This window comes from Cydia strobilella, chromosome 15 (genome assembly GCF_947568885.1).
Source record: "Cydia strobilella chromosome 15, ilCydStro3.1, whole genome shotgun sequence".
NCBI lineage: Eukaryota > Metazoa > Arthropoda > Insecta > Lepidoptera > Tortricidae > Cydia > Cydia strobilella.
In genome coordinates this window covers 16,404,531-16,548,709 of record NC_086055.1, presented here as the reverse complement: position 1 = coordinate 16,548,709, position 144,179 = coordinate 16,404,531, and the positions used below count along the sequence as shown (strand labels likewise).

Genomic DNA, 144,179 nt, shown 5'->3' with positions numbered 1-144,179 from the left:
TTAATTAAGCAATGCAAATGAGACTTTACGACTATTAACGAATTTTAAACCCTGAGTTGTAGGTTCGGGTTTCTCAACAAAACTTTCTTATAACGTTTAGGTTTCTACAAATAAAACTTATTAAATATTATGTAATTATTGGTGCTAATTGATAAAAAACCACCCTACTTCCTTTCACGAGCCTATAACAAATTTGATCTAAATCGTTTCAGCAGTTTTAAGCGTGAAAAGAAGCTACTTTCGCATTTATAATATTAGTAGCGATATAGAATTCGCCGTCTTGCACAAATTTTATTATTATACGTACTCTCACGGACTTTAATTATAAAGCCATATTTACAGGATTTTCTTTGCATTAGACACATGGACATAATTATGTGATCCTGAAAATAAGCAATTGCGGAGTGAAACAGTTTGGTGTAACTTTTCTTTCGATAATTTCGCAAATAACCTTTTTATATTCTGCATTTCTTTGTCGCTCACTTTAATCATTTCTTTAAAGCAAAGTTGTTTATTCATTATATTCATTAAAGCTCCGTGATTAGACCCGCCCTGAGCCCTAGAATTTCTATGCCCATACGGTACAAAAGCTTACCTTTAGGCCCTTTGTAGAAACCTAGATTACCTAGATACCTGGGCATGTGTCTGAGACTGATTAAATCGTGTGACATACCGCTTTAGAGATAAAAACAGTTTATAAGAACTCTTTATACAAAGTTATAAGAATTAAAAAAAGATTTAACTAAATAATTTTATTTTTCCACAGTATAAAAGCATTTACCATTTTCAGGGTTCCGTACCCAAAGGGTAAAAACGGGACCCTATTACTAAGACTCCGCTGTCCGTCTGTCTGTCACCACGCTGTATCTCATGAACCGTGATAGCTAGACAGTTGAAATTTTCACAGATGATGTATTTCTGTTGCCGCTATAACAATAAATACTAATAAGTACGGAACCCTCGGTGGGCAAGTCCGACTCGCACTTGGCCGGTTTTTTTAGATTTCTGTAGAGAAAATGGCAAAAATGAACTTTGTAATTTTGTCATGTCTGTCTGTCAGTCCGTCCGTATGGTATAGAGCCATAGTCAAAAATAGTGGGAGCATCATACAATTATAACTGAAAGTCAAAACCAACTTTTTTCGACATTTATTTGCGACGACGACGAATAAATTTTGTATATTTGTAATTAAGACCCGTTGCTACCCTGTCCCTATAATTAATGTATTCGCATAATGTTATCATAGACAATAGAATATAATTATATGTGTTTTAATTATGAACCGACCTATTTTATAACAGCGCAGACTAAATTGGATTGTGCTTTGTTTTTGTTTCGTTGTTGTTGTTGTTGTTAGGTACATTGTTGTTTGTTTTGTTAACAAAATCGTGAAGTTTTGTAAATTCTAATTCGAAGTCTTTTGTTATTTATTACTTTTATTAGTAATATTAAAGCAAGACGTGGGTTGCGTCATTACCAAACTAAAATGGAGTTAGGCGGGACATGTTGCTAGGCAGTGATATATGGCAGGTGGACTAAAATGTTAACGGAATGGAGGCCGCTTTTGGATGAAAGTTCGTTGGCTCGTTGGGTGGACGACATCCGGAAGATTGCGGGTCACTTCTCGATGAGATTGGCTCAGGACCTGGACAAGTGGCGTACCTGGAAGAGAGGCCTATAGTCAGCAGTGGGCGATAGGGCTGATATGATGATAATAATGATATAAACATAAATACTATAAAAGCTTAAGGTGTATTGAGGTCACTTCGAAAATGGGGTTATTTTAAAAATAACAAAAACCTACCTACTAAACTAGAAGCTTTTTCTGCTATAGCAACAGTAAGTCGTCCTGGTAAGCGTTGTAGTAGCGTAAGCACAGAATAAGGGCCAGTTGCATTAACCACAGTGAACAGACTGATCAACATAATATTGATTTAAACTAACACGATTTTCACTCATAATTTTAATCTAACACGAGACTTAATCGCGTAAAAACTTACGTTTATTTATGGCGTAACGTTTCGAACGTGACATTACGTTCGTGGTCACAGACAGACACAGACCATACATAGGCTAGTTTTTAGGGTTCCGTACCCAAAGGGTGAAAACGGGGCCCTATTACTAAGACTCCGCTGTCCGTCTGTCTGTCTATTCGTCTGTCTGTCTGTCACCAGGCTGTATCTCATGCTGTAGATGATGTATTTCTGTTGCCGCTATAACAACAAATACTAAAAAGTACGGAACCCTCGGTGGGCGAGTCCGACTCGCACTTGGCCGATTTATTTTTATTTTACGATCATCATCATCATTCCACGCACGTAAGTCACTCCAGGAGCCAGCTAATAATATATGTAGGTCTAATATCATTCGGAAAATGGGTTAGTCATAATTTAAAGGATTTTACTAATTCGCATAAGCAAATTAGTAAAATGCTGATGCTGATAACAGCGTGCTCTCTAATTCAGTATGCAAAGTACTACAAGTGTGACACTCCATAATTCATATCGTTAGACCAGTCACCAGGAATGGACACCTCCTTAATCGGCATTTTGCAACTTTGTAGGTCTATAGCCGAAAGACAAAACCTAGTAAATTGATATCGAAAATAATAAATTCGAGGCTCTGGGCATATCTTCAGGAAATTTGATACCCACCTATCTTAATGCCTAGAAAACGCCAGGCAAACTAAGGTAACTGGCACAAGCACAGGCCCCGGTCTTTTTGGGCTGTTACTGCACACTATGTCTTTAAGACACACACACACACACACACTGCACATTATGTTTATCTCTTTATGTCTTTAATTTATCTTTAGCTACTGCCGTGCCCTACCATTGCACCTGTATGCAATACCATTCCTACCATGGATGCAATAAATATACGAAAGTGGAGGACCCGCTCGAAATCGCCTATTCATAGTACAAACGTAGTCCTCATTTTCCTCTCTGGATATCCAGAGAGGAAAATGAGGACTACATCTGTTCCATAATGTTCCGTTTTCTATGGAAAGCATCACGTGATCACCTGTCATGTCATAGAAAAGTAAGCGCCGGAAGCTCCGGCCCGGTCACGGCCCGGTCTAACGTGAGTCATCCTTTATATATTTACCTACATCAAATTATGTACAAATATTTTACTTAGGTTATCAGGTTTAGCCGCAGATTTCTGTGTGATTAAAACCAGCTATTAATTAGAGGTGAGAAATATCTGCCGGCAATTTGTAGCGGAATCCTAAACAGGCGGCATTTGAATTGGAACGCGGTCTAATTAAGCGGTAAGATAATACATAATTATTGGAAGTAGGACAGTTTTAGATGTATTTTTCGTGTCGCTATTTATGCTATTAAGTATGTATATGTAAAGATGTAGGATATCACCTTAAATATTAATAATACGTATATCATATGAAATAAACTGAGATGTGAATTCGGAAACCACTTTTTAACTTATCATTTTTATTTTATTATTTATTGTTATTTATTAAACGTACAAATTGTCAAAATGAAGCCCCTAAATTAGGGAATAGCAAATTGAGTAGTATATATCTAAAATTATCTTACTCATTCAAGAATTATGTCTAGGCAAAGATAGATATAACTCCGTAATAGATGGATACAGTCTAAGGAAAAAACGTGCCTCGAAAATCAAGAAAATTTGATTCTCGTTCAGAGGGCGCTACTAGCTTTGGCCTACTGTCGTATAGATGGCGTTGACGGTTTCGTTTGTTATTTAACAATTTTAACGCATATCAGTGAAAGAACATGGGTCAAAATCATAAAAATAATTAATGCAAATAAAAAAAATCATTTATCCATATTTTAATACATTTTATCGTATTTTTATGAATCTTCATTTTTAGTTTTAAAGTGTGTCGACAGATGGCAGTGAATTTACTGGGGTTACAAAATTTACTATGACAGTACCGCTCTAGTATAAGTTACTCTATGGTCTAGGTATACTCTTAAAATCACAGAAAATTCTATTTTCAAACCTAAAATGCGAATGAAAGAATCAAATTTTCGTGATTTTCGAGGCACGTTTTTTCCTTAGACTGTATCCATCTATTACGGAGTTATATCTATCTTTGGTTACACCAAAGTTTACAATAAAATATAGTTTTTACACTAAAGGGGATCCCATGCCCCAATGACCTTCGATTTGAATCCCTTAGTTTTCTAATGTTTTTTGTAGTTTATCATATTAACAGCAACGGATTTTAGCAATATAGTATCCCATATTTACTTCAAAGTTAATTGTTTTCGAAATATTTGGCATCAAAGTTGAACAATTATAGGCCAAAAAACTGGTTTTCTGGCCATAACTTTTGTGTTAATTAGTTTAAAATTAAAACCTTAGACAAATTTTTAGAGACGTCTAAGACGAACCCAAATATGTAGATTTCGTATAAGTAAGATCTTTCACAGCAATCGAGATACGAAAAAAGTGTTTTTTTAGACAATGTTTAAAACAATCATAAATAAATAAGTATCCATTTTTTTTACAATCCGGTAGACAAAAATGGAGATAAAAGATTGAAGAACCGATAGCCGCTTGTCTTATAATTCTATATGTAGTGCAAAAGTAGGAGATACGATTCAAAACTTGTCAAAAATCGATGAAACCTCAGGTAGCCAAAAATGTTGAAATCACCGACACCTTGGCTTGTTGACTGATTAAAAAATTGCCAACATTTTTTTTTTTTTTTTATGAAATAGGAGGCAAACGAGCAGACACAAAATGCACACAGTCCAAAAGCTAATCAGCCGTCGGCCTTAAACATAATGTATACTAATCGCCATTGTTTATTATTCGCATAACTAATCAAGGGCAATCACTATACGATATACGATCGAGATTTTATGGACTTGCGAAATGATTAATCAAGTCCGCGGTCAATGTGAAGATCATCTTCAATGTAAACAAGGCATTGAATACAGTCTTGTTTATAAGTTTTGAATGATTCACGGTTTCACTAGACTTATATAAGTGTGAACGCGACCAGACCAACGAGTGTGAACGCAACCGACGCTCAAGAATGAGGGCAGACCGAGCGCGGTCTACACAACTTTGACACCCACCCGCTATCTTCAGTCACCCGTGAACATGATGCATGTAACTGCGTCCAAATATCGGGAACTCAAAAACAATACAAAAGGTAATCACGGTCTATATCCCGGTCAATAGATATCTCTCTCTCTCTCTCTCTCTCTCTCTCTCTCTCTCTCTCTCTCTCTCTCTCTCTCTCTCTCTTAGCATTATTATTCCCATCTGATTGTGGGGTCTGCCTTTCTTGTCCTTTCTTTCTTTGTCGATACCTACTACACAATGTTTAAATTAAAGAAAAGAAAATAAAATAGATCGGTGTTTCAAATGGTCGCAAGTTCGAGTCTTTTCTATTTTTCTTTTGATTTTAGTATTTGCCAGACTGCCAGAATTATCTTCAATAAAAGTTAACATTTCAATTGCGACAGTCCTGCAGCAGCGTTGTTTGTTTTTGAAAGCAGCAAAGAAATGTCAAATTTCTTATCCATGTCCTTAATAAAATTACTGCCAATATTGGTTTAGAAATAAGTACCTAGGTATTGTTTGCAGCAAGATATTCATCAACACAATTCTGCAATGTTGTTGTTTCACAGACATATAAAACTTTAAAACGGGTCACTTACGTATTTTTTGGTTCGCTTCATTACGAGTAGCTTGAACGGGAGCACGCGTTGGCGTTGGTTTTTCTAACCTATATGTAGTTGTGGATACTTATAACCAAATAATGCGTATAAATACATTTGTGCGGATTAAATAGGATTCATCTCTTTGTTAACCACTTAAATCTTTAAAAACACTAAATGACGATGTATTTATTAAGTAGATTTTTTTCATTTATTTATTAACACAAAGCATATACATTCTAAAAAAAGATGCAATTACGACTACGCTACTTCACTTAAGGCCATTCTATCGGTTTGCCGCTGTCTCTGTCACATTTCGCAAGAAAGAACGAGAAAGATCATACGCGCCAAGTGTCAATTTTGATCGAATTTTGTTGATTTTTATTTATTTTAAAAACGTTACCTTACAATATCAAAATTCGAAAGCTATGAAATTACTGTTTAAGTTAAGATTGTTTTTTCTTCTTTTTTTGTTTATAGTATCACATAATAAATAACCGAGTAAAGTAGGATTAAAAGTCCGAGTTAGAGGTTACTTTGGGAATTAATTGTATCGAGCGAAGTGTCATAATTCGTGTATCGGAAGCTATGTTGTTAAAGATAATATAGTCAAGAACTACATATATTTTTTCCACGTCTACGAATATCAACGCCTCTTAGAAAAACATGATCATATAAGGAGATTTTTCGCCTTCTGGCTCAGGGAACCGCCTTAAGTCCTCGTATGCCGAAACGCAGATCCACGACGAAGAAACCATTTGAAAAAAATAATCCCGGCACACGAGAGGTAAATTCACCATGTACGTGTAAATTAATCGTCAAATTACATTACTAAGCATTCTAAGTAACCTTAATTATAATCACATCGCGGCAATTATAATCACACAGGGGACAGCGTTAATTTGATCGGCGCAAATCCGTGGAAACCATAACTCTCGCCCTGATCCGGCCCTTCGGACCGGGAGACATTCCCATTACTAGCAGGAAAATAGCTGCTTCAATAAAAAAGTTTTAATGTAACCAAGGAAAATTTTAGGTTATGCACAATTTTGCAGTAAGGGTCTCGGAGGGGAAGCAAGAAACAGACACCGGTCCGTGTTTAATTATAAACAGACATATGTTTATTCTAGTTAACTAATCCCCTTTAAACCTGCAGCTTGGTCACAGAATAAATAATAGTATCATACAGAACGGCCACGCAACGCCCCGCCCCGACTCGAATTACCTCGCCCCGCGACAGCAGATTGACGGCCGTTTGCCGGCCGTACTCACACTATGACGCATGACGCGTGTACAGACGTGCCGTTCACACATAGGAACGCAAGTGATTTTTGATGTATAGCCACAGAATAAGTAATAGTATATATTATCATACCGAACGGCCACGCACCGCCCCGCCCCGACTCGAATTACCTCGCTCCGCGACAGAAATCAAGCAACTTACTCACACTATGACGCATGACGCGTGTACAGACGTGCCGTTCACACATAGAAACGCAAGTGATTTTTGATGTATAGCGTGTCCGCCCTGTGGTATAGCTTGTCCGCCCTGTGTCTAGGTGTAACTCTAATCGGATGGCTTGAAAACAATAGTCCGCCAAGCTGCTAGAATGTCTCCCGGACTGACATGTCATTACGTCCGGCTGCTGACAGATGGGCTCAGCCTGAAATATGACGCAGGTATGTCACGGCCCTTATTCGAGGGATAATACCTAGTGAGTTTGATTTCTTGGAGCCGCTTGTTTTGACAGCTTTCACTCGTTTTTCTTCAGTTTCATGATAATTAATAATTTGATCCCTTCCACATTTTCTTTGGAATGAGACAGGAAGGCATGAAGTGACAGCTATTTTAGGTTTAGGGAAACGAATTCATTGCTTTTTAGGGTTCTGTAAAAGAGAAAAACCCTTATAGGATCACTCGTGCGTCTGTCTGTCCGTCGGTCAGCCTATTTGTTTCGAAACTACTGGACCAGTTAAGTTGAAATGTAGTACACATCTGTACATAAGTCTGTAACCCAAAGACGGACATGCAACGTAATGAATTTTAAACAGAGGTCACCTTTGGGGGAAAATAAGAAAAAAAAAAAAACTGTATCGTTATTTATTTTATAAAATAAATAAAAAGGGTGAGCCTTATGACAATCTTAAACATATTTTTTTTTTATAATTTTAAGAAAATGCTCAAAAACGCCCATAAAGTTCCTTAGGTAATACTTGGGCAGGAAGAGGTTCTTTCGACAAAATTAGCCCTACATACAATGCCGCCGCCATACAATGGAAGTTACGCTTTCAGTCATTATAAAACGATATTCTGAAATAACCTTAGAGGATATAACTAAACGGAGACGTCTTGTCTGTAATTTCCTGTACAAAAAAGTCTGCCGATTTTTGCGGGGGAGGGGAACGTCAAATGTATACGTAACGTAAAAATAGCCATGTCAGATAAACGTGAGTCCACATTGGGTATGACCATTGTCCGACTATTTTCGACAGAGGGGAGCGCCTGTTAATAGCTACTCCGTTTGGTTATATCCTCTATAACAGAATATCATCACCTAAATAATCTAAAAAGGAGGCTAATAGGAAGATCCTAACTCATCAGCTTGCAGCGGGATAATCAAAGCACTTCGACCATAAATTTATTAAGATTGATGACACTTAACGTGATTTGCGACAAAGCGGCTTTCGAAATGTATAGACTGTAAACTAAACTATTTATATTTATATTTAAACTTGCTATTATTCGCATCTCGCTCGCACCAATGCAAATAAGCTGTCATTTTCTTTACTGCGGCATATTATTGATAATTTTAACAAACATTTTTGTTCTTGAGTCAAAGCTTGAATATTTGGAAGATTTGTTTTATGAAATAAACTATTTAAACGGATTATATCGCGTTTAATGGATTAAAAATACCTACATCCCGATGTTTCCAAGCGCTTACAGCGTTCGTGGTCAACAGGTGACAGGAAAATATTCAGCTCTGTCAAAATTACAATTACAAATTACAATGTCACGAAATAATGAATAAAAACTATACATTTTAAGGCTATCACGGTAACCGAAGATATTATTTAATCACAGATGTGTGAGAAAACAACTCCTAAAAATGTTAGTCAAAATATTTTTGGTCGACTGTTAGCATCTATAAAACTAACTCAACTCTCCAAAAGAGCGACTAGACGGACGAGTGATGCCAAAATTAGATCAAATTGGCATAAATTTATGTTCGAATCTGGCTCTGGTTTGGCTCTACTTAATTACTCGGGTCTCGGAAACTCATTATTACCGGCAGTGTGTGCTTTTATATGGAGAGGAGTTAATTGTGTTGTTCTGAAAGTTGAACTTTTGGACTTAATTAATATAGATGGCTTGGAAGATAAAGAAACATTATCATTATTTGACTTTGACATTGCGACATTTGTATTCTTATTTTACTATATAAATTTTAATTTTTTGACATCCGGATATTTAATATTATAAAACAATTAATTCTTTGATATTGATTTCTGTTCATATTTTTTTACACAATTTTTTAATTTAGACTTAAGACTAACTGTTTTTTGTTTGCATGCCTGTTGGTCAAATATTATCATCATTACCATCATCATCACTATGTACTACCTATAATTGCAAATAAAACATTTTGAATTTGAATTTGAAAGTGTTGTTATAGGTTATAAACTATTATGCTTGCTTTCTTTCTTTTTCAGATGTTACCATTTCTCATCCTAGTCTTCGCGATCCAGCCAGCCTTCAATCTACCTCAAAAATCAGACTTCCACGACATCAAGAGGGAGCTCCGAAAAAAGAAAGGGATAAACATAGCGTATCCTCTCCCTATCACTCATCACTTGCTCCTACCATCGCAGCTACACGTTTTACCAGCAACGTCAAATGTGCATCACAGTTCAGTACATACTGGGGTCCAACATATAGTCACTAGTAATGGAAAGATTCCTGTGTTCTCGCAAACTGTGTCACATTCGTCTACTAACATCACGCATCCAACTCAACTAGTCCCAATTCTAGTTCCATTGCAAATCCAACATAATTATGTGCAACAACATAATGTACAACAACAACACAATCTAATACAGCAGCAACTGTTGCACGATTTATCTGTAATACCTTTAAGAGCGCAGAAGTTCGGGCATTTAAGAGTAGAAAAGAAGGCAGAAGATAGAGACGACATGAACCATTTTAGAACATTCTACGGGGGTTTTGGAAATGGTCTGTATTTCGGAGGCCACGGCGCCGGCCACGGGTTCTATGCTTACGGAAAATGAACTCTAATTAGACTGCATAAGGTTTAAATGGCATTTGTTAAAAGTCCGTTCTAATGCGATTTTAAGTAAAAGCCTTGGCTTTAGCGATCTCTTTGTGCCTTTTAGTGGTTTAGGATGCGGTCGCACTGGAAGCCTAGCGACTTACAATTTATAATAAACCATTGTTTTAAGGACTATTATAACTCGGTTGTATAAATAATGCTTTTAAGTATGGGGCTTTTCATGTAACTGGGGGCCTAGACAATGTCACAATCCTACATCGACAAACGTCAAACGAAAAGAAAAAAATGTATCGGGATGACAGTCACGTGATTATGACTTAAGTAAGTTTCGAATGGCATAATCTATAGTCCGACAAGAAATTGTAGAAAATTATTAAGGGCGCCACTTCCGACGTAACTGTCGTTTTCTTGGACGTAAAGTGCTTTTTTAAACATGACAATTTAAAGTTTTTTTTTAGTTTCATTTTATTTAATTTCTACTATTTTATCTAGGCTCCTAGGTTCCATGTATGGAACAAAACAACTTTCGATGTATTTATCTATGTATAACTTTTAGGGCCACTTGCACCATTCACTAACCCGGGGTTAACCAGTTAAACCTGGAGTTACCATGGTTACCAGTACAATTTGACACTGCGGCTTAACCGCTTAACCCCGGGTTAGTGGGATGGTGCAAGTGAGACTTAGTATTGTTAAATTATTATTTTGAATAATTTGCTCGTAGTATTTCTAATAAATAGTGTTTAGTAATAGATGTTGACAGTCTACCTATGCCTACTACCTCTAAGTTTGACAATGTTTGGCAAAAAAATCTTTACTGTACTCTGATCTAATATAATAATAATAATTAAATTATTTAAAAAAAATTGTGTACCTAACGGCCTGGCCACGACATCGCGCGGCGGCGGCAGTGGCGAGCGGCGGCCATAGGTTGGAGCGAGACACAGCGATCGGACCTTTCGTTCCCACCTATGGCCGCCGCTCGCCGCTGCTGCCGCCGCGCGATGTCGTGGCCAGGACGTAACATAAGTATCTTTCTTTCAGAATGCCCATATTTTTGTATAACTGCCTTTCCACGGATAGCCACCGCAAGTGACCTTGTAAAATCAGTTTAAATAATATTGTCTTAGGTTACCGCGATAGTTACTCATGAAATAAATCCGTTTTCATAGTTTTATTCCATGAAAATCAGTTTAATTAAACTTGAAATTTGCGATGAACAATTGAATGCAATTGAACTTACGGTTGTTATAAGTGGTGATGCACTGATGCATATCAGTCCCGATATGATTAAATATTTAGTACTTGCCCAAACTCAAGAGAAATTTTCCATACAAAGTAGCCTAATATTATTGTTATTGATAAAGAACGCAAAATACCTATTTGTCATAAAAAAACTAAAATTTAGATAAGTTAGGTACCTGGGGCTCGTTTCTCAAAGCTTGTAACTTGTAATACAAGCGGATGTCACTTTTTGATAGCTTTTGTTAGAAAGGGACTTCCACTTGTATTACAAGTTACAAGCTTGAAGAGTTAGAAGCCTGAGAAACGGGTACCTGGGGCCAGTTTATCAAAAGCTTGTAGCTTGTAATACAAGTGGAAGTCCCTTTTTGACAGCTTTTGCCCTGGGGGCCGTTTCTCAAAAGCTTGTAACTTGTAATACAAGTGGAAGTCCCTTTCTAACAAAAGCTGTCAAAAAGTGACATTCGCTTGTATTACAAGTTATAAGCTTTTGAGAAACGGGCCCCTGAACTCTGTCGAAATTTACCATCACACAGTATTTCAGTCTTTCTAAATAATTATTCAAGATAAGAGTTTTGAATGATTCACGGTTAGTTTAACTAGACATATTGACCGGGATATCGGGAGCTCATAAACAATACAAAAGGTAATCACGGTTTATATCCCGGTCAATATAAGTCTTATTATTCATGTTTCAAATATAGACGAGACCTGTGAGTTAATAGTATTTTATACAATCGTGATATAATAGAGAGCTTTTCAGTCGAGTACCGTGTTTAAGCAACGAAGCTTGCTGAGTTGCTTAAGTCAAGGTACGAGATTGAAAAGCTTGATTATATCACTATTGTATACAATACTTTTTCTACGAGACAAAAAAAATACTTTCAACTAGTAGAATCATATAGGTAAACGAACCAAAAGTAAACAGCTAAGATACGCAAGCTGCCGCAGCCCGCGATACCTTCATACTCGTACGCGCACCGGCCGCCGGGCCCGGCGCCCCCGGCGGGTTGGTCAACGACACCTCCTCGTAACTCATGAGGCCCTGGTACCTGCTCCGCGCTAAATTCAATTTTAAGACAGTTTTTTTCTCGATTTTGGCCACCGTAGCCCATGGAGACTAACAAGCAACGCTAAGCGGTTTTCGTTGGGTATGAATGTTGCTATATAAAGGGTGTCACATGCGCGTTTCTGACTTATGAAGCAATTGTTTCTACTCCAACATAAAATAAAATGTGTTTGTTGGCCAACCAATCACAAAGCAGATGCGACGCAGCGTGTTTAAGTAGGCTAATTTGCATTGAATCGAGTCGCCTTAAACAAGAAATATTTTATCGAAATGTATGAAGTTCTATTTTCAAAATTTTTATACTTGACTAAACCGTATCGATAAAATTCTTATGCTGGAGTCGGAAGTGCCATAGACTATCCAACGTTGAAAAGAGTAAGGTTGTAGTGTTGCATATGAAGTTGTAATACACAGATTATACTCGACGAGTAGAAAAAATCCATTTCATTTACAATAAATGTGCTATGCGAATATTTCAAATTCATTGATATGAATTTTCACTCATATTACAATTTCAAATATTTACTTATTTGCAATTTTATTAGGAATGGTTTAGAGAGTACAAACTATTTTTTTATAAAACTTTGTCATATTTTTTATAACAGAAATATAAATTTAAGTAGGTATTTAATGTACCTACTCATAGTCATGTCATAGTCATTTTTTTTTATTTATTTTTTTATTTTTTTATATATTCTAATTTACAACTTAATTACTAAACATTTATATTCTCGCCAAACTGTTACGTTTGATGGCGAGATGCGCTCAGTTTTTATACACTTAACCTATTAAACTAGTTTTATAATTTAAACTATCAGTTTCATTAGCCATAATATACTTATACAAACTATTGTTCAAAAACAAATAAAAATAAAAATGGCAAACAATGTAAACAAATATGTCAGTATGCGTTTCCATTTGACATATACCTAATATATCATAACTGTCATAAGGTATAATTAAACATATTATATGTTTTAGTTTTATTTAATATTATATTAGTTTAATTTTTAAGTATGTAGTTTTAATTTTTTAACATGCAGATACGTCTGCGAGCGATACTCCAAATTTTTATATTAAAGGAAAAAATGGAAAAAGTTACAATATGTAACAGTATGGAACAGTTATCCTGCCGGAAGTGTAACTTTTTCCATTTTTTCCTTTAATATAAAAATATGTAGTTTTATTTTAATGATAGTATAGTTTTAATTTGTTTAGTATGTAGATAGTTTTAATGTTTTTTATTATGTGCGTGTATTATATGTATATGTAGTATTTATGTAGAAATTTTACTTCGCTCAAAACGGGACTAGGTCGATCTGTGTAAAATGGTCCTATAATGGCTATAATAATTAATATTATAAACTGTAATTCAAGTAAGGTTTGGGATGCTACCTGCGTAGACACACTGGCACCGTCCCACCTCCAACGGACTAATGTAAAAGCGGGCGGAGCGGCGGAAAGCGCCGAAATTTTAAAACGTAATAAATATAAGAGCCTCGGTAGAGAGTATCATTTCGTTCCATTTGGAGTTGAAACTCTAGGTCCATGGGGTCCCAGCGCGCATAAGTTGTTTGCAGAAATCGCGAAGCTTCTGGTTGACGTAACTGGTGACCGAAGAGCTGGCGGCTTTCTCGCACAACGTATCAGCATTGCGATACTGGGGAAATGCCGCCAGCATCCTTGGTACAATGCCTCAAGGGCCTATTTTAGATTTAAGCTAGAACAGTTATTAATTTCGTTTACGTAGTACCACTGTATATATCTTGTATGTAAATAAATTTGTTAAAAAGTAAGGTTTGAATTTGAAATGAAAATGGCAAATAGCTTGTGTTAGGTCCTCTAGCGATCGTGATATAAGGCGGCTTTCATACACTGATGACACTTTTAAAGGTTAATAGCGTTCTTAGTCTAGTTTCACTAGTGTGCACTAGCCTTAATGTTAGCAAAACTACAATACCCTTCCATAAAATATAGTCTGGACGCTTACCCAGGTTTAACGTTTTAGAATTTTAAGTTTTTCTAAAGCTTAGCTAATACTGTTTTAATTTTGTTTTAATCTCATAAAGCACCTAGTGGATTTTCGGATCATATTTTCATAATAAAGCATATTTTTAAGTCTGCCTTTTTAGGGTTCCGTACCCAAAGGGTAAAAACGGAACCCTATTACTAAGACTCCGCTGTCCGTCTGTCCGTCTGTCTGTCTGTCACCAAGCTGTATCTCATGAACCGTGATAGCTAGACAGTTGAAATTTTCACAAATGATGTATTTCTGTTGCCGCTATAACAACAAATACTAAAAAAGTACGGAACCCTCGGTGCGCGAGTCCGACTCGCACTTTGCCGGTTTTTAAGTGAACATCGTCAAAAGTGATGGTACGGATTCAAACTATTACTTACTTCTCTTGAATTTTTTGCATTTAAATATTGTAATTTAATTTCTTACCTATATATAATAGAATAGAATTTCATTTAATCAAGTAGGATTTTACAATCTCTTTTGTATCGTCAAAAGTACATAGGTAGACGTAAGTACCTATGTTATTTATATTGAGTTCTAAAAGCAAGTTGGAATACCAATAATACTTGCCTTTAATTTGTTACATATTTAATTTTACTTTCTTGCGTAGCCGTTAGCGGTAAAAAAAACAAAAAACTACTTATATCAAACTCAGTATTTTCGATTTATTTTTAAGTGTCCCTCTCTCGTCTACGAAACTCGGAAAATGCAGAGGAAATTAATAAACTTTTTCTAATGTTCCTTTGAGCATCGTAAAATAAATACGAGTAACGTTCCCCTAGGTTGCATGCTCATAAAATGTTCTTGTTTCAAGACAAAATGTCCTTTACGTGTACTCATGTAATTTATTAGGTCCTTAATAAACATTAATGCACAGTCCGGTGCAGAGAAAAGTGACCCTTTTGTCTGTTTGCAGAGGGGCACATCTCTCTCCAGCTGACTGTACATGATGGGTACAGGGAAAGAACATGTCTAGTCACTTTTTTCGGAAAATGAGGTTTCATTTCATGAACTATTGTTATATCTTTTGCTACCACTGTATAATATATGTAACACAACTTTTTTTATAGTTAAAAAAGACCTGGTCACGGAATTACCATACATTATGACATGGTTCCAAATTTTAAAACCGCGATTACTCAAAATGTTACTTAAGTGACTAGACATGTTATTTCCGTGTACCCTTCACATATACCGAATTTATATTGACATAAATAAAGACTACACCGAACAGATTTCGCGTTTTGAAGCATAAGCAAATTAGTTTTTAGGGTTCCGTACCCAAAAGGTCCTATTACTAAGACTCCACTGTCCGTCTGTCTGTCTATCACCAGGCTATATCTCATGAAACCCGGTGTTGCAAGCGCGTTACCGGCCTTAAAATTCAGAGTACATGCACTCTTTTGAAGGGTATGTACATTCGCCATCAGATATATCGGAGCGGCCGAGGTGCTCAAAAATATCTGAACACGCACTCTAACGCCTTGAAAATAGAGGCATGTTCAGATATTTGTGAGCGCCTTGGACGCTCCGATATATCTGATGGCGACTGTACACGATTGCTACGCCACGATTATTTGATATTTTTTTAATTTGCATGAGTATCATAACATTATTATCATACGTGTACGAGAACGACATAGCTCTATCGGAACTCAAAAGCAATGTTATCATGTCACTTTGTATGCAACTTTCAAAACACAACCTTTTTTCATTGCCCCATAGTATACGATAGAGTGTTTAACCAGTCAACTTCAGAATTTACTTCTAAAATAAATGTCAGCAAAATGAGACCTCGCGATATCCGAAATCCACTTTTTACCAGAAAGCGTGTTGACAAATTGGTCCCCTCCATTAAACAGATTTTATCGGAGACGAATGGCGGCCCGTTAGGATGATGAAGTGTTAAGTATAAATACTACAAACACGGAGCGAATACTTAGAGGCGTTTAAAGACGATTTTTGTCTTGGAATATTTATTTTTGCAAGGATAGGCTTCTGAGTGAAACATTTCAAAAATCTATAAAATTAATTAGTCTGCGTTACTTCACTCATAATTTGTGATTTAATTTTTTTTAATTATTTTTTCAATGAATCCTACTGTAGATAGAATGTTTTTAATTTTAAATGTACATACAGGAAGATACACAGGTGTCATTATAATAAAAACAGAATGTTTAAAGTTCTAATTAGCCTCCACATTAGATTAAAACATTTTTAGTATGAGCAAAGATAGATATAACTCCGTAATAGATGGATACAGTCTAAGGAAAAAACGTGCCTCGAAATTCAAGAAAATTTGATTCTCGTTCAGAGGGCGCTACTGGCTTTAGCCTACTGTCGTATAGATGGCGTTGACGGTTTCGTTTGTTATTTAACAATTTTAACGCATATCAGTGAAAGAACATGGGTCAAAATCATAAAAATAATTAATGCAAATAAAAAAAATCATTTATCCATATTTAAAAACATTTAATCGTATTTTTATAAATCTTCATTTTTAGTTTTTAAGTGTGTCGACAGATGGCAGTGAATTTACTGGGGTTACAAAATTTACTATGACAGTACCGCTCTAGTATAAGTTACTCTATGGTATGAGTAAAGGTTATGCGGCTTTCCTGTGGACATAATAAAATAAACGGACATTAAAGCCTTATTTTCGTAGTTTATCCATGTTACGCATGTTAAAACCTTCTACTTCTTAAAATCTGTATGAGGTCTTAATAAAATGTATCCAAATGGTTAACTTTTACAATGTCCACAGAGAAATTTGTAAAGCTTATTATAGTACCAAAGATTACATTAATGACAAAACTGCCTGGGACTGAATGATATTTATGTTTGTTTTATTTCTTGTGCTGACATTTTATTCAATTTTTTGTATGTAATTTTGATACTGATTTTCTATTAATTTATTAATTGTTACCAATTGTCTGACATTTTATTCCCTTCTTGTATGTAAATTCTCAATTAATTTATTAATTGTAACCAATTGTATTTGTTCAAAATTTTATTTTATTCAGTGAATGTTTGTTATATTTTATTTTCTCTTGATTATGACTGTATGACTTGTCAAAAGTGCTTATTTTTAAGCCTACTTGAAATAAATAATTTTTGAGTTTGAGTTTGAAATCGCCGGTTTTCCCGAACGTTTTTGACCAGTAGCTAAACTTAACCATGTGTAAAGGTTCCAATAAAAAATGTTGTTGTTGTTGTGTTCTGATCTTATCTCAAAAACACATAGACGGGCCGGGCCGTTAGGAAGTGTGAACTATGAATTCGTTGCTAATAGTCCCGTTAAATCACAAGGAGTGGCGTTGCACACTGGGACTTTAGATTTAATAACTTGTTATGGTTTTAATACGTTCTACCATTATTTTCGTTCGTCTAATTCTAATGTAATTGTGATTATTTCTATTGTAATTGTAAGTATTTAATTTGAATAATATTTTACTGATTTCCTAATGTAAGTATTAGAATCTCAAAATTGTCGACATTAATTTTTATGTGAATTTAAATAATTTTAATTTATTATGATTTTTGTAATCAATTTTTATTATGTAATTGACAATGTATGATTAATACCGAATAAAAATCTATTTATCTATCTATCTATCTACGACCTTGATGATTGGTGAGCAGGTTTTGAACTGGTTTTGATGTCTTGGTGATAGGCGAGCATCTCACACACGACTTTCAATTCATTTCGCATCACCAAATAACGTAAGTGGTCTTCAAGGTCGTATTCAAATGTGACGTTTTCAACCAAAAGGTACCACATTGTCGCTTGTCGATAAGGTTGATTTCTAATTGAAGCTATATGGAAATAGCGCCTTATTGACATGCGACAATAAGTACCCTTTTGGTTGAAAATGGCACAAATAAGATCAAAACCATAGGTAACAAGTTTAATCTGAGGTCGTGAAACGAGAAAAGTGGGACATTGTTCATTTTTAAATAAAACTATGGAAACGGATTAAATCCATAGTTTTATTTCAGGAATAACTAGCGGTAACCGATGCCATTATAATAATTACTCATTTTGTTCTAAACAAATTCACGCATTACAATAAAGTTATTCTTTATTTTCCAAAAATTAGTTCCTACTTATTGAGAATTTTTGTACCTACCAATTGAAAGGAAACGTATTTTCCCAAAAATAAGAAAAACATATGAATACGTAAGTCTATTATATATGGGCACATATTTATTTTTAACATCCAATTTAAAGTAGGAACCGCCAGTATAAAATAAGGAAGCAAGCGGGAAAGTACTAGGATTTAATTTAGATGACTCACGTAAGACCGGGCCGTGTCCGGGCCGGAGCTTCCGGCGCTTACTTTTCTATGACATGACAGGTGATCACGTGATGCTTTCCATAGAAAACGAAGCGCCGGAAGCTCCGGCCCGGACACGGCCCGGTCTAACGTGAGTCATCCTTTAATCGTCAGGAAAAAAAACTTGTACAATAATAGTAGTTTATTCAACCAACGACCAATTTGTGTATGTTCACGTATTTTATGGCGAGAACGAGAACTAAGCCTAATCATCATCATTTAAACCTCGAAGCACGTAAAACTACCCGGATAAATCTCTATCTATGGAAAGACTTCCTAAACAACAAACCATAGACTTACCTACTAGACGGATCATACAGGATTACTGGGGGCCTAGCTATGATGCTAATCGTTTGCGCTACGCTAACAAAACGCTTTTTGTCTTTCTATCACTCTTACATATTAGTGCGACAGAGAGACAAGACAGATGTTTCGTTGTCGTAGCGCTAACGATTGGCATCTTCGAATTTAAACTAACGTGAGACATATTAACTTAACTAACTTAGAGACCTAGGCTCTCCGAAACATGTCGCGCGAGTGACTAAAAACACGTGAGTGAAACCGCTAAAATTGTCATCTTGGCTAGCACCCTGATGTCCGTCGAAGAGTTTACAAAATTGCGAACTTTTCGCATTGAAAAAGGAAACTGTTCATATTTTTGTATGGTGATCGATATTTTACATTTCCAAAATTAAAGTTTCAGAAAAGCATGCTGTACCTAATTGAACTCACAGTCTAATTACTATGGGCTATGGATAACAAGCTAGCTGTCTTTATTCACCATTCAGCAAACTACAGTTAGCTATGTCTAACCTCAATACGGAGTCTAGAATGTAATCTATGCAACAAAGTATCTTAGCCGCCTGAATAGTCCAAGTCCAATAACTTATATCAAACAAACAAAGAAACATTGACCTGCTAAACCTGATTTCTGCTTGGTTTAATATTATTCTAATTCAATCCCATTATTCCTATTAATAAAGTCATAGTCGAAAAATATGTAAGTTTTTTTCACTTTACCCTGATGATATATTAGTACCATACCTATCGTTATACCTACATTACATTAAAATATAATCAGAACATTATTAGGTTTGGGAATATATTTATTTAACTAAAATAAATTACAGAAAGAATTAAGAAAAAACTAAAAGATACTTAAACAATAAACAAATTACAAACTAAATAATAATACTAAATAATACTAAAGTAGAAATAAACTTAAAAATACTTACATAAAAGGCCCTTCTAAATTTTGCCCCCTAGGCAAGGTGCCCATCACGCAGGCGGCATTCCCATTAGGTACTAAATAATCGGCATAGGTAATATTTTTGACAATGAGATAAATAATTTAGCTAAAAAAGCTAAAAATTATTTATAAAATTAAAATTATTTATTTAGTACATATTATGTGGCAAAGTGGCAATAAGTGTAGCCCGCCTGATGATAATCACCGTAGCCTATAGACCCCAACTCCAAATGTGTCCAATCTAATTCTCATGCGTCAGTCGGCGCGTTTTCGAACACACCCCCGCCTGGTGTTACATTGTGTCAAACAATTAGAAACTTCTGTCAGTTCTGTCCCCAAACATATTGTGACGTATCGCTATAATTATATATTCTGTTTATAACTTGCTATTTGGGTCAAACACAAAACTGTGTTCACTTATTTCCTGTAGACATACCCACAAGTTAAGGGCTACGCTGTACAGTTCTGGCGGACACACAAGTTTTCTCTCCTGTGGACAATAGTTAACAGCTTGTGGGCATGGAGGTAATGATTTTATCATAATCATGTACTTATCCAAATAAAAGGAGTACCTACTGTTGTAGCCCGCGCAGCATGGTTTCCCCTATCACTAAGTCCGTCACTTTCGCACTCACATACTTGTTAGAACGTGACAGGCATGGTGATAAGCGTACCGTGCTACGACTCTAGGACTGCATCTCATAGGAGTGTTCGCCCGTCAATGGACGCAGTTCCATTAGAAAATATAGGAGGCGAATTATTGCGATTCGATTCGATTCGCCTCGGCGAGTCTAGTGGACGCCAGCTTTTAAGACTAGTTGCTAGGTAGCTAGTTAGCTTAAGTTACTTTTAAGAATTGCCATGCCCTAACGGGGCTCAAGTTTGATACTTTTATCTCATAAGAACTTATGTAAGTACAACATGAAAGCAAATAAACTACTTGAATACTACTTGAATAACGTTAAAATTTAATATTATCCTACCTAGGTACTTTATCTTCAATTACTTAAATTACTCCCTAATTTACGAAATTCCCTTCAACTTAATTAAATAATAATCAATTACAAAGATATCTCAATGTCTAAGATCCAAATACCCACGTCAATTCTGATTACAGTTTCTTAATTTACGAAACGTCCGAAGTTATGAAGACAGTATTTCAGTTAAATTGTAAATTATGTGCTCACGCAAATTAACCAGTAAATCTTTGGTTAGGTGATTAAAGTTACTTCTTATATTAATTCTCTGGAACAGGAATTAACATAAAATAAATTATGACTTCATGACTGAAATAATAAATTGTTTATTTAATAAACGTAAGTTTAAATGGATCTGCACGTTTTTCTTTCATGAAATTCGTTAATATTTTAGTTATTCCGTCGTTATTCACTTCGACTTTCAGTTTTAGAGTAATGACAGTACTTGCGTCGCTTAACTTCAAATTCGGGTAAATCTATTCGACCCTCTCAGCAAATATTTACCCTATTACCTCTTCTAGCTAGCCATACACGCACGGATTTGCCCGTCGGATCTGCCTGAAAGATGTGTCTGGCGGACACATCCGATGTGTGGCGAGTAATAGACACAGATTTGTCCGCCGGATGCCCGTCCGCTGCCCATCTGTGTCTATTTCTCGCCACACATTGACGGATGTGTCCGCCAGACATATCTTTCAGGCAGATCCGACGGGCAAATCCATGCGTGTATGGCTAGCTATTACCAAATTCGCATAATCTAGCAGATGGATTTATGGATTTGGGTACCCGAGTATGAATAACGCGACTCACTTAGGCTCCCCACTTACCTACTTTATTTACTTACTATCTTCTGCCCGCCGCGACGTCGTCTGCGTGGGACGATGATAAATAAAAACTATCTTATTTCCTTCCTCGGGCCTCAATCTATCTTTTTACCAAATTTCATTAAATCCGTTCAGCTGTTTAAGTGTAGGAGAGGTAACAAGCAGACAGACAGTTACTTTAGCATTTATAAATGCGAGTCGCACTCGCCCACGAAGGGTTCCGTACCATTACTATCCATTACGCAGAAAGCGGCAAAAAAATCACGTTTGTTGTAAGGGAGCCCCTTCTGTTTTTTAGTATTTGTTGTTATAGCGGCAACAGAAATACATCATCTCAACTGTGAAATTTTCTTCGTTTAGCTATCACAGTTCACGAGATACAGCCTGGTGACAGACGGACGGACGGACAGCGGAGTCTTATTAATAGGATCCCGTTTTTACCCTTTGAATACGGAACCCTAAAAATGTAACGGAATGACAGAGGCTACGAAAAGTCACAACACATGATTATTTGTTTTTATCAGATTTATTTATTATTCTTTGTACAGAACTATGAGATGGAATACGACTTTACGTACACTATCAGTCTTTATAAATTACCCGTCTCTGGCCAAGGCAAAGTTAAAATGTTTCCGAAAATTCGGATTCAGGAGCCGGCAAAGACAGGCGGGGAAACTATTCGACTAAATAACTTTCGGGCAGTCCCGGTCCCTCGAATCCTATTCGAATTCGGTCCTTTCGAATTTTTGATTTAACAGGTAACGTGAATACGGGAGGTCGAATTAGTTACCTATGTGCTTTCTAGGTAGGTAGTTTTGACGAGTATAATCTATTAGGACATGTTGGCAATGGCACAGATGATATAATAGTTCAATGGTATCCAAAAATAAACAACGGTTAAATAATAATTTTATTAGCGTTTTATTTGAACATTAAAATAACACTGTGAAAAGAAATTCTTAAACTAGGATTTTTTTCGGGATTATGTAAAAATTTCAATATAAATGATAAAGTGTAGTATTTGAAAAGCGATCTAATAAAACTTGAAAGAGATTACGGCGGAAGTTTTATTTAATCCAACTGTAAGTAAGGCAAGCTTTTGCTCGAAATCTTAACGGAAAGAAACAACCTTGACTTTTACTGATTTAGCCACGAATATTCGTATATAGGATACTTAAACAAACATTTAACTTATTCCTTGAGAACATGTGTTTGTGAAACATTTCTCGTTTTAAATATTTCGCTAACTATATCATCTAGTGGACGATAGAATAACTAAAGTCGCATTTTGATTTTAGCGCCATCTACCATCGAATAGCAATACGATGACAAATAAAATGTTGGAGATTATTTTTAATATCCTGGCAACTCTAAAAACAGCTGTCACCTACTACTGTCATTTGTCATATGTCAGTATTTTATTAAGGTTATAATTTCAATAACAGCATAATTTTGTATAAATTAGTTTTTTAAGATTATTTTCTGTATCATAAAGTAAGTATAAATATATTTTTAGGCTAAGGCTAGCTACCCAGCGTCTGTTTTAGAAATTTCAATGTAAATATTGCTTGTTTTAGATGAATCTTATACGAAGAGGGTTATCCCTTGTTTCCGCTGGAATTAGGACTCAATATGCAGCAATTACAGGTATTTATAACAGCTCTTAAATTTAACATATCGGAATATAATACTGTATTGTGAAACAATTAGAGTAACAGTCATAAAAAGTGTTATTGTGTTCATATTATTTATTATACTTAAGTGAAGTTTAAAACAGTGTCTAGTTGGTAATTAAAAAAGTGCTACTGCTATAAGAATTCAATAGGAAATCAACTGTATCAAAACTGCCAATTCTAAAGTGAAGCCTAGCCAAGGTTCGCAAAACCAACTGCAAAACTTCTATTAGCCAAATCATGGTATAATGAGAAAGATTGTTTAAAAGGGGGTTTTTCCAAGGTTGTTTTAATCAAGGACAACCAAAGCCATAAAAGTTTAAACTTAAGGTTTAAAGACATTTATTCTCATAAAGATAATACATCACTGACATGAGAACATATTTAGAAAATACAATATTTACATCTATTTTCATTGTTGCAACATAACAAAAATAATATGCATATTTTACTAGGTATAACTGAATTATATAAGTTACATACATACCTACACGTTCAACTTATCTCATTAAAACATATAATTTTCATTTATTTTCTGTTGTATATTGTGAATATCATTAATTTCCCGGCTTTATGCTCCCTCAGGGTCGATACAGATGGATTGCAACCCATCGTCAGCATGCAGTTTCCATACAAGTTGCAGCCGGGTTGCAGTCTGTCTGTACCGGCCCTCATAAACTAATTCTGTTATTATATACCTACACTTGCTACTCATCTTAGCACTTCCCATTCATGCATTATAATATACTGAATGAAGTATAGCCTCCCAAGTCCTGCAGTACCAAATTTTTTATATAATAATAAAAGTCACCCTACAGTCCCAGCATTAAGTAAAGTACTATAGCAAAGATAGATATAACTCCGTAATAGATGGATACAGTCTAAGGAAAAAACGTGCCTCGAAAATCAAGAAAATTTGAATCTCGTTCAGAGGGTGCTACTAGTTTTGGCCTAAAGTCGTACAGATGGCGTTGACGGTTTCGTTTGTTATTTAACAATTTTAACGCATATCAGTGAAAGAACATGGGTCAAAATCATAAAAATAATTAATGCAAATAAAACAAATCATTTATCTATATTTAAATACATTCTATCGTATTTTTATAAATCTTCATTTTTAGTTTTAAAGTGTGTCGACAGATGGCAGTGAATTTACTAGGGTTACAAAATTTACTATGACAGTACCGCTCTATATAAGTTACTCTATGACTATAGTAATAAACACCGATAGTACATATTTCGGTACAAAATGTTAAGATGCCCCCGCTTTCAAATTTGAATGCTCGCGTGGAATATTCTGACAGTCCATAGAGTTGTAAACAGTCTGTTTAGGACTGACAGCAAATATTTATTATGTGCAATAAAATGAACAAGAGGCCTCTAGGACTATGACGTTTAAAAAAGCTGGGACTTAGGAGGATAGCTCTCATAATAATGATTTCATTGGTTTTAATTGCGCCACCTACAATCTTTTCTGCTTTGCCCTAAGGTTGACTGAGGTCATCTTTACTACATTCAGTTTTTCTTTTGTGAAGATTTCAAATTTGCCATAATATGTGACGTTTTCAACCAAAAGGTACCACATTGTCGCTTGTTGATAAGGTTGATTTCTAATAGAGGCTATATAGAAATAGCGCCTTACTGATAAGCTACAATAAGTACATTTTGCTTGAAAATGTCACATATAGTTTCAGAAATATTTTAGTACAAAAAGTACACAAGTTTTACATGTTTTAACATTTTAAATAAATAAGAATTAATAACACAATGCATTTAATTATTTTGACCTGCTATTTGCTAAATGTAGCTAAGTAAAGTCAGCCAGGGCAATTGCATGTGGGGCAAATACATCAACTCTAAAAATACAAATAATGAGTTGAGATGGAGCCACTTATAGGTACTACGGGTGAACTATCATTTATGACTGGCGAAAGTGTGTTATAAATTCAACTTTCTCTAACTCTAGACAATTGTTGTACATTTAGAGTAGGTAGTTGCATTTGTCCCATAGCACCCCATAGTTGCAATAGTGAGTAATACTGCAATGTTCTGCCGCCTGAGTCAGAGGCAGTACAAGCACAAACCGTAAACCATAGAGTAACTTTTATATGTATGTATATACTTTATTGTACATATAATTAATAAAAACACGAAAAACACAGTCATAGAGTAAATTACATACAACAAAGGCGAACTACACTATGCCTTAAATAGTTTTTTAGGGTTCCGTACCCAAAGGGTAAAAACGGGACCCTATTACTAAGACTCCGCTGTCCATCCGTCCGTCTGTCTGTCACCAGGCTGTATCTCATGAACCGTGATAGCTAGACAGTTGAAATTTTTAAAGATGGTGTATTTCTGTTGACGCTATAACAACAAATACTAAAAACAGAATAAAATAAATATTCAAGGGGGGCAACAAACGTAATTTTTTTGCCGTTTTTTGCTTAATGGTACGGAACCCTTCGTGCGCGAGTCCGACTCGTTTTTTTGACAAGTTTTCACAGATTATTTTTTACGAATAAATAATGACATTGATACATCAAGGCGGTTTGTTTACAGTTTGTGCTAGTGGCGCCCCTACTCTATTGCCCTGTCTAACATTATTTATTTATTTATTAAGTTTAAACATTATTTCCTATGTATAACGTTATGTGCTTCCTATGTTTCCTATGTATCACTAAAAGCCATTATTAAAAAAAAAACTTGTCACCAAAATGCAACAACTGCAATTGCTTTAACTGCCCAACACATGAACCGCATCTGCACTAAACAAGCAGCTGCCACCAGCAACAATCCAAAACAAACCTTAATACCACCCATCAAGGTTCATTTCAATTTGCCATCATCTCCTATTATTAGTACAAGGCAAAATGAATTTTATGGGTTTATGTTTAAGGGTGTTTTTAGATTGATAATTGTTATGGTCAATAAGGGTTGTCACACGCCTGTCATTAGAACCCTTCCGCATGGACAGGATTAATTCTCCATACCATCATCTCCACGACACATTCAATTGCCAACCTTAACGTATACACTTTAAGGTGGATATTGTATTGTTATTGCATTGAAACAATTCGTAATCCGTATTGTCAATATTTGGGAGGTTTCATTAATGTAGTTTTCGGAATAACGGTTTTGGAAACTTGGAAACAAAAGACGCCGCGAGACCTCCGTCTGAGTGTATTTTACCGTTTTTTTCCGTTGCATAGGTTTCGGCTTAAGATAATTTTTGTCATAATTTCTAAGTACACCGTTATTCTCACTATGAAGCCGACGAGCGTAGTAACTATTGTTGTTGAAATAACTTGAAGTAAAACTAAACTAAGCTATATATATATATATATTTGTATACAATAATACATGTAGTCTAATTTAACTATATATGTGTAGTATATGTATTATATTATATTTTTATTGTTTTCTTTATTTTGCACCACCCGATAACTACCGTTTCGTTCGCCATCTCTCTATCTGAAGGTTGGCTGGAAGAGATCGCTGTTTAGCGATAAGTCCGCCTGTTGTTACCTACCAATTTATATCTTTTCTCAATGTCTGTATCTTTTTTTTCATGTAGTGTGCACAATAAAGCATTTTATTATTATTATTATAAGCTCATTCAGGTTGGTTGCGTTTGAACAATATATTCGTTGAAATATTGTAGTTTTGTGTGTTATTCGATTTGTTCAGCAGTAGTTAAGTCCCCGGCAAGACCGGCCGAATTTTACCTTGCCATACAAACATTACAAACGAATAAGTTTCGTTCTCATTTTAAAACTACGTGTTGGATTGTAATGAAACTTTGCACATACATGAGGTATATAGGTCTGTAATTAGTTTATATATCTCTAGTATATAAAACAAACGAAATAGAGCAAGAACAAGTTTTGTATGAAAAACTTAAATTCGCTTTATTTATCTTACTATGGTATTTGACTGAAGCTACATAAACAAATTACAGACCTAGATATACCTTATCCCATTGTAAGTACAAAGTTTCTAAACAATCTAGCTAGTCCTTTTAAAATGAGAGCGTAACTACATTTGTATAGAGAACCAAGCTTGCCGGGCACTCTTAAAAACTATATCTAGCTTCAAAACGCCTGATAGATTAGTTTGAATCTACAATTTGTAAGAATAATACCAACATTTATATTTAGAAGCAATCTCTTTTTGACATCTCATAGTTATGTTATGTAACATCTTTTGTGGCCGACGTTACATTTGGAAAGGATTGCAGTACAATTGACACAGTTAGCTGACCTTATGTGAACCTTAAGGCATAGGCATAAAGGATACCAGTGATGAATTAAGATGTTTAATGTCAGTACAACTGATACAATACGGTGACCACATTGTCCAAGCCCATTCACACCTCAGCTTTGTGCGGGATGACTTGAGGTTTTCATTTCAGATGGCCATATTTCTGGCTATTTGTGTATTGTGTTGACCATATGGTTCGGCTATGCGACGAGACGCTACTTAAGTAGATTACTTAGGTATAGGCTACTACCTATAGTTATTCCATTCCATTAATTTGATACTGACAGACAACGTACCTACACACACGTACGAGTACCTTTACAGCTAGAATCGTTAATTGTAGGGCCTTGAATTTGAAAAACTCTTTAAATGTTGTAGGGCTCTATATACTGATATAGATTTTTTTAAATTAAATCAATCAATCAAATATTTATTTGCTATAAGCATAGTTGCATGCATGCAAATACAGTTCAATTCACTTAAATTACAAAATAACACAGATAAAAACAAACAGAACACAAATTACAGTAGACATAAAATTTAAATATAGATGGAGACATGTCAAATTAATTTAATACATAAAGTTTGTAACGACTTCTAAATACACTGACCAAGTGACGAGCGGAGGCTAGATTCGCTGAAAACAACCATCACAGAAAATGTTGAAAAATGCAAGTCTCGCAACCGTAAAAAGCGACATCTGATGTCGGTAGTTACCTAAAACCAGGTCGGTTAATTTATTCTGTACAGTCACCATCAGATATATCGGAGCAGCCGAAGTAGTGTAGGAGTGGCCGAGGTAATATTTAGAGCACGTGTTCAAATAGGTACTTTGTGAGCACCTTGGCTCACCGATACATCTGGAGGCGACTGTAAGTACCTATATATAGACCGCAGGCCAGGAACAGATTTCATGACCAATCGCCTCCCGGGCGAAAACTCGTATAGTGGTTAACGGCTATGTATGATGAACCCTCGTTAACGTCAGCTGCCGCTCCGTTGGTGGGTTGAGGAATGGCAGCAAATAAAGTCTATAAAAATTTTTTTGTCATCGCCTCCCGCTTGATATTTATCCAGGTGATAGTTCAGATGCTATTGTAAATAAACAAAATCGTCAGCCGATTGTATCGCTGTGGAAAGACCGTCAGCTGGTCACATGAACATGTAAAAAAGATAATTCTTTTCAGTCATCGGCGTCATCGGCGTCATCGCCTCCCGTTTGATACTTTGTTAGATGCTATTGTTAATAAAACAAATCGTCAGCCGTTTGTATCGCGGTGGAAAGACCGTGTTACGCGCTTCGGTGGCTGCCATTCCTCAACCCACCAACGGAGCGGCAGCTGACGTTCACGAGGGTTCATCATACATAGCCGTTAACCGCTATACGAGTTTTCGCCCGGGAGGCGATGACTGACGAAATTTGCGCCTGACTCGCGGTCCAATACATATTCAACAACGTTGTCATGAATTGTTACATAATTGGTTAATTAACAATTTGTTAAAGTAACAGACCGTATCAAAATTAGAGACATAAAGATTTTTTTTAACAAATGTTTATTTTAAACTGGCTCGCTCGCGATTTGGTGCCCTAAAAAGTCTTTACTTAAATTTTTCGACCTTTTCACCCCGTTAGGGCCAAATATACACAGACATAAATATGCACAGCCTTCAGATTTATCTTATAGCTAAGTATACTCGTCCTCGCTTTATACAATAACATACGCGTCACAAACTCAACCAAACACTTCCACATAAGAACCGTTACCACCCCCAAACACAATGCCCATACATTTGGCATTAAACACATCGTATTGTGGCGTGGGACCTCCCCGGGCAGCTTTCTTCCCACGGGAAGAAAGCGCTTTCCTGGCTTCCGGACGCCTGACCGCTTCAGTGAACTAAGAAGGCTATTGGAAAAGGATGCTAATATGCATGTAAGGATTTTTTATGATCTACCTAGTTGGTTTTGTACAAATGATATCCATGGCGTAGTAGCAATATTCGATCACTGAACAGTGTCACTAAATTAGGGATCAGCAAACCACCAAAAACATTTGCGGCTCTTTGAGATTCCTACAAATGGTGATTTCTAATGTGGATGGATCTTCATCTCCACTTTTGCATTAAATAATTCCTTTGCTTTAATTTATTTACCTCGGTGTAGTTTAAACTTCAACATATCCTATATAATCTACTAACTGCTTGCTTTTGAAATATTGGAACTTATACGGGAAAAATTATACGAGTTTTGATCTTATCTTATCATTGAGAAAGAGTTTGAAGGCCGTTCCATCGGTTTGCCGCTGTCTTTGTCACATTTCGCAAGAAAGAACGGGAAAGAACATACACGCCAAGTGTCGATTTTGATCGAATTTTGTCGGTTTTTATTTATTTTAAAAACGTTAGCTTACAATATCGAAATTCGAAAGCTATGAAATTACTATTTATGTTAAGATTGTTTTTTCTTCTTTTTTTGTTTATAGTATCACATAATAAATAACCGAGTAAAGTAGGATTAAAAGTCAGAGTTAGAGGTTACTTTGGGAATTAATTGTATCGAGCGAAGATTCATAATTCGTGTATCGGAAGCTATGTTGTTAAAGATAATATAGTCAAGAACTACATATATTTTTTCCACGTCTACGAATATCAACGCCTCTTAGAAAAACATGATCATATAATGAGATTTTTCGCTTTCTGGCTCAGGGAACCGCCTGAAGTATATAATATGGGATCTAGTTACAGGTTTATGGAACCATACAAATTATTACTTAACAATAGCGTAGCGTTATAACTATTTGTAATATATGAACGACAAAACCCGTCTGTCCAGTTCCTTTGAATATTTTAATTTAATGTCCACGCGTCTGAAGCATTATACCTATATAACTTTTACTGAAAAGATGGATTAAATTTTTCTATTTAACATTCCTTTGGTGGCTTTGGTCAATTCCATAACACTTCACGCCTTCGCGCGAGCCAATTACAAAACTAGCAAATATAATCCTTGCTTCCTAGAAAACATTTTTTGAATGAAGCAAACACTACTACGTAATATGCACATTCCTGTTATCCAGCCCATTGTGGGCTACAATTGCGAACGCGTTAGAATCATCAGCAAATCTCAGTTTACTGATAAAGTTACACAATCAATAGACGAAATCAGCTTTAAAATTGAGGCAAAATCGACTTTATTCCGTTGGGATACGATTTAATTCACAGGCGCCAGCGGGTGGAGACTTAACTGTCGCGAGCGCATGTCATAAATTAATCCTGTAGCTGTAAAAGCAATCTTCAGCGTTGTGTTTAAAGTTGAAATTTGAACTGAAATGTGTAAAATATGATTGACGATTCTCGGAACGCCTGGTGGCTCAACTCTTGCCCATTGTGGTTTTTGCCGGAGTCACGCTGTTAAAGACGGGACGGTGGACAATGCCCACTATTAGCGGATTATAATCCGCAAAAAGAGCAGGTACTTTCTGGACGAATGCGAACGGTGCACTGTGTAAGCGACAGCGAGGTTTCTAATATTGCGTCGTGCGCGATGTTTGATATCTTTTTCACAGAGGGAATAACAAATATTTTGCTGACTTGACAAAAATGTTATTTTCGAAGCACCTACCATAACAATGTGTTAGTAAAATTGCGGTTAAGATTGTTAATCCAAACTTCCTTGTTTACTCACTGTCATACCTATACATATATTATAAAATTCTAAACCCCCGCCGACATTTACCTCAAGAAGATTTAGAAGATCCTTTCTTAAAATTACGAGTATGCGGTTTCTTTCGACACAGTCCAATTTTTTTTTTTTTGCTAATTTGACTCAAACTCATATTACATTTTTTCCTTCTTTTGACCTCAGAAAAGCGTGGTTCAAAATCTTTCGGGTTCCTCGTGAACACCGTGTATTGTCTTCTCATTCGGCAAGCATTCGTAGTAGGTACCTCAGATGCGTATGCTGCTGATTTCATCTTATTTTATAACCACTAACGCTCATCTCTCATCACTCGCACCACAAAATATTGTTAATATTTACTTGCGTGAGCAGATGCAAGTGTCCTGCCGATTATCCCACAACAAACTACAAGAAAAACTAACAATACGCGACAAAACTCATACATTTCTGGACGACACATACCCAATTGACCAAATGTGACCCTTATTGCAATAGCAATAAAGTCTACTTGCGATCAGTTAAATATGTTGCTGTTAGTACGTGACTTGAGGTCCCTATGGAGTCTATTTTGTTGTTCCAGCGCTGGACAAACAGGACTTCTGTCTTCTTGTAGCAACATGTGCTTCGGATTTCGGGGAACATATTTGCTTATTTTTCATTTTGGGTTGGTTTCTTGTTAATTTAAATCTTTGTAAAGATTGACGTAAATGTGATTTTCGAGACACTTTCAAAAGAGCCTTTTCCGTTTCTAACTTTAGTCTGAAAAATAAACATGTAATTTTCGTTGGATTTTAGTTGAGCATATACGTAATACTTTTAAATCTACTCAATGTAATTTCTATCAGGCAGGTCTGTAGATATTGATTCAGATTTTACAAATTCTATTGGTATCAAGATTAAATAATATACATTAATTATACCAACCAAACGTAAAATAAATGTTAGAATGGAAGCAAAGTTCAATATTAAGATTAGGTATGTTTTGTCGTCTTCACCGATAAAATAATTGAGACTGTAGGTGTAGATAGTGTAGACAGTACCACTAGTGAATTACGACCGAGAGTCGTCTTGAAGTATCTGCCAACAATCTCTCTGCTTTGCCTTAAGGTTGACTGGTAGGGAATGCTTTTGGCATTAAGTTCGCCTTTTGTACGATAAGTTGTTCTTCTGTGCAATAAAGTTTAAATAAATAAGTATGCTCCATCTTGTTATTGAGGTGATCTGTGTGTAAATCTAATGAGGGCTAACGCGTATGAATTCGCCGCTAGGGGCGCTAGTGTAGATGGTGGTCTTTTCCATAGTTCGTAATGTCAAATGTCTCTTGTCACTTCAATGACTGACAGCTTTTCTATAGTCTTTTGGACCACCATCAACAGAGGCGCCAACTGGTGAGCAAAAAAACGATAGCCCTCATTATTGTGTACGAGTGTATGAACTAGATAATATACTACCTATACCTGCCTTAATTCCGCTTGGTACATAAATCAAAAAACTGTAAAAGTAACGGTCTCACATCTGCCAAATCGCCTCATCCCTTCCATAATATCAATATGTATAGCGGACCACACAGCGCAATGTCAATCAAACATGCCACATTGACATGCGCTTGCGCATCGAATCGTTACAATTGACACAATCCGAGGGCGCTGCCGGCAACGCCTACCATCATAGTTAACTGTATTCATTTAGTTCTTATTACTGTTGAATGCTATACTTGTTACTATAAGGTATATTTTGCAATAGCAGTTGTTCTTTTGGAGATACAATCGTCACACTGTGTCTTTATTTGAGGATTATCCTTGGAAACGTGGTGTTGGCACCTGCGGAGCTTATCATTGTGGATAACGGTAGTGATGGATTCGTTTATGGCTCTTGAGCTTTTCATGAGATAGATTTGTGTTGTTTAAAAAAACTGGTACTCTACCTTTATACTTATAAATTATAAAACACCATGTTTTAATAACAAAACTTCCGTGAGACACAGACATATTAAACATATTAATGACGGGTCACTCACGTATTTTTTGTACGTGAGTGACCCGCTATTAATATGTTTAATACACCATGTTTTAAATTTAATCGCTGTTGTAAACCTCTGTCTTGAGTTAGGTTAGGCACTCGGTAACGTGTCGTTTTATGTTTGTTACCAATAATTTGTGATCAAATTAGGCTATCGGATTTTAGAAAACTAAAGGATACCTACACTGAAAGAAATGTTTGCATAACAGTAACAAAATATTTAAGAAAATATAACATTAACAGTTTTAAATGATTTACGGTTAGTTTCATTATATTGACCGGGATATGGACCGTGACCCGTGGGCCGTGACCGGGATACAAAAGGTAATCACGGTCCATATACCGGTCAATATGATATAAATATAATAAACAACATTTTTTATTACAGGTTTTAGGAGGTCAAGTCTAGTTATTTATTGAATTACCTACTCAATGAGTTCAGTTAATTCTTTTTTTCAGTGTAGCATTGCTATATTAGATATATATGATTGTATATAAAAAAAGTATTAGATACCTATTTCATAACAACTTAAATAGTTTTACGACATCTATTTTTGCTTTGTTATTTTTACAATATGATCTTTATCGTAGATCAAACTTTTAAAAATTTAATATTGTCGGTTAAATTAATTAATAACGGGTCACTCACGTATTTTAAATCGAAAAACGCTCGACATGTTTCACTCCGTACCGAGTAATGTCATCAGGAGCTTGCGTTGACGGTGTAGGACCGGCGCACTGCAGATTGCGGGCCGCAGCCCTCCGCGCCCGATGACTCGGCGCGGGCCGCACGGGCGCCGGTGGCGGCAGGGGGGGCAAGAAACTACCCTCGTTTTCGGCATTATTGTCAAATGATGGGTTGCACACAACACTCATTGTCGGTTACCGCGATATTAGGTAATACTCATGAAAATAAATAAAACTATGCACGGGAGCCGAGTTGACCACGAACGGTAAAGGGTTCGCAAAGTCTGGAATCCGTTTTATTTCTAAAAAATCTAACAAACCTCCCTGTTCCCGACCTGTTTGCCGAGTTCTAAAATTGCAAAACTTAAGTCAATCTTTGAAGTTGGAAGCCATTTGCACAATTTATCACGATCGAGCGGAACTCTAAGCCGAGATGACGGCGAGTGATGAACGATCGGAAAACTACACTCAGGGGCTATGAAAACGGGCTACGTTGTACGGGAATTTCTTATAAAGTGACCGGTTTTCATTGCTCGTAAAAGTGTACTCCGTGTTTTGATGAATCTTAGCTTTAGTTCTAAGTCTAGATTTTGCTGCTTTAAATGGATAACTGATTTAGAGTTTACGTTTCACGCCCAATATATTTTCATTTATACACATGACACGTCTTAATACTCTTAATTTGTTCAATATAGTTATTTACGATACAAGTGCGGAAAAAAAGAAGTTCGAAACGAGTGGCGATAAGTTAAAACACGACCGCAGGGAGTGTTTTAAATCGACACGAGTTGCGAATTACTTATTCGCACGTGTATCGTATAACGTTTTACAGTACATATGGCCCTTAAAACATTCGACATATGCAGGAAAAGTGCTCTTTTACGCACTAGTGCGAGAAAGTAGCACCATATGTGCTGTAAAATACTTTTCCCCTCACTAGCTCGGAAAGTTGTCGTTTATCCTTCAATACAAGCGGGGAAAAACGCGTTTTATCCACTAGTGGGGAAAGTAATTTGACCTTGGATGGAGCGTGTTTAAGTAGCTTGACAGATAACAAAACGTAAAACGCTCATGATAATGGTTCGTTCGATATTAATTATCATTAAATAAATGGTTTGAGAATCTAATTAAAAATACCAAATCTAGCTTTATTTAATGATTTTAAGTCATAAACCTTAAAATTCCATAAGAAACGTTTGTTTTTTTATAATGATGTTAAATACTGAACGCACAAGTTGATTCGATGCAATTTCAAAACGCATCGTTGACATTTCATACATCAGAAATGTCAACATTGTCAACCTTTTCCCACCGACTCGCGTAAAAATACACAACTTCCAGAGTTTTCTGTTATAATATCGTAAATAAATGAGTGATTCCAGTGATGAAGATGATCTAACGCCAGTGGATGTTGCACTTTCCTCGCTATAGTGAGGTGAAAAGTTTTGTGTTACACACGGGCGCAAATGTATTTTACTTCTCGTGTGTTGAAACACTCGCTACGCTCAGGATTCTATTTTAGAACCACTCGCTTCGCTCGTGGTTCACCTATAGAATCCTTTCGCTTACTCGTGTTTCAATTCTACACTCGCGGGTAAAATACAACTTTGCACCCTTGTATAACAAATAACTATTTCCCCTCACTAGCTCGGAAAGCCGTCTATTATCCTTTAAAACAAGCGGGGAAAAACGCATTTTATCCACTAGTGGGGAAAGTAATTTGACCTTGGATGGAGCGTGTTTAAGTAGCTTGACAGATAACAAAACGTAAAACGCTCATAATAATGGTTCGTTCGATATTAATTATCATTAAATAAATGGTTTGAGAATCTAATAAAAAAAACCAAATTTAGCTTTATTTAATAATTTTAAAATTCCATAAGAAACGTTAGATTTTGTATAATGATGTTAAATATAATTCTGAACGCACAAGTTGAGTCGATGCAATTTCAAAACGCATCGTTGACATTTCATACGTCAGAACAGAAATGTCAACATTGTCAACAAAATTTTTACTGTTCTTCTCACCGACTCACGTAAAAATCAGAATTTCTAGTGTTTTCTGTTATAATATCGTAAAAAAATAGTGATTCCAGTGATGAAGATGATCTAACGCCTGTGGATGTTGCACTTTCCTCGCTATAGTGAGGGGAAAAGTTTTGTGTTACACACGGGTGCAAATGTATTTTACTTCTCGTGTGTTGAAACACTCGCTTCGCTCAGGATTCTATTTTAGAACCACTCGCTTCGCTCGTGGTTCAACTATAGACTCCTTTCGCTTGCTCATGTTTCAATTCCACACTCGCGGGTAAAATACAACTTTGCACCCTTGTATAACAAATAACTATTCCTACTTTAAATTCAACCAACCTATACGTAAATAATCAATTGGTCGTTATGTAATTAAATTGTCTTCATTTATAAACAATTTTTCGATTTCGGCGTGGTAGGTAACTTATTTGAAAAGTATTCCACGGTGTCAGATATACTTTTGGCGCGTTTGTTTCATTCCGTACTATTGATGCGGGCTGTACTATCGTGTTATATTACTAACCTATTCAAATGGATAGGTAGTGAAACTCTGGTGGCTACTATTAGATCTCTCGTGTTTAAGAGCTTATTAAACTATCCTAATTTAGTGACTAACAAAAGGGACGCTGCTATACGTGAGAAACGATAGGATGTATCTCTTATCACGTCTCACGTATAGCGGCGTCCCTCTTGTTATTCACTAAATTTAGCAAAGTGTAATAAGCCCTTTAGGCTTATACGTTTACCATTCTTATAGTTATAACTTAATTATTACAGTCAGCAAACATACAAGTATGTATTGTAAGTAGGTGTATATTTTGTATATGAAATTTATGATAGAAACTTATTTTTATTTCAGCACCCATTTCGCCGGCTCTGAAGCCGCTAGCACTACCTTCTTCATTTCCAACATCTGGACAGTCCCTGTTAGCCAGAACCATGGCGTCGCTAGCACAAATGCACCGCACGGGGCCGCACATCAAACTCAGGAAGTCAAGGAACCCGCTCAATGGAAACCCTTTCGCTAAGGTTAGCTCTGTCCCTATCGCACCGCTGCTGATGGCTACATTCTCTCTCTCGGTGGCAGACGCTGTTAGCCAAAACCATGGCGTCGCTAGCACAAATGCACCGCACAGGCCCGCACATCAAACACAGGAAGTCAAGGAACCCGCTTAATGGAAACCCTTTCGCTAAGGTTAGCTCTATCCCTATCGTACCGCTGCTGCTGCAATGGCTACATTATCTCTCTCTCTCTATCTCTCTTTCCCTCTCTTTCTCTGTCTCTCTCTCTCGGTGGCAGGCGCTGTTAGCCAAAACCATGGCGTCGCTAGCACAAATGCGCCGCACAGGCCCGCACATCAAACTCAGGAAGTCAAGGAACCCGCTGAATGGAAACCCCTTTGCTAAGGTATTTAAAAGATACCTTTGTTACTATAAGAATAAGGATGGGTCCCCATATATTTGGCCACTTTAGCCGTTACTACCTTTTTAGGGTTCCGTCCGTACCCTATTACTAAGACTCCACTGTCCAACTGCCTGTCACCAGGCTGTATCTCATGAACCGTGATAGCTAGACAGTTGAAATTTTCACAGATGATGTATTTCTGTTGCCGCTATAACAACAAATACTAAAAAGTACGGAACCCTCGGTGGGCGAGTACTGACTGGTACTATTAGACATAAGACACCTAGTATTTTCGCCATGCGGTGAAAATATTGATTCTATAATGTAACATTAACCTAATTTGTATTGATTTCAGGGTGTCGTCCTAAAAACCCTCATAAAGAAGCCTAAGAAGCCAAACTCAGCCAACCGCAAGTGCGTTCTGGTTCGTCTGTCAAACGGGAAGGAGATGGTGGCCTACGTGCCTGGTATCGGTCATAACCTACAAGAACACAACATTGTATTGGTTAGGGTTGGGAGGTGAGTAACCATTCTATATGTGTAATTATAATTATAAGGCCGTTCCATCTGGTTCCATCGGTTTGCCGCTGTCACTGTCACATTTCGCAAAAAAGAACGGGATCATGCTTGCCAAGTGTCAATTTTGATCGGCATTTGTCGATTTTTGTTTATTTTATAAACGTTACCTTACAATATCGAAATTCGAAAGCTATGAAATTACTATTTAAGTTAAGATTGTTGTTTCTTCTTTTTTTGTTTATAGTATCACATAATAAATAACCGAGTGAAGTTGAATTAAAAGTCCGAGTTAGAGGTTACTTTGGGAATTAATTGTATCAAGCGAAGTGTCATAATTCGTGTATCGGAAGCTATGTTGTTAAAGATAATATAGTCAAGAACTACATATATTTTATCCACGTCTACGAATATCACCGCCTCTTAGAAAAACATGATCATATAAGGAGATTTTTCGCCTTCTGGCTCAAGGAACCGCCTTAAGGAACACACTCTTCTCTTTTCGCACAGACTCTACCGACCTTGCCCATTAAGAACAGATACTGCATTGCACTGGACAAATTCCTTACAGGAAATGTGGCAATATCCCTTTAGTTTAACGAGTCTCCACGATTAATTGGTACCTACCTTTGTCTACAGATTAAAGGACTGCCCCGGTGTGAAGCTAAAGTGCGTCCGCGGCGTGCACGACCTGCCACACGTCATCAAACCCAAACCCTAAACCACCCTGTATAGTTTACTTTAGGATCGTAGTTCAATAAATAATTTATAAGTCAACTTCTTCTTACTTTTCCCACTCGTAAATTTTTTATATTTTTTTAACCAAATATATTTTATCAATATATTTTCATAACGGATCGGACCGCGCGAACTCGCCAACTATTACATAAACCAAAGAGGTTTACAATAGTGGCATACTGGCAAAAGTTGTATGAATATTTAAAGTGAATAAATAAATTAAAAAAAAAAAAAACATATTTTTTTAATAAATATAAATTACCTATGCTGGACCGTCGGCTACCAAATTACAAATAATAGTACCGAAATAGTAACTCGGTGCAACTTTAAAGAACCTAAAAAAACTCAACATGCATTCAATAAATCCCAAACATCGTAGTACAATTTCGTAAATAACTATTTTTTATTACTTATTTATTACAATAAAAGGTTAAAATTGTTTGTCATAACAACGCTCTACAAAACTGCTCTACTAATCCATGGACGGAGGTGATCGCTTACCATCAGGTGATCCGTCTGCTCGTTTGCCTCCTATCTTCTATATCACAAAAAAAACTACATTTAATTTAACCATATATATGTATCCTGTGGTTTAACTTTACTGTAGAGTCAGTTGATACCGGTATCAATCTCACTAATTTCTACTTAATTTTTATTTTATTTTTATATTAGCCTATTTCGGTGTCCCACTGCTGGGCAAAGGCCTCCCCTCGTTTTCTCCACTCGACCCTGTCATTTAATATTATAATATTCAGACATTTAAAATTTGATGTTTACATATTCAGTAAGTTTATATTTATTCATGTAATAACAATTAGAAATACATATAAAACTTAAAAAACTAAAACTAAAAATAAATAAAACTAATCTTAAAATAAGTACGTATGAATACTCCATAAGGCATAAATCCCCTATAGAGCATCCAATCCAAGAGATACTTTTTCAAACAGTTTTTAAATCTAATTTTTTTGGGCTCCTGTACTATGTCCTCGGGCAAAGTAGGGTTGCCACCCATACTATAATATATAGTATCGTACTATATTTTAGTCACTTGTACTATATATTATACAAAAACGATATAGTACTTACAAAAAATACTATATTTTCATCACTCAAGAATGGGGTATACAAATGTCACCGATATCGCATCATATGCGACTTGGGATTTTTAATTCGCCTCAAATCGGCGTCCCATTTTTTTTTCCCAGTATATAAATACTATATTTTTCAATATTTTGACAAAAATACTATGTGTATAGAAAAAAGGTGGCAACCCTAGGGCAAAGTATTCAGTAAATAGGGTAAACGTATTTCCTAAGTGTCCCATCTCCGTAATATTTATACTGATTATACACTCTAGACACTACATATTGGCCGCGGTAAGTGCAAGGTTTTGCAAAAGGTTGTGATTCTCGCCGACTCTCATTGGTCGATCATCATCGTCGCGTACGCAATGCCCGCCCCTTGCGCAATAAATAAGGGGGCGATACAAAACCTTTGTACCTGACCTTTATTGTAGTTAAAGAAACTGACAAAATATACCACCAGTACCAGTATTACCAGTATTGTAGTTTATGTATAAACGTTTTTCTTAAAAGGTTAGATACAAAGCTGCTGTGATTGGTCAAACGAGAGACGCTTGCGCAACTCCCCTTGTGCAACGGGGTTCGGTTCTAAATTTTAGGTACTTACCTGACCTTTATTGTAGGTAGACTCAAAATATACCACCAGTACCGAATTGTATTTAATGTACAACCTTTTTTCTTCAAAGTCACATACAATTGATTGAAGGCCCGTCGAGCGCTGTGATTGGTGGAATTATAAACGCTTGCGCAACTCCCCTTGTGCAACGAGGATCGATTCTAAACTTTAGGGGTACCTGTACTTTATTATTTATATTAGTACCTATTTATTTATTTTATTCGTATCAGGCAGTAGTTAGTAAATACATTTTATCGTAGTGATAACCCTTAAATGCATAATGTAGGATGTAGCCTACAAGATAAATCTTTAAAATTAATTGTTCTTAGATATTTCAGCTAGAAATAATAGGTCTACTTCATTGAGGCGGGTTGTATGAAGTCATTGTGTTTAACTACTGTTTTTATACCACGGCGGTGGCAAACAAGCGCGCGGCCCGCCCGCCTGATGTTAAAAGCAGCCATCGCAACCTATTCTTGCGACTGTAAGTTATACGCGCGTTGCCGACCCTACAAGCTTAGGTACAATTTTTTTTTATACTACGTCGGTGGCAAACAAGCATACGGTCCGCCTGATGTTAAGCACTCTCCGTAGCCTATGTACGCCTGCAACTCCAGGGGAGTTACATGAGCGTTGCCGACCCTAACACTCCTCTCCCTCGTTGAGCTCTACAATCAATCAATGAATCAATGTTATATATACATATTTCTATACTTGGGAGCACTGGAAACCTTACTCAGTACTCACCATAAGGAACACAACACTACGGTACCTTCAAAGTAAATACCTAGCAGTGCTATTATGGCTGCGATCTTCTGTGAGATAAGTATTAGGTACTTACTTCCCCAATTGGAAGTGATATTTCTCTGTGCCCTACATCTCTTATTATTTGGCCCCGTTTTGTTACTTAATAGATATTATTATACCTATTTATGGCTGTATAGTTTTTTTGGAAATTGTTTATTTTATCAGTAAATAGACTTAGGTATAATATATTCCCATGTATTTATAAACAAGAGGGTACCTACAGTAGAGCGAGGGAAGGGAACCCTCGCATGCGGGCTTAGATGCCCCAACTGCAGATATTTACCCTTCTCACATGCATTATGCATTAACTACAGGAAAATAATAATGTGACAAAAACACCAATAAGTATAAAAAAAATATTCTAATAATACTTATTTTCTAGCGGATCAAAAATTTCTACGATAAAAATGTCTTGCACGATCTGTTGTCTATTTTTGTTTTTAGTGTTATTTTGAAGACATTGGTAAGTACTCTTACTAATAAAATAATAAAACCTCTCATGATATTAAGTTTATTGTTAAATAACGAAGTAAATCTACGTATATTACAGCTTAATTAACTTAGGTATATTACATTCACAGGCTTATGAAATAAAAAATCATTCGAGTAGGTAAATAATAGGCAGATAGGTGCATGTCGCCTATGTGTTTCATTAATCATTACAAAATCAGCGTATTTATTTACAAATATAAATCTAAAAAATCACAATTGCACTTTTTACATCTAAATTTCATAATAAACATATACATTATGTTTAACCCTTTCACCGCCGCTGTTCGTTATATTTGACAACGCATACAATTTTAAAAAAACACGCTTTTTGACAAATGATTTTTTAACTGAACGGGGCGATAAAACGATACTATAACTTAAGTCACAGGACATCAGCATTCGCAAGGATGCTGGCATCTTCCACAACACCGGCCAGCCAGCTGCGCCTTGAGTCTAGCCACTTCGTTACCCAAGTATGTAGCCTTCAAGGCTAGATGGATCTCTCTCAACTTCCTTCGGTCTCTGCTCTGCTTCGCTGCGAAGTTGTTCCTCTGACGCTGAGACCTATATGAGTCATCAGCAGCGTTCTGATTGGTGGAACGCACAGCGCGACGCATTCTAGGATTATTGCCCAATAGGGAGCCTCCGTTTTTCTCCGCCATCGCTCGTAGCGCGTCCCGCTCGAACGCTTGGAACTCCGGGTCATCTGACAGCGAATCTTTTAATCTCTCCGACGATGGTGAATCCGGCGGCGATAGCGTTCCTCGATTCAAATACGCTTCATCGTATGAGCAGGTGCTTCCAGATGCAGGAGACAGCTGGGGCGCAGCGTAGTAAGGGTACTGCGGTACAGGGCTCGGGTAGCGGTACTCGGGTAACGGCGAAGCGCGTTCCGCCTTTATCGGTACTGCTTTCGTCAGGTCCAGAGCCGCCTCGTCCGCATACGGTGTCCATAGAGACATCGACATTGCCACGTATAAATAAATGACAATCGATAAACTCAGATTCGAAACAAATGCAGAACGAATCGATGTCCAACTTAGATTTGAAACAAATGAAGAGTGACAAGTATGATGCGGCTATCGCGAAGTGACAGCTACGAATGAAGGGTTACTTGGCGTCTATCACAAAGAGGGCGTGGCTTTGTAATGGTAGGGAAGGGTTGGCTACCTGCCTAACGGGACTGTGTTGATGCAAACCAAAAACATTGCCCGTCGTAATGAACACGCAGGCGCCATAAATTTTGCGAGGATTAATTTTTAGTTTTGTTGTTGGACTTGGGTTTTTAGAGCGGATTATGATTTATGCGGGCAGTAGATTTGATGGATGTTTTGTTAGGAGTTTGCGATTGGGAAGTAAAATACCAGGCAGATATAAAGTTGCACCAAATCTGTAGTAAGTAGGTATTAGAATACCTACCTACTATTTTAGCAATGCAAATACTTAGGTGGTATGTTCCTAAGCTATTAAAAATGCATAATAAAATTAATAAACTAGCGACCCGCCCCGGCTTCGTACGGGTAAACCTTCCTCAAGAATCACTATTGATAAGTGAAAACGCATGAAAATCCGTTCAGTAGTTTTTGTGTTTATGGCGAACATACAGACAGACAGACACGGCGGGGACTTTATTTTATAAATTGTAGTTATGATAGTGATATATGTTTGCCGAAACTTACAGTTTTATTTAGGTTTGTCCTAATAAGTTCGAATGAAAGAAGCCCCTGGCGTCCGTTGGCTCGTTGGGTGGACGACATCCGGAAGATTGCGGGTCACTTCTGGATGAGATTAGCTCAGGACCGAGACAAGTGGCGTACTGGAAGAGAGGCCTATGCTCAGCAGTGGGCGATAAAGGGCTGATATGATGATGATAATGATGAAGTAGGCAATTACCTACCTACATCACTACATACATAGTATAAAACAAAGTCGCTTCCTGCGTCTGGATGGATGTCTGTCCCCCCTATGTATGCTTAGATCTTTAAAACTACGCAACGGATTTTAATGCGTTTTTTTTTAAATAGAGTGATTCAAGAGGAAGGTTTATATGTATAATACATCAGTATTGCACCCGGGTCGCTGGTATTTTAATAAACCTAAGTAGGATATTTAAAAAACTTAGTACACATTGGCATAAAAAATATCAATTATGTTTAATTTTTTACATAGAATCTGTACCGTATTTGTTAAATAACCAACATAGATAAAGTAGAATTTATTAAAAAAATTACCTAATGATTTTGTTTTGATCATATTCTACGCAAATGACAGTGACTCACTTTTGAATTCTAAATGTCTGTTGTTGTGCTATTTACGGGATTAAGAATTACGGTTGTCAACATCCTAATATGTTTACTCTATTTAGGTACTTGGTTGATTGGTTGTTTCTCCTGCTCATTAATTTTTTTTTTCAAAATAACTTGCATGTCAAACTTGCGATTTCTAGTTCAAAGTCCTTGGTAATTATCAGAAGCTAAAGTGCTTATGGTTATGGTAGATATATGCATTTTTATTTTGTGTGTATTTTTTACATAATAAAAAGATGAATTTTGTACTATATAGTTTATTTTGTAAGGCTTATGTTTTGAATGAATTTGTAAAAAATACATTAGCTAAGTAGGTAAAACTTGGGAAAATCCCAGTAAGTTGTGCAATTTTTTTTGTTATAAAATTTTAAATTGATAAATAAAGATGAGTATAGTATTTTATATACATTAGATACAACGTTACAAACCACCCTGTACCTTCGTTTGAAGTTGCCGATATTAATAATTCAAAACTTGTCAGCATAAAAGACTTCAATTAAACATTGTCATCTTGCAGATGGACACTCAAATGATACAAATTATGTCATCATATCCACTGTCCACTCACTAAAGTCATCCAAGCGTTCATAAGCTACTGTCACAGATGACAGTCCAATTGTGCTTCCGGTCGCCATCTTGATTGTCAATGACGTCACGGTGGTCTCAACCCTTTGTCGCTCGGGTTATTATAAAGGACATTGAATATTACGGTATGTTATAATGGACATCAAAGTAAATGATGTATGGAATCAGATGCGTTGAAAATACGCTTATGGTCAAGTGCGGAAAATCGTTCCGGTCGCAAAAAGCGGTAAAGCGGTGATTAGGCAAAATGTTTGTAATCGTTTTTAGGGTTCCTTCCGAGTTTAACGAGAAAAACGTTCAGAGCTTGGTCGTTTTAGTATGTCCAAAGAGGATATAATAAGATAGAGCGGTACTGTCATAGTAAATTTTGTAACCGCTGTAAATTCACTGCCATCTATCGACATACTTTAAAACTAAAAATGAAGATTTATAAAAATACGTTAAAATGTATTTAAATATGGATAAATGATTTTTTTATTTGCATTAATTATTTTTATATGATTTTGACCCATGTTCTTTCACTGATATGCGTTAACATTATAAATAACAAACTAAACCGTCAACGCCCTCTATACGAGAGTAGGCCAAAACTAGTGGCGCCCTCTGATCGAGAATCAAATTTTCGTGATTTTCGAGGCACGTTTTTTCCTTAGACTGTATCCATCTATTACGGAGTTATATCTATCTTTGGTATGTCACAGACTGCAAGACATAGATTTCATTTATTAGTAATAATGTATTCACAATTTTTTAACTCCTTTCTACACATCTTACATCTATTATTATTTACATCAATTCGATGTTACGCTATTCTTTATAACACACAAGACACAACACAACACACAGACACAGGCATAATAATGAAATAATAAGTAAAGTTGTTGTTTGTGAACCAGTACCTAAGTAGAAATGATGACGTTCATGAAGTTAATAAAGACAATGTTTTTAGAAGTTAAATAATAGTTATTTGTTATACAAGGGTGCAAAGTTGTATTTTACCCGCGAGTGTGGAATTGATACACGAGCAAGCGAAATGATTCTATAGTTGAACCACGAGCGTAGCGAGTGGTTCTAAAATAGAATCCTGAGCGTAGCGAGTGTTTCAACACACGAGAAGTAAAATACATTTGCACCCGTGTGTAACACAAAACTTTTCCCCTCACCATAGCGAGGAAAGTACAACATCCACAGGCGTTAGATCATCTTCGTCACTGGAATCACTATTTTTTTTACGATATTATAACAAAAAACTGGAAATTCTGTATTTTACGTGAGAAGTTTGTAAGTAAAAAGTTTGTTGACAATGTTGACATTCTGACGTATGAAATGTCAATGATGCGTTTTGAAATTGCATTGACTCAACTTGTGCGTTCAGAATTATATTTAACATCATTATTAAAAAACAAACGTTTCTTATGGAACTTTAAGGTCTATGACATAAAATCATTAAATAAAGCTAAATTTGGTATTTTTTATTAGATTCTCAAACCATTTGTTTAATGATAATTAATATCAAACGAATCATTATTATGAGCGTTTTACGTTTTGTTATCTGTCAAGCTACTTAAACACGCTCCATCCAAGGTCAAATTACTTTCCCCACTAGTGGATAAAATGCGTTTTTCCCCGCTAGTTTTAAAGGATAAAAGACAACTTTCCGAGCTAGTGAGGGGAAAAAATATATCAACCTGTGATAATTAATAAATTAATCGGTAGGTATTTAAAAATAGAGAAGTTTTTGTAGTGTCCATAGATATCCGTATAAGAAATCCAAAATAATGCAAGTTGAAGGAACTCTGTTTTGAATTTTTATTCTTTTTTATGACTAACGTATTAATTCCTTTCTACAATGATACATCAGGACTTCAGGACAAAAAACCTCGTAAATACTGTTGTAGGTAAAACTAGGATCGCAATAAATGCAATATATTAGGTATTTATTTATTAATTTTAAATTTGAATGCACAAGAACAAGTAAAAAGTACAAAAGGCGGACTTAATGCCTTGAGGCATTACTTATAGCATATTCTCTACTAGTCAACCACTGGGCTAAACAGAAATTAGTTAAGGTGGGTGCAGCAGTGTGAAAAAAAAAGTTTCAAATATAAATTCTAATACTAACGCCAATATACAAACTAGTAATAATTATATATGTATTATAATATCTATATAAACTAAATATATTAAATATAAAATGTAGTAAACTTTACTCTGTAGTAAAGTTTACTCTTTGTCATTTTAAGTAAGTAAGTACATACCTACGTACTTAGTTCAGTTTTTAGTTTTCTATTTCATAGGCAATTTGGCGGCTTATTATTTAGTAAGGTACCAATACTTAATATGCGAAAACATATTTTGAAAAAATACATACCTATTATGACTAATTTAAAAACACCACACCTAATCAGTATTCAGTACCTAATCAGTTTTATTGCACTGGACTAAATCCAGGACTCAACTTCTGCCGACGCCATAAAAATACAGGTAGATAGATAAGGTAGCCTGATTGTACGCAAGGGTAGAAGATAAGGTAGTGTTTTATGGCTACGCAATAAACAATACTTAGGGTAGCGGTTGTTAATCTTTTTAAGCGATTTCGGGAGCTTTTAGGTGGCAACTCAGGCGCAGGTAGAATCGCGCGTGTCGACCGTTAGTTTTAAGGGTTCCGTATCCAAAATTTTATATGGAAGCATGAAAACATAGTGTATGTACGTATGTAGTGCGACATAAAATAGTGTACTTAGTTTTATTCATTTCTAAAATAAGCAATGAGACCTTTTTAGGATTCCGTACCCAAAGGGTAAAAACGGGACCCTATTACTAAGACTCCACTGTCCGTCTGTCTGTCACCAGGCTGTATCTCATGAACCGTGATAGCTATACAGCTGAAACATTCACAGATGATGTATTTCTGTTGCCGCTATAACATCAAATACTAAAAAGTACGGAACCCTCGGTGGGCGAGTACGACTCGCACTTGGCCAGTTTTTTGATTTTTTGCGGGTGAACGTTGTGGTTATGATATATACTACATAGCATACTCGTAACACGTTTTTTTAAACAGTTAATGGGAATAGTTTACCGACGAATTTATCTTTGAAGCGACGGAATAAGTTACACGAACCCGCCGCTAAAAAGCCTCGCCTATACCTTCGATTATGGATGGTATAGAAAGAATGCCAATCTCTTATGGCAGAATTGTTGCAAAAGTGACCGCTTTCAGCTTTAAATAATAGTTCCTAATCTCTCCAGTGGCGCTAGTTAGGCTCTGGGACATGAGTATAACATGAAACATATAAGGCAACAAATAACCCGACCAAATTACGCAGGTTGTTTTTGGTAGTATTTCGGTGTATGGTGGCGCCGCCTAATTACTGTTTTTTGATGGACACTTTTCATACATAGAGATTTGGCTCCTTTATATAGTCTCCATGCCTTCGATGTTATACGCTCTCATTTTAAAACAAGTAAAACAACAAGCTAAAATTACCTTAAACTTGAAATGAACATTTACATTACATAATTTATTTATGTCTGGTGCTAGTTTTTATTGCTAAAAATCGTTATACAAAGAAAATAGAGTGAGTACTCGCTCTAATTTATTTTCATCACCTACAATTTCTAGCAACGAAGACTAGTACCCAAAGCTCGGAGCCGGTTTTTTTTTTTCATACAAAAAATACCGGTATTATTACGTTCTTTGGTTTATTATTTCATTTTTAATGGCCCAATCGAATAATACGAAGTTGTTACCTAAATACATAATTCAGTCCTACTTAAAGAGCATAAAATAATTAAAAATATTGGGCTATTTTAGGATTAAAAATGCACCTATATGTTACTTGAATGGTTATGTCAAATTTCATGTAATTTCAGAATATCGATTTAAAATAAGGTTCGTGTTACTCTTAAGCTAAGGAGCCACACGCTCACGTTAGACCGGGCCGTGTCCGGGCCGGAGCTTCCGGCGCTTACTTTTCTATGACATGACAGGTGATCACGTGATGCTTTCCATATAAAACGAAGCTCCGGCCCGGACACGGCCCGGTCTAACGTGAGTCATCCCTAAGTTGCTTTCCAGCTAAGTAAAAGATTTTAAGGCAACATTTAGTCCGTAGTCCGTACTTACTAAATATTTCGAAGGAATTATTTTACCCCCTCGCTAATAGAGGGGCATTTGTTCCCCGCATATTTGCGCACGTCGAGCGAGGCTAGGGGTAAATTACATAAAGGCAACTCAATTATTTGTCGCAACGTGGGGACGGAGCCATCCAGAAAAGTAACAGGGAACTAAAAATCCAGCGCCTCGTTTTAACTACGAAATGCAATAAGATAAGCACGACAACTTCACGAGTTCGCGACACAACAGAGACTTTTTGGCGTCCAAAGGATTTTACCTGTAACCTGCTGTACTCAACTTAAAAATTCTAGTCTGTACTTAGTTGGATGATATTTTACCTAGTTAGTCTACGGACTTGATTTTTTTGGTGCTTTTGTGCTGAATTTGTAATCTTATAAAAGATTACTAATCCCCCTCAGCTGGCGGTGCCTTGTTTAGAAACATTCGTAAACTGCAAAATGAACTAATCCGGTAGTTAAAATCATAGAGTAACTTATACTAGAGCGGTACTGTCATAGTAAATTTTGTAACCCCAGTAAATTCACTGCCATCTGTCGACACACTTTAAAACTAAAAATTAAGATTTATAAAAATACGATAAAATGTATTTAAATATAGATAAATGTTTTTTTTTTAAATGTATTAATTATTTTTATGATTTTGACCCATGTTCTTCACTGATATGCGTTAAAATTGTTAAATAACAAACGAAACAGTCAACGCCATCTATACGACAGTGGGCCAAAACTAGTGGCGCCCTCTGAACGAGAATCAATTTTTTTTTATTTTCGAGGCACGTTTTTTCCTTAGACTGTAAACATCTATTACGGAGTTATATCTATCTTTGTTAAAATTTACCGCCTTATTCTAGTTTTAAGAAATATTTTTTTATTACTTACGTATTTAAAAGTAAGATGTCGCTTTAAATATAGTTATACAAATTACCATTTTAATAACCAAATTAGCATTAGTAATTTTTTTTTATGAAATAGGAGGCAAACGAGCAGACGGATCACCTGATGGTAAGCGATTACCGCCGCCCATGGACACCCGCAACACCAGAGGGGTTGTAAGTGCGTTGCCGGCCTTTAAGATGGGAGTACGCTCTTTTCTTGAAGGTATTTACTATTTACATGTATTGTTAATATAACACACTAAATATGTACTAATATGTTACAGGTGCAGTTGTGTCGTTTGTAACGTATTTTTTCATCAAAATGAAATCTGTGAATAAAGTATGGTCAACAACAAGATACAAACACATACATATATTAAAGGTACAGTACAGTACAACAACTGAAAAGTACAAGAAATCAAGTCAAAGCGCTTGCTTGTAGTTAGTCATGTTACACAAACCATGAACAGGGAGCGACGCAAAGGGACGCAACAGAGTTGGGGTTGCATCCCTTCCATATATACCCAGGTTTATGTACTTACGATGTTGTGCACATGGTGCAAGGGCCGCCATTTTCAGTCAATCTAATCAATATTGGAAGAATTTAAGTAGTTCGACTTATTATAGGACCACACGGATCTTGAAACTGTTTTGGGCCGTGCGACAATTGGATAGACATTTGATACACCAATTAAGTGAAAGTCTTTATTCTTTAATTTAGGCATATTACAATGCACTTATGAATGTCAAAAACTACCAGTGCAGGTTCTAACCCTACGCCACTGCCCCGAGAAGATGAAGATACCGGTGCAAGAAACTCGGCGGGACGTATTTTTTCAAGAAAATACCTATAGTTCTTTCAAAAAAAAAGACACAGACATATTAAATATATTAATAACGGGTCACACACGTATTTTAAGTCGAAAAACGCTTGACATGTTAAGCTCCTGATGCTTATCTGACTCTTCGGTACGGAGTGAAACATGTCGAGCGTTTTTCGACTTAAAATACGTAAGTGACCCGTTGTTAATATATTGAAGAATATATTTATATACATCGTCATCTATTATCCACAACACGAGCCAAATATTCCACAGATTGGCAGGACCAATTGAGACAATTCATACTGGGTATCATTTTATTATCTCATAGCACACAATTTTTCAACTTCACGGAACGAAGTATTAGATACATGAAGCCGGCAGCTGCATCATCTGAAGCCCACATGTCCACGCGCTCAAAGATAACAATCCTTTGACAACTGACATTTTAGGTGTTTACATTACATGCGTTCGCGTGCCAAGGTTTTTGCGAGATGGACAGATAAGGGAATCAAAATATTGTGTAGGGGATCAGATTAGTAGGTAACACCTGTTCGAGAAGGTTTTTTGGGTTGGTAAATTGAGACATTGTGTTTGTGGCTATCGAATCCTACAGTTCGACTTATTATTTTAAGAGTCACGCGAACGTCGCGAACCCGCCGCCAAAGAGTGGCTCCCATCATAAATACAATAGAATTTACGCTCTCATTTTTAAAACGACATGATTAAATTACGTGAAACTTGGCTTGAACATTTACGTAACATAGGTATATCTGTGTCTGACACTAGTTTTAATACTAGAAATTGTAATACAATTCGATGTATTACAATTTCTAACAACGAAAACTAGTAGGTATAGGTACCTATCCGAATAGATATATATGTTAGATACTTGATATTTCATGTCAAATTTCATGTTATTTCAGAATGTGTCACAACAAATAGGTGTGTAAGTATCAAAATGAAACTGTAAGGAACTTTTATTACCTATTTCCATATTAAAAATGCATTAAGTATATTATTATATATAACTTTTTAAATCGCAAAAAAATAGCCAAGGCCAATGAAACAGTCTTGACGCTTAATAGTCACGGAAAAAAATGCAAAAAGGGCAACCAATTAGGTATGTCATTTTAACATTAACATACATTATCCCCTCGATCGGCAAAGAAATATTTTAAATTTTTGCGCCGTGCGGCGCGCAGCCGCCTGAGGGCGTGTTTTTTATATTAAAAATAGCGGCCCGCCCGCCGCACGCGCGGTTATCAGAGACCGTCCCATTCGAGGTAGCTTGCCGCCCGAGGGGCGAGGGATAATTAAATAAAGGGTTAAAATAAATAAATCTATTGATTTTGTACTCCGAATACTCCGATTAGCAAAGTTAACCTGTATATAAATTGCCAACCACTGTAATACATAAGAACCTACACCTTCATTTGCAAAAACACTTTAAAAATTATTAAAAATTATTATAGTCAATAGCTGTTTTCATGAAGTATACCTATCATATCCATTAGGTTTATTAATAGTCTGTCATAATCAGGCATCGTAAACTGCGAGCGAAATCCATTTAAATGACGTATGACCGGTATGACAAGATTGACAAGTTAGACGTATGAAACCCTAGTACTTTAATGGATTTCGCTCGCAGTTTACGATGCCTGGTCATAATGATATTGTTAACAAGCCGCCGTATACAAATAAATTAGTTAACTAATGAGATTGAACAAAACACATTTGGTACCTATATTAATATCAGTGTTTTTATCCTGTTGATATAAGTTGATGATTTTTAGGATCAAGGAGAAAAACTCCAAACGCATATATGTAGCTATGTACTTACCTACCAATTTTATGCGGTTAGGTAATATATACTTTTTTACGAAACTTTTAGATGTAGGTATCTACATGAATAATTAGGTACTTATTGTTTATTTTTTATCTTATTTTATTTATTTAGTACCTACCTAACTAGCCACGTTTCTTGTTTCGGCATTTTATGATTTTTTTTGTTGATTAATTTGATGAAAAGAAGGTTAAAAATTATGTTCAGTATTTTGGACGTTGTCAATTTAAGGGTTAAATCCTTAGGTTAAAACTGTCAAAAGTATTATAGCAAAATCCGACTCCAATTTTGTTTTTCTTGGCATTGGATTTGAAATCAAAAGCGTTAATAAAATAATAAAAAAACGCGCAGTTAGCGATTTTTACATATATTTTTTTTAAATTTAGGTTTAAATATCAAATCATTTATTGCACAGGTTAGGTTACTTTTTACTAATATTTAGGTTTCAAACATATTTGGTCTGATTTTATTTTTAAATAGATGTGTTTGCATTCTAGAAGTATTAGAACAAATTAAATTATTTTCAGAAAATATTTTAATTTTGAAATAAAACTATGAAAACGGATTATATCGCGTATATTGAATTTATAACATCCCGACGTTTCGAACCCTTTACAGCGTTCGTGGTCAACGAGTGGTCCGTAGTATAGTTTTATTTCATAGTAACTATCGCGGTAACCAAAGACAATATTAATATTTTAATTTGTCTTCATTTCAAGTAAAACCACTACTATATAAATTATAAACTAAAATAAATGTCATATACTAAGAAAAAGCCTTGGGCACTGGATGCCTTGGTCACTTTTTCTTTTGTTTGCATTTTATCTGGAACTTAATAAGTAATAATTAATAGTAAACAATATTTTTAATTTTTTACCTATTGTAAATAAACCCTTAGACGAACATAGGGAACATATTTCCCACCATATTTAAATTATATATTTTTATAACATGAAAAAGCTGACTTGTGTTGTATGTCATCTCGATACCCTTTTGGGAGGGTGTGAGGGGTCTCTTCAACATCCCTGTTGCGGAGACTGAATCTATTTTCGCGCCCCATCTTCGTGGGGCGGTCTTCCACCGTCGATTTTTGGACGGTTGTGCGATCCGGTGTAGGCCAGCTTTATCGCTACCGGCCGTTATCCAACCCCGCAACCCCTAGCCTGGTGATACCGTTTGAGCGGGGCCAGGTTTCGGGGCCGCAGTGAAGGCGACCGGCAGTTTAGGCTGGCGTGTGCTTCGTAGGTGTCATCCGAGTGTGTGTGGTGTTGTTGTGAAAGCTGACTTGTAAACACAAAAGCGATGCGATTGCACAATCATGCGCAGGGGCGGCGTCTGACGCAACGCATCCACCAATCACAATGCGCCGCCTTTTTACCTACCGGCTGGCCTGAAGAAAATGTGGGTGTTTTGTGTGTATAATGTATCAAATGTATGACACATGCGACAACAACAAACATAGTAATATAATATAGTGCATAACAATGAGTCTTTTAGTTGTCTATTTGTACAATTCAAGACTTTGTTTAATAATTATGTAGTTAACAAGTTTGGGAACAAATCAAATTAGCCGGCGTAGTTTTTTTATCGCGTATATATATACCTATATATATCTTTACTTGAAAATATTTGTAGTGTATAACTAGCCTTATGAACCGATTTTGCATGTACAACCAGCCTTAAAGTTTATAGTCTATGATGGTTCATTAGTTTTAGTATGTGGGTATTTTTGCACTTTGTAATTTTTCCTCAGTCACCCGTTGACCACGAACGCTGTAAAGAGTTCGAAACGTCGGGATGTATTATAAATTCAATATACGCGACATAATCCGTTTTCATAGTTTTATTTCATGAGTAACTATCGCGGTAACCGAAGGCAATATTATGTAGTTAGAGTTAACTCTACATACCCAAGATAGGTCTGCAACGATTTTGATAGCACACGCAGTGTAATTTTTATTTTAAACGTCAAACTTCTATGAAAATATAACGTATAAATAACGCACTGCGCACGCTATCAAAATCGTTGCAGACTTCTTTAGTAGCTTAGTTTTATAAGTTTCATAGTTTTTCAGTTGTAAATTTTCATTTATAATAAAAAATAAACATGACCTATTTTGCTAAAGCAAATATGTAGTTAATTAATATTTTAACTTTTTTTTGTAATGATTATTTGGTATGATGGTATGGTATGGGTACCTAAAAATAGTAGGTAAAAGTATATTCAAAAATGTGAGTACTAAATTCCATTTTAATGTGTTTATTCTTCTCCATTACTTGATCCGATTGTTAGTTATTTTTAATTCGGAACAGGTATTTAGCGCATTGAATTTTAATATGTAACTTATGTTGGTTTTGTTACTATCTTTCTATACCAGATAAAACGTGGCATTTAAAAATATTATCAATTCTAATCAACAATTTTACAACCCCGTTAATCCCCTATTGTTTACCCCTTGCGTTAATCTCCCTGTTTACCGTGGCCAGCGGTACAACCCCGCCCTCCCTTCCCTTGCACCCTTGCTCTTAAGGGACGCCTGGGCATACCAATCTTCACTTGTGCTCCGACTTTCAATCGAGACACACGTACTCTTACGACCAATTGTTCCTTTACGATCTTCAACTATTTTGCAATCGTCAATTGTTGATAGTATTTTGTTTGTGAAATGGCGCTACTGTGGACCCCGTACGCTGACGAAGCCCTGGACTTGAGCAAAGCCGCCGTGAAGGCAGAACCGGTGGTGGTGACGCCGAGCCCGCCTTACCTGCCCTACATGCCAGCCACGACCAGCCCTGTGCCTTTTTACCCTATGTACCATGGGTACCCAGTGTCGCAAGTCTCTCCAATGTATCATGGATACCCCGTGCCAGAGATGTCACCAAGCAGCAGCTCAGGACAGGAAGAAGCTATGCTGTCTGGCAATCGCATGGCAGCGCTCTCGCCTCCTGACTCACCTGAAGCCGATCACAGTCGCCAGAGCCTCACCAGACTGTCCAACCACGTCGACATGGAGTTCCTTACCGATGACCCGAACTATCAGGCTTTCGAGCGTGACGCTTTAAGAGCTATGGCTGAGAAAAACGGAGGAACTTTGCTCGGAAACAATCCTCGTATGCGCCGCTCCGTCCGCACCACGAAGGAGACAGTCGATGACTCGTACAAGCAGCAGAGGGAGAGGAACAACTTCGCCGCCAAGCAGAGCAGAGACCGCAGGAAGCTGAGAGAAGTGAGGCTTGCCCTTAAAGTGACTTATCTTGAAAAAGAAGCCGCAAAACTTAAGGCCATGCTTGCTTCAGGGCTGTGCGTGAGATGTAATTCCTTCCGCGGATAAAATGGGAAGGAAAAAGGATATTTTGGAGTTTCGTGCAATTTTCTAGATATAGTTAGATTAATAATTTATTTTGTGCAATTTAGTATTGTAATAACTTACTTATGTTCCTATGTTGTGATAAGCAAGGACTGATATTTGTCTGAGATTGTACCTATAAGAAAGATATTTAGGGATAAGATTTGAGAGTTTTGTCTAGTCTTACAATAAAACAAATTGACTGAAATAGACTTTGCTTTTATTGAATACGCTGATAAACCCAAAATAAAATACAAACAAATTAATTATTCTTATTTGATGTAATAATAAAATTATAATTTCAATCACTCAACCATCGGAATCAGAAATAGATTAAAATAATATTCGACTGATTCTGTATTGATCAGAGTGGTTGAAAAACTAACGTAGAAATAATCAACAATTCAAACAAATTAGAATTAATTTCTTAGGTACATGGTGGTACATCAATTAAGAAATATATTCAATATTATTCGCCTGATTCCTTATGGATCAAATTGGTTGAAAAACTGTTGTAGAAAGTTAATATATGCACTGCGACCCGCTCTGAATTATAATTTTATTAAAAAAAGAAATTTGAAATTTTTATCCTGAAATTTAAATGACAATATGTATAGATACATTTAATTTACTTTCTTTCTAATTCCATACGATTTAATTTAAATAATTTCAAAGATATGATAATAGGTAGTGATAGGTACTTACTTACAACCTTTAAAAGTACATATATACCTATAGACAAAATGGCAATGTGGTATTTTTAGTAAATAAGTTTTACAGCTGCAGACGCTCTAATCCTTTCCAATCTATTCTAAATTGCTGCAGTAAAAACACAGCACTTTCAATTTTAAACTAGGCCCAATAAATCATAACTTAATCCTTTTTTAGAATATCGACTACCTTTTGGGCTCTATAGGGAACATTGCGATCCTTTTGTCGCAGGCTTTTGCAAGGCCCGTTATTCTACCCATTGTCCTTTACGATGGACAATGACGGTTGCAACTTTTACCTAATCCTTTTCGAAGAACTTTCTTCAAGGTGGAGCGATGCAAATCAGATTTTGCAAATTGCATGGTTTTACCGATATGTAATAAGTTTAAATATTTAAGAAAAGTAAGTTCTTAATTTTTTAAATACCTAGTACTTATTTGAAATGTTGGAGCAGATAAGAATAGTGAACATGGTGTTAAATATAAAATAAAGCTATGAAAACGGATTATATCGCGTATATTGAATTTAAAATACATCCCGACGTTTCTAACCCTTTACAGCGCTTTTTAACGCTGTAAAGGGTTCGAAACGTCGGGATTTATTATAACTTCGATATACGCGATATAATCCGTTTTCATAGTTTTATTTCATGAGTAACTATCGCGGTAACCGAAGACAATATTATAGTGTTAAATAACTTATAAATTACAAAATTTGAATATCAAACATCAATGCGTCGATAGGTAGGTACAGTCACCTGCAATAATATGTTATTCTTCAAAGGCCGCAAAAATATGTGATACGCTCTTATGGCTCAACAAATAAGACCGTGTCAGATATTATCAGGTGCCTGTACCTATGAAATAAAATTAGAAAATAATAATAATATAGATCTTAACTTAATCCTAAATAAAATTAAGGTTTATCATTTTACGGACCGTTTAAACTGTTAAAAGGTTGACTCACGCTAGACCGGGCCGGGGCCGGGCCGGAGCTTCGGCGCTTCGTTTTCTATGGAAAGCACCTCGTGATCACCGATCAGCCGTCATAGAAAATGACATGTCAGACGCCTCGGTCCGGTCTAGTGTGAGTTTTTTACATTTTTAGGACGCAAGTGTTCTTATAACTGTTAAACCTAACCCTTCAGCCGAAAGCTGAAAACCGTCCCGTCATTGCAAACATTGAATCCCTACATAATAACGGGCCCATCGTGTAAAGGATCGAATTACGGAACTGTTTCACACAGCTGCACCACACTTCACAGGATAACAGTCACTATGCCACATGTCATAAATGTCATTTATAAATGACAAGGAACGCGGAAAGATAGCCAAATCCCCCGCGTGTCACGCGCCTGTCATTTGCGAACCCGTCCAGTGCAACACTTGCCCAAGCGGGCAAAAAATGCATTCATGATATTTGTGCCATATTTTGCCGCATTATGTGGGAATGATTTTCGAATTTCTTTTGCCGTTCTCATGGTTCTGTTTGAGAGTTAGAAACTCTTTCGGGCAAGTTTTTTTTGCACTTTGCTCAAATGGAGTTTAGGTTAATACTTATGTTGAAATTGTGTTTCTGCAATTTTACCTATTTATATGTTTTATGATTATTTACTTTTTATTCTACCTATATTAAGAATTAGGTTTTAAGCTTGACAGTTTAATAATTATTATATTCTTCACCTGACTTTTTATAAAGAAATAAATTAAACTAAAGTAACTTTGCACAGACTTGGATAGAACAAAGTGAGAGAATGTCAATGTCTTTGTGTTGTGTGTCGTAAACGTCATATTTTCATAAAAAATTACATTAATGATGACATTTCTACATTTTATCATTGCTAATGCCATGCAGTGTTAGTTTGGTCCAACTTTATCTGTTTGCATTTGTGTAGTCAAAGTTCTCAACAGCTTTTTTTATATTTAGTAGTAGTAGTAGTAGTAGTAAATCACTTTATTGTACAAAACAAAAATTGATAACATGAAATTCATATAAATTTAGGTACAAAGGCGAGCTTATCCCTATAACCACACCATATTTACTACTTACTCCTATTTTAATGATTTGTGATAATCTATTAAAGCTGCCAAAAAGAAAGATTTAAAAAAAGAACTGAAAAACTTGTTTGTGTAACATCATCATTAGTGACCTCATGACCATTTCCGGACAGTGTGTGGCCTTCTATCATTTTGTCAGTACCTTTGTTAGTCTTATAAATGATCAGCCCACTGCATCGTGGGTTCGAATCCCGAGTAAGACGTATTGCGCGTATTGTATGTCAATACACTGAACTGATCATCAATCAAGATGTCAATATGTGTCTAGTATAAATAATAGGTTGACAGAACTATTTGAGTTAACGGTAAACATTTCTATTCGCTTAAGACTATTCAAAGCTTATTCGAATCAAACGAAAAAAATAATATTGAAGCTGAACTGAGTAGGAACTTCGTAAGTATAAAGAGTTTTTTCTTTGTAAAATTAAGTTTTACACACGGGCTCAATGATAATTTGATAATTATTATTTAGCAAGAAGTTTAGGATTGATTTCTTATTTTAATATTATTATTTTGTTATATTATTACCTACTTAGTTTCGTTATTATTTTGATATATTTGTAGCACGTAGCCATTACATGGAACATATCTACATACTTCTAATACTAACAATTTTATGAACAGCCAGTCTGAAATAAATTAATTGAAATATTTCCATCACAATGTGTTGTTGTAAAAAATCTTTAAGTAATATTTTAACCTAATCCTAATCCTTAATCTAACCGTTTAAATTTAACCGCTACCTACGCGATAAATACGAACAAATTAAACCACGCAAACGTCGGCATCGACAACAAGATCATTATACTCATTATTTAACGTAATCCTTTACTTTATCACTTCTAGAAACGTAGACCTGCATTGTTCTACAAAAACTCAATATTACACAATACAAAACAGTTATTTTTAATATCAAAACGCCCGCATCGTTAAATTTGCCTTTTTGAAAGCAAACTCGAAGCTTTAATGAATTCTACTCTAAGATTGTCTATTCAAATTAAAGGAACGCAAATCCTTAAAGAATAACTAAAGGATTATTATATTACTAAAGCGATCCGTCTCACTTCAAACGCCATTTAACATTATGTCCTTTATAATGGACATTCAAGACCACCGTGACGTCATTATTCAAGATGGCGGACGGAAGTCGCGATTTTATTGAACCATCAGTGACAGTTGCGGCTTAGTGTGCTTGGATGACTTTCGTGAATGGTTTGGTCAGTAGGAGTTATTGTAAGTAAGTGATATTCGGATTGAACAGATGTCATATCCTGTTCTGTAATGGTGATGTTCCGCCGGTAGAACTTATTTCAAGCTCGGTTGGACCCATCCTTTTACATTTCATCGTACCCATACTGATAGCGTTACAGTAAATATTTTTTTATCAATCATTTAACGACTTAGTTTTTAATGCAGTTTCGTGTATTCATTCCCCTCCCCTTTCCCCCACTACATTAACTGCATTAACCCCTTAAAACGCAAAAGAAAGCCAAGGTAGTGTGTTCAAGCCTTGTTACATCCAATTATTTTCCTTCGATTGATTCGGGTTTGGAATAAGAAAAATAGAGGCTCAAATGTTATGTTTTATGTTGTTTCTAACCTACATTTACGTAATACCATAAAGTAAACCTAAACGGCAGACCCTAAGTTAACTTGAAAAAGCATATTTTTATTTTATTTTATTTATTTTATTACAATTATAAGCTTACAGTAATACCAAAGCGCCTATAATGCTAACAACAGTATTTAACAATACATAATGAAACACGTGTAATGTTATAACAGTAAATCTGATGCACATTTAAGTTTAAATGAATTCATTACATAATGAATGAGCGTATGTTACAAATCAAAGTGCATGCGCAATGCGCAATGCGCCTTGATGCATCAATGTCATAGTGAAAACTTGTCAAAAAACTGTTTAAGGCCTAGTATGTATTAGTCTATGGTTTAGTATGTGCACTAGTGCTGCACTCTGGCGGCAAAACATTGCAATAATAGTCCCTATTGTATGACGCCGGTCATGATCGTGTGACTTATGTGAAACAAACCCTAAGTTTTTAAACAAATCCGATTTGGACCAAAAAATTGCATCTCTTACATATTTTTCGAAAATTGTCATGTATTGACCTAAGTATATAGGAAATAAAACCCCGTTACATACACCCAAGCCAAAACAAACAGCTTGTACCGCAACGATCGAATTGTGATCAAATAGCCTTTTTGATCGATCGCACGTCAGCGCCACAAAGACATCGGCATTCAAAGGGTTAACAAATAGGCGCGTGACCCGTTTTACAAATTGCAAGGGATTTTGACCGTTTTTCCTTGAGTGTTAGGGGTTTTGAGTGAATAGATATATAATGGCAGATGAATTTGATTTCCGCAAAAAGGACAATGCAACCGTTAATCGGGTGCAAGTTGCATTTATTTTCATTGTTGTGGTTTTGTGATACCGTTTGAATACATACACAATCGTTCCTTATAATTAAAGGTGCGTTATTTGTAACTATGACGGAAGACTGAAGACTATATAAATTAGATTTTACTTACTTACTTCGCTGGCTCAGCGACCCGAAGTGGATACTGGCCTCCGATACTAGGTTTCGCCATTCGTTCCTATCCTGTGCGATCCGACGCCATTCAACCGACTGCGACATTCGGCCGACTGGATGTGTGGAAATTAGATTGTGATTCAATAAATTAAATTACCTAAACAGAGTAGCTTTACGTACAAAATACAAAAATATAAATTATTTATTCTTAGAGAGTGAGTAATAGAAATTATGTTTATGTTACATAAAGTGCGTTACAATCAGCCAGTATTTGGCGTACAAGTTGGTCAAACCAATTGTCAGTAAATAAGAACAAAAAAATTATACTCATGCTTTTCTTTTGGGTGCTAGTACTAGTATAAGACAAAGATAGTATAATTTTCTCTGTCTATGTTTGAAATGAGACATGCAGTCCTTTGACAAACTATATTAATATACAAGTAGATATCTATGTCTGTCTGCCTAGATACCTACTAAATACTCTGACTGAATAATGTTTTTAGAAATTCAGTTAGCAATTAAAAATTAAGTATCATTTTATCGTAAATATTATAACTTTATAAGTCAGTAACACAAGTTTATTAATTCGTGCAGTAACAAAATGCAGCCATGTTTGATGTTTTTACGTAAAAGCCCAGACGACGCAGACGAGACATCACAAACACCGTGCTCTATAATCTATTGTCTATTTATTTGCGAAACTCTATCATGTTTACCCGTTACTTTCCGAAAATAAAACACTTATTGTGTGAACAAGACACCCTTTGTGAGACTTGCAAAAAATTCGCACAAAATATTTGCATACTTCGACTTACCTGTAAGGACTTAAACGTGTAATATTCTAGTGGATATACGCCATTTTAAACATGGAATTTATAATGTCAGGCTAGTTGTAAACTTTCTACAAACTTTCCTCGACTTTTGTCTTTTATTGGATCAATTGTGGAATGCCTAATGTGGCGTGAAACACATTGTCTTGCAAATTGCATAAAATCGTGGAAGTTTCAGTCGCGCAGATGTCGTTGGAAGAACAATGAGGTTATTACGAGTTTAGGAAAAGAAATGATGCAGAAAAAGGCAAAGGGAGGCGGGTATTATGTACCTACTTTGGCCTGAATAAGTAGAGGATGTATTACGAATTACGAAGCACCAGATGGGCTAAGTTGGCGGAGACCGCAGTGTAAGTAAAAACCATCAGTCACTTTCAGTCTGAGATGAAAAAGTGTTATATAAATTAAGCTAATTGCCATTTTAAACCAAAAGGGTACTTATCTTATTGTCGCTTGTCAGTAAGGCGCTATTTCCATATAGCTTCAATTAGAAATCAACCTTATCAACAAGCGACAATGTGGTACTTACCTTTTGGTTGAAAACGTCACATTTTATGGTTTAACTCACTTGCTCATGCACTGTTAGAGCTTGGAAATTGACACCTAGGCCACAGGACACGCTATACATCAAGCTTGCGTTTCTATGTATGAATGACACGTCTGTACACGCGGCATGCCCCATTGTGTGAGTAAGTTGCTTAAAAACAGTACTGAGAGGTCGGCAAAAGCTCGTCAATCTGCTGTCGCGGGGCGTGGTAATTCGAATCGGGGCGGGGCGGTGCGTGGCCGTTCTGTATGATAATACTATTGATTATTCTAGTTATTCTGTGCCTAGGCTCTCCGAAACATGTCACACGCACTAAAAAAATTAAAATGTAATCGACAGTTTAAATTCAAGGTATTATAAATCAACGACAAACGAGATTAAAGTTATGTTCCTGTGTCTACTTCAAGTCGATAATGTACGAGAGCTAGGTAATTAATTATCTATTTTGTATACTTAACAAAAAAACCGTCCAAGTGCGAGTCGGACTCGCGCACGAAGGGTTCCGTACCATTAAGCAAAAAACGGCAAAAAAATCACGTTTGTTGTATGGGAGCCCCATTTAAATATTTATATTATTCTGTTTTTAGTATTTGTTGTTCTAGAGGCAACAGAAATACATCATCTGTGAAAGTTTCAACTGTATAGCAATCACGGTTCATGAGATACAGCCTGGTGACAGACGGACAGCGCAGTCTTAATAATAGGGTCCCGTTTTTACCCTTTGGGTACGGAATCCTAAAAAGGTCTCATTGCTTATTTTAGAAATGAATAAAACTAAGTACACTTTTTTATGTCGCACTACATACACTATGTTTTCATGCTTCCATATAAAATTTTACGTTTTAAAACAATATCGGAACTAGATGGACCCGGGTATGTCCTTAAACTACGTCCAAAAGAGAGGTATGGGCACTGTGAATGACATCTCGCTTTGTGTGGTAGGGCACAGGACAGCGGATGTCATTCCAGATCTAGAGCAGAGCCCAACTGGGGAGGTACCTCCACCTTACAGAAAACCGCAGCCAAATAACAGACCCTACTAATAGTGTTGTGTTCCTGCCGGTGAGTAAGGTTGCCAGAGCTCGAGGGAGAGGAATGTTAGAATCGGCAACGCGCATGTAACTCCTCTGGAGTTGCAGGCGTACATAGGCTACGGAGACTGCTTAACATCAGGCGGGCTGTATGCTTGTTTGCCACCGACGTAGTATTAAAAAAAATAGATAAGTTACATCCAACCTTTTCATATACAGTCAAGCTTCATAGAGTTAAACCAAGAAAAATCTACAACGATTTTGATAGCATTTTTATTTTATGGCCTGGTTACTAGTCCTTTAAGCCACATTTTGATAGCACACGCAGTGAAAGTGTTATTTATACGTCATAATTTCATAGAAGTTTGACGTTTAAAATAACACTTGCACTGCGTGTACTATCAAAATCGTTGCAGATATTTCTTGGTGCTCTAGCTAACTTTTTAGGGAATATTTGGTAGCTTTCTCAAAAGTAATATCCGGTTTAAAGTCAAACTAGGTTGCTTTTCCAAGGCACGTGGGCACGTGGCTACGAGCTACGTGCTCGACACGGCCCGGGAGAAAACACAGGAAAAGCATAAAAAAATCAAAAAATAAATTGCATTGGCAACCTGGATGTTGCGTGGCTAGAATTTTGAGATTATGCTATTTGATTTTTTTTCTTACAATTTTCTTCTTTTCTTATAAGTTAAAGCTTGTTTTGTTGTTAGGAAATGTTAAAACGAATTTAAGTAAATGAATTTAAGTTTATTTTAAATGAGTTTAGGTATGTATAAGTAAATAATGTGCATAGATTACTAGGTATGGTACCTACCAAAAAAAAACTCTAATTCTCCTTTTTAAGAGTCTTCAATTGCCATAAATCACATGTCTGTCTGTCCCTATGTATGATTATATCTTTAAAACTACGCAACGGATTTTGATGCAGTTTTTTTTTGATAGAGAGGAAGGTTTATATGCATAATACATCAGCATTGCACCCGTGCGAAGCCGGGGCGGGTCGCTAGTTAAGAGATAAAAAAAAACCGGTCAAGTGCAAGTCGGACTCGCGTTCCAAGGGTTCCGTATATTACACAATTTAAACAATGTATTTTGTATGTGAAACGTGAGTGAAATGTCTTTAAAAAACCCGTAGGGGTCGGATCAAAAACTAAGTAATTGAGTCCGACTCACGCTTGACTGCGATTTTTAATAGGTTTTCCTGTAATCTATAGGTAAATATCTATATTGTTTATTTTTTTCAAAATTTAAGGCCCAGTAGTTTCGGAGATAAAGGGGGGGGATGGTCATTTTTTGCCTATTTTCTTGAATAACTTCTAAATTATTCATCCTAAAATTTATAAAAAAAAATATTTGAGATTCTCACAACGAGCTCTTTCATTTGATGTATAACACGATATAGTTTAAAAACTTTATTTTTTTATTTTTTCATTTACCCCCTAAAAGTGGCCTCCATGTTTAAAATTCATTTGTTTTCGTTACATGTCCGTCTTAGGGTCACAAACGTACATATGTTTACCAAATTTCAACTTAATTGGTCCAGTAGTTTCGGAGAAAATAGGCTGTGACAGACGGACAGACAGACAGACAGACGCACGAGTGATCCTATAAGGGTTCCGTTTTTTCCTTTTGAGGTACGGAACCCTAAAAGTACCTATCTATACAATACAATGCAAATACCTTTAATGCACCTCAGTAAAAGAAAACAATACAAAAAAAAGAGAAACAAGTAAGGTCAACAACAAGCGGTCTTATCGCTAAAAAGCGATCTCTTCCAGACAACCTTTATCTATGTATTAGGACTTATTAGGTATCTCTATAGGGGTGAAAAAGGGACTAATTTTCATTGAAGTAACTTATGCTAACTAACATTAGTCTTCGGTTACCGCGATAGTTACTCATGAAATAAAGCTACGAAAAACGGATTACCCGTTGACCACGAACACTGTAAAGGGTTCGAAACGTCGGGATGTATTATGAATTCAATATACGCGATATAACCCGTTTTAAATAGTTTTATTTTATGCTAACTAGTACATTATTTACTTGAAATAAACCTGCGTTCATGTTACTTATTCATAGGTCTTCAACAGTTTCCATTGATCAGGTAAAATAAAACTGCGCGAAAAACATTCATTGCCGATTTTTAATCCCTCCGTAATCTGCTCTGATATTGTTTATCTATGCCAATCTATTGTCTCTGGTTACGCCACTACCTTCGGATTACAAATACTGTTACTTCGTGGGCTTTAACAAGTATTTCTATCTGTTTACGGCAGATTATAAAGAATTTGGCAAATGATGAGGGCCGGGTGTCTTTGAATTTAGATCGCGAGTTAACATCTGTTGTCTTAACCTAATCTTTTAGGCATTGTGGAGCCATAAACTTGGGGCATAAAGCATTTTGTCAGCTCTGTCGGTACAAGACAATGGATCTGAATGATTAAAATTATATTTTTTACCGCGAAACAGTATATTTTCCCTCCGTAGGAATTTCCCGTTGAAATATCGTAGACAGACATGCATAGCGGATAAAAAGGAAACTTATGTACGTACCTAGGTAATAATATAATCAACTAGCGACCCGCCCCGGCTCCGCACGGGTTACCGGCAAGCTCGGCCGAATTGCACCTTTTCATACAAACGAAGTTCCGCTCGCTACTTGTTGGATTGTAAAGAAACTTTGTACATACAATGACATGAGGTAGATAGACCAGACCAGAGTCTGTAATTAGTTTATATAGCTCCAGTTTATAAAACAAACGAAATAGAGCAAAAACAACTTTTTCCCCTCACTAGCTCGGAAAGTTGTCGTTTATCCTTCAATTGCGGGGGAAAACGCGTTTTATCCACTAGTGGGGAAAGTAATTTGACCTTGGATGAAGCGTGTTTAAGTAGCTTGACAGATAACAAAACGTAAAACGCTCATGATAATGGTTCGTTCGATATTAATTATCATTAAATAAATGGTTTGAGAATCTAATAAAAATACCAAATTTAGCTTTATTTAATGATTTTAAGTCATAAACCTTAAAATTCCATAAGAAACGTTTGTTTTTTTATAATGATGTTAAATATAATTCTGAAGTTGAGTCGATGCAATTTCAAAACGCATCGTTGACATTTCATACATCAGAAATGTCAACATTGTCAACAATTTTTTTTACTTAAAACCTTTTCTCACCGACTCGCGTAAAAATACACAACTTCCAGAGTTTTCTGTTATAATATCGTAAAGAAATGAGTGATTCCAGTGATGAAGATGATCTAACGTGCGGATGTTGCACTTTCCTCGCTACAGTGAGGTGAAAAGTTTTGTGTTACACACGGGCGCAAATGTATTTTACTTCTCGTGTGTTGAAACACTCGCTACGCTCAGGATTCTATTTTAGAACCACTCGCTTCGCTCGTGGTTCACCTATAGAATCCTTTCGCTTGCTCGTGTTTCAATTCTACACTCGCGGGTAAAATACAACTTTGCACCCTTGTATAACAAATAACTATTGTATGAAACCCGACACAGGCATTTTTATGCTTACTGGGCGGTTCCATCCCTTTAGATCATTTTGTAGAGCTAATTTATTAAATAAAGAATTTTGTATTTGTATTATTTGTATTTGTATTTGAATTGTACTATTTTCTCCTTGCACTTGCACCATTTTTAAATGTCTGTTTGGCCCGATGGTTGACTGGTCCGCCATTTGTTTATGTTTTGTGCAATAAAGTTTAAACAGAGCAAAAGAGATTAGAATTATAAGTTATATTAACTAGTTTATTTTTATTATTTATTTATTATTTAGTTATTTACTGCAATGTGTGAAAATTTATTTATTTATTTAAATATTTTAAAGTATTGCACGAAAGAACAACTTAATGTACAAAAGGCGAATATTTACTGGGCTGGTAAAGAATGGCATTAACATTATTTACCAGCCCAGTAAATATTTTGAATTTTAACAAAGTTTTGAATTTTAAATTTTTATTCATCATATATTATTATTTTTAGGGTTCCGTACCTCAAAAGGAAAAAACGGAACCCTTATAGGATCACTCGTGCATCTGTCTGTCTGTCTGTCCGTCTGTCACAGCATATTTTCTCCGAAACTACTGGACCAATTTAGTTGAAATTTGGTACACATATGTAAGTTTGTGACCCAAAGACGGACATGTAACGTTATCAAATAATTTTAAACATGAGGGCCAGTTTTGGGGGGTAAATGAGAAAATGAAAAAATTTAAAATTTTAAACTATATCGTGTTATATATCAAATGAAAGAGCTCATTGTGAGAATCTCAAATATATTTTTTTTTTATAATTTTAGGATAAACAATTTAGAAGTTATTCAAGAAAATAGGCAAAAAATTACCATTCCCCCTTTATCTCCGAAACTACTGGTTCTAAAATTTAAAAAAAATACACAAAATAGATCTTTACTTATAGATTACAGGAAAACCTATTAGAAATTGCAGTCAAGCGTGAGTCGGACTTAATTGCTTAGTTTTTGATCCGTCCCCTACGGGTTTTTCAGACATTTCAGTAACGTTTCACATAAAAAATACATTGTTTAAATTGTGTAATGTACGGAACACGGAACTTGTTACGCGAGTCCGACTCGCACTTGGCCGGTTTTTTAGCCTCCAGTCGCCCACTGCTGAGCTAAGCATAGGCCTCGCTTCGTGTAATACCGTATTACGGGATAGTGGCGTATTAGTAATATGCCACTTATCCCGTTTTACAATAGGATAGGTATGCTAGGCAACAAAAATACGTCGCCGGGAATTCATGCCTTTTCAGCATGTTCATCTATGCATAAGAGCTTGTATAGATTAGCTACCTACCTCTTCTCAAGTTTTTGTCTGTCTGTCATAGGCGACGCGACACGGTGGTCTCTGATTGTACAAGGATATTGTACAATTTGCGGATTATCCCGCTTTCGAGACCTCTTTGATGTTCTTAACATGCTAAACAGAACCTTATTTGCATGATCTTAAAGATTTTTATACAAAATAACAAAAGGAATAAAGGTAAAAACGCAATTCCTTTTTCAAAAGTGTCGAGACAGTGATTGTTTGAATGAATACCAAAGAATATATGAATACACTTGAAAAGCAACAAACAGTTATGTTGCTTTTGGAAGGTTGATTTACTTAGGACTTTCCCAATAGAAGCTTTTTGGATTATGTTCCTACTTGTAACTTTCAATAGTTTGGTTACGTACGGGCGTTGTCTACTGTCACAGTATCATAAATTCATAATCATAATCATAATATCGTTTATTGCACCATGGTAAAAAGTTGTTACAAAAAAATACAGAGTATATAAGTATCACATGGACCCCAGAAGGGTGTTGCAAACATTTTCTTAAGCTAAGTATTAATAAGTTTACTTACGTACTAACTAAAAAAACACCATTATTTATTTATTGTTCTTCGTTGATGAAGTCACTTTAATTATAAATAAAGCATTTAAATAAAATTAAAGACTAGTCAATATAGATTAATATAAGACAACGCTTGCTATGCCATCTTGTGTCAGATAGCGATACTATTATTACGCCAGGAATTTTGATTTTAGTGCCATCTATCGTCAAATAGTAGAACAGAAGATTTAGTACTTTCATTTAATGCGGAAAAAAATACTAGTAATCAACATATCGATAAAAAAATACAATGCACATGTAAAAATATTGGTTTTAAGCATCCTGGTTACTAAATATTTGCGAATTGTCTTCAATATTTTACCCGAAAAGAGGTACTAATTTTCTGTTATGGCAACAACTAGTCAGCCATTTTGGATTTTAGTAGTAAGACGACCGTCCGTCTCAAAAAAACAATTGTTATCAATCTACCTGTTATTTATACACAAATATAACGCGAGTGCAACGTATCAAACCGCCCGACATTCTAGCAACTTCAGCGTCCGGACCGAGTCTCGACCACTGCTCGTCGCGGCGGGCTCGATCAGCTGTCAGGAACCTTTGACGTGTAGAACACAAACAAATTTGTTAACGTGCTATGCTGTTATCATGAACGCCAGTTTTTACGAGCAACTGGGCGGCGTTGCGGGGGTTTTTGAGCAGTGGGGCGCCTGCGAGCGGACGGTGGTCGCCTGTACTTTGGCGCGGCGAGTGCCCGTGCCGGGGCTGAGGCTCCTTCAGAGGGCTGTGGACGCAGCTCTAAGAGACCACGGACCTGATGAGAGACTCGAGAGGGACGCTAACGACGAGACTGTCCTCGTCGGCCTACTTGAAGACGACGACGATGAGGGTAAGTCGAGAAAAGCAACGGCGAAATTTGAATATCAGCCCACTGATTTTCAGTGGGTGTTGTTATTGACTCTAATGCGATGTCTCTGCCCCTTTATAATCTTTTATATCAGTGAAATTATTATAGTTAACGCTCTCACCTGTTACCTAGGTCCTCTTCTTTAGATGGATTTGATAATAATTTGTTACCATGTTGACCTACCCTCAACTGATAATGTTTCATAAAGATTGAACAATAATTATGGTATTTTGATTCCTTATGTACCATAAAACATGCAGGGTGTTGATTAGTAGTATCTTTATTACTCATATCTAATAAAAAAGATTCTTATATTTGTGGGGTCACTGCCAATAAGGATGGGCGGGATACTGTAAACCTGTAAAGTGTAAAATTCAAGATATTCTGATCTTTACTTTGATCAAATTCAATCCTTCAAATGAAATGCAATATTAAAGTTTGTACCTTCATGTATACATTATTTAATTTAAATGTTAATATATTTTCCTTTTTTATTGTGGGACGTACCACATTATTACAATCTATATATTGTATATACAGATGTCAATCACAATGAAAAAATCAATGATGTGGGTTGTGGGTCAAATCCAAGGATGTGGGTTCGAGTCCCACGTTGACCAGAGTTGATCATCGTTGATTTTTTCATTGTGATTGACATCTGTATATACAATATATACATTATTTAATTTCCTGTATGACTCACACACTGCAATAAACTGCTTGGTCAATCTTTCTAAATGCTAATGTGTTGTTTCCAAGCAAAATATAACTTGTTTTTGATTGTCAATAACTACTTACTTACTTACTGCTCCGAAGAGTTAAAAATCACCTTTATAATGATTATTGATAAACTAACCTAATGTCCTTCCCTGGGGCCTCAAGCTATCTCCATACCAAATTTCATCAAAATCAGTGGTTTAAACGTGAACAGGTTGCAGACAGACAGTTACTTTTCCATTTATATTAATAGTCAGAGATTGACAATGTAGTGTATCATTAGCTTGAAAATATCACAAATTAAGTTTTTCTGAATAGATCCTTGTGTTTTGGTATAAATCATGACTTTTGGCTCTAGGTATAGGAATCTAATTGGATTCCAACTAAACCTTTAAAAGTCAAGATTTAAAAAATACATGATTCAAGCCTCATCCTTATGAAGTCCTAAGAATTCTGCATAAGAAAAAACCGGACAAGTGCGAGTCGGATTTGCCCACCGAGGATTCAGTACTTTTTTGTGTTTGTTGTTATAGCGGCAACAGAAATACATCATCTGTGAAAATTTCAACTGTCTATATATGTATCACGGTTAAATAAATGCATTGCCGTTGCCAGGTAGGTTTTGGGATTATACTTAGCAACTTTTACTATGGGACCGACCACGAAATCGCGAAAAAAAAATTTACCCTCCCATAGAAAACGAACCAGCCAAAATGTATGAAACAGCCAAATTATTTTTCGCGATTTCGGGGTTGGTCACATAGTAAAAGTTGCTCAGTATCATCCCAAAACCTCCCTGGCAACGGGAATGCACTTACTTTTTAGCCACTGTATGTGTATTACTACTATTTTCACAAATAAATAAGTTGCAACAAGCAAAACATTACCTATTTGATTAGATGGTGATAAATCAGGACTCTTTCATAATGACTTCAGGATGACTAACTAACTAACTCCGCTGGCTCAGCGACCCGAAGTGAGTCTTGGCCTCCGATACGAGTTGGCGCCAACACGCCCTGTTTTGTGCGATCTCCCAGTTTTCTGCTTGCAGGGTGCGTAGATCTTTCTCGACTTGGTCTCTCCAGCGGTACTTAGGACGAGCAGCGCGTCGACCTATGTGGCGTCCAACGTAGGCCCTTTTGGCTGCCCTATCGCCTGTCATTCTCACTTCAGGATGACATCATCAATATTATTGTTTCCTTGCCTTGCTACTAATTACTGAGCATTACAGATGTAAATTGTTGTTTGCAAGTCTAGATGAATATATTGCATCATTCTTGTTCGCTTATTGGTTTTTCATGATTTGAGAATTGTATGCAAAACTGCACATAATTATGAATCACAAATTTTGAAGGTAAAGAGGAGGATAAACAATTCTTTTTAAGTATTTACAGTAACTTATTCTAATGTATACTAAGCCTTTACTAAGTCTTTTTCTGAGTGTTAACTTAATGTTTAAATTAATATATTATATAATAATGCATGATGTGATTGCTGATTGTATTTAAGTGGGGGATCAATAAAAAAATGTGCCCTTTTAGTATGTTAATTCTAGTATGTAAATTGTATCTTATGTTGGTGATTTTATTAAACAAATAAACAAGTAAGCAGCAGAAGTGGCTCACAGGGCCTGGTGTCCAAAATTACCTGCACACACTAAGGGCCCGTTGCACCAACTACAGTTAACAGACTGGTCAACGTCACACAGCAAAGATCTATGAAACTTCCCATACAATAAAATTTAGCAACCAACCCTAAATCATAGGGAACGTTGTGCTTGAGAGCACTTTGATCACCTTCCCTGCTTAGCTACTTTTGCTTGACTGTATGAAGGTAGGTTGAAAAGTTCTCAGAATAAGGGGTAAAATTTAAATCAAAAGTACTTACTGTGCGATTGTTTGTTACCTAGGGGCTCTGTAGAGTCTGTAGACCTCGCCAGTCTTTGCGTAACTCAAAATTGAATAATGCGATGACACCGCCATTTAAAAATAACCGGACAAGTGCGAGTCGGACTCGCCCACCAAGGGTTTCGTACTTTTTAGTATTTGTTGTTATAACGGCAACAGAAATACAGTGGAAATACATCATCTGTGAAAAGTTCAACTGTCTGGCTATCACATTAGTTATTCCAAAGAGGATATAATAGGATAGAGTGGTACTGTCATAATAAATTTTGTAACCACAGTAATTTCACTGCCATCTATCGACACACGATTAAAACTATAAATAAAAAAATAAAAAAATTGTTTATATATGGATGGATAAATGAATTTTTTTATTTGCTACATTTGCATTAATAATTTTTATATGATTTTGACCCATGTTCTTTCACTGATATGCGTTAAAATTGTTAAATAACAAACGAAACCGCCAACGCCATCTATATGACAGTAGGCCAAAGCTAGTGGCGCCCTCTGATCGAGAATCAAATTTTCTTGATTTTCGAGGCACGTTTTGTCCTTAGACTGTATCCATCTATTAAGGAGTTATATCTATCTTTGGTTATTCTGTGCCTGTGCGAAGCCTGTAATAGTACTACTCGCTAGTACAATTATAATTATCGAACCGCGCTCAAAATTTGACAAGAATGCGTTGAGAAATGTACCTGTACAGTAGAACAGGGGGACAGAAAGCATTTATTATTATTATTGTCATTACATTGCAGGCGAATGCCTCCGTCGTCTGCTGACGCTACTCCCGCTCCTGCGGACAGACAACGCAGCCGCTAAGGACCTCTACGTGTCGGCGGCGCCACGGCTGGTGCAGCGGTGTGTGGACTCACGGCGGCCTCCTGAACTGTGTTTACAGTTGTTAAGATATTTGTTGGTGCATCCCGCGCTCACAGCTATGGATCAGAGGTATAGTTCCTATTCCTATCTAATATTGAAGTCTTGACAAATTGTATGAAAAATTGAGCCAGTGATAGTTCTCTTCTTCGCTTTTAGTTCACTTGTAGAAAGCGAAAAGTAGAAAATATATCCAAAACACCACCGTTAAATTCCAATGTGTATCTGTAACTTTTTTTTTGTAGTGTATTTTATTATCATTTTAAACGTCACAATTTCATAAGTTTTATTTATTTATCACAAAGTACACAACAATTTTCTTACAATTATACTCCTCGCCAAACTGGGATTGCAGTTTGTTGGGGAGAGTTTGAAGTTTATGATAACACTTCCACACTGTGTGCTATCAAACACAGTACAGAGTTAGCCTGACTACTCTCTATTAGCTTACTATTTGCTTTTAATTTCAGAACACTAACACAATGGCTCCGCTATCTAGAAAATCACATGTCGGGCGCCCGACCAGACTCCGTTTGGCAACAGCCCAGCCTCCCCGAACACAACATATGGGGCGCATCCACCTTTCGGCGCACCATCGGCAAAAACGTTGACTTTAGACACCTCACCGACCCCATAGAATTGACCTTCTCTACAGATTTACTACAAGAATCCTTCTCAAAGAACGGCAGAGATGTAGACATAAGTTTAGAAGGAGATAGGCTAAACTTTGACGCTTGCATATCGCAGCCAAAATCCCAAAGATCGAGCAGCTTAACTCCACCTTCAACGAACTTCATACACATGTCTTCGTCTGCTGAAAATTTAGCAGATGAACCCTTCGTTCAAAAACCTAGAAGTTTTTCTTTATCGAGTGAACATAGTTTAGGAATAAGGCCTATGATAATGTATGGGACGACGGGGAGTGAGACGAGACTTGACGATTTGAGGTCTAATAAGTTTACAGAGTTTCCGGGGATGTCTACTGTGGCTCAGTGGTTGAAGAGTTTGAGGCTACATAAATATGTGTGGTTGTTTACTAACATCAGCTATGAGCAGATGATGGCTATAGATGAGGATTATTTGGAGAAATTAGGTGAGTATTCATAATTATAACCCAGATACTAAAACAATGTGATTAACCTAATTGTCAAACCAATTAAGTCATTTTAGTATATTTACCAATTTACCAATACCAATAATTTACCAATTTAGTCATTTCAAATTGCCGTTAAGCGGTGATGGCCGAATGGATATGACGTCCGACTTTCAATCCGGAAGTCACGGGTTCATAACCTGTCTCGTACCAATGAGTTTTTCGGAACTTATGTACGGTATTCATTTGATATTTACCACTAGCTTTTCGGTAAAGGAAAACATCCTGAGAAAACCTGCCATATCTCTGCGAAGAAATTCAAAAGGTGTATGTGAAGCAGGGACCGGACAACCCTTTCCGCGATAAAACCCTTTCAATGGGCAACACTTAAACACGGCTAACACATTGAAAGACTTTCCCTTTTGAACTGCAATCCCATTCATACCTTTGACTAACCCTTACCGAAAAGCTAACCAAAAATAAGACTAGCCCTTAATAAGGGTTACCCTTATCTTTAAGCGCTTTTTATAAAGGTTTCCCTTTGCGTGAAAGAGACAGGATTAGTATATATCTACGGTAGTGTATGAAAAGGAAAGAAAATACTTGCCTAGTCAAAGAACGCCGCCGACGATCGCTCGGATTCGAAGTAATGTGTGCTTTATGAACAAGGTAGACGACTTAAATTAGCACGCTTATATGCTAAAAGGGAAGCCCTTTATAAGGCTAACCCTTATAAGCAATATGCAAGGTGTTGGTGAGCGGATGATAAGGGTTTTGTAAGGGTATTTGGGCTACCGATTACTCAAATGTGGTAGCTTTATATAAGGGTTTTTAAAAGCAAAACAAAGGGTTTCGTCTGGCAAAGGGTATGGTGAGTTAAGCCTTATGCAATACCCTTATAAAACCCCGATAAGGGATAGCGGGCCGGTCCCTGATGTGAAGTCCCCAATCCGCATTGAGCTAGCGTGGGGACTATAGCCCAAGCCCTCTCGCGCATGAGAAGAGGCCTGTGCCCAGCAGTGGGACGTACATATATATTATTATATTATTATTATAAGGACATTCTTACACAAATTGACTAAGTCCCACGGTAAGCTCAAGAAGGCTTGTGATGCGGGTACTCAGTTAACAATATATATAATATATAAATACTTAAATACATAGAAAACATCCATGACTCAGGAACAAATATCTATGCTGATCACACAAGTAAATGCCCTTACCGGGATTCGAACCAGGACCATCGGCTTCATAGGCAGTGTCACTACCCACAAGGCCAGACCGGTCGTCAAATATAGGCTGAATTATTCTTATTTTAGTATTAAATTGATACAAAAGCTAGTAAATTGGCCAATCAATCTGTAATTTTATTATGTGGGATTTAAAAACAGTTAGTTTTTTTTTTTTTATTACAAAAAGGCAAGCATTTGACCGCAATCTCACCTGATGGTAAGTGCCGATGCAGTCTAGGATGGATCATGCTTACCTAAAAGATGTCTAAGCCTAAGCAGTCCGATTTCAAATAATGCGTTTAAATAAGATTTGTAATATGGTTATATGAAAAGAAAGTGAAAGCCCCTAAACTCCATGTTAAAAGTATTCATAATAAAAATTTAAATAAATGAGATTTCTAATATAATATTTCAATAATCATATAGACACATAAATATGATAATTTTGAGAGAGTTGTCTAACTTTTTTATATAAACATTTAAGCGCGCGGTTGATTAATGCGATAAACGCAGCGTTAAACGCGATGCGTTTGCCGCACACCCATTTTACATCAGATAATTTAGTCACCATACATTGTTTTACGCGGTAAGCGGTGGCGCGTTGTATAGATAGAATCATATCAATTGAGCTAATGCACTTACCTGTTTACTCAAAGAGTTTCAAGAATACAATGCCATTGAGTGGTAAACCACAAATTAGGATAACTACCTCGTAGTAAAAGCAGATTATAACCGCCTTAACATGTTAGTATAGATTAACGACTCTATTTTTTTAACAATAGACTACAAAATACACTAACTAAATAATGGCCAACATAACTTTATTTGCATTTTACAACCGTCGATACCCAAAATAAATGCACTTTGTAGAAAACCATTTGTTACAACATGTTTTTAGACCATTTTAACAAGGAATAAGGTTAAAAATTAAATATACATGCAATGCACTTCTAACTTATTTTGTAAGTAACTAGTTGGCGGCTACGAGAACAAAAGCAGATAATAGTATTGTAATAATACAATGCCATTGTTAGTACAGGTAAGTGCATAAGCTCAGTTGATATTATTCGATCTATAATTTTTCCTACATTCCGTTGAGTGTTGACGCATGCACGTTGATCCCGTTCATCCCTCTCGTGCATGAGAGGAGGCTGAGGAGGTCTGTGCCCAGCAGTTGGACATATATAGGCTGAAATGTACGTGTGATAAAATTATCTGAAGTTTATTGAAATACGTCTATAAAAATACTTTAGAAGGAAAATTGTTTATTCTATAAATACAACCTTAACCTATTCATTGCCGAAGACATGAATTTGCGTCACGAAACTTGGTAATCGTAATGCGTCGGCAATTTATTTTATTTTATTTAGAAAAAGCCATGAATAGGAAAACTTAAATATATCTAAAATTAATTAATAAACTACAAAGCTAAATAAAATATTCTATTCTCTCAAATTATTATTGATTATTTCTTGAAAAGGTCTTTGATTTTACACAGTTTATACTAATCATAAATCTTTGCCTTTACAGTTGAAGAAAACCTTGCATCGATATAGTACGTTACGATACAAGTGCGAAAAGTAGAAACCTCGCAACCAGTGGCGATAAATTAAAACACGACTGAAGGGAATGTTTTAAATCGACACGAGTTGCGGATTACCCTTTCGCACGTGTATGGTACAACGTTTTACAGTACATATGGCCTTAAACATTTTCGACATACGCACGTATAGTGCTAGTTACAGCACTAGGGCGGTAAATTAGCACCATATGTACTGTAAATCTTATTAACAAACTTCAAAAATTTGAGATTATCAAGCCACTAAGCCACCAAGCCACACTAAGCCACTTTTATCTCTTCTTCAGGTGTAACAAAAGGCGCTCGCCACAAGCTCCTGCTCTCCATAAACAAACTCCACGAGCGCCCCGCCATACTGGACGGAGTGGCCGCCGAGCTCACCGGCGGAGCACCCGCGCCCGGGGCCGCCGCGAGAGCCCTAGAACGACTCAGACAAGTGCTGTTGAGCCCTATGCCTCCGGAGTCACCTCTACCGGCTCAAATAGTCAGTGTATTGGAGACCGGTAAGTTTCCAAGCAATACTTGAAACAATACTAGATATGAGTGGGATGGGCTTCTGATCTGGAATCTGGATATTGGAGCGGCCGGGGGTGCGAGAGCCCTGGAACGTCTCAGACTAGTGTTATTGAGCCCTATTCCTCCGGAGTAACTTCTACCGGAAGAGGCAGGTAAGTGTCCAAGCGGTATTCAAATACTAGGTAAGGAGTGAGATGGTCCTGGCCCGGTGTCGCCGCGAGAGCCCTAGAACGACTGAGACAAGTGATATTGAGCCGGAGTCACCTGTACCTGTGCAGATATCAGTGTATTATAGCCTGAAGGTGAAAATAGAAAATCGAAATTTCGTTAACTGCCTCTAAGTCTTGCTTATTCGAGCAATGGAGGCCAATAACGAAATTTCAGTTTTCGATTTTCGCAGTATGGCTTCTGATTCTGATTTAGTTCTGATAAATTAAAGAGTGTTTATAATGCAGATAGCAGATACTTACTAAAACAGTTGTTACATAACAATGTTTTTTTTTAAATTAAATTAAATACATACATACATATAATCACGCCTATTTCCCGGAAGGGTAGGCAGAGACCACGGATTTCCACTTGCTACGATCCTGACATACCTCTTTCGCTTCCTTTTCATAACATTCCTCATTACACGTTCGCTCATTTCTTTAATTTTATGATTAAATACTTTGCTGAATATAATTATGACTTTTATAGGTAAGAATAGTCACTTGGGTGTTACGTTTTTAGGTGGGGGGGGGGGGGGGGTACACGGAAACGTTACGGCGCGTTACATGGAGGGGAAATCTAAATCTATCTCTATCTAAAAATCTTCGAAAATTGCGTTACGTAATATTTGAACGCCCCCTAAAGCCGATTCATCTTGGCTAGAATTACATTTTTACGTAGGTATTATGTGTTATGTCCGCGCTGCTAGACCTCCTCCCTTGGACTCGTCATATTTGTGATTGTTGTGGTAGAAGATGCCGCTCCGGTATTGGACTCTTCAGTCATCGCAGACATTGCAATCAACCTCCCCGTAACCTGATTTTACAACAATCATCTGTTATAGATGTCGTGGCCAATGACGAATTGGGGCATTTTCTATAAAAAAGGACCTTATTGTTGATGGCGCTTACGCCGCACAGCGTCGCGCGGCATTGTATTTATATCATCGCATCGTTTATAATAGCGTAAGCGCCATCGACTATAAGGTCCCTTTTTATAGAAAATACCACAATTATGTGTGTTTGTTTGTTTCAGCGTCAACATGTATCCCAGAAAGCACAGGGCCGATGCGAGACATGGACGACGATGAGCAGCGAGATCCCATGTCGTTACATTGTTGGCTCGTCGAAAAAGTATGTGGCGTTTTATCAAATTTAAAATATCGTGAGCCATATTAATATTTAGTTATTTTTCTCAAAAATGGACGGCAAAGTCGACGTTGCCGGTTAAAATGTAGGTCGCGAAGTGCGTTGTTTATGGTCAGTCAAAAAATTAAAAAAGTTAAAAACATTGCAGTCTCGATTTCAGGACTGCAATGTTGCATACAAATTCCATTATTTGTCGAGTTTTTAAAAGTTGAACTGGCCATATCGAATGAAGGCATAGGTCCATTAAACAGCCAAACAGATGATCAGTGCTTATTAGGGCTCGCGGTCGAATCCGTGTTTCGTTTACACGTTTCGAATACCCGTTTCCGAATAATACGTAAACGGTTTTCTGACCCGTTCCACACGTTTAATTAAGAAACGTGTAGTTAAGACCCGTGTACACGGATAAACGGGTATTCGAAGATACGTATCTTATTTATCCGTGGCTCCGGACACGTCCTTGACGATAGTAGCGAAGGAACGAACGCCAGCTACAAATGAATAGACAAAAGACTCATGACGAGTTTCTGTCATATTTAACCTTGTTCCGTGGGTCATGGAGTCGAAATTCAATAAACGGTTTAGAAACTCCTTTTTTGAGCATGTAGTTTTTGCTTGCAATAGGTATTAAGAGTATTCACGCTTCTTATCAAAGTATAGTATTTTATATAGCACTTTAAATAGCTACTTTTTTTTACGTTGCGGGTTAGCAATATAATATAAAAACCTGCTAGTACCTATTTAAAAAAAAATTAGAACCATCGAGTTCAGTATGTAGGCAGGAAGTCAAACTAATGTTCGAAATTGGCATTAAGTAAGTATTTATAAAAAAATACAATTTTAACTTGCTTCTTTATTTTAAGTTTAATTTAAGAACATGATATGAAATTGTATTTCTTGTCACATTATGTTAACCTTATAAAACAAAGTCCCCCGCCGGATCCGTATGTCTGTCTGTATATTCGCGATAACCAGACCTCACCTATGACCTATGAATGAAGTTTTTCTTTGGGAATATTTATGTGTATATTTTGTTAAGGTTTTGTTTAAATTGGTAGAAATATGACGTTTGCTAATGAAGTTAGAAAAAATCACGCTGGCTTAATCGAAAACGCTGCCCGATCTATTTGATATCAATGTATGGTGGACTTGTCTCTTTTTCATTGGTCTACAAAAAAGTGCGCCATGGCTGTCTGTCTATATTTTAAGAATAATTAACCCATTATTAACTTCTAAAAAAAACCGGACAAGTGCGAGTCGGACTCGCCCACCGAAGGTTCCGTACAAATACATCTGTAAAAATTTCAACTGTCTAGCTATCACGGTTCATGAGATACAGCCTAGTGAGTGGTGACAGATAAATAGACATTGAACTCTTAGTATTATTAGGCTTCCGAAGTGAATACTTGTTACAGAATGTATTTTATTATGCTTGACTCTCCATGCGAAGCCGGGGCGGGTCGCTATAGTTATTAACACGAATTAATAAACTAGTGGATGTGAAATGACTCCTATTTAGTATGAAAACCAGTGTCGCTAAACTCACACATTCATAGCCACGTTAAAATATGTCACACACTTACAAAATTGCTCTGATTCGTAGCAACTTTCCATACCAAAAGATTATTACCGGTGGACATTTCTCGAACGAATATCAACTGTAGGCTACATGAGTGACGGTTTAAAATATAATGTCAAAGCTATATGACATACGACTCTTTCATTATCTCATTCATCTCACAAAAGCTCGCTCAACGTTCACCTAATACAACTACTCAACACCAGATGGCGTTATTTTATATAATTTTAAAATCACACTTATTACAGGCGAGAAAAGGGCTAAAAAACCAGTATAAGTAAGGTCTAATTACGCATGGTTTGTTACGGATCTCACGGTCAAGTTACACTGGTGCTTTCGAGATCTCTACACGCCTGCGAGTAGCTAACCGTTGGAACTTCTTTCCATTCGACGATATAGGGAGGGGACAGTGTAATCGGAGTGTTTTATCGATATTTGTGTGTTCAGTTAGGTATTGATATTTCATTACCGTATGTTTTAACACATTTAGATGATACTTTATTTATGATTATAATATAGGTAGTGATAATCGTGGTTGTATGAAAAATAATATGTAGTACAGTACAACAAATATCTAACTAGAAATTTGTTTCTTATTAATTGACCAACTAGGTTGTTAATGTGAACATTAAATATATCTTAAAGTCAAACAGATAAAATCATAGTTCTTTAAAGGTCTATTAACTCGGTATTGCTGTTATTTTGTAATCACAAATCTGCAATTACTTACATAGGTAAGTATTCGTCTTTAACAATATATTTACTTGTAGCAGCATTTAAGGCCAATCTAGACGGGACAACCTGATTAAATTGTCAAATTAATTGTATGGTGTGAAAGTATACATGAAACTGGCTCATCGATCCCACTTGATTTGATTGTAAGATTGTGACCTATCAAATCAGGAAGGGGGCGGCAAAATTCCAATATTTGACGCTAGTTTGCGTGGTACGGAACACTTTTTATTAATTTAGTGAGCCCGAATGTCACTAATAATTACTAAATTAGTAACTAAGTTGCGTGTGGACGCTAGATGAGATGTATGGCAATTTTATCCCCAGAAATCTTTCTCTAAGAAATGCTCCTAGCAAATGGTGCTATATTTTTGCGGAAACTAATTTTCTTGCCCAGTAGCATTGATCCATTTATTTTTAATATCGGCATCTTGTGGTAACCTACAATAATTAATAATAAAGAAATATAAAATATAAAACGTTTATTCATGGCACATTGCATGCATTGTACGCATAAGTGCATTAAGTACCTAGTCTAATTATATTAACGATGAAAATATGATGGGTGTAAGAAACAAAAACGTATGTAAAGGAATACGAAGGTTTGAAAGGTTGCCATGAAATGACCCCGACTTAACTTAGTGCTTGATGACCAGAGCTGCCATATTTACTAAGACATTGATTATCCCAAATAATAATTAGAAACGTGTCTAAAATAATAATTTATTACCGAACCAAACATCAAACTTGAAATATCGTAACTTTAACTTTATCGATATAAATATCGACATTGCGCAGCATCTGAGTAGCGAAGTTATTTGACATTTAGGATAGCGAATATTCCAGATAAACGTAAAGAATAGTGACAAAGGATTGTGAACTCTAAGTTCTAACTGATAAAATATAGATTTACTTAACGAACATTCCTAAATAATGCAAAATAAACAGATTTTTCGTATTTATTGGATTATATTTAAATAAATAACCACCGGTGATAGGAAATACCTCCACGTGAAAGATTTTTTAAACCGCTGTGATTTCTGCAGCTTAATACTGCACAATACGGCATTTTAAATTTAATTATCAATTTTTGTTAGACGAGCGTACGTAAGACGTGAATGTCATTCGAGCATGAAGTTTACACAACAACTGAGCATAGTCTGTGCATAAAGTGAGTCGGTCGCTACTAACTGTCGGATAGACGGGAACGCCCACTTGCCATCTCCATCCTACTCCGTGGTTATTAATAAACACTTTAAATCAACTTGATAAAATTGCACCTTCTCAATAAATTCTAATTGTTTTTACTTTAGGTACCTCTTACCACAATAAAACGCTTTTTAGTGCGGTGCAGCTACAAAACAATTGAAAACATTTTCTTGTGCAGATGTTTTGACCTTATTACAACGACATAAAGCTTGTAATTGGCAGTGACACTTGTGATAATAGTTTGGGAACCTACATGTTTTCGACGATGACAAACAAAAGGATATTGGAAAACAATGGATGGATGGACCACCGGTCGGCAACGTGCGCATTTAAGTTTATTACCTGAACGCTAGTGCGAAAGTGACCAAAGTGAATTATGAATGATTACCAATTTAAAGATCTATCTTAATGTAATTAGCAATATTATCACAAGTTATCCAAGGTAGTATGGGTTTTTATGGTTCTTGGGTAAAATTACTCGATAATCCCGCTTTTGTGTACCTACTAAAAACTTTTTTGCGCCGTTGGCAGGTTTGTTGTTTTCGCAAAGCAGTAATAGATCCGAGATAAAAATAACCAAGAAATAATTAAACTGTTATTTTTAATTAATATTGTATTCTGTCTGCACACCTATTATTAACGAAAATACTATACCATTATGTAATTATAAAAAAAAACTATGATCGATATCAAATTTTTGTAATTAGCTTAGAAGCAATCGGTTTTATTAAATGATATAAATAGTTTAAAATAAAAATTATGTATACCTACTATTAAACATAGGAAAATTAGGAAGATGGCTCAGTACCTATGTTTTATCAATACGGTTAAAAACAATAAAAAAAAAAGTAATTGTGCGGTTTTATGAAACCACGATGCAAGTGAAACTTTTTTCGGATTGTAGGCATTTAACTAAAAAAAAATGGAAATTAATTCGACTTACGGTATTAAAATCGCGGTTTTAATCTTAACTTAATAAATTGGGGCGATAGAATAAAAGCTTCACTTTAAAAATCGTACGACAAACGAATTCATCTGAAGTCAACATAATAATAGTGGACCTTGTTACCATTGTACATTGGCTCAAACTGGTTCGGAGTATTTGGACCCGTTCGGAACGGTCTTAAGTACCCGTGTAAACGGAGATACGTGTCTGGGATACGTTTCTTGGGAACGTTCCTTCGAAACGTTTTCGAATCCCGGCGGTTCCGTGTAAACCGGGTTCTTAGTACCGCCGGGCTTAAGAACACGGGTATTCGTATCGGCGTGTAACACGGATACCGGGAGCCCTAGTGCTTATTATTATAATGTTGGTACCGCGACTATTTAGGTGTCTCAAATAGGTTGGCGTACTTTCAGCAGAAAAATACACTTCTATTTTTAATTAAAAAAAAATGGCGGCAAAGCAAATCTTATTACTTTTTTCTGTGAAAATATATACATAAGAACGTTGCTTCTGTAAAATATTTCTGTTATATTTGTATTTTTTGCGCCATTTTTGAGAAAAGCACCATAAATGACTCGGCTGGAAGGCTACTTGCTGGCTTCGGATTCAATTAAACGGACTCCCAAGGTCGTCCGTTTAAAACGAATCCTCAGCCAGCAAGTAGCTACTTCCGAGCCTCGACAATAATGCTATTGTGCAACAAGAGAGGAAAGTTGGTTTTTCTTGCGTTTATTTTGAGTCCCGAGAAAGCGAAAGACTCAAGAACACGAGATGTAAAACAACTTTGCTCTCGTGTTGCACATATAATTTTTCACTGTAGTAGTGTGAACATATTAAAGGTTAAAATGTATTTCGAATTACACAAAACAACGCAGAAAAAAAAATTGTAATTGAAGTATGAAGTGGCAGTTCATGGCCTTCACTAAATTAAAAAGCTACTTTGTTTCACTCCCTGGAGTGAGGAAATTCGCACTTTCGTCACTCCCTGCAGTGAGGAAAGTCCCAAGCTCCCAAGTAGTACAATCGAACAACTGTACTAGTTCGGTCTTTTAGTACATTTAGTACAGTACACCGAGAGAAACTAAGCATAATAAGCGGCTATCCGCTATCTCGCTCATACTAGCCGGCCGGGTTCGGCCATCTTGCTCGCACGCGCTCGGCGAGTCGACGTTCAGTTCGGTCGGATGAGTCGGATCGCTTTGCTGTCATTGTCACTCCTAGGTCCTCGCTCCCATTCTGTTTCGTTCGCGTGTAGTGTACTAAAACCAGGGACCGGACAACCCTTTCCGCGATAAAACCCTTTCAATGGGCGACACTTAAACACGGCTAACACATTGAAAGACTTTCCCTTTTGAACTGCAAGCCCATTCATACCCTTACCTTTGACTAACCCTTACCGAAAAGCTAACCAAAAATAAGGCTAGCTCTTAATAAGGGTTACCCTTATCTTTAAGCGCTTTTTATAAAGGTTTCCCTTTGCGTGAAAGAGACAGGATTAGTATATATCTACGGTAGTGTATGAAAAGGAAAGAAAATACGTGCCTAGTCAAAGAACGCCGCCGTCGCCGCCGACGATCGCTCGGATTCGAAGTAATGTGTGCTTTATGAACAAGGTAGACGACTTAAATTAGCACGCTTATATGCTAAAAGGGAAGCCCTTTATAAGGCTAACCCTTATAAGCAATATGCAAGGTGTTGGTGGGCGGATGATAAGGGTTTTGTAAGGGTATTTGGGCTACCGATTACTCAAATGTGGTAGCTTTATATAAGGGTTTTTAAAAGCAAAACAAAGGGTTTCGTCTGGCAAAGGGTATGGTGAGTTAAGCCTTATGCAATACCCTTATAAAACCCCGATAAGGGAAAGCGGGCCGGTCCCTGACTAAAACATACTAAGAGCAGAATCATTAGGGAATACGGTCTAGTACAGTGGGGGGAATCGTGTATTTTGATTTTAGTACATGTACTACACAAGCCTATTTTACATATTTTTACTATTTTTAGTCATTAGCGTAAAAATTTTCAGTCTTTATTTAGGACATTTTCTATGAAAAGGGACCTTATTGTCGATGGCGCTTACGCCGCACAGCGTCGCGCGGCATTGTATTTATATCGGAGCATCGTTTATAATGGCGTAAGCGCCATCGACGATAAGGTCCCTTTTTATAGAAAATACCACATTTATAAAACTAGGCCAGTCTCTTGTTAATTTTGGTTTCATTTTAACGAATACGAATGTCAAAATACAGAAAGGGACAAACGATTATCAACGGCATGTTAGAATTAACAGGTCTCCATTTTCAAGCAGCGACAGAAAATAGTGTACTACACCGTGGATGTTATTTTTGTTAAACATTAGTTACCAGCAAAGAGAATATATAGGTTAGAGGGGTACCGTCATAATACCCCTCTAACCTATTTATTCGCCTGTTTTGCCTGAAATAAAAATATTCATTGATTGATAGTAAATTTTGTAGTCAATTTACTGTCATTTATCGACACACGATTGAAACTAAAAATAAAAATGTCAAAAAGTGTTTTTTTTTTTCTCAAACATGCAATGAAATATCGTCCTTACGTACGTCATAACAGGCTTTAAAGTATCACGTTTCGGGCGGAGCAACTCGAGAGAACTGTAAAGGAATTTCATACGAAATTGAAGGCCTAGGCCGGGAAGTAATTTTTTTATTATTTTAATGTAAACATGGCGTCTGTGTTCATGCGAACAGGCAAAAGAGCTGTTTTTTTTTTTCATCTTTATAGGGCTGTATCTCCTAAACCGTGCGTCGTAGCCCAAAAGTAATCAATTTTCGTTCCCCTTTATGAATCCCTTAATGAATATTAAAAAAAAACGCAAAAAAGAAAAAAATACATTATAGGGCTGTATCTCCTAAATAGAGATGGGTAGTGAGTAAATACTCAAGAGTAAATACCGAGTAAATACTCAATATTTACTACCCAAGTTGGTGGGTATAAACTATTTAGTGCTGACAGGGTATTAGAAATTTGAAATAAAGGTGTATTTTGTACTGAATTTAGTAGTCCAATTAGTCAGAAATATATTTTTTAGAGGGGCGGTCCATACATGTAAGTCATGTAACTAAGTGTCACAATAAAAAAATCAGGAACCACCAACGTGTGGCACATCAATAAATTGGTCTTTAAATATAACTTTAATGTTATTATGCACTTTTCTCGATAAATTTAATACTTTTGGGAAAAAGCCGTTTCCGAAGGCCAAAATAATGTTCATCCCTCTATAACTTTCGGAACAAAGTTCAATAAAATATAAGCCTAGAAAATACTTTGAACATGATCGATTAGATCGATCGGTTTAAATAAATAAATAAATTAGGCCATTTTTTTTAACGTTGGGGAAATGCGTTTACGCATGCCACCTGGTCCGGGGAAACCAGGAGGGATGACGGACTAACCAGAGGACTACCGTCTAAAACCACCAACGAGTGCCGAATCCGCCTTAGATGGGGTGCCGCAGGGTCGCTAAAAGCATTCGACCGCAAGCGCCCCGGCGGGCGGCCCGCAGGCCGTGAGCATTTTTGGGTGCCACTTGGTGAGTGACCCGTCCTGTGAGCTAGAAAAACCGCAGGGACTCCCCCGGAGCCCTGCGCAGCCCGCTACGGTGGAGGCAGCAGGCGCGCATAGCGCCTGGCTCTGCCCCCAGCCCGTCGTCGGCGGAGTGGATGCGCGTTAGGGTCGTTCTCACGCGCACGCTCCGCTGCCTCCTTCTGCGACATAATTTCGTCAGTGAAGGAGGCCATCGCCTTCCATGCCTCCTCGCTGTCGAGCATGGCCTTAACAATGCTCGCCAACGAAAGGTCTGCTCCTACTTTAGTTTGAAGGATGGCCCGCTGGGGCCCCCATGCAGGGCATTCTTCGAGAGTATGACGCGCCGTGTCTACCGGTGCGCCACACTCATGGCACATGGGGGATTCCTCCCTCTCTATGCGGCGCAGGTACTTACCAAAGCATCCATGGTCAGTAAGTATCTGCACCATATGGAAAGTTAGCGTACCATGCCTCCTTTTCACCCAACGTTCCAGGTGCGGCAGTACTGCGTCTACCGTTATCAGCCCATATTTTGCATCGTCGAGCTCTGCCCTCCATCGGCGAAGTGTTTCCACTTGCGCTGATGCCCGGATATTTCGGACTTCTTCTCCATCTGGGAACTCTGCCGCCGCTCTTCTTCCAGCTCTGTAGCGGTGAACCTCCGCAAGAATGTGAGCCTGAAGGTCCCAGGGAGGGTCTGCCGCCAGGACCGTTGCCGCTGTGAACGATATCGTACGATACCCACGCACTGCTCTCAAAGATATTGTCCTCTGTGGTCCGCGGAGCAGAGCCCTATTTTCGGCAGAGAGGGCGTCAACCCATATGGGAGCGCCATATAGGGCCATACTCCGCAGAACACGAGAGTAAAGGAGTCTACATGTAGAGTTTGGCTCGCCCACGTTGGAAAGCAGCCGGCCGATGGCTGCAGCTGTAGATATCAGCCTAGGGGCAAGACTGGCAAAGTGCGCCTTAAATTGCCAACGGCCATCTAAAAGGAGGCCAAGGTATTTCATTTGATTCATAAATTAGGCCATAACACAGCATGGAACTACACTTGCCACGCAGCAGTAAACAACCAACTAGCCAGTAAGCAACTAGAGATGGTAGTTAGTAAAAACCCATCTAATTAAATTAAATTAAATAAGTCTTTTATTTTTCTCATTTTTGTACATGCATAACATTTTTTTCATTTACATGCAACAAACAAATAAATATTTACTTTAAACATTTCAATTTACAGTGACATTATTATTAATTATTTATTTGAATTTATAACTTTTATAATACTTAATTTAATTGTGACAAAACATTTAATTATTTATTTACTTATATTATTATTATTAATTCATGCACTGAAAATAATTTATATTTTTTCCAAATGAGAACCCGTCTGTAGGTTAAAGGCTTCCTCCAATTTTACCCATTGTTTCCTGTCCTTTGCTGTTGTTTGCCATTTTTCTCCCGCTATGTCCTTAATGTCATCGACCCACCTTCTTAATGGTTTTCCCCGTTTTCTTTTTCCTTTGGGTCCTTTCCATGCTACGGTACGGCTCGTCAATCGGTTGTCTTCTGTTCTGGCGAGGTGTCCTGCCCATTTCCATTTCAACCTCATAGAGAAACCTCTATGAGGTTGAACCCACCTAATATTTACCTAAAATACCCGTATTTGCCCGTTTACACCCAAATTGATGTGTTTATAACTATGTATTTAGTGTGGTTAAAATATGATTTAATTATAGTCGTTAGTTTTCAAGCTGGCCCTTTCGGCTAACTCTTTGTCTATTGTAATTAAAACCGCACGTGCTACTACCTGCAAAAAAAGTTTCGGTGGCTTTGACCGGGTATACTATACGGCTATACTGTATAGTTGTTAATTTTCGAACTGGCTAACTCATTGTCTATGTCTATTGTAAGTAAAACCGCACGTGCTACTCACCCTAATAAAAAAGGTTCGGTCAATTTAACCGGTAACAACTATTGGCCGGGGTGCAGGCAGGCCGAAAAGGAGTTCGTATTATTATTTCATTGCATGTTTGAGAAAAGCACTATACATACCTCAGCGTGAAAAGGGATTGCCGGCCTCATAAGTATCCTCTATTCTCATAACTATGTCTATTCTATTCTGCCAGCATATAGAAGGTGCCAGGGCACAGGGTCCGTTGGCATTTTCGTGTGAGGTAATCCATCGTGCCATTAAAGAGAAGTGGACTAAGTGTGGAACCCTGGTGTACACCGACATTGAGCTCAAAGCTGTCACACACCTGCTGGGCAAATCACCTGTGTAGAAACGTCTGTGTACATGCCCATAATAAGATTTATATACGACTCTGGGATAAGCTGGGCGCGGAGAGCCTCCCATATAAGGTCGCGTGGTACATGGTCAAACGCCTTCTCAAGGTCGATGAATATCATATGCAGGTTTGTATTGTTGACTTTGGCTTTCTCAATCAGGATTCTTATAGCCTGAATGGCGTCAGAGGTGCCCTTTCCAGCTACAAACCCGCACTGATTGGGTGTGAGCTTCACGATACCATTAAGTCTGCTGTTGATTATCCTCTCCCATAGTTTAAAGGTATGATCCATGAGCTTTTTTGCTCTGTAATTCCCAAAGTCACGTACATCGCCTTTTCCTTTGTAAAACGGTATTAAATGACTTCTTCTCCAAGCATCTGGTATTTTCTGTCCTGCCATAAGTCTGTTAAACTTCTCGCTTAGCCAGTCGATGTCAGGGTGTCCTATACGTTTCCAGATTTCTATTGGTATCTCGGCTGGACCGTGGGCTTTGTTGTTTTTCATCTTTCTAATCTCTTTGATGATTTCATCCGTTGTAACTGCTGTTATTGGATCTAGGACCGGCGATGGATTTTCACGGTTTAAATTTCTGGGATTGGTAACATTAAGCAAATGGCGGTAGTACTCTATCCATCTTTCTCTTATATCATTGTCTTCTGTTAATAGTTTATCGTTTTTATCTGTGATATATTTGGCTGAAGTTATATCTTTGCTGTTTTTATTTGGAGCTTTTGCGACTTGATGGATATTGATTTCTAAAGTGGAAGATTCTAATTCTTTTGATTTCCGAGGCACGTTTTTTTATTAGACTTTATTGATCTTATACAGAGTTATATAGGTGTTTGGTAATGATATTTTCTCAAACATGCTATGTAATATTGATATTACGTTCTTTATATTAGGCTGGGAAGTATCATGTTTCAGGCGCGGCTAGACGAGAGGTCTGTAATGAAATTTCATACAAAGTTGCAGGCCTAGGCCGGGAAGTGGCTTTTTTTAAATTTCTATTTCACATATAATTGTGGTACAGCATCATGGCATTCAGCCATAAAAAAAAAGTATAGGCAATATTTGCTTTTTGGTTCGTTTATGACATTCTGCCAATACGCCTATTTTTTTTTTTTTTTGAACCTGACGGGCTCTATGGCACTAGGGCCATTAGAGCGGTAGGACTGTGTGGGGGGATGGTAGCCTGGGGAAAATCCAGGACCCTTCCGCATCACACGAGGCGGTTTTGCTACGCTCCGCCTGGAATACTCCTAATGAGTTAAAAAAAAAACAAACGATATTTGATTGATATTTGATATATATAGTTGGTGAAGCAAATCTTGTCAGTAAATAAGAACTTTACTATACTCATCCTTTTCTTTAGTACTAGTGTAAGACAAAGATAGTATGATTCTCTCTGTCTATGTTTGAAATAAGACAGTCCTTTGACAAACTATATACCTATATTAAACGTTTGAGAAAAGCACTATACACACATCGGTGTGAAAACGGGTTGTCGGCCTCATAACTATTCTATTCGGCCGGCAGCCCCTTCCTTCCCGGCCTCTGTAGTAATGTACTATTGCAGGCGCTCCACCACTCGTCGTTCCGCGCGGGCGCGCTGCAGGCCGCGCTGCGCCGCCTGCGCCACCGCCTGCCGCCGCGCACCTTCTACCGCCACGTCGGCGACCAGCCGCCCCGCCGTGCGCCCAAACCACGGTAAGGGACGAGTGCGCGTATATATGATATGGATGCGCCACCGCCTGCCGCCGCGCACCTTCTACCGCCACGTCGGCGACCAGCCGCCCCGCCGTGCGCCCAAACCACGGTAAGGGACGAGTGCGCGTATATATGATATGGATGCGCCACCGCCTGCCGCCGCGCACCTTCTACCGCCACGTCGGCGACCAGCCGCCCCGCCGTGCGCCCAAACCACGGTAAGGGACGAGTGCGCGTATATATGATATGGATGCGCCACCGCCTGCCGCCGCGCACCTTCTACCGCCACGTCGGCGACCAGCCGCCCCGCCGTGCGCCCAAACCACGGTAAGGGACGAGTGCGCGTATATATGATATGGATGCGCCACCGCCTGCCGCCGCGCACCTTCTACCGCCACGTCGGCGACCAGCCGCGCCGCCGTGCGCCCAAACCACGGTAAGGGACGAGTGCGCGTATATATGATATGGATGCGCCACCGCCTGCCGCCGCGCACCTTCTACCGCCACGTCGGCGACCAGCCGCCCCGCCGTGCGCCCAAACCACGGTAAGGGACGAGTGCGCGTATATATGATATGGATGCGCCACCGCCTGCCGCCGCGCACCTTCTACCGCCACGTCGGCGACCAGCCGCGCCGCCGTGCGCCCAAACCACGGTAAGGGACGAGTGCGCGTATATATGATATGGATGCGCCACCGCCTGCCGCCGCGCACCTTCTACCGCCACGTCGGCGACCAGCCGCCCCGCCGTGCGCCCAAACCACGGTAAGGGACGAGTGCGCGTATATATGATATGGATGCGCCACCGCCTGCCGCCGCGCACCTTCTACCGCCACGTCGGCGACCAGCCGCGCCGCCGTGCGCCCAAACCACGGTAAGGGACGAGTGCGCGTATATATGATATGGATGCGCCACCGCCTGCCGCCGCGCACCTTCTACCGCCACGTCGGCGACCAGCCGCCCCGCCGTGCGCCCAAACCACGGTAAGGGACGAGTGCGCGTATATATGATATGGATGCGCCACCGCCTGCCGCCGCGCACCTTCTACCGCCACGTCGGCGACCAGCCGCCCCGCCGTGCGCCCAAACCACGGTAAGGGACGAGTGCGCGTATATATGATATGGATGCGCCACCGCCTGCCGCCGCGCACCTTCTACCGCCACGTCGGCGACCAGCCGCCCCGCCGTGCGCCCAAACCACGGTAAGGGACGAGTGCGCGTATATATGATATGGATGCCACCGTCTGCCGCCGCGCACCTTCTACCGCCACGTCGGCGACCAGCCGCCCCGCCGTGCGCCCAAACCACGGTAAGGGACGAGTGCGCGTATATATGATATGGATGCCACCGTCTGCCGCCGCGCACCTTCTACCGCCACGTCGGCGACCAGCCGCCCCGCCGTGCGCCCAAACCACGGTAAGGGACGAGTGCGCGTATATATGATATGGATGCCACCGTCTGCCGCCGCGCACCTTCTACCGCCACGTCGGCGACCAGCCGCCCCGCCGTGCGCCCAAACCACGGTAAGGGACGAGTGCGCGTATATATGATATGGATGCGCCACCGTCTGCCGCCGCGCACCTTCTACCGCCACGTCGGCGACCAGCCGCCCCGCCGTGCGCCCAAACCACGGTAAGGGACGAGTGCGCGTATATATGATATGGATGCCACCGTCTGCCGCCGCGCACCTTCTACCGCCACGTCGGCGACCAGCCGCCCCGCCGTGCGCCCAAACCACGGTAAGGGACGAGTGCGCGTATATATGATATGGATGCGCCACCGCCTGCCGCCGCGCACCTTCTACCGCCACGTCGGCGACCAGCCGCCCCGCCGTGCGCCCAAACCACGGTAAGGGACGAGTGCGCGTATATATGATATGGATGCCACCGTCTGCCGCCGCGCACCTTCTACCGCCACGTCGGCGACCAGCCGCCCCGCCGTGCGCCCAAACCACGGTAAGGGACGAGTGCGCGTATATATGATATGGATGCGCCACCGCCTGCCGCCGCGCACCTTCTACCGCCACGTCGGCGACCAGCCGCCCCGCCGTGCGCCCAAACCACGGTAAGGGACGAGTGCGCGTATATATGATATGGATGCCACCGTCTGCCGCCGCGCACCTTCTACCGCCACGTCGGCGACCAGCCGCCCCGCCGTGCGCCCAAACCACGGTAAGGGACGAGTGCGCGTATATATGATATGGATGCCACCGTCTGCCGCCGCGCACCTTCTACCGCCACGTCGGCGACCAGCCGCCCCGCCGTGCGCCCAAACCACGGTAAGGGACGAGTGCGCGTATATATGATATGGATGCGCCACCGTCTGCCGCCGCGCACCTTCTACCGCCACGTCGGCGACCAGCCGCCCCGCCGTGCGCCCAAACCACGGTAAGGGACGAGTGCGCGTATATATGATATGGATGCCACCGTCTGCCGCCGCGCACCTTCTACCGCCACGTCGGCGACCAGCCGCCCCGCCGTGCGCCCAAACCACGGTAAGGGACGAGTGCGCGTATATATGATATGGATGCGCCACCGCCTGCCGCCGCGCACCTTCTACCGCCACGTCGGCGACCAGCCGCCCCGCCGTGCGCCCAAACCACGGTAAGGGACGAGTGCGCGTATATATGATATGGATGCCACCGTCTGCCGCCGCGCACCTTCTACCGCCACGTCGGCGACCAGCCGCCCCGCCGTGCGCCCAAACCACGGTAAGGGACGAGTGCGCGTATATATGATATGGATGCGCCACCGCCTGCCGCCGCGCACCTTCTACCGCCACGTCGGCGACCAGCCGCCCCGCCGTGCGCCCAAACCACGGTAAGGGACGAGTGCGCGTATATATGATATGGATGCGCCACCGCCTGCCGCCGCGCACCTTCTACCGCCACGTCGGCGACCAGCCGCCCCGCCGTGCGCCCAAACCACGGTAAGGGACGAGTGCGCGTATATATGATATGGATGCGCCACCGCCTGCCGCCGCGCACCTTCTACCGCCACGTCGGCGACCAGCCGCCCCGCCGTGCGCCCAAACCACGGTAAGGGACGAGTGCGCGTATATATGATATGGATGCCACCGTCTGCCGCCGCGCACCTTCTACCGCCACGTCGGCGACCAGCCGCCCCGCCGTGCGCCCAAACCACGGTAAGGGACGAGTGCGCGTATATATGATATGGATGCCACCGTCTGCCGCCGCGCACCTTCTACCGCCACGTCGGCGACCAGCCGCCCCGCCGTGCGCCCAAACCACGGTAAGGGACGAGTGCGCGTATATATGATATGGATGCGCCACCGCCTGCCGCCGCGCACCTTCTACCGCCACGTCGGCGACCAGCCGCCCCGCCGTGCGCCCAAACCACGGTAAGGGACGAGTGCGCGTATATATGATATGGATGCGCCACCGCCTGCCGCCGCGCACCTTCTACCGCCACGTCGGCGACCAGCCGCCCCGCCGTGCGCCCAAACCACGGTAAGGGACGAGTGCGCGTATATATGATATGGATGCCACCGTCTGCCGCCGCGCACCTTCTACCGCCACGTCGGCGACCAGCCGCCCCGCCGTGCGCCCAAACCACGGTAAGGGACGAGTGCGCGTATATATGATATGGATGCCACCGTCTGCCGCCGCGCACCTTCTACCGCCACGTCGGCGACCAGCCGCCCCGCCGTGCGCCCAAACCACGGTAAGGGACGAGTGCGCGTATATATGATATGGATGCGCCACCGCCTGCCGCCGCGCACCTTCTACCGCCACGTCGGCGACCAGCCGCCCCGCCGTGCGCCCAAACCACGGTAAGGGACGAGTGCGCGTATATATGATATGGATGCCACCGTCTGCCGCCGCGCACCTTCTACCGCCACGTCGGCGACCAGCCGCCCCGCCGTGCGCCCAAACCACGGTAAGGGACGAGTGCGCGTATATATGATATGGATGCCACCGTCTGCCGCCGCGCACCTTCTACCGCCACGTCGGCGACCAGCCGCCCCGCCGTGCGCCCAAACCACGGTAAGGGACGAGTGCGCGTATATATGATATGGATGCGCCACCGCCTGCCGCCGCGCACCTTCTACCGCCACGTCGGCGACCAGCCGCCCCGCCGTGCGCCCAAACCACGGTAAGGGACGAGTGCGCGTATATATGATATGGATGCCACCGTCTGCCGCCGCGCACCTTCTACCGCCACGTCGGCGACCAGCCGCCCCGCCGTGCGCCCAAACCACGGTAAGGGACGAGTGCGCGTATATATGATATGGATGCCACCGTCTGCCGCCGCGCACCTTCTACCGCCACGTCGGCGACCAGCCGCCCCGCCGTGCGCCCAAACCACGGTAAGGGACGAGTGCGCGTATATATGATATGGATGCCACCGTCTGCCGCCGCGCACCTTCTACCGCCACGTCGGCGACCAGCCGCCCCGCCGTGCGCCCAAACCACGGTAAGGGACGAGTGCGCGTATATATGATATGGATGCCACCGTCTGCCGCCGCGCACCTTCTACCGCCACGTCGGCGACCAGCCGCCCCGCCGTGCGCCCAAACCACGGTAAGGGACGAGTGCGCGTATATATGATATGGATGCCACCGTCTGCCGCCGCGCACCTTCTACCGCCACGTCGGCGACCAGCCGCCCCGCCGTGCGCCCAAACCACGGTAAGGGACGAGTGCGCGTATATATGATATGGATGCGCCACCGCCTGCCGCCGCGCACCTTCTACCGCCACGTCGGCGACCAGCCGCCCCGCCGTGCGCCCAAACCACGGTAAGGGACGAGTGCGCGTATATATGATATGGATGCCACCGTCTGCCGCCGCGCACCTTCTACCGCCACGTCGGCGACCAGCCGCCCCGCCGTGCGCCCAAACCACGGTAAGGGACGAGTGCGCGTATATATGATATGGATGCCACCGTCTGCCGCCGCGCACCTTCTACCGCCACGTCGGCGACCAGCCGCCCCGCCGTGCGCCCAAACCACGGTAAGGGACGAGTGCGCGTATATATGATATGGATGCCACCGTCTGCCGCCGCGCACCTTCTACCGCCACGTCGGCGACCAGCCGCCCCGCCGTGCGCCCAAACCACGGTAAGGGACGAGTGCGCGTATATATGATATGGATGCCACCGTCTGCCGCCGCGCACCTTCTACCGCCACGTCGGCGACCAGCCGCCCCGCCGTGCGCCCAAACCACGGTAAGGGACGAGTGCGCGTATATATGATATGGATGCCACCGTCTGCCGCCGCGCACCTTCTACCGCCACGTCGGCGACCAGCCGCCCCGCCGTGCGCCCAAACCACGGTAAGGGACGAGTGCGCGTATATATGATATGGATGCGCCACCGCCTGCCGCCGCGCACCTTCTACCGCCACGTCGGCGACCAGCCGCCCCGCCGTGCGCCCAAACCACGGTAAGGGACGAGTGCGCGTATATATGATATGGATGCGCCACCGCCTGCCGCCGCGCACCTTCTACCGCCACGTCGGCGACCAGCCGCCCCGCCGTGCGCCCAAACCACGGTAAGGGACGAGTGCGCGTATATATGATATGGATGCGCCACCGTCTGCCGCCGCGCACCTTCTACCGCCACGTCGGCGACCAGCCGCCCCGCCGTGCGCCCAAACCACGGTAAGGGACGAGTGCGCGTATATATGATATGGATGCCACCGTCTGCCGCCGCGCACCTTCTACCGCCACGTCGGCGACCAGCCGCCCCGCCGTGCGCCCAAACCACGGTAAGGGACGAGTGCGCGTATATATGATATGGATGCCACCGTCTGCCGCCGCGCACCTTCTACCGCCACGTCGGCGACCAGCCGCCCCGCCGTGCGCCCAAACCACGGTAAGGGACGAGTGCGCGTATATATGATATGGATGCCACCGTCTGCCGCCGCGCACCTTCTACCGCCACGTCGGCGACCAGCCGCCCCGCCGTGCGCCCAAACCACGGTAAGGGACGAGTGCGCGTATATATGATATGGATGCCACCGTCTGCCGCCGCGCACCTTCTACCGCCACGTCGGCGACCAGCCGCCCCGCCGTGCGCCCAAACCACGGTAAGGGACGAGTGCGCGTATATATGATATGGATGCCACCGTCTGCCGCCGCGCACCTTCTACCGCCACGTCGGCGACCAGCCGCCCCGCCGTGCGCCCAAACCACGGTAAGGGACGAGTGCGCGTATATATGATATGGATGCCACCGTCTGCCGCCGCGCACCTTCTACCGCCACGTCGGCGACCAGCCGCCCCGCCGTGCGCCCAAACCACGGTAAGGGACGAGTGCGCGTATATATGATATGGATGCGCCACCGCCTGCCGCCGCGCACCTTCTACCGCCACGTCGGCGACCAGCCGCCCCGCCGTGCGCCCAAACCACGGTAAGGGACGAGTGCGCGTATATATGATATGGATGCGCCACCGCCTGCCGCCGCGCACCTTCTACCGCCACGTCGGCGACCAGCCGCCCCGCCGTGCGCCCAAACCACGGTAAGGGACGAGTGCGCGTATATATGATATGGATGCGCCACCGTCTGCCGCCGCGCACCTTCTACCGCCACGTCGGCGACCAGCCGCCCCGCCGTGCGCCCAAACCACGGTAAGGGACGAGTGCGCGTATATATGATATGGATGCGCCACCGCCTTTTTTTTTTTTTTTTTTTTTTTTTTTTATAGAGGGGAAAATGCTTTTCGCATACCACCCAGGCGCGGGGACGGGCCTGGGATGGTTATGTGGGACTCCCGTATAGGCTCATGGGACCCACGGTTTACCCACTAAAAACCCCTCTTGACCGCCTCAGGGCTATAAGGCGAGGCCACAGGAACACTGGAGCACTCTTCCGCAGCCTCGCCAGCGGCTGTCCGGACTCCGGACCCAACTCTGGAGGGATTTTTTTATTCCCCCTACCTCCCTAGTAGCGCGCCTTTTTATCAGCGTGCTCGCCATCCCAGGGACCCTTGTGTAGGCGACAGACGTCCCCGAGCCTGTCGCCCACAGGGACCCTTAAGGGGGAAGTCGGCGGTCATATGCCAGCCGCCGCCGCCCCACGCGCTTTCGGCGCATTGGCTGGGAAGCTGGATCGTTTTCCCTGCCGCGCTCTGCCATCTCCTTCTGCACCATGACCGCCTCGCAGAAGTCCAGCACAGCCTGCCACGACCTCTCATATTCCACCATGTTTCGGACCACGGTGGGCAGCGAGAGGTCATGGCCCACCACAGCTGTTAAAGTGCGGCGCTCCTCCTCCCAGGCTGGGCATACTTCCAGTGTGTGCTGGGCAGTGTCCTCCGGGCAGTCGCAGTGGTGGCATACTGCGGTCATTTCTCTCCTGGCCAGATCCTTTAGATACCTCCCGAAACATCCATGTCCCGAGAGGATCTGAGTCAGTCGAAAACTCATCACGCCATGGGTCCGGTCTAGCCACTTTTTGAGAACCGGGTGAACCGCTTCGATGGTCAGACGGCCTGCGCTGGGATGCGCCAGCCTCTGTTCCCAAACCTCCACCATTTCTAGGTGGATTGCGTCTCGTCGTCCTAGAATTTCTCTCGGAGCTAGCGAGTCTCCATTATGATGCGCCTCCTTACGCCAACGGTAAGCCGCTGCGAGGGCTCTCGCATCTAGGTCCCACGGTAAAGACCCTGCCAAAACACATGCTGCCTCAAAAGAGATCGTGCGGTACCCTCTTATCACTCTCGTTGCTATTGCCCTTTGAGGTGCCCTAAGTAGGGCTACCTCCTTCCTTTTTAAAACGTCAGCCCAGATTGGGGCTCCGTACAGGGCCATGGATTTAACGACACCCATGTACAGCCGTCGACATGACGCTTTGGGCCCCCCCGTGTTTGGGAGTATACGCCCTAGAGCGCCAGCTGCTCCCAGCAACTTCGGCGTCAGGCGCTGGAAGTGGGGGCGGAAATTCCACCGGCTATCGAGTGTGAGGCCAAGGTATTTCATCGTGGACTCGATGCCGATCCGGGTTCCACCTACCACTATATGCGCATCCGGCGGTGGCGCGTTGCGGGGCCCGTGGAAGCATAAAGCTTCCGATTTTTGTAGGGCCACCTTTAACCCCAATCGCCGGATCCGACCGACGACGTGAGCGACTCCTGCCGTTGCCAGTATGGCGGCCTCCCTAAAGGTTTTCCCGCGAGTTGTCACCAAAGTGTCGTCGGCGTAACAGGTGAGGTTTATGCCTCGCAGGTTTGCGCCTCGCAGTACCCAATCATACCCGATATTCCACAGGAGTGGCCCTAGAACCGACCCCTGTGGAACACCGCAAGACATCGAGTATCCTGCCCACTCTTCCCGACCCGGGTAAGTGACGAACCTGTCCGACAGGTAGGCGTCAATTGTTCGCCTTAGGTATTCTGGTACCTGGTGGTACCGCAGGGCCTCCTTAACACAGCCCCAAGGCAAGGAGTTAAAGGCGTTGGCAATGTCCAGGGACACTGCCAAGACGATTTCGCCTCGGGACACCGCCTCGTCAGCGAGGGCCTTAACACGCTGAATGGCGTCGACTGTTGAACGGCCGCTGCGGAAACCAAACTGGCAGTCTGCCACATCAGGCCCGACACGGGCGAGGTGCTTGGTAAGACGGCTGGCTATTATGCGCTCAAGGAGCTTCGCAATCTCATCAAGTAGCACTATTGGGCGGTAGGCAGATGGAGAGTCTGCCGGTCGGCCTTCCTTTTTTATGAGGACCAGCTTGCCTGTCTTCCACTGCCGTGGAAACCTGGCTTGATGAAAGCAAGCTGTGAACATTTGCAGCATTCGTGACTCCAGAGCCTTGCTGGCCAAGACCCAGGCGCAACCCGGTATGCCGTCAGGCCCAGGAGCTTTATTTTTTGACTTGAGTCTTAGCACAGCTGCACCAAGTTCATCGCCAGACACGTCAGGTATCCCCTCCTCGTCACCTTCAATTTCTGCGGGGGTTGCCATTACTGGCGGTACGAAGTTATCGCAGGCCGGGAACAGCGCTTCCACCACATTCCGCAGTAGATCCGGCTCAAGACTTCGCGTTAGGGGGGGAGCCCAAGGGCGAAGTCTGTTTCGGACCATCCTGTATGGTCGCCCCCAAGGATCATTATTTAACGTTCCGAGCATTTCCCGATATGAGTCCTCCTTTGCCTGCTTTATAGCAATCTTCAGGCTTTTTGCACGCTCTCTATATGTTGCATATAATTCTGTCTCCCGGGCAGGATCTCGGAGCCTACGCCTTCGCTGATGACTATAAAGACGCCTCGCCGCAACGCATGACTCTCGGAGTTGTGCGAGCTCCGGAGACCACCAGTAGACCTGACGTTTAGGAGGAAGAGGCTTGGCTCGGGGCATCGCTGCATCACAGATCTTCGTCATGGCTTCGCCGAACCATTTCGCCACCTCCTCTACATCTATTGGATCCACGGGAATCGGGTTCCATGCTTGGACCTCAGCAGCAAGAACCAATGCCTCTCTGTCTAGGCGTTTTAGCGCCCATCTTGGGCCGTCACCTCGCAGGGACTGACTAATTGGGCCGCTCGGAGTACCTGGGAGTGCGGAGACCCGGAACTGTATGTAACGATGGTCGGATAGGGACTCTACGCTCTCAAGCACCTCCCAACCCTGAATACGACGGGCCAAGGCAGCATTAACAAATGTTACGTCGACAATGGAACCACCCTGTTGTCGCACACATGTGTTGATAGACCCCTGATTGACAACAACCAGGCCAGCCGCAACCGCCCATTCCTCTAGTTCCCGCCCACGTGCATCCGTTGCTGGTGATCCCCATGTGACAGACTTGGCATTAAAATCACCCGCAACAAGCACGGGACCCAGATTGCAGCGACCGATGACCGCTCCTACTTCTAATAAAAAGGCTTTAAATTCGGCCACACTCCTATTGGGCGAGAAATAAACACTGACCACTGTGATGCCACCGAGGAGCGCGGCCACGAATCCCTTCCCTTTTTCCACCTTTTCGAAAGGCGGTGAACCAGCAGCTGTTTGGGTAAATATCGCCGCCGTGTCATCGTGATCCCCAGCCCAATTGTCCCTTTGGGGGATATGGTAGGGCTCGGAGAGGATAGCCACATGTACCGACCACTGCGCCATGCTCTGAAACAAGAGATCCTGAGCATCGAGGCAGTGGTTAAGATTCACCTGCACAAATTTTAACGCCATTATGTAATTTCCATTGGCGCTGCCTGCTCACCCTCGGCCGCATCAGTGGCGGGTTGGTGGACGGATTGCGAGGAGGCTCGGGAGCCATCGCCATTCTTCTTCCCCTTCTTGTTGATTTTGGAAGCAGCGCATGTCTTGCTCCCAATCGTGTGTCCTGCCGGTTTACTGGCCGCCGCGCAAACAGCGCAGTGCGGTGTGGCAGAGCACGTGGCCGCCTTATGGCCGGACTGGCCACAGCGGTAACACAGGTCGCTGCGGTCCTCTTGAGCCCGACACTGCGCGCGGACATGGCCCACTTCAAGGCAGCGGAAACAGCGCATAGGCTTTTTATCTAGCAGTTGGACCCTTGCCGATACCCATCCAACAAGCAGTCGGCCGCTGTCAGTCAACTTTTTGACCACCGTAATTGGGCAGCGGACCCAAATGGAACCCAGACCTGAGAAGTCCTGTCGGATTTCGCCGCACTTTATTTGGTCTAAGTGACACGCGCCCACTTTAACCACAGCTTCTCTCACGTCTTCAGGCGTGACAGAGTCATCCAGGCCTGAGATGCGGACTTCAGCGGTTTTTGTAGGCCTAGAGACTTGTACCACCTCATTATTTAATTTCTCCCTCAATTTATCGGCGAGAGCATCTGCTTTCTCGCCGCTGGTTGCACCGGGAACCTCAATGATGGTAGCCCCTGTGACTGCTCGTTTGAACCGGACTCCCTCGATCTGCAGTTCATTTAGGTCAATTTTGGACCTAGCCTCCTTAAGAAGGTCCCCATAGGTGGTTTTGTCTCCCTCAGCTTCCGGCTTCAGCGTGAGGACAATCGCCGATGAGCGTGGAGGACGCAGCTTACGGGCCTTCTTCTTCTTGGGAGCTGCTTGCTGCGTTGGAAGACCCGTTGCCTTTTTCTTAGTGCCCTTTTTAACCACCTTTATCCATGTCTCGTCCATGTTGGCCGGAGCAGGCGGTAATGGACGAGGCTCACGCGGTACTTCCGCAGGTTGAGCCTTCTTTCCCTTCTTCTTGCCCTTTTTTGTTGCCGCTTTCTTCCCCTCATTCCCAGTAGCAGAAGATGGTTGCAGAGTATTGGGTGCCTTCGATTTGTTTAGCCCGCTAGATCCAACGGTTGGTTGTATCGCCGGAGCTTCACGAGCTGTTGCAGCCTGCCTGTTGTCCACCTGAGATGCAGGTTGGGTCGTCTTTTTTGTTGTTTTGTCTGCGGCCAGCGGTGGCCGCACAGTCTTCGCTGGAAGGAGCCTATCTTCTAACGCTTCCAGACGGGCGTTCATCATTGCGCCCACTCTCGTCATCATCGTGCGCTCGGCTTCCTCTTGGGACACGCTAGTTGTCACAAGCGACTGCTGTGGGGCCGGGGTCAGCGGGGATGGTGCTGCTCTAACGAGTCGCAGCTCATTCCTTAACTCCTCTTGCTCCTTTTGGAGGTCTCCTATTTGCGTTTGCAGTCGAGCGACAGTCCGCTGCAGCATCTTGGTCTCCTCTGTGGTGGTGCGTTCAAGCATCACTTGGGCAAAGTCAGCGATAGCAGAGGCCGCTTCCTTTAACTTCCGCCGATAGGTACCTTTCAAGTTCTTGGACGTAGCAACCACTTGGTTTACTACGGCCACGCTGTCAAGGACTTGTGTATTTAGAGCCGACATAAGCTGGCTCTCTGCCTCCGTGCCATGCGCAAATCTGCGATCCGCTGTTGGCCGCATGCGGATGGTCATATCTTCTAGCTCCACCTCAGCATTTTCAGCCGCCAGCCGGCTGAGTTTTTTCTTCGCCGCTGTATAAGCTTCTCGGGTCTTGCCCAAGCCCGCATATTTACCAGTAGTTTTGGGACTAACCCTTGTTTCAGGGTTCTCGACAGATTTTTTCGCCTCCAGCTCCTCATCGCTGGGCTCCGAGAGCTCTAACCGCCTCCTTTTCTGACCCTCCTCAACCCAGAAGCGCCCAAACGATAAGGAACTGGACTCAGATCCAGACTCCGGCAAGCGAAGGGGTCGGACTGCTGTGATCGCGTGGGGACTTGCACCTACTATGTCGAGGCGCTCCAGCGACACCCGACACTCTCGCACTGGTGCCGCGGTAGCCTCCTCTGTATACACCTTCGGGGCGCTCGTCCCCGCCGGGCCCTCGGAATCACTGACGTCCGATTCTCGGGGGGAAAAGAATTCTCCCCCACTGGGAAAGTCACGGATGTCCACCCTTGTGGGGGAGAAGAACTCCTCCCTCCCAGGTGATGAGAGGATGGCCTCCGCGGCACGAGCCCTCCTCCCACAGAACACCCTCGTGGGGATTGGTGTGGGGGTCCGCACATATTCTTGCGGTACCACGGGTGCCTGCTCCTCTCCGGCCTCGCCATCGGGGACGGCATGGTTTATAAAGCGCCCTGATGCATCTCGGATCGGGCGTGACTCTGGGGGCCCGGGCCTCGGAAAAGGCTCCTTGTCCTCAGAGTCACTCCCTCCGCGCAGCCGTAATGCAAAATCGGTGTCCGTTATACATTTGCCAGAGTCGTCGTTTATCCTTCGCGAGTGGTTTGCCCCCCCAGAATACGGTGGGCGGCATGTCACCACAGCGCGGGCACTTGCCCGTTCTGTGGTGACATCGAGGATTGGAACCTCCTGGGGTAGTATATTCTCGTTATTGCCACTCATTTTTTGCTATTTTAGGGAGGTATGCCCCTCCTGCGACGTTAGTGACTGGGCTCCTCCCAGCCATGCATCCTATCGGCACGCCAGCCACACCTTAGGATTAGGGATTTTTTATAGTGGTTAACTCCACGTGACCTTCCTCTCAGTGAGGCAGGTCCCCGGTCCGCTCAGTGCGGGTTACGGGTTGCCCGACGGTGGCCGTAACCACAACGTCGCACCAGGCGGTCTGCGCCAGCCCACGGCAGCTCGTTTTGGAGCACCGACTCCGTCCCGGGAGGACCTGGCGTCTCGCACTGTGCCCTCTGCTGGTTTCAGAGGGACACGCGGAGCCGCACATCGGGACCCCTCTCCTCAGGCCTGTCCGGTTTGGGAGGCCCTGTCCGGCATAGCCCTGAGGATCATTGGAGCACACAAACACGGCATTAAAGCCAGCGCAGGAGAAAAACTCGACTGCCATTGCCGACTGTGACTGGTAGTTTGCAGAGGGAGAATAGCAAACGCGCAACTGAGCGGCTATCCTCCCCCTCCCAGGGTGCACCACAAGGAGGTCTACCAGCCCTGCACCCCGGATGCGCCACCGCCTGCCGCCGCGCACCTTCTACCGCCACGTCGGCGACCAGCCGCCCCGCCGTGCGCCCAAACCACGGTAAGGGACGAGTGCGCGTATATATGATATGGATGCGCCACCGCCTGCCGCCGCGCACCTTCTACCGCCACGTCGGCGACCAGCCGCCCCGCCGTGCGCCCAAACCACGGTAAGGGACGAGTGCGCGTATATATGATATGGATGCGCCACCGCCTGCCGCCGCGCACCTTCTACCGCCACGTCGGCGACCAGCCGCCCCGCCGTGCGCCCAAACCACGGTAAGGGACGAGTGCGCGTATATATGATATGGATGCCACCGTCTGCCGCCGCGCACCTTCTACCGCCACGTCGGCGACCAGCCGCCCCGCCGTGCGCCCAAACCACGGTAAGGGACGAGTGCGCGTATATATGATATGGATGCGCCACCGCCTGCCGCCGCGCACCTTCTACCGCCACGTCGGCGACCAGCCGCCCCGCCGTGCGCCCAAACCACGGTAAGGGACGAGTGCGCGTATATATGATATGGATGCCACCGTCTGCCGCCGCGCACCTTCTACCGCCACGTCGGCGACCAGCCGCCCCGCCGTGCGCCCAAACCACGGTAAGGGACGAGTGCGCGTATATATGATATGGATGCGCCACCGTCTGCCGCCGCGCACCTTCTACCGCCACGTCGGCGACCAGCCGCCCCGCCGTGCGCCCAAACCACGGTAAGGGACGAGTGCGCGTATATATGATATGGATGCGCCACCGCCTGCCGCCGCGCACCTTCTACCGCCACGTCGGCGACCAGCCGCCCCGCCGTGCGCCCAAACCACGGTAAGGGACGAGTGCGCGTATATATGATATGGATGCGCCACCGCCTGCCGCCGCGCACCTTCTACCGCCACGTCGGCGACCAGCCGCGCCGCCGTGCGCCCAAACCACGGTAAGGGACGAGTGCGCGTATATATGATATGGATGCGCCACCGCCTGCCGCCGCGCACCTTCTACCGCCACGTCGGCGACCAGCCGCCCCGCCGTGCGCCCAAACCACGGTAAGGGACGAGTGCGCGTATATATGATATGGATGCCACCGTCTGCCGCCGCGCACCTTCTACCGCCACGTCGGCGACCAGCCGCCCCGCCGTGCGCCCAAACCACGGTAAGGGACGAGTGCGCGTATATATGATATGGATGCCACCGTCTGCCGCCGCGCACCTTCTACCGCCACGTCGGCGACCAGCCGCCCCGCCGTGCGCCCAAACCACGGTAAGGGACGAGTGCGCGTATATATGATATGGATGCCATCGTCTGCCGCCGCGCACCTTCTACCGCCACGTCGGCGACCAGCCGCCCCGCCGTGCGCCCAAACCACGGTAAGGGACGAGTGCGCGTATATATGATATGGATGCCACCGTCTGCCGCCGCGCACCTTCTACCGCCACGTCGGCGACCAGCCGCCCCGCCGTGCGCCCAAACCACGGTAAGGGACGAGTGCGCGTATATATGATATGGATGCGCCACCGCCTGCCGCCGCGCACCTTCTACCGCCACGTCGGCGACCAGCCGCCCCGCCGTGCGCCCAAACCACGGTAAGGGACGAGTGCGCGTATATATGATATGGATGCCACCGTCTGCCGCCGCGCACCTTCTACCGCCACGTCGGCGACCAGCCGCCCCGCCGTGCGCCCAAACCACGGTAAGGGACGAGTGCGCGTATATATGATATGGATGCCACCGTCTGCCGCCGCGCACCTTCTACCGCCACGTCGGCGACCAGCCGCCCCGCCGTGCGCCCAAACCACGGTAAGGGACGAGTGCGCGTATATATGATATGGATGCCACCGTCTGCCGCCGCGCACCTTCTACCGCCACGTCGGCGACCAGCCGCCCCGCCGTGCGCCCAAACCACGGTAAGGGACGAGTGCGCGTATATATGATATGGATGCCACCGTCTGCCGCCGCGCACCTTCTACCGCCACGTCGGCGACCAGCCGCCCCGCCGTGCGCCCAAACCACGGTAAGGGACGAGTGCGCGTATATATGATATGGATGCGCCACCGCCTGCCGCCGCGCACCTTCTACCGCCACGTCGGCGACCAGCCGCCCCGCCGTGCGCCCAAACCACGGTAAGGGACGAGTGCGCGTATATATGATATGGATGCCACCGTCTGCCGCCGCGCACCTTCTACCGCCACGTCGGCGACCAGCCGCCCCGCCGTGCGCCCAAACCACGGTAAGGGACGAGTGCGCGTATATATGATATGGATGCGCCACCGCCTGCCGCCGCGCACCTTCTACCGCCACGTCGGCGACCAGCCGCCCCGCCGTGCGCCCAAACCACGGTAAGGGACGAGTGCGCGTATATATGATATGGATGCCACCGTCTGCCGCCGCGCACCTTCTACCGCCACGTCGGCGACCAGCCGCCCCGCCGTGCGCCCAAACCACGGTAAGGGACGAGTGCGCGTATATATGATATGGATGCGCCACCGCCTGCCGCCGCGCACCTTCTACCGCCACGTCGGCGACCAGCCGCCCCGCCGTGCGCCCAAACCACGGTAAGGGACGAGTGCGCGTATATATGATATGGATGCGCCACCGCCTGCCGCCGCGCACCTTCTACCGCCACGTCGGCGACCAGCCGCCCCGCCGTGCGCCCAAACCACGGTAAGGGACGAGTGCGCGTATATATGATATGGATGCCACCGTCTGCCGCCGCGCACCTTCTACCGCCACGTCGGCGACCAGCCGCCCCGCCGTGCGCCCAAACCACGGTAAGGGACGAGTGCGCGTATATATGATATGGATGCGCCACCGCCTGCCGCCGCGCACCTTCTACCGCCACGTCGGCGACCAGCCGCCCCGCCGTGCGCCCAAACCACGGTAAGGGACGAGTGCGCGTATATATGATATGGATGCCACCGTCTGCCGCCGCGCACCTTCTACCGCCACGTCGGCGACCAGCCGCCCCGCCGTGCGCCCAAACCACGGTAAGGGACGAGTGCGCGTATATATGATATGGATGCGCCACCGCCTGCCGCCGCGCACCTTCTACCGCCACGTCGGCGACCAGCCGCCCCGCCGTGCGCCCAAACCACGGTAAGGGACGAGTGCGCGTATATATGATATGGATGCGCCACCGCCTGCCGCCGCGCACCTTCTACCGCCACGTCGGCGACCAGCCGCCCCGCCGTGCGCCCAAACCACGGTAAGGGACGAGTGCGCGTATATATGATATGGATGCCACCGTCTGCCGCCGCGCACCTTCTACCGCCACGTCGGCGACCAGCCGCCCCGCCGTGCGCCCAAACCACGGTAAGGGACGAGTGCGCGTATATATGATATGGATGCGCCACCGCCTGCCGCCGCGCACCTTCTACCGCCACGTCGGCGACCAGCCGCCCCGCCGTGCGCCCAAACCACGGTAAGGGACGAGTGCGCGTATATATGATATGGATGCGCCACCGCCTGCCGCCGCGCACCTTCTACCGCCACGTCGGCGACCAGCCGCCCCGCCGTGCGCCCAAACCACGGTAAGGGACGAGTGCGCGTATATATGATATGGATGCCACCGTCTGCCGCCGCGCACCTTCTACCGCCACGTCGGCGACCAGCCGCCCCGCCGTGCGCCCAAACCACGGTAAGGGACGAGTGCGCGTATATATGATATGGATGCGCCACCGCCTGCCGCCGCGCACCTTCTACCGCCACGTCGGCGACCAGCCGCCCCGCCGTGCGCCCAAACCACGGTAAGGGACGAGTGCGCGTATATATGATATGGATGCCACCGTCTGCCGCCGCGCACCTTCTACCGCCACGTCGGCGACCAGCCGCCCCGCCGTGCGCCCAAACCACGGTAAGGGACGAGTGCGCGTATATATGATATGGATGCGCCACCGCCTGCCGCCGCGCACCTTCTACCGCCACGTCGGCGACCAGCCGCCCCGCCGTGCGCCCAAACCACGGTAAGGGACGAGTGCGCGTATATATGATATGGATGCGCCACCGCCTGCCGCCGCGCACCTTCTACCGCCACGTCGGCGACCAGCCGCCCCGCCGTGCGCCCAAACCACGGTAAGGGACGAGTGCGCGTATATATGATATGGATGCGCCACCGCCTGCCGCCGCGCACCTTCTACCGCCACGTCGGCGACCAGCCGCCCCGCCGTGCGCCCAAACCACGGTAAGGGACGAGTGCGCGTATATATGATATGGATGCGCCACCGCCTGCCGCCGCGCACCTTCTACCGCCACGTCGGCGACCAGCCGCCCCGCCGTGCGCCCAAACCACGGTAAGGGACGAGTGCGCGTATATATGATATGGATGCGCCACCGCCTGCCGCCGCGCACCTTCTACCGTTTTTTATTCCGTAGAGTAAAATGACATTTCATGTGGAACTAAGAAATGTCATCTCATTTTAGTCTACGGAATAAAAAAACAGACCTTAGTTTGTCAATAATTTTGGGATAAATGATTTGATATATCATACTACGTCAGAGGCGTCAGAGCTAAACAAGATTGATTCAATTTTTTTAAGAAGAAGAAATACAATAATTTTGAGATAATTGATTTGATATATCATAATACGTCAGAGGCGTCAGAGTTAAACAACGTTAAGTGAAAGTTTCAAGAAATTTATTAACCTAAGATCACTGACTGTTTCAAAGCCAATACGTACATCGAATTAAGTCAACGATGGGTTGTTCTGTTTATGTATCGGCAAACCACGTCAGATTTTTCCAAGGATCACCCAATGGTCAGGGAACCACCAATTACGAACCAGTACTTTAAATTATGAAGTATATAATGTTATTTGAAATTTTTATTCAATATAGATTATTTGTTCCAGCTGGCGCGCCGGCCCCCACTACCCGCGCGGCCCTCGCCCTTGGCTGCCCGCCCCTCCCCCTCCCCCCACCCCGCCCCCACCCCCTCCCCGCCCCAAGTCCCACTCCTACCCCCCCTTCCCGCCCAACGCCCTGCTGCGCCCCACACCGGGAGACGACTACTCCAGCCTCGACGCCTTGTGTTTGCAGATGACTGAGCAGGCCATCAACTGAAAAACTAGAATAGGATTTAACATTGGTATGAATCACAAAAATATTTCTACTGAAAAGTAGAAACGCTCCCCGCCGCTACCCCGCTTCTGAAGCGACATCACCGAAATACTATGTTTACAGATGACGACACGGACCATCATTTTGACATTGGTATGAACTGCAAACATCTTAGCCTATTTCTACTGAAAAGTAGGAAGGGTTCGCGGCCTCTGCCCCCGCTCCATAATTCGGACTCCTGACAAGTTTCACCCTATTTCTTATCTTTTCTTATTCATTCTGTAAGTTTTCGATACAAAATATAGACATGTTAATCAAAATGATGCCAAACGTACCAATAGTTAAAATTCTAACATACCAATGTTAAATATTTATCCTAAGGTTTTTACTGTATTAAAACTATGAAAATGAAAATGAAACACTACACTTGCTAAAACGACTTTATTATGAAATTGCCTAAGTTTTATAGGCAGATATTATTGACATTAAATCATCGGTCGAGACATGTATAAATTATTTTACTTGCATTATTATTAATTATTTTTATTCATTGTCTAATGGACCTAAATCGAATTATTCGCAATATGATATCTTAGACTAAAATTATTTGCTTTGTAGCAATTTGAATGTATATTTATTATCAATTTTATGGCACAATTCATATGCATGGACATATAGATTTCTTAGCGGAATCCTTTATTTTTATTATTTATTTTGTTTGACACTTCACGACGACATGTCGCAAGAACTTATTATTAAGTAGGTTAAGGGCGTTACACACAATCCGATTTTCGATCCAATTTTGCCTATCATGAGACAATCCTCACTAGGAACAATACAACTAAGTTACGCGTAGTATTTGACGCAACTTGTAAGGAAATATTAAATCAAAGCATATTGTCTTTTTCGTTAAGTCAGATCGAAATTGGATTGTGTAACTGCGAAATAAATGTATTTTTTGTAAATAAATGCTAGAGAAATGATAGGGTATGCTTTAAATTATATATAGGCAATGACGAATAGATGCCTCGGAGAAAATACAAATTATTCCTAAGACATAGTACCTTAACATATATTTATTACCATTAGGCCGCGAGGGATGTTATGCTGTAGCTTTTTTATTAAAAAATATTTCGTTGAATGTAACAGTAAGCATTCGATAAGTGAAATGGCGACCTGTAAAGTTTAAAGAAATACATATGCTACACAAGATTATACATTAGTTAGTCGAATTTGCTATTGCATAACTCCACTCAGTTGACAGCAAAAACTTTAAAAATGCTCGTTAGTATAAAGTTACTGAGAACTTCAGTTTTAAAGCAGTACAAACAAGCGCAATAAAAAGGGTCAATATGATAATAAATTTATATCAAAATGATCCGTATTTATTGCCTGTGAGCGTATTTTTTGCTGTCAATATATCTTTAACTTCACTGTTGATATACGTAATAATGCTTAGAAATATCGCTTCCAATAGTATCTTAATAAAAATCGACGACATCGAGCTGTATTCTAAGGGCCTACCGCGAAAAACGAAATTTCGTTATCTGTCTCTATCGCTCTTACATATTCGAGCGATAGAGAAGCAGGTAAAGAAATTCCGATTTTCGTTTTTCGCGGTAGGGCCTCTCATTTTCTCTGGTGCTAGGCGCAAGTTTGATTTCAGCTTTGTGGCAAAGTTTGATATGAGAACGTTTTGTTCGTTTTTTTTTTTTTTCAATTGAATATGTCAAATATGTGGTTTATTCCAAATTAAACTATTCCCAATAATAGGAGATGATTTTAAAATGGCATTAATTAATTTTTAAACCAAAATTTGAATTGAGCGTTTTCATAGCAAATTGTAGTTGTAACTATTTTAGGCGAAACGGCCTAAATTGTATTGTGCGTACGCATGAAAGGGATAGCGAATCCCATTTGTCCTTTGTATGAACAGGACAAAAATGTGTGTATGTTAGCTCCCCTGGCAACAGTCAAGAGACTTCTGCGCGATACTCAAAAAATCGGGATCCAATTTATCGTGTAATGTAATAGCGCTTTAAGTTTATGGTATAAGCATCCGTCCCTTTGATAGCTCGGAAGTACGGATGTATAGTTAGCATTTTTTTCTAAGATTGGATATTTTACGCGCGTTTTATAACATTAGTTAAGTTCGAAATGACATGCGTGGATTCCAATCCCTCTTGCTTGCTTCAGTTAGATTATCTAATCACTTATATTACTTTATCTCTAGCAGATGCCTTTAGTTAAGTAAAACGCGCGTAGAAAATAGATCTTTGGAAAATAAGGCTAACCGAGGTAGCGTGGAATGCCGGAAATGTGAATGTTTGTGTCGGCAAATTAAACTTGTAGTAGTTATATGTTTATTTCATTTTGAGGTATTCAGGCGTAACATATTGACTACGAATTTGTCGTTTTATCTCATGTGATCAGAAATGTCTTTTAAAAGATTGGAACCAGTGGCGTAACTAGGGGGGGTGCAGATGAGGCAAGTGCCCCGGGCGCCATCCAAGGGGGGGCGCCAAAATGGGCAAAAGGCAGCCCAGGGAAACTTTTGTCAGTCGTCAGGGGGCGCAAATTTGGTGACTGCCCCGGGCGCCATATCCTCTAACTGCGCCCCTGATTGGAACTATTTAATTGTCAGTTAAATCGCTTCGTCTGTAGAGCCCATTATCCAACACCCTCCTTGGGGATAAACCCATTGATCACTCTCAAACTAGTCAGTAGTTGGCGCATGCCTTATCCACAGCTATAAATAATAAAACTGACCATAACACGACAAATGTGCCGTTTTAAAAAATAACTTATTGTCGGTTGTGATAAGGCATTATTGCCATGTGATGCGATTGGAAATCACACTTATCGACAACCGATATTATGGTGCATTTTGTCTGAAAACTTTTCAAAAGAAATGATAGTTTAATTTGTCGACTGATGTCGTGTTGTCGCTTGTGTCGTGTCGATTGTTGACTTTGTTAAATGTTATATCGCATAAGCCGTGTACATCATTACGCGATTATCACACTGATGACCCGCACGCCGCGGTGTGCGAGCGAGACAGCGCTATGCGCGTATATGGTGGTGTCCCGCTCGCACACCGGAGCGGCGTGCGGGGAACAATCATTGTGAAGACCGTTAATGTACGAGTAGTTAGATCTAATCGTTGACTGAATACATAATTTATGTAATTTCAAAACATTTTTTTTACACATTTTTATTAATTTATCAGCAATATTTATTTTGACTGGATCAAAAGTTTGATGGAACGTGTGCAATTTTGCGTATTTTTAAGATTAATTGTAAATATGTTATTGTTTTGTACAAATGAAATACAGTTGACCAGATTAAGATTAAGCCGATTGCAGTCTGTCTTAGGCCACCAAAATATAGTTTTATAATAGACAAAGATTCTATATAGTAGCGAATATATTCCAAGGCTGTATATTGCTTCTTTACTTGATTTCGGAGTTTATTGTTTAGCGGACTGTGATATGTGGTTTGTTTTAATCATGTTTATCGGCACTAAGTGAATATAGCATAATGTGACAGTTCCTGGATCTTTTATTTACCTATTACTGTCCTCCGCCCGCTAAGTTACACTGCCGTAACCCATCCACCAGCCCCACCCCTCCCGCTTAAGCCTACCACGAAAATCGAAACTCACTGCATAATTGCATATTCGAGCAATAGAGGTAGATACTTTACCATGGTCGCGTACTGTGCGGTTTAAGAGGAATTTCCTCCCGCGGACGCTCCGCCGGCTGTGAAATTGGTTCGAAGGGCTACAGTATAGTTGTTCCATTTGTAGCTGGCCCCGAACGGCTAATCCTTAGTCTATTGTTAAGTAAAACCGCACGTGCCACTACCTACAAAAAAAGGGTCGTGTAGTTCTAATTGGCATCTGAGCGCGGGCTAGTCCAACGCTCAAAAAACCAGTGTAGGTGCGCTCTCCGGTGACGCGCCTTTGTTACGCATCTCGATCTCGATGACACATTTTAGACTGGTTCTGTAGCGTTCGACTCGCCGGCACTCTGTAACCGTAGAGGGACCAACCAAAAAGTCGCAAATTATTTTTCCATTTGTCCATTTTGAATCTTATTGCAATTTCCATAGGAGTTGTAAGTAATTCAATAACCGGTTTAAATGACCGAACCATTTTTTATGCAGGTAGTAGTAGCACGTGCGGTTTACCTTAACAATAGACAAAGGACCGTTCGGGGTCAGCTAGAAATCAAACGACTATATGAAGTTCTTCAAAACAAGTGTACAGGTTTTTAGAGTCGGCAATGCGCATGTTACACCCCTGTTGCAGGAGTCCATTCCATCAGGCGAGGCGGGCCGTATGCTTGTTTGCCACCAGCGTGGTATAAAAAAATAATAACCATATTTCGTTATTATTTACAACGACGGGACTTAATCGCGTAAAATAAGTATTAAACCCACCTCCGACGTTTCGAGGACGGCGTTGTCCCCGTGGTCTCGGAGAAGACTGGCTAAAGTTGACATCAACATCTTCTAGGCGCGCGAGTTTTTCGAACTACCCGCACTTGGTCTTGTTTATTAACTTGAACGTTTTGCGCACTAGGGATGTTACCGGGTCGACACACAACACTCACAATATTCGATTTTTCAACTTTCGATATTTGGTTTCGCTTACACTTACTAATGACTGGGTTCCATGTGGATGAGATCTTAAAACCTTCGTCTCCATACCATAACCATATTTCGATTTTCGCGGTAGACTGCATATAGAGATAATATTATCTCTACCGTGTCCAAAGTATAGCTGCGTCCCTGGCATCAGTTACTGAATAAAGTAAGGTGTGTGAAGCATGATTTCAACCCTCATAAAAGGTTTGCCTTTGTAAATTTTGACAAAAAGTATCCTATTTAGGTATCTGCCAAATTTATCCAGGTCCGTTTAGTCGTTGAGAAACAAACATACAATTTGTTAGAATAATCCCTTTCCTCCCTCCAAAAGGTCACTAACGACTAACGACTACACAATAAAATAATAAATAAATAACCATAAAATAAGTTACAATTTTTTTTATTTTTTTTTTATTTTAAAAATCTAAAATGATTGGAATTCTGAACAGACTAGCATTTATAATCACACTATCAAGGTATAAAATTAGCTTAAAATTAAATTCAATAAATAGAAATAAATTACAATGGCATTTTATGTCAGTCTTTCTTTATGGGTCCCTATCTTATGTCTGGCAAGATCGTTCTTTCTGTAGAAACCCCTGGAACACCGGTCACAGGGGAATGGGATCCGAGTATCATGGAGTTTAGCATTGTGGAACGCAAGCATAGGTCGAGACGGGAACGTCATCCCACACCCTTCTACAGGACACTTGTATTTGTCCGTGTTCTTGTGTCTAAAGCTCATGTGGTGAGTTAAAGCCTTTAGCTCATAAAAGCTACTGGTACAAAGCTCACATTTCAGAGGACGCTCCCCCGTGTGTCTCCATGTGTGCGTGTCTATGTTTGGCACATTTTTACAACAGATAGTGCAGAAACCGGACTTCTCAGAATGCTGTGTCTTTATATGTAGCTTAAGATTGCCCTTTACATTAAAAGTCCGGCCACAATAATTGCAGACAAAGCGGTTCGGCTCTGAATGTAAACGCAAATGTTTCTTCAAATTATTCTTATACTTAAATGGGGAATTACAAAGTGAACAGCTATACAGTTTCTCATTAGAATGGGACATAAAATGGCGTTTCAGTTTTTCTTTAGTGCCAAACATTTTCCCGCAAGATTCACAACCGTGAGACTTTTCAGAAGAATGTGTTTTCATGTGACGTAACATAGCACTGCTTTGCGTGAACTTTGAAGGGCAAATGGTACAAGCATAAGGTGTTTCTCCAGTATGAGTCCTCATATGAACAGCCACGTCAGTTTTAGTATAAAACGCTTTACCACAATTTTCACACATGAATTTTCGCTCCCTCATTTTCCCAAAATGGTTTCGTTCTACATGCCTTTTTAAGCCGCCTCTGTCAGAATACTTTTTATCACAGGAGGGGCATTGGTAGGGCCTTTCTCCGGAATGTACTCTGGTGTGTATGAGCAATGCCGATTGACTGGCGCAGACCCGACCACATACCTTACATGTGCAAGAGCTTTTTCCTTTGAGTCGTGTCCTCTTCTTATACGCTGGTTTCGGCTTCTTCTCCTTCTTAACTTCGTCATAATCGAGATACGGATAATCCGTCTCATCTTCGTAGCCCGCTAGCTCCTCATCTTCTTGTTTTACTTCGACTTTAAGCTTGCAATCGTCATTTTGATCGATTTCGGAAGCTTTGCTGCGTAATATCTGGTCTGTGGCTTCGCATTTTAGCACAAACTTGTACGAGGCGGTCAGCTCCCCCTCGCAGGAGCCGCAAATACGCTTCGGCAGCCCGTCGTCTTCAGAAACTTTTATGTTAGCGCAACAATATAATATTTTAGCGCAAATGGACACGCCGGTGTCATCAGTAAATATATACGAAGTTCCTTCATTTGTGCAACAGAGTCGACAAATCTTTTGATCCATTTTCTGTCAGCATTTAGGTTGAGATGGTAATCGTTTGAATTTCCAATAAATAAATCGATCCAGTAAAGATGGGCGAACTGACTAAACAACATCTGCATCGGATCGGATCGGCCGCACAATTTGACATTGACATTTACGAAAGCTATTTCCACGGATGAAACAAATAAAGACACGATTAAAAGCGCTCATATCAACATTGATATTACTGACAATACATTTAAATAAATACAATACAAACAAATTTTTCTAATTCATAAAAAGTTAATGGCTTACATTAACTTAGATAAAATAAAATGAAAGCTTTAAGCTTTCAATCGAATTTAAGCTTTTAACATAAAGTAATAATTTTCAGATTAAATTATACCTTTTGCTTTCGTTTTATTGCGTAGCTTAAATAATCCTCACTTTCTATTTTCACTCTTATTAGATTTGTTCCACGCAGATTTCAAAAATGCTTTCCTTACATTGAAAAACATCTTAAGTGTATAAGGAGATTTTAGATGTTAATATTCATTCCATGATTTTTATTATTTTGTTATTAAATAGAAAATTAAAGTAAAAATTGTATTTTATATCATTTTCAGTATCATAACCGCTCCATTTTACACAAACTTTTCTACTGTATTTCTTAAGGTAGTTTCATACTTTGACATTTGATTTGTGTATGGGTTTGGGTGGGTAAGGTGGGTATGGGTAGAACAAAAAATGGAATTTATGGAATAAAGCTGAAGCTTGTTTGTTTTTTAGTCCCGTTTCGTGCCATAAAATTCAATCACTGAAAACATTAAAAGTGCAATCTTATTAGACCCCCAATTCCTGTAAGAAGATAATGGATTCGAAAATTTGTCGAGTTTGTCTCAGCAGACCGGGCGATACATCGCTGTTCGAAAAACACGATGGTTTACCGTACAGCGACAAAATAATGCGGTTCGTAAAGATTACTATCAGGGAAAACGACGGATTGCCAAGCTCGATTTGCCTCAGCTGCATTGCCGAGCTCTCTGTGTCATACGAATTCGTGCAAAAGTGTGAAGCTTCAGACCTGGCTTTAAAAACCTTAAAACTGGACAGTCAAAGAGAATCAGCGTTAAACATAAAGAACGAAGACATAAAAGACGATCCAGATGAACCTTACCTTAACTTTAGCTTCCTAGATGATGACTACGATGTTAACTGGGAGGAGCCAGTCAAGAAAATAAAAGATAAGAAAGGTAAATATGTTAAGAAAAGGAAGAAAGGAAAAATGGAGCCTATACAGTGTGTCACCTGCGGGCAGATGACCACCAGCCCCTCAGCCATGGAGATCCACATGAGAACACATACTGGTGATAAACCATATTCCTGCATTACTTCCTCGTGTGATGCCAAATTTGCTACTAAAGGAGCTTTGAAACGACATTGCGAGACTTTTCACAGTGAACGAGAGAGAAAATACACTTGCGAGCATTGCGGCAGCAGCTTTTTTAGAAAAAACGAGATCATAACGCACATAAGAGTCCACACAGATGAACGTCCATATGCCTGCCCATTTTGCTCCAGAAAGTTCCGGCAAATAGCTTCACTCATCCGTCATAAGAGAATTCACACTGGAGAGAAACCGTTTGCTTGTTCCATATGTAATAAGAAGTTTGCCGATAGAACTGTGGCCCGGAAGCACCTGCTAGTTCACAGCGATGAGAAACACTACACCTGCCATCTCTGTCACAAGTCCATGAAAAGCAACAGTGCTCTAAAAGTGCACATGAACCTTCATGTGAATAAGAAGCAAAATGTTTGCAACTACTGCGGTATGACATTCTCAATGAAAGGAAACCTCAAAACCCACATAAGACGCAAGCATTCAGAAAAGTCTGGACAGTGTAATATTTGCTCAAAGACATTTTCAGACTTAGAAGTCCACATGCGCAAGCATACTGGTGAAAAGCCGTTCATATGTCATGTATGTCAGCAAAAGTTTGCGACAAAGCGTAGTCTGACACATCACCTAGCGTTTAGACATGAGAATGCGGCAAAATTCAAGTGTTCCATTGGGGAGTGTACAAGAACTTTCCCTACTGCGCCAATGTTAGAGTTCCATTTGCTAAAGCAGCATACAAACCACACTCCGTATGTGTGCCAGCATTGTTCCCGAGGGTTCTTCCGGATGAGTGACCTGTCCCGCCACCTTCGGGTCAGTCACATGGAACTGCAGCTCAAAGAAGACAAAACCATACTCACCCTTAATGGTCCTTAGTTTATCCTCGTAAGGCCCACCATACAAAGTTTTCCTATTTTTAATTTGAACTATATTTGTTGTATAGTAGATTAGGGTGACTCCTTTGTTTTAGAAAACAATGTAACAAAAAAATGCTACTACTTAATTCAGTTAGTGTAAGGTTCAAATTAGATTGAAACAGAGTGTACATTGTAATGCACATTGGGCCTTTCGAGGTTATAATAAGTTACTTTATGCTAATCTATGCGCCGACTGATATGTTAAGAATTCTAGTCATAGAATTACTAAAAACTTAATTAGTACTAATTATGCATTAAATAGTTTAGAACTGTAATTTAATTACTGAATTTATGAAAACTTTATTACCATTTACAATTGAGTTTGTAGACTTTTTTTTCATTTGTAGAAGTAGTTATAAATTATTGTGACAAATAATTATATGTACCTACTTTTTTGCCAATAGCACAATTTTATTTAAATCCTATACACATACACCTTGGTTGTCTATCTAAAGATTGTGATTGACAGATGCTTAATATCCTAAAATATCAGTAATAGATAGAATGTTATTACAAATGACTTTATTATATTTATACTAGGACTTAATATGGTATGAAAACCATCTGACAGCATTGACCTGAAATTACTGTAAGTTTTTAAATCTTAGTCGACTGTTAGTATTAAATGGTATTAATCAAATTTACCTATAGTTTGTCAAAGGACTGTCTCATTTCAAACATATATTCATACTATCTTTGTCTTTAACTAGCACTAGCACCCAAAAGAAAAGGAGGAGTATAGTTTTTTTTTACTTATTTACTAACAATTTGGTTTGACCAACTATACCTACCTGCCCCTAACCTGTTTCGTCTACCAACTAAAACATTTGGGCGAAGCCACATAACACACTTGCAAGTTGCAAGGTTTCCCGTCACAACAAATTTAATTAAACCAGCTGACCCGATTTAACATCGAAAACCTTCCAATTCCGCCCATCCTTTCTAGTTCAAGAGGGAAACGACCCTTACCACCGGAGCGTAAATCCTTCGAATTCCAAAATGGCGGGAACCACCGTCGGTAAAACAGCGCGTCGGTAAAGCAGGTGTTGTGAGGTGTTATGCCCCTTTCTCTTTTCTACAGGTAACGTTATCGGGCCCTCTCACTCTCGCGGCTGCGTGTGGCCAGGAGAAGCGCGGGTGCGGAAGACTCAATGTTTTGTAAGTGTTGTAAACATATGTATTTTAGTTTATTAATCAATATTTCGAATTTAAACTGTTGTGATACATACTAACATTAACTAATTTTACGGTGACTAAAAGTGAGTATAAACCGTAAATTATAAATATTTCATAAATATAAATGAGTTTCGCGCCAAAGCCAAGCCATGGGGGCTTCTTCATCTTGTTCACAGATTATGATAATGGCCTTACGTAGTGCATATTTGTACAAGTGGTTTATCATACAAGGTCAATGATATAAAGCAAATTCACTTTAGAGCACCTATCTTCAAAGTCAATGATTATTTTACCTACTTTTTTTTTCAAAGCCATAGTTTTCTGCTGAAATGCTAGTTTCGATCCAGAGTGAATGTTTAATTAGACTCATTTTGGTAGTTTCTTTTCTACTCGTGTTTCGAGGAGGCTAATATGTAGAACTGAACATAGCAGAATATCCAGAAACCGCAAGTATAAGTAAACCAGCCAATAAAGTGAATTAAGGTAAACGCCAAAATATGCATGGAACATAACTTGAAAATGTGAAGACTAAATTCTGCACAACCAAATCGCTCCCGCCTCCGCTCCGCTCGCTCAGCCGCTGGTCTCCTGGCCTGGCACACCGGCGAGGCGATACGCGGCACTCGCGAGGACGTTAGCCCGCCGACCGCCGGCCGCCGCACACGCGTCGCGCGCGTTACCATGTCCCGCGCCCGTTCCATGTGTTAAAACTGTTAAACTGTGCCTGGATCACTTCTCGTTCACTATGAGTGAAGTAAGTACCGTTATAATCTACATCTCGATTGTAATCTTAAAACTATAAAACTACGGGTCAGCGCTCGCGTTACGATTAATTAGCAACAGAATAGCAAGTTTGGAAATGTGTGCCGTGTAGAAAGCTTTTGTGAAGCGGTGACAGTGATAAAGCTCGGGAAGAATTTCGTGGCCATACCGTGGCGGCTAAGAAAAAAAAGTTTATAGTGCGAATTCCACGCGAAGCGATGTTTATGGTTTTACCCTAGTTTTAAAACGAGGGTAATTCACTATTATGCCAGGCGTAACCCTGCCGAATCGAAATCGTTGATCTCCGATAACATTTTATCCAGCGATTGTTCCATTTTATTTATTGAAGCTATTGTCTTATCATTCTGAGAATTACCGTTAATATCGATTGTTATAAGTACTTAATCGTCCACGTTTATGAGTGGGTATTGTTTCGCTTGATTAAGCAATACCTATTAAATTACAAGTAACAAGTAACTTTGTTTCGTCCTGGAATCTAATAAGAAACTGGTTCAGAGTCGTGAAGCGAGATTTAATCTGAGAGTGACTCGGTATTAAACCATAAAACTACCTGCGAACGCATTTTTATATAAGAACACCTAGATAAACAGACGCTCTGTAGATATTGCAGCTGTTACTGGGAAAACATTCTTAAAGGCACTTAATAAAGGTAACTATAGCCGGTCAAACAACTTCGTCAGTAGAAACAGGCGCGAAATTCAAATTTTCTATGGGACGTTTACCCTTCGCGCCTACATTTTTTAAATTTGCCGCTTTTTTCTACTGACGGAAATGGCTTGACAGACTATACAATATAATTTGTTATAACAAGGGTGCAAAGTTGTATTTTACCCGCGAGTGTGGAATTGAAACACGAGCAAGCGAAAGGATTCAATAGTTGATCCACGAGCGAAGCGAGTGGTTCTAAAATAGAATCCTGAGCGTAGCGAGTGTTTTAACACACGAGAAGTAAAATACATTTGCACCCGTGTGTAAAACAAAACTTTTCCCCTCACTATAGCGAGGAAAGTCCAACATCCACAGGCGTTAGATCATCTTCATCAACTGGTATCACTAATTTTTTTACGATATTATAACAAAAAACTCTGGAAATTCTGTACTTTTACGTGAGAAGTTTTTAAGTAAATTTTTTGTTGACAATGTTGACATTTCTGACGTATGAAATGTCAATGATGCGTTTTGAAATTGCATCGACTTAACTTGTGCGTTCAGAATTATATTCAACATAATTATTAAAAAACAAACGTTTATTATGGAATTTTAAGGTTTATGACTTAAAATCATTAAATAAAGCTAAATCTGGTATTTTTTATTAAATTCTCAAACCATTTATTTAATGATAATTAATATCGAACGAACCATTATTATGAGCGTTTTACGTTTTGTTATCTGTCAAGCTACTTAAACACGCTCCATCCAAGGTCAAATTACTTTCCCCACTAGTGGATAAAATGCGTTTTTCCCCGCTTGTTTTAAAGGATAAAAGACGGCTTTCCGAGCTAGTGAGGGGAAAATAACTATTGAGTTTATTCGGAACCATATACATTCAAGAATTTCAAATGTGTCTGCGGCAGACCTTAAGACTAAGTAGGGTCATTGCGCTAGTTTCCGTCCAGCTCTAGTTTTAACAACCAATATAATTTATTTTTCAATTCATAATTTTTTATGTAGATATATTTATTTTAAACTTTATTGCACATAAAAAGTGTACAACAGGCGGACTTAATATATCAATTGTTTAGGCATTAAGGATTGTAATAAGTCAAATTTGTGCGGCAAGGTAGGTTTATAATATTCAACTCCTTCAAGTACCTAACGTGGACGAAAACTAGAGCTGAACGGAAACTAGCCCAATGACGCTATATGAAAAATAATCAAGGTCTGCGCTGCGCGAATAAATACTTTACAGTACATATGGTGCTACTTTCTCGCACTAGTGCGTAAAAGAGCACTTTTCGTGCATAAGTCGAAAGTTTAAAGGACCATATGTACTGTAAAACGTTGTACGATACACGTGCGAAAAGGTAATTCGCAACTCGTGTCGATTTGAAACACTCCCTGCGGTCGTGTTTTAATTTATCGCCACTCGTTTCGAATTTCCTCTTTTCCGCACTTGATAAAGGTGCATCCACCTAGGTTAATTTTTGTCGAGTAACACTGTACAACACGGTAACATTAAGGTAATTTTTGTGGCTACAGATAGTTACCAATGTAGCAGTAACACTTGGAAAGTGTCTCTATTGTTTCCCATAAGGTTTTAAGTCATAATGTATTCATGAAATAAAACTATGAAAACGGATTATATCGCGTATATTGAATTTATAATACATCCCGACGTTTCATGAGTAACTATCGCGGTAACCGAAGACAATATCATAATGTATTGTTTGTCCGCATTTTCTTTAGTCATAATTTGGTTTTTCTCAGAAACGCGTAACTTATTCAGGATCAGGATTGCCATAAAACAAACCTAACTTAACCTATCTATAGGAGAACCTTACGAAAATCCTGAAAAGTTAACGGTTTCAGAATTATGACTAATGATAATCCGACAATCATGCCAACGAACCCACCTGCTATCTTCAGTCACCCGTGAACAAGATGCATGTAACTGCGTCGAAATATCGGGAGCTCAAAAACAATACAAAAGGTAATCACGGTCTATATCCCGGTCAAAACAAGTCTCGTAAAACTAACCGTGAATCATTCAAAACCATAGACATATTATACATGTACAAGTAATTATAGTCGCGCCACCGAGCGACCGGGGGTAAGAGAAAGAATATTCATATAAAATTAAAGGGGGCCACTGACTATCAGTCCGCCGGACGATATCGGCCTGTCAGTTAGAACAAAAATTTGACAGTTCCGAACAACTGGCAGGCCGATATCGTCCGGCGAACTGATAGTCAGTGGGCCCCTTTAGGCAGCATAAGATTTTTTCTCTTTCACTTATAAATTTCGGTATTTCGCCATCGCCTCCTACCTATGATGCCACCCGGTCGGTGATAAGGACAAAGCATGTCACTATTTTCTCTTTCCTCTTATAGGAATCACAATAAGACTATCTTTCTCTATCAAAGAGTGTCAGGCCCTTGTTCAAAACTCTTACATGCCAAGGAAGTCTGTTAGTTCTACAGTTCCATTGCCGTGCCTACTAGAGTTAGACCAAGCTAAGTTGGCAGCGATTTTGATAGCCCAGCAGACTGTTTAAGTGTTATTTTAAACGTCAAACTGCTATGAAATTATGAGGTTTAAATAACCCTTGCACAGTCTGTGCTATCATAATAGCTGCCAACTTAACTTGGTCACCGAATTAATAAAATAATACAGAAAGGAAACTTCCTACAAAACCGTAGTTTGACAGCGGTTCAAAGTCGAATCATACTATCCCTATCTAATATATGACAGCATCCCTTTCGGCTATTTAGGGTTGTCAAAATTCGAGTCATTATCTTATCTGTGGTCGTGAACGCAAAGGGACGTCAAGTTGTACCAACCCTAATAATTGCTCGAAGCAATGCTGAGCCGAACGGAGCCGAGTTTGCCCGAAGCGAGGAGTTTCGCACCCCTGACTTGGTCTAACTCTAATCCAGAACTACAAGAATTTCAGATCAGAGAGCACCGATGTCGAAGAATCGAAAATAGTTACCTGCCTCTATCGCTCTTGCGTATTCGAGCGACAGAGAGATAACGTTTTTCGATGTTGGTGGTAGGCCCTCTGAATTGCATGTACGGTAGCCCTTATCCCGGATGCCCAGAGGTCAGTGCTCTGGTCCGTAAGCGTAACATAATACCCACTTTAGTTGACTTTAGTAATAAGATAGGATGTATTGTGTCCTTCCTGCTCCGGTCAAAGGGCTTGCGTGCAACGGATCGTAACGGTCAAAAGGTCATAAGACCAACCTACATCAAGCCACTGTGGTTATTTAAAAAAAACCGGCCAAGTGCGCGTCGGACTCGCGCACGAAGGGTTCCGTACCATTACGTAAAAAACAGCAAAAAAATCACGTTTGTTGTATGGGAGCCCCACTTAAATATTAAATTTGTTTTTTAGGGTTCCGTACCCAAAGGGTAAAAACGGGACCCTATCACTAACTCCACTGTCCGTCTGTCTGTCACGGCTGTATTTCATATTTCATGAACCGTGATAGCTAGACAGTTGAAATTTTCACAGATGATATATTTCTGTTGCCGCTATAACAACAAATACTAAAAAGTACGGAACCCTTATTGCGCGAGTCCGACTCGCACTTGGCTGGTTTTTTTAAGTTTGATAATAAGTAATGTTGTCCCATATTTTTTTTTTAAATTCTAGCGTGCTTCAATGCGCGACACGTTTTGCTGGCATGAATGCCAAACGTCACGATCTGTTTACGAGTTATCAAGCTTGTTTCAAGTATTGGTCCGCGTTTCAATTGACCTGTCTATCCCAGTGGTGGGCAAACTTTCTACATGGGGGGCCAGAAAGTTTAAGTAAAGCCTGACCAGTAATATATGATCATTGTCAAGAAGGCGCTGTACTTTCTCATGTATAGGGTGACAGTTCAGTATAGTATGAAAAAATTAGTTCCAGTGAAATTCCGCAACATGGCGCGTGATCATATATTCCTGGTCAGGCTTTAATTTCAGAAGAGGGCCAGAATTGCAGCAAAAATGCATTTTTTTATTCCACGGGATCACGAACTATATACTAATTATTTCTAACGACCCTCGGCGGGCCGGATAAAATCCTATCGCGGGCCGGAGTTGGCCCGCGGGCCGTACTTTGCCCACCACTGGTCTATCCATACCTAAGGATCACAACTATTTAAGGAAGTAGGTACTTATTATTCACTTATTATTTCAACTAGGGTTGCCACCTTTTTTTTACACATTTTTACTTATTTTTATACTACGTCGGTGGCAAACAAGCATACGGCCCGTCTGATGTTAAGCAGTCTCCATAGCTTATGTACGCCTGCAACTCTAGAGGAGTTACATGCGCGTTGTCGACCCTAACATTCCTCTCCCTACATATAGTACATACACATACATATAGTATTACATATAGTATTTTTGTCAGAATATTGAAAAAATATAGTATTTACTGGGAAATTTGAAAAAAAATAGGACGCCGATTTGAGGCGAATTAAAAATCCAATCAAATATCGGTGACATTTGTATACCTCATTCTTGAGTGATGAAAATATAGTATTTTTCGTACTATATTGTTTTTGTATAATATATAGTACAAGTGACTTATATATAGTACGATACTATATATTACAGTATGGGTGGCAACCCTAATTTCAACGTGTTTTCTGGCCAGCCTGCAATTGGTAATGAATGAATGGAAAAAGCTTTATTAAATTTCCATACAGATTGAATGCAGTGAAAGAAATATATCGATTTATAACCTTACATGCTATATATCAATTACATTAATTTAGGAATAATATTAATTAATATAAGCAGTAGATATCAATTATATTAATTTAGGAATAATATTAATTAATAAAACGTACAATTGAAAAATCATGAATATAAAGTAAATTTGAATAATTATATAATTTAAATATGTCAACAGCATTCAATACATTCATTATTAATATTAAATAATCTGTGTGGACCCCCTTCGGGTAAAAGCCTCCTCCAAAGAAATCCAGGTTGCCCTGTCCTTCGCCAGGTCTTGCCACCCTTGGCCCGCCACCGTCTCTATATTGGTAATATCAGCAGATCCTAATTTACTTAATACTTTATTTAATTAACTATAGCGAATTAAACCGTTTCTGACCTTAATCACTCGTAATCCTTCTAGGATTAGCATTAATTTATAACCTAAAAGGCCATTCTAAACATTCACACATGCATTAGAATAGAATAGAATAGAATAGAAATCATTTATTCAGACAACACATCAATACAACACATATATAGCAAATACAAGACAAAGATAAACGAAACAGTAGAAATAGAGATGTGAAGCTGAAATGGTCTCCACTCAGCAATGCAGCTGGCACGACTAGCGTGGTCAACGGCGCTGGTTTTCTGTGGAGCCAGCGGAGTGTGCGGGACAGCATAGTTCGGGACGGGACACGTTGTGGACGACGTGATATAATAACATAGAGTACTACTAACATAAATATATACATCGAATTTATATATATATATACAAATATACATAACTTAACTTGTGAATAACTAAAGAACAGAACAGAGTAGGTAATAATGACGATGACGGGATCCGGATTTTTTAAATATTTAGCTTCAGGCAGCAAAACTTTGTTGGTCCATTAGGTACGCTTTGAGTCTTGATTTAAAGGAACCTATAGTACTGCTCTGTCGGATTGGTGGCGGAAGATTATTATCGCATTAATATCGCAATAAACTCAAACTAGCCAACTAACTAACTAGGAGTATGCTAAATCAATTAAAGTTGAAAGCGACATGCGCCCGGCAAAAACCTTGGGAACGCCATTCACGTGCGATTATCGGGCGTAAAATAACATACAAACGTGTGCTCTTTGTTATAACAGGCCGAATATAATTGTATCAGATCCTGACATTACTAACGTTTGTTACATCAAGCAATTCAGCACGTTAACCTCAAAATGTTTGAATGCCACTAGTGTGATTTCATGTTTATTTTGCGTCTTTCTTACGGCGCGATTCGGGAAATGAATTAGTGATTCACTAGATATGAAATAGTAAAGATATGTGACGTCCCACGAGTACAGGTAAAATTAGACTAAATATGGTCATTTGGCGGCAAAATATGTACATCCATGAAACTTTGTTTTTTATCTTTATCTTGAAACTAGAAATGAGGATCTGATGAGTCCTATTAACATTTAGGGTTCTGACCCCCTTTTCCAATTGTTTTGCTGATTAAAACCTACTTTGACTTGAAATATTAGATTTTTTCATTTTTTTCAACAAAAACCATACATATCTCGCAAAATATTGACCTATAAGTATGAATATGATCTCATTTGATTCAGCGCAAAACATTACACGAAAATGACACCTCACATGCCCAGTTTGTAAACTGCATTTTTTTTAAAAGAACCCCCAGACCATACCCCCGAAAAGGGGGTCAGAACCCTAAGTGTTGATAGGACTCATCAGGTCCTCATTTCTAGTTCCAAGATAAAGATAAAAAACAAAGTTTCATGGATTTACATATTTTGCCGCCAAAATATGCTATTTCTCCTGTGCTATAAAGGTATCTTTATGGCGGCTGGCGCTTACAGCGCATAGCGCCGCAAATTATCGCAATCCAATATTAATTGGAGCGGCGTTAATAATAGCGTAAGGGCCAACCGCCATAAGGTACCTTTACCCGTGGGAAAACGCAGGACGCAATGGCTAACGCATGAAATCACGTGACTTCGTAGCATCTGTCATCCTGACACCTACATTTTTAGGGTTCCGTACCCAAAGGGTAAAAACTGGACCCTATTACTAAGACTCCACTGTCCGTCTGTCTGTCTGATGTTATAAATTACATAGTATGGTTGTAATACTCTCGGGCCTTCCATCCATGTAAAAGACTTCATAAAATATTCATTCCTCAATAAATCCGCCAACAAGCTATAAACTGAAACATTTAATTTAAAAGCGCAGCTGTTAACTGACTAAATAGCTATCTCATTATGCAAGTCTCGTATAAATATGGATGATATTATTTACTTACTTAGCTACTTACTTACTTTATGGCTACAATTTACATTTATGGCAAGCGTTCTGGCCATATCTGCGGAATTAGAGCAAAACTTATAAAGTAGTGACGCATAACAATTAACCAGTTCCTATCAATATGTACCTTAAATGTAACCAAGGACCTTATACAAGAGGCGAATTTTGCAGCGATTCATTAGCGATGCCGTCGCAAAAAGGCCGCGATACAGTCGTGATGCTGTCACTGGTCATGTAACTCATGCTTGCACACGTAAAAACATGCTATTAAAACAAAAAAAAGCGTTCTCGAAAAAATGCAAAGGTAACTAAAACTTCGGTCAGCATCTTACCCTGAAAACATCTTACCCTGATATACCCACACACCCACACCCACACCCACCCACACACACACACACACACACACACACACACACACACACACACACACACACACACACACACACACACACACACACACACACACACACACACACACACACACACACACGAACACACGCACACACACACACACACACGAACACAGGCACATCTAAACGCAAAAAAATGTATTTAAAATGTAATTGATCTGTATACATAGAAAGGTATTGTTTTTAGCATAGAAACAATCCTTATAATAAAATTATTTACTTTAAATTTAAAAAGTAAAAATTGAAAATGTAAATGTAGTTAATAAGCCATAATACATTATTTCCTGTTTTCTATACAGTGTCCATTGTCTGGGAGAGGACACTGACTTCTGTAACACGTAACACAGGTTTTTACCTAGCTACCTAGCTCAGAAGTCAGGGACTTCAAAACCTATTTTGTACTTGCTTCTGTCAATTTTTTTTTAACATAGGTACAATCTGGTTATACCATTAACCCAGTGTCAAATTTGTCTGCGGGTTTTCTTTTTATCAAAAATATGGAAGGCTAATTTCGACTGAAAACAAATAAAGTTGAAGCCATATTTGGACACAGACCTTTTTGGATTGATCATTATTTTATTTACGTAACGAGAATACCTACCCTTATCGTACTTTACACTTCAATTTTGTAATTATACCTAGTAGAAATGTTACATGTTCTCCAGAGAACATGTCCCAGGTATACCGAAGAGCAGGAGCGGTATTTGACATGCGTTAAGTGACGTTTCGTGTTGAACTTCAGTTGAATGGAAGAAATCGTGTGTTGTCGAATAGGTAAATTTGACATTAGCAATACACAGTTAGGTGACAACGAAACCAAACCGAACCACGCCGAGTTCAGAGCCATTTTAAACCGTATAGTAGTAAGAAAACAAAGTTGATTTTTGTTGCATAATTTTTTCAATGAATGAGTTTTGGTTGTACCAAATGATACTTTCCACAGTTGATGAACAAATGATTCATTCCACTGTTGAACTGATGTTGAAGCCGAAACTGACAGTTGTGCATCTCGAATAGGGCCCCTGATTAATGATAGCTAATGATGGAGTTATTACCAGACAATTCCATGAGATAGCTACATCTCTCTTAGCCTATCTTTTCGATGATGTCCTCCAGCCACCCTGTCAATAAAAAGGACTTCCACTCCATTCTATTTTGAATCTTTATTTAGACAAATCAAAAATGCATTTATTTTAGCAAGTTTTGTCGTGTATGCGGGTAGAGGATATGATAATATACAATATAATACTGACGAATGAAGATTAAATTACAAGGTAAAAGGAATATTTTATCGTCATTGTTTTAGCCCCATTGTTATTTAAAAAATTTGCAAGAAACACAAAGTTTAGTGATTAAGAAAATATTTTTATAAACCTTTTAATTCTCCTAAAATATTTGTTGTTTCGCCGGCACAAATATCTTTAAATCACCTTTACTCGTAGTATCAAAAGATATTTCAGTAGGATAATGGCTGGTTATCCGGTTAATAAGCTCAAAAATTCCAATCTGAAGCTTTACTTTCACTGTCCTGTGTGTCACACACACACATGAGATAAGATAAGTCCCTTGCTGCACCAGCGTACGCCCATACATCAGTGAAAGTTGCCCCAATTCCTCACTTCCTGACGCGTTTCATCTTGCGCCGTTCGGACTCTAATTAAACGCTAAATATAGAGGAACCACACGCTCAATTATATCGAAACAGGTGTTGTTGGGTAATCCTTATTCCAAGGAGACAAGGTCCATTATTTTTCGCCCAAGAGAGAATCTTCCATCTTCCGCTCATACTTTTGATATTAGCTTTGGACTAAAATAGTTAAGATAACCGCCGCTACCATACAAACGAAGTTACGCTCTTATTTTAAAACGACATTCTGAAATAACACTCGTCCCTTACTAGTTTTCGTTTCTAACAATTATTTTTTCTACTTCCGTACTTTTATTTGTCATATAATATAAAGGGTTCGTGCACACATCTCTAAAACCCTACCTTATACCTAGTTGTCAAGACAAGTCTTTAGTCTATTCCCCAAAAACGCATTTGTATTTTGTGCATACACGCAATATCTTTTTGGCACTTTTCGATACATCGTGTAATGACCACTTAAAAAATATTGTACGAAATCAAGGGCCTGACATTCTTTGATAGAGAAAGATAGTCTTATTGCGATTCCTATAAGAGGAAAGAGAAAATAGTGCCATGCTTTGTCCTTATCACCGACCGTGGCATCATAGGTATGAGGCGATGGCGAAATACCGAAATTCATAAAAGTGAAAGAGAAAAAAATCCTATGCTGCCCAAATTTTATATGAATATTATTCGCCTCAAATTGTTACTCACGCCACTCGCCTTTCTTGACCTCTCTTAAACAACGGTTGCATAAACTACTATAAAAAATAGAGCGAGTGGAAGTTTGTACGTACAACATCTCGCTCTAATTGATTTGTACTTATTTATTACCTTGTGAAGATGACAATCTTATATCGACAAAAAGATAATCGACAAGTAAAAATGTGTCAGGATGACAAAATGCAACGGAAAGTGACGTGATCATTTCCATGCATTATTTAAGTTTCGTTTCGCGTTTTCTATAACTATTGTAAATGGCTAAGCTGTTCCTTGGTATTAGATTGAGTTTACTTGATAAGTTTACTTTGGCATCTAAACCTAATCGCTTAAATCAATAACACTTTTTGCGTAACGGATCTCATGTATGATCATTGTCAAGAGGGCGCTGTTATTTTCATTGTATAAGGTGACAGTTCACTATAGTATGAAATAAATAGTTCCAGTGAAATTCCGCAACATGGCGCGTGATCATATATTTCTGGTCAGGCTTTATAGCCGTTTAATGTTGTACTCAATATTTAAGTTTTCCTTGGTGTTCTCATTTATCCCGTGCTAGTTCTGCGAACAGAACATCAAATTGGAAATTATTTTCGTTTCTGATCCCGATTCAGATTTAACAACTTGTTACGTTTTTGAACTGGTTTTGATAAGACCTCGACGACCGTCTTGATGATTGGCGTACATCTCACGAGTTTCACTTCATTTGAGCGTGAGTGATCTTCAGGGTCGTATCAAAATAAGATCAAAACCGTAACAAGTTGCAAATTCTGAACCGATCCGAATCCCTATCATCCGAATGACGCAACGCAACAGAGATGGACAAATCTCGATTCGAACTGATTTTCTTGAAACTTGCCTGGGAAAACAATACAAGCCTTAATCAATGAAGTGATTCTGGAAAAAACAATCTCTAAAATTAATTTAGAAACGGAAATGTTTTATCGCCCGCATCGGATTACGATATTAAACAGCAATTTTAGTAATCGCCCGATAACGTATCGACATGACGGACACACTCGCGATTAGTCACGTTCCTAGATATACTTCTTGTTTATTTGCACACGTCTTCTAGAGTTCTCTTAGACTGCTCGTCCTAAAAGTAAATAAATAAACAAAAAGCAAGTTTATTTTTTCACTTTTTCTTGTCGTTATTCTAGATGGCGCCGCCATGCTCTATTTGGCATGATTTTACTAACACTGTAACGTCTGTAACGTCACCTAGCGAGTTACCTACTTTAGTATTTTCAAATAAATGGCTTTATACTTTCGCGAATGTCGAAACCCCTACAAAATATATGGAATTAAAACTTCACTAAATGTACCTAAACTAATTTTACACTAATAATAAGAAATATGTATTACTTGAGTTACACTTGAGTGTTTGCTTCCTATTGCACGCCTTATTGGCACAACTAATGCAAGGGTCGCATAAATCCCGCAATGTACAGCAAACATGCGTCGTATTCGCTAGAACTATACGCCCCTTTATTTACTAGTATCTGGTTCTACCGAACTAGGCAACACGATTAGCTTGAGCTGAATTGTATCGATAACTCGTTTTCTCGATCGATAATACGTATCTTTTAAGGTCATGCGACCTAGACGCTATACCAAACTGAGACCGGCTATTATTTATCTCATGCCGTCTTCTTTTGTAAAACAAATTACTACCAGCAATTAAAACATCGGTTATGTAATTAAAAAATGCACATAAATAAGGTTTATATCTGATGAAAGTAGCCAAACTATTTACCGTAACTATACCTTCTCTAATTTTGCGTTCTCGTTTTTTCCAGTCGCTGCTGAAAGAGGATCCGCTCTCTAGGATCCAGAGGGAGATAATAGAGGTCACAGAAAGAGAGAGAGAATTCAAGGAAGGGCACTTCAGGGTGAACAGAATGCTGTCGGAGTCGACGATTGAGATGAACCATCAGAATGGTCACATGAATGGTGACGCGGAGAAACCGCCGCGTACGTTGAACCGTGCTGTATCTACGTCACAGCTCCTCGGGCCTATCGCCCCGTCGCCGCCCACACCACCGGCTTTGCTGAACACAAATGGCTACACGAGACGCTTCACACCTCAGAATGGAACCAAAGGCATCATGCAAAGGTTCATAGCCAACAAAGGGAAACTCCCTACAACCTCACCTATGACGCCTACATCGCCTGTCGCATTCGCTCCACCTCTAATCTTCACACCTTCCCCTGTAGTGACCCCTATCAGCCCTACAACGCCTATCATCACACGCACGTCTGAAGGCAAACCCGTGCGAAAAGGATACGTACCTGTTGAGGAGAAAATCCAGAAAGAGCTTCAAGACATGAAGGATAGAGAACACGAACTGAAACGCATGAGGAAGAAGCAGAGGCCTTTTGATTTAGAGTTGAGTGATAATGAGACTAGCTCCGAGTCTGAGGACGAAGAGATCCCGATGCCAGGGAAATTAAAGGCGACTAAATCCATAGGAGAGCTGTATGAGGCTTTAAATGATGAGCTACGGTCACCGTCGCCAAGGAACAGCTCTGGACATGAGTCTATAGGAAGTTTGAAGCCGGCAAAATCCTTGGCTGAGTTGTGTGAACTCAGTCCAGGACAGGAATTCCTGGCGCCAAGTTCTACAAGACTCATCGCGCAGTGGGAGTCCATCATTCAGCAGAAACACGAAACTGGTGCGGCCTAACTGGTGTTACGAGATATCGTATGATAAGTCCAATGTGATCGTCGCTCGGATGCGGCGCCGAAATGTGTGTGGGTTTTGGTAACTTTATCTAGTGCGAAACACGATACGGTACAATGGACAGTCTAATAAGCAGGTCGCGAGTGTGAATGAACGTCTGGTGAAGAAATTACAGCGGTTTTTGTCCCGCAAACTTCAGCTGATCGATTTCTTTCATCGATCAGTCGCGGCGCGCAATTAATTTTCTCCCGATCGCGAACAATGCAAATGATGGTTATCCGTAACAGCAATTATCTCGTGCATGCGTTGTTGGAAAGCGGCCGATACATGATCCGAACTCCTCGAAGTGTAAGTTTCTTCCTATTGTTTGGTATCTGAATACTGAAAAACCTGGGTATTTTGCGTCGCTTTCCCAGTCCGCGGGACACGCCGCCGGCTCCATTGTGCTGCCTTTCTTGGCGTTGTGAGAAAACTTATGATCATAAAAACCGATGATTAGCCGGGAATTCGCTCCCAGTGCCACAATAAAGCGATTAATAACGCTATTCAGCATGACGTGGATTGTTTTCTGTTTCCCGCGTGTCACCGCGGTTCTGTTATGTGTGGTCATTGCGTTAACTACGCCAATAATCGTTATTTATCTGTCAAAAGATTAGGGAACTTTCAACTTCCACACAGTAAGAGATTGATGGATGAGCTACGAATGAGTATTCGGCCGAAGCTGGCCTTCGAATGTTTTGATGGACCGAGCACCTCCATTCGTGTTCATATTTCACTATCATTTATAACTCTAATGAGCGTTCGCTTGGCCCGTCAATTGGGTCACTAGTGTTCCTTTCAATTTCTAGTATTAATGTACTTAACTCTTCACTTTAACGAGTGCCTTTGAAAGTCAGTAGTGTCAAATAGCGTGCCTTATTTACATCTAGTTCTAGTGCACAGAAATTGCTCTTTATTTCTTTTAATTTTATATAATATCCTAATCTAATGCATTTTTTACATTCCATTCTAACTTTTAACTTTATTTAAGGAAGCAGTTCAAACAATAATGTTAATTTGAGGCAGTAACTGATTAATTATTGTGATTAATTAGTGCTTTATGAAGGCCGAAAGGCATCAACCTTGACTGTAGTTTCTTGATGATTATTTTTCATTTCTTATGCAATGTTGCGAATTTTTATATTCTAACTAATGCATAGGCAAAACAACCATGTCACTAGCTTTAGATGTAGCCATAAAATGCGGTGTGTGTGGAATGGGACACTGTCATAACACGTGTTATTGTGTCATTGGACGAAAGCGTGCGACAGATTATAAATAGCTAATATGTTGGGTTCTGAGTTTTGCATTTTATACATTGTATTTTTTATAAGTGGGATTGTGATTAGGGGTAGATTTTGTGGTTATTCGTTGGTAATATTTGAAACTACGTGATATGTAATTTTCCCGAAAGGTTGATCTATCTATTGACGAGAATATATTTTAAATTGTCTGTTATTCCTAATAAATCTTTATTGGTGAACTTTTAGAGTCGTCATACGACATCGTACTACCATAAATAATTGTCTATTGTAGTTTAGTTAGCCAAACACGCTTAGAGGGCCTGAATATTGACTGATCTCGTTCTTACCGCAAAAATATCGTGCGTAAGAAAAGACGGTATTTTGTCAGCTTGGTATTGACTGTCACATTTGACTACCCAGAACGTAGTTTTGTGCCAATTATGGTAGTACACTTAGTATAGTCCAGTTCACAAACATATTTTACAGGCCAACGTTTCAAAAATATTTACACTCTAAGTCTAAGATGCCGAAAAGGAGATGGCGGGACGCGGACGGGACGACTTGGACGCATTTAATCCGGAACGACAGGGTCGAGTAAACGAACGACACTAAATTAGGCTAGTAAAAAAAAAACCAGTAAGATATGTACTGATATTAAGGCCGTGTAAATATATTTTTGGAACGTAGGCTTGTATTAAAGATGTTTGCTAACTCGACCGTACAGTCGCGTTTTGACTATTCTATGTCATTCCTCAAAGTTTGAAATGTATTCTGCTGGACTATTTTAGCATATTAATAAATTAGTCAAATTAATTTAATTTTATTAGTTACTAGAGCAAAATAATAATAATCGAGATTGATAGTATTAATTGTTGCAATAAGGCCGACGGTGCCAGCGTAGGATCTTATTGAAATATTTATTGTAATATACGAAATGCTCGTCGTAATATTTGCGAGCGAAATATTTATAAAAGCCATCCTAAATGTTTTTCTATTGAAAAAAAAAACGGAGAATACTAAGGGTATAGAACTTGTACATGTCTGATTGCAACACGACGTCGAACCGGCAAAATCGGTGATAGAAATTTTATAGTTTGTCTAACTTTAGTCTTCACCGCTAATTTTATAGTTTGTATAACTTTAGTCTTCACCGGTAATTTTTTTCTGAAAATATGATGTTTATAGGTGCACTGAAAACTTTTAACTTACCACTCTATGGTCAATGTGGGGAAAACCGACATATACAATTTTTGTTTGAGAAGACCGTCACAGAGCCAGAACTCTCGTATTTGTATATGTACTTCGGTCAGACAGTCAGAAAGGAAGAACTTCTCTCCTTCTGCTCTGCCTTCTGCACAGAATAACTAATCCTTCTGTAAGTGAAGTATGTGTTCAAACATAAGAGTTAGAAGTTCTTCTTCTTCTTCTTGTGTTAGGGGCTATATAAGGCACCAAAGCCTATGTATCAGTGCAACCATCCCTGATCTATTGTGATCGCCACCTACTACAACTCTCGATCCAAACCTGCAACTTCAAACAGCTGCAGGATCTTTTTGATTTCGAGAGACTAACTCTTTAGAAGTTAGAAGCAATGAAACAGTTTGCAGAAGGTCTTACCTGAAGGTCTTCTCCACATTGACCGTATGTACCTAGTTACTAAAGGTCGCTACACACGTACATTTTCTCATCCTGCATATGGGCAGGAAATTTTTGTACGGAAGTGTTATTGAGTGACCGTCCGTTGTTTAGGAATTTTTCCGGGCTTGTCCTAGATGGCAATAAAACATGTCCAAACCGTCAAGAAAAGAGCCTATTCCCGTCTTAATGGCACTTACAACCCCCCTGGTATCTATGGGTCTGCTCGTTTGCCTCCTATATAATAATAAAAAAATTACGATGCTAATAATTTTATTTTTGTCCGGTATAACGTAGTGTTGCAGTTGTGTAGTTATGTCTGTTCTTTCCAATTATTCTGTTAAAATATCTTTTGAATATTACTACATGTAGGTCCATGATGGATACTTTCTTAACGTTCCGCAAAAAATGTGATAATAAATTGCCTTAATATTGTTAACTTTACATTATATTATATACAGTTTTGTAAAATACCGTTCCGACCGTTTACAAATTAAATGAACTACTTATTTATATAATATTGTGCATAGTAGTTAAATTGTTAATTTATAAATATTTAAGTTTTTGAAATAAATACATTGTGAAAAGCATTGACTATATTATTCATTTGCACCTTGTTTGATGTTACTTACAAAATTAAATATTTCATAATTGATGAATATATCCAGTTTCTTCAATTTACGAGTAAGGTTTTTCAAGAATGTCGAAATTCACCTAGGTACATTCGAAGGCAAAAATATGGATCCAGACAAATGCCTCAAAAATATGTGAACACGACTTTATTGTCTAAGGTGTAGAGCGTACGTACACATTTTTGAAACTGTGGGAATGTATATATATTTATGCCCTTGACTGTACATAGGTATGGATCATTAAGGTCATTCGTCATTGATACCTACTAAAACAACGAAACCATGGCTGTCAAGTGAGGAGACCCTTTGGCAGATGTCCAAGCTGTATGGTTTCCGTTTCCGTCTCTTTATGTGGTTTGGCACTCACTGCCAGTTGCAGGGTTAGTTGTTAAAGGTGTTCGAAGGAAACCTTTTAATAACATACTAGTTTGTATTGTAACCAAATTGTTAAATGGAGTTGGGCGGGACATGTTGCCAGGCAGAGTGATGGCAGGTGGACCAAAATGTTGACAGATTGGTGGCCGCTTTCGGATGAAAGAAGCGCCTGGATGAGACGTTCGAAAAATCGCGGGGCACTTTTGGATGAGACTAGCCCAGGACCGGGATAAGTGGCGTACACGAAGAGAGGCCTTAATCAGCAGAGGGCGATTGAAGGCTAGAATGATGATTGTAACCAAAACATAATTGTGTCTTACCACTTTATTTAGGTACATACCATGTAGGTACATGCTTTAAATACGAATATTAAGTAGTATATTAAAACGGGTGACTGAGATTAATTAAGTATTGCTCGACATGTTTTGCTTCTCGTTTATTTACCAGGGTTTAATTCGTGATCGTACCAATGAGTTTTTCGAAACTTATGTACGATATTTGATATTTACTAGTCGCTTTACGGTGAAGGAAAACATTGTGAGGAAACCGGACTAATCCCGATAAGGCCTAAGTTTGGAAGATAAGCCCTCTGGGTTGGAAGGTCAGATGGCAGTCGCTTTCTTAAAAATAGGGTTTTCATCAAGTTTAAAGCCTGTCAACTCTATTAATAACCTGTTAGTAATTATTCTTTATGCCCTCAAAAGCAACTTGCAATGTGACAGATGTCGTCAGCCATTGTTCCCGACCCTTAAACTCGATTGTAATATTCGCAAGGTGATCTGATGCTCATGTTATTGTTTACTACGCGACGCTAAGCGCCATCGACAATAAGGTCCCTTTTCATAGAAAATGCCCCATATATAGCATTTGTACCTATAATTTAAAATTAATTGTGTTTTTTTAACCCCTAGTTTTTTTTTTTTTTTTTTTGAACCTGACAGGCTCTATTGCAGGGGGGCAAGTAGAGCGGTAGGACTGTGTGGGGGGATGGTAGCCTGGGGAAAATCCAGGACCCTTCCGCATCACACGAGACGGTTTTTGCTACGCTGGAATACTCCTAAAGAGTTTTCGCTCCAGCGCAGATCGGTTGAGCGGTCTCAACCTGATCTGAGGGTGTAAAGGGAATCGAGCTAATGGGAGTTTTGTCGCTGGTTCGCTACAACCTAGCCTAGCCGAGAAGACTCCAGCAAGAAACTCAGCTAGGCCCGACGGCTGTCGGAATGATGCTAACCGGTACGCGGCGGTACCGGTCAACCCCTAGCCACACAGCAAGATGAATCTGTAAGTATAGCGAACAACTATCACGATGAAAGTTTTTAATGGGGAAAATTTGGTCCCAGGAGGACCAAGCTACGGGTTGACGGGCTAACCAGTGGTACAAGACTAGCCATCTAAGTTTTAGACTAAACTACCAACTTATGCCGACTCCGCCTTGCAGTGGAGCGTCGCTCTAATCACGCAGGCATCACGATGAGATGGGACTAAGTGCCACTCCACACCAGCGTCTCCCGACAGCGCAACGTTGACGTGACTGCGCAGCGACGCCATTTTCCTTAGCGCCGACTAGACGCCGACGAATAGCGTCTTTTGAGCGTCGGCTTCGGCGTCTAGTCAGCGCGCAGTTGCGCCATTTTTATTACCGCATTTTTACTTTCGCACTTACATGCTTGTTAGACCGTGACAGGCATGGTGACAGGTGATAAAAATGCACGGTGCGCGGATATCATGGTCGCATTTTTATCACCTGTCATCTCATGCGTCCACTTTCGCACTTTCATACCTGTTAGAACGTTGCGTCGAGCAGCAACCATAGAATTGACTAGACCCGACGCTCGGGAGACGCTAGTGGGGTGGCTCTAAAACCAAATGTCTGCCTTGAAAAAATGGCGGTTTCACACAGCTTAAGTACATTATTGGCTAGTATCTAGTACCCATCGTAAAATCTTAAGACGCTAGTCGGTCATTTGTCCTTGAGCGTCTCAGCGTCTCTGTACCCGCACCGCACCCCGCTCACTGCGATCGTACGTGAATTTCGTCCGCTGCACCACAACGAGGTTCAAAGAATACGCTACAGCCCAGAGGCGCGCGGTTGGCGCTATACTCGTATTTGTGTATCTTTTGCAGATACTTTGTCGTTTGAGTATGAGTAGATCATGCGTTTAGCGGAGGTCGTAAATTATAATAAAAATTTGGTTTGGGAATAGGCTTACTTAACTTTGCCTGACTGCTTAGGATGCGACTAGGTCAATCTGTGTAAGATTATTCCCCATTGTAAGTTATAATTATAACTTATCACTCTGTTACCCGGAGGCATGTCGTAATAGGCCATTGTTTTATTTATTACTATTCAAGGATTTAATAAAGCGGTATTGTGGCGTTAAACAATAATTGTAATTAATTGGCAATGCCTGAACGATTATTATGCCAGTCGGCATTAACGGTGCCGTATAATGGACAATAACGTTTTTATAATATATGTTTATGTAAATAATAGCAGATTATTTTTATATAATGAAATATTTAGATAAGTACATAAACTTATCGTTATTATAGGATAACATTGTTAACTGAAATAATTTTCTTTTTTAACAAAATGTGATTCATTTATTTAACCAGAAACACATATTAGGGTTATATTGAATTCTGAACATAAACAATGATACAATAAAAAGTTACAATAAAAGGCCTTTATAAATTACAAAAATAAATAAATTGTTAATATTTTCATAGAAAATAATTTAATTTGTTCTTTGAGGATAATATTGTTGTAAATTACTTATGCGAGTAGTGTTTACTGCTTACCATCAGGCGGGGCGTATGCTTGTTTGCCACCGACGTGGTATAAAAAAAATATCAATTTATTTATTTATTTATACTTTATTGCACATAAAATAAGTACAAATGGTGGACTTAATGTCTTAAGGCATTCTCTACCAGTCAACCACTGGGACAAAAAGAGATGATAAATCAATCAATCAAATCAATCAATCAATTCAATTTGGGTCAATTCGTGGTACAAATGATCAAATAAATTATGGACGAATCATCCTTAACTGTAATATATCAGAATCTGATTAGAGGTACCTACGCTAAGTATTATTATACCTGACGTAGCACATGGCATAAAAACTTATTGATTGATTGATTGATTGATTTATTTATTGGTAAAATCATTGTTTTACAGGTCAAGATTACAATTACAGACATATTTATGTACATAATGATAATAGTGATTATATTTGTACAATGCAAGCATCGCACATTTCTCGCGTCAGCATTTAATATAATGAATGATTGCAGTTTATGCGATTACGCTTTAATTCGATTTATATTTCAGTTTACGTACATACGTGCTCCTAGCTAGTACTCATTATATACCTTGGTTATAAATAAAGACATATACATAAATCAGTGTTTCCATCAAGATATCAATCAACCATCAAGATCAAGAATCATATCAGCTCAGATGTACAACCCGTACATCTTTTGGTCCTTCGAAGCTTATCAGTGACTGTGGCAGTGAGTTCGTCCAAACGGCCTCCCACAAGCGGGTCTCACCGTGCGGATTGTCATTGTCATAGGAGTATCAGTTCATCATCGAAGATCATCATTATCAAGATTATCAAGAGACGTCTGCTATCAAGCCAAGTAAGAGAAATCTGCTACGGCAAATAAAATCAATATCAAACATCAAATCAGTGGCCACAGTATTATCAATTATTTGTTGATTAATACTTATTATCAATATCAACTTCAATACCTATCAATCAATCAAGATGAGTTTAGAAAAGGAAATGGAAACGATTCGCAACGAACAAAATCAGCTCATGGCCAGTATGAACAGGCTATTTGAGAACTACAAAAAAGATGGTCCAAGCCGCCGAACTGTGTCTAACATCAATAACAAGTTGACCGGCCTCGACGGATTTTGGCAAGAGTTTCAAAACAATCATGCAAGGTTGGTAGCATTCCAGAACGAAGATTGCACTTATTATGCCGAAAAGATTTATAACAAAACCAAAACCTTCTACGAATCAGCTCGGTCTGTATTGCTAGATCATTTGGATACAGCTAAAAAGGCTCCTCTATCACCGAGGCCTAGGCCAATCTCACCGAAGCGAGCAGAACGTTCAACACACCCTTCGCCAGAAATGTCCAATTGGGCAGCAGAAAAACCAAAAAACCCTAAAAATGAAGAAGTGCATCCTGAGACATCAAATCACCAGAGCCGCGCCGTCCCTCAGCCACAACAATCTGAGAATCAAGAAAGGACGGACATCCGGGCTCCAGTCAATCCAGGGTTCGCAATTCCACCTATTTTCAATTTCACCGAAAACCCAAGCGTCGATGCTGCCAAATTATCAGAGAAGATGAGAAAACAACAGAGCAACTTCAAGGCCTTCGCGCGTACTTTACATTACATCGACCTCTCCACCGTCAATGAAAAGTGGGAATTGGAAGATTTACTCAAATCAGTCCAGTCTCGTTGGACAACAATTGACACTCTTCACTGGGACATCGACAGTGAACTTTTCGAAGATGACGAAACCTACAATCAAACGTTCTGCAAATATGAGAAGAAATTCCAAGACATCAAAAAATCTATCAATTCGAAAATATGGTCCATGGCTCACCGGGAGAAATCAACCCCCGTCATGGACATACCGCCGTTTAGTGGGAATTACCAACAGTGGGTTTCATTCAAGGATCTATTTAATGAAGCCATACATCAAAATCGCTCCATGTCCAACGCACAAAAGATGCAATTCTTGAAAAATAAGGTCAGAGGTGAAGCTGAAAAACTCATTCAACATCTCAACATCAGCTCAGAAAATTATGACACCTGCTGGGAAATCCTAAACCACAGGTACAACAACACAAAACTGATTTTCACCGCCCACCTCAATAACCTGTTGTCGCTATCAACAATGCAACAACAATCGTATCAACTAATCAAGCGTCTACATGACACCACCAACGAGTGCCTAAACGCCATCAGGAACCTCGGCGTGGACACCTCGTCATGGGATCCGCTCATCGTCCATATTTTATCACAAAAGTTGGACGCGGAAACTCATACGGAGTACGTCGAATCATTGAAGAACCCACGTGACTTGCCGACCTTAAAGGAGTTTCTAGATTTCCTAGAAATGAAGTTCACATCATTTGAAGCAAGCCGCCGCAAGTTGGACACACCAAAAACACTCCAACAATCAGAAGCATCAAGAAAGCCTTACTACAAATCATTTGTAGGCATTAAAGATACATCATTATCACAAAATAATTCAAATGATGTTAAATCAAGTTATTATCAAAGAAAACATTGCCCAGTTTGTAATAAGAATCACGGCATTTTTTATTGCGAAACATTTCAAGGTGCAAAGCCAGAAAGCAAACGAGGCATTATTGCAAGTTTGAATTTATGCAAAAATTGCCTTTACAATCACTACGATAAAGAATGTATTTCAACAAGTCGATGCCGCACGTGTCAAGGAAAACATAATACGCTCGTACATGATGCCTACAGTCAGAAACAAGATACTTCCGACCTACTTAATAAACGGAAAACTGTTGCAACAATTACGCAAGAATTTAGGAATAATATAGAAGTTTTATTAGCAACCGCCCTCATCAAAGTAAGGGCAGTAGATGGAACTTATCACATTCTGAGAGCCTTTATTGATCCTGGAGCACAGATGTCATTGATCACGGAGGCTGCGGCTGAACTTCTACAAATACCCCGAGAAAGCTGTGAAGATACTATGTATGGCCTCGGCATTAATGGAAACACCTGCAACGGTGTTATAAACGTCACCATGTCATCAATGCACTGTGACTATCAATTTGATGGCGAGTTATTTATCATGAATAAACTCACTCTTCCACTCCCGAATCAAACCTTCGTCAAACCCGATCTGTCGCACTTAAGAGGCCTTCCACTGGCAGACCCGGATTACAACATCAGCCGCCATATCGATATAATCTTAGGAACAGAAATCTACGCTAAATTCGTCCAAAATGGAACAATAATAGAAGGCGACGGCCTCCCTGTAGCCCAGAAAACAAAACTTGGGTACATCATAAGCGGGAAGGTCCCATTGCCATCGTATCAATGCTGCACCGTCGTCAACAATATGACTGATATCTCGCGCTTCTGGACCATAGAAGACATCAATGAAACATCAAATTTATCATCAGAAGATCAACATTGTATAAACTTCTACCGCGAAACTACATTTCGACAAGAGGACGGAAGATACGTCGTTCGATTGCCCTTGAAGCCAGAGATGGAAAATGCTCTAGGACATTCAAAGAACATGGCCATAGCACAGTTCAGGCAACTCGAGATCAAGTTTCGAAAGGATCAAAATATCGAGAGAGAGTACAAGAAGTTTATTCAAGAATACATAAGTTTAGGCCATATGCGCGAATGTACAGACGAAATCGACGGGCCACCCAATTCGACAATAGAGTGCTTTTTGCCACATCACTGCGTGAAAAGACCTGAATCAGCAACTACATCTCTTAGAGTTGTGTATAACGCGTCTTCCAAAACGTCAAATGGAACAAGTCTGAACGACATCATGTTCAGCGGACCCAATTTACAACACGAATTATTGTCACTCATCATTAAGTGGAGACAATATAAGGTCGCGTACGTTGCAGACATAGAAAAAATGTTTAGAATGATTGGTATAAACATTCAAGATCAAAAATATCAGAAGATCATTTGGAGAGACAACGAACATCAAAGGTTTCGCGAATACGCATTAACGACCACAACCTACGGCACCAAAGCTGCCCCCTGGTTAGCCATGATGACGCTAAGACAGCTGGCCAAGGACGAACGCCACAATTACCCCGAAGCGGCTAAGGTCGTAGAAGAGAGTTTTTACATGGATGATCTTCTACACGGCTGTCACGATCTCGAATCAGCAAAGAAAATGAAACAAGATTTGATCGACCTATTAAAATCAGGAGGGTTCAATCTTCGCAAATGG

General features: G+C 40.4%; 9 protein-coding genes across 11 annotated transcripts in view; 7 read left to right on the top strand and 2 right to left on the bottom strand.

Annotated features, from left to right (window-relative positions):
• Positions 1 to 10,268, top strand: part of LOC134747827 (uncharacterized) — a 13,274-nt gene extending 3,006 nt beyond the window's left edge. The window contains exons 1-2 of one of the 2 annotated variants that reach the window (XM_063682467.1): positions 7,284 to 7,346; positions 9,381 to 10,268. In XM_063682467.1, coding sequence (XP_063538537.1) covers positions 7,338 to 7,346; positions 9,381 to 9,956 — 585 coding nt within the window. In that variant the 5' untranslated portion in view covers positions 7,284 to 7,337 and the 3' untranslated portion in view covers positions 9,957 to 10,268. Of the gene's footprint in view, positions 1 to 7,283; positions 7,347 to 9,380 lie in introns of those variants that run through there. The other variant, XM_063682468.1, reaches the window with a different exon arrangement.
• Positions 10,269 to 23,061: 12,793 nt separating this feature from the next.
• Positions 23,062 to 38,726, top strand: LOC134747660 (small ribosomal subunit protein uS12m). 2 transcript variants are annotated; one of them, XM_063682268.1, is made up of 5 exons: positions 23,062 to 23,170; positions 23,254 to 23,323; positions 36,888 to 37,057; positions 37,789 to 37,952; positions 38,589 to 38,726. In XM_063682268.1, exons 2-5 carry the CDS (start codon positions 23,254 to 23,256, stop codon positions 38,668 to 38,670), a joined length of 486 nt encoding a protein of 161 aa, XP_063538338.1. In that variant the 5' UTR covers positions 23,062 to 23,170; the 3' UTR covers positions 38,671 to 38,726. The 2 variants fall into 2 exon arrangements, with proteins under 2 accessions (XP_063538338.1, XP_063538339.1); XM_063682269.1 differs by lacking the exons at positions 23,062 to 23,170; positions 23,254 to 23,323; positions 36,888 to 37,057 and adding an exon at positions 37,109 to 37,223.
• A 3,353-nt stretch (positions 38,727 to 42,079) lies between these two features.
• On the bottom strand, positions 42,080 to 42,662 carry LOC134747826 (D site-binding protein-like). The gene has a single exon (XM_063682466.1). It carries the CDS (start codon positions 42,653 to 42,655, stop codon positions 42,080 to 42,082), a length of 576 nt encoding a protein of 191 aa, XP_063538536.1. The 5' UTR covers positions 42,656 to 42,662.
• A 12,264-nt stretch (positions 42,663 to 54,926) lies between these two features.
• Positions 54,927 to 55,644, top strand: LOC134747965 (D site-binding protein-like). The gene has a single exon (XM_063682643.1). It carries the CDS (start codon positions 54,927 to 54,929, stop codon positions 55,590 to 55,592), a length of 666 nt encoding a protein of 221 aa, XP_063538713.1. The 3' UTR covers positions 55,593 to 55,644.
• Positions 55,645 to 69,078: 13,434 nt separating this feature from the next.
• LOC134747630 (protein Smaug) lies at positions 69,079 to 112,906 on the top strand. Its single transcript, XM_063682235.1, has 7 exons — positions 69,079 to 69,605; positions 73,006 to 73,198; positions 73,597 to 74,219; positions 77,318 to 77,533; positions 78,792 to 78,889; positions 90,803 to 90,933; positions 109,148 to 112,906. Exons 1-7 carry the CDS (start codon positions 69,107 to 69,109, stop codon positions 109,356 to 109,358), a joined length of 1,971 nt encoding a protein of 656 aa, XP_063538305.1. The 5' UTR covers positions 69,079 to 69,106; the 3' UTR covers positions 109,359 to 112,906.
• Positions 112,907 to 114,420: 1,514 nt separating this feature from the next.
• LOC134747636 (zinc finger protein 501-like) lies at positions 114,421 to 116,005 on the bottom strand. Its single transcript, XM_063682240.1, has one exon. It carries the CDS (start codon positions 115,897 to 115,899, stop codon positions 114,538 to 114,540), a length of 1,362 nt encoding a protein of 453 aa, XP_063538310.1. The 5' UTR covers positions 115,900 to 116,005; the 3' UTR covers positions 114,421 to 114,537.
• Positions 116,006 to 116,599: 594 nt separating this feature from the next.
• LOC134747619 (gastrula zinc finger protein XlCGF57.1-like) lies at positions 116,600 to 118,545 on the top strand. The gene has a single exon (XM_063682213.1). It carries the CDS (start codon positions 116,729 to 116,731, stop codon positions 118,130 to 118,132), a length of 1,404 nt encoding a protein of 467 aa, XP_063538283.1. The 5' UTR covers positions 116,600 to 116,728; the 3' UTR covers positions 118,133 to 118,545.
• A 1,417-nt stretch (positions 118,546 to 119,962) lies between these two features.
• LOC134747644 (uncharacterized) lies at positions 119,963 to 136,761 on the top strand. Its single transcript, XM_063682250.1, has 2 exons — positions 119,963 to 120,103; positions 132,369 to 136,761. The coding sequence occupies exons 1-2, from the start codon at positions 120,095 to 120,097 to the stop codon at positions 133,254 to 133,256; spliced, it is 897 nt and encodes a 298-aa protein (XP_063538320.1). The 5' UTR covers positions 119,963 to 120,094; the 3' UTR covers positions 133,257 to 136,761.
• A 4,193-nt stretch (positions 136,762 to 140,954) lies between these two features.
• Positions 140,955 to 144,179, top strand: part of LOC134747964 (uncharacterized) — a 5,691-nt gene continuing 2,466 nt past the window's right edge. The window contains exon 1 of the mRNA XM_063682642.1: positions 140,955 to 144,179. This exon is cut by the window's right edge and continues 2,466 nt beyond it. Within this exon, the coding sequence (XP_063538712.1) occupies positions 140,955 to 144,179 (3,225 nt within the window).

Bases quoted from the DNA above. Each gene is read 5' to 3' on its own strand.
- LOC134747660 (XM_063682268.1), top strand. From the start codon at position 23,254: ATGAATCTTATACGAAGAGGGTTATCCCTTGTTTCCGCTGGAATTAGG. The intron at 23,324-36,887 runs GTATTTATAACA...TTTTTATTTCAG, and splicing joins TCAATATGCAGCAATTACAG to CACCCATTTCGCCGGCTCTG. The intron at 37,058-37,788 runs GTTAGCTCTGTC...TATTGATTTCAG, and splicing joins ATGGAAACCCTTTCGCTAAG to GGTGTCGTCCTAAAAACCCT.
- LOC134747826 (XM_063682466.1), bottom strand. From the start codon at position 42,655: ATGTCGATGTCTCTATGGACACCGTATGCGGACGAGGCGGCTCTGGAC.
- LOC134747965 (XM_063682643.1), top strand. From the start codon at position 54,927: ATGGCGCTACTGTGGACCCCGTACGCTGACGAAGCCCTGGACTTGAGC.
- LOC134747630 (XM_063682235.1), top strand. From the start codon at position 69,107: ATGGCAACAACTAGTCAGCCATTTTGGATTTTAGTAGTAAGACGACCG. The intron at 74,220-77,317 runs GTGAGTATTCAT...TCTCTTCTTCAG, and splicing joins GGATTATTTGGAGAAATTAG to GTGTAACAAAAGGCGCTCGC. The intron at 78,890-90,802 runs GTATGTGGCGTT...GTACTATTGCAG, and splicing joins ATTGTTGGCTCGTCGAAAAA to GCGCTCCACCACTCGTCGTT.
- LOC134747636 (XM_063682240.1), bottom strand. From the start codon at position 115,899: ATGGATCAAAAGATTTGTCGACTCTGTTGCACAAATGAAGGAACTTCG.
- LOC134747619 (XM_063682213.1), top strand. From the start codon at position 116,729: ATGGATTCGAAAATTTGTCGAGTTTGTCTCAGCAGACCGGGCGATACA.